The sequence below is a fragment of the Periplaneta americana genome, chromosome 12 (genome assembly GCF_040183065.1).
Source record: "Periplaneta americana isolate PAMFEO1 chromosome 12, P.americana_PAMFEO1_priV1, whole genome shotgun sequence".
Classification (NCBI taxonomy): Eukaryota; Metazoa; Arthropoda; class Insecta; order Blattodea; family Blattidae; genus Periplaneta; species Periplaneta americana.
This window is the reverse complement of record NC_091128.1, coordinates 77,339,931-77,484,109: the sequence shown is the minus strand read 5'-3', so window position 1 is coordinate 77,484,109 and position 144,179 is coordinate 77,339,931. Positions and strand designations below refer to the sequence as shown.

The window sequence follows — 144,179 nt, the reverse complement described above, 5'->3', positions numbered from 1 at the left end:
CTAATAGGCACTTTCCTGTAACTTGACTTGCAAGATCGACAGATATTAAACCAGCAGTTTATTGTCTGAAGGAAAGAGTGTTCTTGAGCAAACCTACGACAATTAATGAGTTGAAGGACTTCATAGCACTCACTGTGACAGATATTCCAGAACACGAACTGAAACCTGCTGTATATAGTATTGATGGGAGGATGTTACTGCACAAGAACAAAATGGTGGACACATACAACATCTACAATGAATCTATCTAAGGTAAAGATTACTATTTCTTTGGTCCTACAGAATACATGTGTTATGGTAACAATTAATATTAGAGGAGAAAAATTCGGCCACCAAGTCACTCAACTGAGTGCGCTCTCTGTATAATGGCAGTTGACTTAATATAAAACGTCAACATACAATGCCGAACTTGGAGTCAGGCCACAAAGGGAAAAACAGTGGAGGAGAGGGGTTCGATCCGATGCTGTGAGTTGAACTTCGGCGTAGCTCAATGGTGAGAACGCTTGGTACGTAGAACCAAGCACCCGGCTTCGATCCCCGGCGCCGGAGCGAATTTTTCTCCTCTAATATTAATTAACCTACGATGAAGTTATAGTAATGGGTGGTGAGGCAAAAAATCCCATTTCTTCTGTAATATGCCAGTGTAAGAATTTGTAAGACTGTGTATAAGAAAATATGAGCTAATTAAATTCAACTCTTACTATTGAAAACCCTTATATTTCGAAATTTACAAAACACGATATACATGACGAAACCGACGTTATATTGGTTTTAACACTTTCAAACGTTTTTTAAATACTTTATTGATCGATCAACGCATTTAGCGCTATACAGACCACTTCTAAATTAAATAAGCAATACACTGTGTGACACTTAACAAATTACAAGAGCATTTCGCTAATTGCTGTGTAATAGCAGCTATTTTCGTTTTTGGCTCGTTGTTATTGAAATAGATTTCCTTATATTTCACACAATACGCATGTCAGCATTGGGTGCTGTGTTTAAGATCGCATTGCTACTGAATTTACTGTTGTACCACTCCCAATATAATTTTCCATCTCCAAAGAAATCAATCTGTATGCTTCGTTGTAATTAATGGTGTTCTCCATAATTCAGGACATGTGTGAAATAAGCTTAAACTTATCAAAAGTGAAATAATATGTACATCTGGACTACCTCATGTCATATTTTATTTACAAAAGAAAGCCCGAAGAATAATGATATGTGTGTATAAAAAATATCCTTAAAAAGATTTTCCAAAATTTAGAAATATTTAACTTACCGTACTTCGTAAGTCCACTCTTTCTCTGTCGCTGGAAAAGATTCATGGGAAGAAGAGGGATAAAATTAAGACAAGTCCATTCTTTCCCTCGCGATGTTTAATATTAAAAACCATTAGACAATACGTAATAATCAGAACATTCATAATTTTAATGCTAGACACAAATCAGATCTTCATCTACCCTCTATTAATCTCAGCTGTTATAAAAAAAAAGGAATTCACTATTCATGTATTACAGTCTTCAATGCATCGCCTAATTATTTTCTTAAGACTTTTAAGGGCCAAGAGTAAAAGTTCCGAACAGAATTAACAAAATTTCTCCGTATTCATATCTGATGAATTCTTTATGATTGTAAATTGATTTAACCTATTGTTATGTACGTATTAATAATTCATTTATTATTGTATCTTTTGTACGTTTTACGTCTCGTTCCACATCTCAAAGCTACAATTCCTAACATTAAGAAATACAAGGTGAATCAAAAGTCTGGAAGCATATAAATATCTTCCGTATGTTTAATTTTCGGTTACTATAGGTGTTACCAGTATTTGTAAGCCCAAATGCTCTACCAGTGACACATCCGTTTCTAGTCCTCAGCTATCTCAAAAGCCGCCATTTTGAACGTAACTTTGAAATTTTAAATGGAAAGGGGGTCGTGTAAGAATTCAAAATCATGTGAAATTTTCTGAAGAAAAAAAGGTGTAATCTGTTTTAAGATATCTCCAATCGTTTACAAGTTATTTAAAAATAACTGTCATAGTAACACAAACATTAGTTACTGCATCTACAGATATTTTGTAACTTGGACAGTACTAAGGAACCTTTGGAAAAGGTATTTTATGCAATTTTGGTAATTAACTTTTCCTGCTTTACTGTTTGCTTAACCTATGACAGTTTCAGTGCATTGTTGTGATTATTTGAAGCTTTCCTATAACAGATTTCTTGATTTTCGTCATGTCATTATCGAAAGAGAAAAAATCTGATATCATTCCTCATTCTGGTGGATTAAGCCACAGAAATGTTGCAAGATGCCGGTAAAATAATGATTTGGTGTGGTATTTGGGGAAATCGTATTGTTGGGCCGTATTTTATTGAGGAGGAACCTGAGTGTCATTTCTTATTTCAACTTGATGCAAGAAAACATCTTTCCTGATTTACTAAACGAAGGAGGTGAATTCCCATCTCTTTTCAACAAGATGGCGCTCCACCCCACCATGGTCTTGCTGTTCGAAACTATCTAGACGAACAGTTCCCTGGACATTGGATTGGTCGGCGTGGACCAGAAGAATAGCCGGCCAGGTCTCCAGATTTAACACCCCTTGTTTTTTTTTATTTCGAGGTTACATAAAGAGCTTGGTATATGAAGAGAAAATTGAGAATATGGAACATTTAAAGAAGCGTATCATTGAAGTCTGTGCTAAAGTCACCCCGGAAATGCTACAAAATGTTCTCTACAAATGTGGATCGTCTAAAATGGACAACATATTGAGCAAACTTTGTAGAATTTTCTTTTTGTGTCATTGTGATAGTTATCATTTAATGAATTGAAAACGATTAAAGATATCTCAAAACAGATTTACCGATGTTAACGCATTGAAACTGACACAGGTTAATCAAACAGTAAAGCAGAAAAAGGTAATTACCAGAATTGCATAAAAATACCTTTTCCAAAGCCTCCTTAATACAGTACCATGTTACAAAATATCTGGAGATACAGTAACTAATGTTTGTGTTATTATGACAGTTATCTTTAAATAACTTGAAAATAATTAATTAGAGATATCTCAAAACAGATGCAGCATTGTTATTTTCGTTTTGAGAAAATTTCACATGATTTTGAATACCTACATGACCCCCTTTCCATTTAAAATTTCGAAGTTGTATCCAAAATGGCGGCTTTTGAGATAGTTGAGGGCTAGAATCGAATGTGTCACTGGTAGAGCATTTGGTCTTACAAATACTGGTAACATCTATAGTAATCGAAAATCAAGCATATGGAAGATATTTATATTTATATGGTTCCAGACTATTGATTCACCCTGTATAATAAAATATATACAGTAAATGTATAGATAAGATAATTGAATGGTTTGGGAGAAAAAAGAGACAGCTTCATTTTTTGTCGTTTTTGAGTTTCTTTTTCGGAAAAATGATGATTTTTCGTTTGGTGCAAAAATACGGAAGCTCCGAGCAATAGAGTATTACTGTTTCTCAACAAATGTACCGGTAACTTATTTCTTCTTATCTCAAACCAAAGGATGGGAACATTGTACATATGAGGTTAAGCAGAAAGGTAGTTCTTAATTTTTTTTTCATTTCATTTATTGTATTTCATAAATGTTACATCAACATCAATGCTTTAAGATGTGGAACAAATCAAGAGATACACTTTATTTATTTATTCATTCATTCATTCATTCATTCATTCATTCATTCATTCATTCATTCATTCATTCATTTATTTATTTATTTATTTATTTATTTATTTTGCGAGATGTGCTTTTGTGTCCACTGTTTCAAACAAAGTTTTTATTATTTCCTTCACTATTCTGACATAATATACATTAAAATTTGGTGTTTTTAAATCTCTTAGCCCATATGCACACTTTTTGATACATAAACGAGGCAGATCCAATATTTACAAATTTGTTTTTCTCTATTAAAAATAGATCTGCTTATAAATAGTGTTGAATAATATGTTAATACTCGTACACAGACAAAAAAATTTAAATTCAAGTTCAAGAAAATATTTAAACATTTTTCTTTTTTTTTCACTTTGCCAACACTTGGTGAGACTGAAGCTGCCTCCTTTTGCTACTAGCCCTTCAATTCCGTGCAAAGAAAATTCAAGATCTCCCAACAGAAATGAAATACCCTACGAAACAAGTCTCACAACTGCATTTGTTCACCGCACATTAAGTCCTTCCAGAGATAGAATCTTTGTCTCTGTTGAGGTGTTCTCAACTGATTAATAATAACAATTCATTTATTCACGGGTTCTGCCCAAGGGCAGGTCTCTCATTGCAAACCCAGCATTCTCCAATATTTTCTATTTTCTGCCTTTCCTCTTATTCTTCCCATAAGAACCATGAATCTTAATGTTGTCTATCATCTGATATCTTCTTCCGCCCCGAACTTTCCTCCCGTTCACCATTCCTTCCAGTCCATCCTTCAGTGGACAGTTTCTTCTTAGCCGGTGACCCAAGCAATACCTTTTTATGTTCCTGATCAGTTTCGCCGTTATTCTTTCTTCACCCACTCTTCCTAGCACAACTTCATTTCTTAATCTGTCTGTCCATTTCACATGCTCCATTCTTTTTCATATCTACATTTCAAATGCTTCTAGTAGTTTCTCTACACTTCGTCGTAACATCCATACTTCTGCCTCATACAATGCCATACTTCACACGAAGCACTTCACTATCTGTTCTTTAGTTCTTTTTTCAGAGATTCGCAGAAGATGTTCTTTTTGCTATTACAAGTTTCCTTTGCCATTACTATCGTCCTTTTGACTTCCGAGCAGCAGCTCATGTTACCAAGTTTTAAAGTCGTCCACTTGTTCTACTGCCTCATTTCGAATTCAATAATAATAATAATAATAATAATAATAATAATAATAATAATAAGTACACAGTAAAAGACAATTACCGAAATTGATCTAGTTGTTAGCTAATCTGAACACATTAGAAACTCACTCACTCACTCACTCACTTACTGGTTTTTAAGGAACCCGGAGGTTCATTGCCGCCCTCACATAAGCCCGCCATTGGTCCCTATCCTGAGCAAGATTAATCCAGTCTCTATCATCATATCATTAGAAACACAAATAAAAAATTTAAATTATTGTTTATTTAACGACGCTCGCCACTGTTAAGGTTATATCAACGTGCCGGAATTTTGTCCCGCAGGAGTTTTTTTTTTTTACATTCCAGTAAATTTACTGACATGAGTCTGTCGCATTTAAACACACTTTAATGCCATCGACCTAGGTCGGGATCGAACCTGCAACCTCGAGCACAGAAGGCCAACGCCATACCGACTGCACTACCTAGGCCGACAGAAACAAATATAATTATAGATTTATTAATTTGTCTTACATAATAATATCTGTAATATTGACAATTAATATTTGAGGAGAAAAATTAGCCCAGGCGCCGGGGATCGAAACCGGGTCCTTGGTTCTACGTACCAAGCGCTCTGACCACTGAGCTACGCCAAATTCAATCCACAGCGCCGGACCGAACCCTCCTCCTTCAATGTTTCCCTTTGTGGTCTGACTCCAAGTTAGGCATATATGTTGACGTATATGTCCAATGTCAACTGCCATTATACTAGGAACGCACTCAGCTGAGTTACTTGTTTGGCCGGGATTCCGCAGTTAAGTGCACAGTAATCTGTACAGACATATGCACTGCAGCTATGAGAATATTATAGATTTATTAATTTGTCCTACAGAATATCTGTAATATTGACCAAGGACCCGGTTTCGATCCCCGACGCCGGGGCGAATTTTTCTCCTCAAATAATAATAAATATAATTATTTAGAACTATCATTTATAAAGTATAATTATCTCGATATTAAAATATAATATTTGTTTAACATATTAAGAGAAAATCAATTCAGGAAACTATTCTGAAAATAAAGCTCAAATTATTAACTATTGCTGAGGAGTTATAAGATTTATATTTATGCGCGAATGTTATTTACAATATTTGCCTATTGAATTAGCCAATTGTGCATTTTAATTTTGAAAGACGATAGCGTCCGACAAGTTCTAATAGGTCTATCGGCAGGAAGAAGATTCCAGATTCGAGAGATGTGGATTGTAAAAAATTGAGAATAACACCATATCGTCGTTGATTTTATGAAACCTCCTACGTGACAGTCCAGAAAATATTTTTTCAGGGGGAATAAAAAATTAATTAAATACCAATAGGCCCAAGGGCGCCCGCAGGATCCAATCTCAGTGGTAGCAAGATGGTTAGAAAATTATAGATAATGGATGGACGAGGAGAGAGAAAATTTAACATGAAAAATAACCAGTTCTGAAATCTTAATTACCTTGTGCACGCATTCGTAGTATAAAGCACTCGTTTTTTTAATTGTTCACCGAGGGTTTGAGAAAACATGTATCGTGCACGTAGAGAAAAATAAAGAAAACGCGTAAAAAAAAAAATCTCAGTGGTAGCAATAGCTATCCCCTGTGGGCGCCCTTGAATAGGCCTACATCGATCCTCGATGATGTCATTTATGTTCATCATATTCACCAACGTTTTCTACCGAAATACCTAATAATAATAATCTTATGTAGGCTCATTGATTTTTAATTATTTTTCCTCCTCCTGAAAAATTGCGTTGTATGCTGTCACATAGGAGGTTTCATAAAATCAACGACGATATTCTATGCTTAGGTATAATCAGAGTGTGAATTAAGATTTCTGATGGGGGAGGGAGGGGATAGAATCCTAGATAGAGAATACCATACATCAAATTATTATCCTCATTCGATACGGCTCAAGACTTGGTCGCATTGAGTTGCTTGTCTTGCATCTTGATCATAATAATAATTATATCCGTGAACAGGCTTAAGATAAGATGTGTAATTCCTAAGTTATTGATTGTTGACAGCTTGCCGGTGATGATAATACATCAATATTATTTTCTTTGCTTACTTTGTACTTTATAAAGTACAGTAGTGGCGAAAAGAAAAACCGGACCGACCCTTGTAGCTGATTTCAGAGCCTTGTTCACTCCAGAGCACGATAGATTGGTAACTAAGACTTTCGTGGTTCGAATCCTACCTGGGAAGGAAACTTTCTTTTATTCCTTATTCAAATTTATTCCCAATACTTTTCGATTGCAGCGATATTTTACTACTTTATTAACTTATTATTTCCAGAACATGAATTTTACCAGCAATCGAAACGTATTGGGGATAAATTTGAATAAGGAACAAAAAAAAGTTTCCTTCCCAGGCAGGATTCGAACCACGAAAGTCTTAGTTACCAATCTATCGTGCTCTGGAGTGAAGAAGGCTCTGAAATCACCCACAAGTCCGATTTTTTTGCCGCTACTGTACATATACTCGTATTAAAACAATTATATTTTGTGAGGGGGGGATAGAATTTATCCCTGGCAGGGATATTTTGCACCCTGGGTATAATGATAATATTTTCCTGTTGAGACCCAGTGTCAAAGTTGTGAAGCAATAATTAGAGATTCTGAAACCGACATGACAGGTAAACTGGACAAGAAGTGTGCAAGCTTTTACAGCAGCAAGCGAGAGCGCGTGTAGTTTTCTGTGGTTATGAAGTCGGAGCCATGGCAGCTGTTCGTAGTACAATTAAATCTTGCCATAGTTCCGAATGTTGCAGATAAATATAACACACATACTATGGACCCGTTGTAGCTTTATCCCTAATTTTGAAGTTAATAGAACATAGCAATATAAAAATAATGCCATTATCCGAGAATAATGTATGATGCTAAAATAAGCATAAGGTAAATAAGATGCAAAAAGTGACGATTTTACGTAACAATTAGGCCTAAGGTGTGTTCGTGTTTCGATAATGTCTTAGTGTATTCTTTGTAGCATCAATGGGAAAGCAAGAAAACATGTATGTCGAATGTAACATTCTTGTTTCCGTAAATGGATGTTTGTATTACTTCATGATTGCGCTATTCTGGTTTCAGAAATGTCACATTGTTTGTATCTTCTGCTGCTGGCTGGAAGTGTGCATACTTTCTGTTCCAAAGATGACGTAATAACATCAGTTCAGCAACATTTCCAGTCTAGCTGTGTCTGTCTCATCATGGACAATTCCTCTGGTAACTAACACAGACTGCTTTGTGTCTGAATTAGACTTAAGTACGGGGGTCTTAAAAGATTTTCAACCTTTATATGTATACTGGCATATGGAGTAGTAGTAGCCTAATTATTTTTGGTCCTCAGCAAGGGCCAACACTGTTTCTGACTAACATCCAAAACAGCTCTCTATTCATAGCATTTTTTTCTGCTTAATTTTATAATACTTACAAAGGCTTCCATTCACGATTCTCAAACCTAATCAATTGCAACTCTTCTTTTTATAATCGGATATTTAACGACGCTATATCAACTACTAGAATAGGCTTATCTAGCGTCGATATAATTCATTGGTGATAGCGTGATGGTAGGCCTATATGGCGAGATAAGTCCGAAGATAAGATTCGTCATAGGATTACCGGATATTCACTTTGTTGTTTAGTCAACTATCTGAATATAGGTCTGAACCTCACAAATGATACCAATAAGGCATGACTTATGAGGCAACTAGCCAGGAGATAATGGGGTAGGGTGGCCAGTTCCTTTCCCTCTCCATTCCATACGTCGCCTATTAGCTACATGTTACACTAATCAGACTTCAGATGCATACAAACAATAAAATTGTTCTTCCTCTGACACATAACGTCACAGTGAGATGTACTGCCTGATAGATATACATAACAACCATAACCTCAATCAGAGGCAAGAAGCTATTCGCTTTATAACTAGAAAAATTCTTCAAGAAAACCCAACCAGATTAGAATGCCCATTGTATTTTCATGAAAAAGGGGACATTTACAAAAATGTTTAAAGAAAAACCTGGGACATTTCCTAAAAAAGCGGAACTGATTAACAAATTCGAAAAATTGTTGAAAAATATCGTAATACCAAATAAATTGAACATGTAGGCCTATATTTTGATTTGCACAACATATATTCTATAATGAAATGATGAAAGATGAGTGGAATGGGGAAAAATTCTCTCCGGCACCGGGATTTAAACCCGGGTTTTTCAGCCCTACGTGCTGATATTCTATCCACTAAGCCACACCGGATTCCCATCCCGATGTCGGATCGAATCCTCTCAGTTTAAGTTCCACCTCTTGGGTTCCCTCTAGTGGCCTACCCTTATGCACTGTGTCATAGACGTATGACAGTGGCACAATGTCCACACATGTGCAGAGGTGCACTCGTTAAGAGTGACTAAGTGGCCGGGATCCGACGGATCTAGTAGGCCACTAGAGGGAACCCAAGAGGTGGAACTTAAACTGAGAGGATTCGATCCGACATCGGGATGGGAATCCGGTGTGGCTTAGTGGATAGAGCGTCAGCACGTAGAGCTGAAAACCCGGGTTCATATCCCGGTGCCGGAAAGAATTTTTCCCCGTTCCACTCATCTTTCATCATATGATGACGCAGAATATCTGCACGAAAATATCACATGTACTTCGGTATATCATAATAATAGGTATACATTCTATAGTTTTTCCATTTCACCGATAAATGTAAACTCATGTTTTAGTCTATGTTGCAGTCGAAACTATATTTTCGTTTCAGCATTTTTATTATGCAGTGATTGCAAAGATAAAACAAATATTTCTAAATATTCTCGCTTTACCGTCACTAAGTTCAAACGCAACAGCAACCTGAAGAACACAAACGAATCTCCTTTTTTTTTCAGTTGTTTATTTAAAGACGCTGTATCAACTACTCGGTTATTTAGCGTCGATGGGATTGATGATAGCGAGATGAGGCCGATAATTTGCTGTCATTCGCCTTAGGGTTAAGGAAAACTTCGGAAAAAAACCCAACCAGGTAATTAGACCAAGTGGACATCGAACCCGCGCACGAGCACACATCTCGATCAGCAGACAAATGCCTTAACCGACTGAGCTACGGCGATGGCAAAACGAATGTTCTTGCAATCGAATGAACAAACATACTGAAAAAGTACTAGTGCTACCAACCGCCATCAACAAATGATATTCATTCATTCATAGTGTTTCACATCAAACCCAGCATTCTCCAGTTTTTTCTATTTTTATGCCTTTCTCTTAGTTTCCGCACATGATCCAAATATCCTAATGTAGTCTATCATCTGATATCTTCTTCTGCCCCGAAATGTCCTCCCGCTCACCAACAAATTACAGTAAAGAAAAATAATAATAGGCCTAACTAAGCATTTCTTCGTGATCATACAAATAACTCTTTCTAGCGTCCATACGTAATTGTGCAGTAAACTACTAACCAAATATCACGTAGCGTAATAGTTATTTATTAACTACTGCAGAAATTGATACTTTACCTACTAGTAAGTTATGTATGTAGCCTATGTATTTTTATTTTATTTTAGTAGGTTATTTTACGATGATTTATCAACATCTTTGGTTATTTACCGTCTGAATGAGATGAAGGTGATGATGGCGTCGAAATGAGTCTGGGGTCCAGCACCGAAAATTACCCAGCATTTGCTCATATTGGGTTGTGGGAAAACTCTGGAAAGAAACCTCAACCAGGTAACTTGACCCGACTGGGAATCGAACCCGGGCCACCTGGTTTCGCGGCCAGACGCGCTAACCGTTACTCCAAAGATGTGGACTAGCCTATGTATGTATGTATTTATTTACAGTATGTATGTCGAGTTCTGTTCAAAAAGTTCCGGGACTTTATTGAAAATCTGTCTCTAGGCTTACTTGTAATTTATTGTGCGTGGTCTCCCTCAAAGTACTCTCCTTCCCGCTTGATACATCTTTTCCAACACCATTTCCACTTCTGGAAGCAGTCCTGGAATCTTTTTTTTTTCTCGATGGCATGTAGCATCGTCTGCGAATTCCTTTTTATCTCATATACCATTTCAAATCATCGTCCTTTCAACGCGGTTTTCAACTTGGGGAATAAAAAAAGCCCGCTGGGGCGAAAACAGACCCGCCAATCACGTCATCATGCATTTCACTTTTATTCGCATCACACAATGTTCTACGGCACGCTTTGTCACTGTACTTTGTCATTTCCCGCTTGAACTCCGTCCTGGTATCTATAACCCTTGATCACATTGTAACATAACTTACTGACTAAAGAGTAGGATAGAGGTTAGGTTCATTCTCAGGTCCTGACTACAACCGACCATTCAGGATAACATGCATTTCGCGCGGAGAAGCCAAATAAATGTCCACACAACTGAATTCGTTTATATAGTAGTTTCATTATTACAAATTCCGTTTAATTTTCCTGCAGACCAATAAATCAAGGAATGCCGAATGAATATCACAGAGAAAAGTTACGTGTGTAATTAAAGTTAGCGAACATTGCAAAAGTAACCGTAATTTTCGTTTTGTTGGCTGGCCTTGTTAAACGTGGAGTGTCTAATTGAAATTTCGGTTTGTTTCGCATAGTTGCAATTCACACCACTTGCATTCCATTGTCGTTTCTGTCCGAGAGGTTCTTTATTAAGTTGCCGCGTTATAATTCTTACATACTGTTAACATGCAGTTGACTGTTAACCATAACTATGTTGAATTTCATTAATTTCATCTTTCCATTAGCGAGTGGTAGCCTATATAGCCTACGTAGTCTACAAACGTTCAAGTGAATGGTATAATGTAACGTTATTGGAACAGAGAGTATCACCAGCGAATAGGGATTATAAAGAATGGACACTTCGCGTCGGTACCTTTGATGTAGCCGGACCGATTTCAATGGCCTTCAAGCCAGCTAGAGCGTCAGATTCTGCTTTCTCCCTAGAGTTGGAGCTGACATCACACCAGCTAGCAGTCGACACAGCGGAAATATAACACATATAATTAATACATCTAGGTACATTATGTACTCAAATAAAATAAATTGGATCCATAAAATAATAAATCCTTCTTTAACTGTAATGTCTAGACTCTAGAGTTCCTTTATAATGAGAGTTCAGACGTTGACCCCAACAACAATTAAAATATGTAATGATTTGATAGCGCTGAAAATGGAAAAACAAAACTCTCACAAGAAGTAAAACCATATACCTATATTATATTTTATATAGAAATATTAAACGAATTTGATAATTAATTTTATAATGTATTATATTATTTTATAATATAATTTATGATATCTGAAATATAAAATATTATTATTACAACTAGTTTGTCACTGAGAAATAAGGAAAAGCTGTTAACTTGAATTTATTTGAAGCAAAGCGTTACTGGATTATGCAATGAGGTAGGCGATGTTTGGATCCTGTGTCTCAACTCTATTCTCAATTATTATGTTAGCGTATGCTCGATTACACTACCTCTAGCGCTTGAAAGTGGAACTATCCGCTGGCGCACAGAGAAAAAAAACACAGGAAAATTAGCTCAGTGTCCATTCTTTATAATCCCTATTCGCTGGTATCACCATCGTTACATAAGCAACGATCACCGTAGTCACCTCGTTGACAGCTCAATTCAAGTAGTTGTCCGCCTACATCAGATAGGCTAAATAAAATTGAGCAACGTATAATCACAGTCTAAGACATACAGTCACGCAACTCATACGTATAAAATATGCCAACATTTGACAGCTGGCGCGACAGTAGCCCTCTAGCGGCAGGCAAGTTAAAAGTGTGCACACGACATATGATAACATATCAGAAAACGGGTTTTGCGTAATTTGTTTTATATTTTTATGCTACACAGTAAGTGTATATGATTCTTATTAATTTTAATTTAGAATCCTAGAAGAATTTCACACGCAGTTAATCTACAAGTTTCAGAAGCTGAGAATAAACGTAATTCTTTCTGCTCCTTACAACTGAATCATGGAACTGTTCACGTATCATGGTTTGAAATAATATAATTGTTCGTACGTGGATGGTTAATTAAATTCATTCCTGAATATATTTATGAATCATTAGAACTCTATATTTCCTGTGAGAAGAGTCAAAATTAGTAGCTTCAAAATTGTAGGTTACATCGCGTGGTGAACTCCTCTCCCTATTTCCTGAGAAATTAACCATTTTCCATACCGCAAATTGGGGTAAACTCGGCCGCTGAGGTAAACTTGAAAATAAAAAAGGAGAAGATTTAAACCTTAATATGACAGACATTGATTTATGAAGTTTATTATTTTTCATTTCTTAAGAACCGGTATTTCCTTTATTATTTTGAGTGACAAATAGTGCTGATATTATGGTTTAAATGTTTATGGCAAGTTTACCGCATTTTACATTACATTTCCAGTTTTCACACATAATGCCTAATTTTAACTTATCCTATCTATATAATACGTAATTTACATGCCCTTACTGTTAATATGACGTAGGTGAAAACAAATAAATGAACACACAATTTTGTTGAAAAAATTGTGACTTCAATTAACTCAGAAAATGTAGGCCTAATTTTATTTTCAGAGCAGAAGTGGTGTAAGTCAAAATGGGTAATGAGGGTTAAAGTAAACATTCTTTAAAATACAGCGCAAAGTAGCAGTTAATATTGAATTTATTTAAACTATTAGTAGTCAGTGAATAGCACGAAGGATATATTAATTGCTACTTTGCGCTGTATTTTACAGAATATTTACTTTAAATCTCATTACCTAATTTTGACTTACACCACTTCTGCTCTGAACAGCTCAAATAATCACTGGGAATGTAAAATCAACACCAATAGCAGTCATGCAAATTATTACAGAAAAGATTGCTTTTTATATTAAATTTAAAAAGGCTCTTGAGAACTTAATACGTCTGCCACATGAATCTACACCAACACATCAGAAATCTATCGACACAGTCTGGATTTATTCAAGAAGTGAATATTTTGCAAAAGGATTACAATACTCCATGAATTCTTGAAAAATTAACACCATGATCCCTACTTGAATGCAATATAACGTTCAACTTTTGAAAAATATATAGAAAAAAAAACACGAATACAAAAAGTATGGAATTACTTGCATTAAAAACTGTAGATACATTATCCAAAATCGGAATGGTTACACATTTACACATATGATTTCTACAAAAAAATAATATACTGTAACAGGTATTTACTTTGTTTTTATTTAAACTCTCCTTCCTGACATACAAATAGGTAACTGATAAGTAATAATAATGTTTTAGAGAACACAATACCTAGGCTACCTACAACGTGGATTATTGGTTATTCCTGAGTTATGATTTTCTCATGGTCTTTAGGGAATCTGAAGAACGACAAATTCGGAGATTTAAACTTGTTGTTACTGCAATTTTCGTCATTGCACACATTGCCTTTATTCCGATGTATGATTAAAACGTTATTATAACATCTCGCATCCCTTTAAAGCACGTGCTGGCTGAACGAGACTATGGCCAGTGCCTTGCCTGCCGCTTGGGCGCTAGTGTCGCGAATGTTGGCAGAAAAAGTGTTGAAGTTTCGTGACTGTATGTCTTAGACTGTGGTATAATTCCTTAGTAGTTACAAGTTGGCTACATTGATGAACGTAATGTAAATAACTTGATTTTTCAAATTTCAGTGTAATAAATAAATAATACGTTTGTTTTTGCAGCTAGCTTGTGATGGTTTGACAACTGTTTGAAAATTGTTCCAACGTCAACTTGCGCATGATCAGTGATGAAATTAATTTCAAACCATCCATGCACGAACGCTCATGTAGGCTAGGTACTGTAATAGTAACTTATATTACGGTACAAGTTTGGGAAGTGCTTTTTATAAAACCGAAGAAAACTTTGAAAAAAACGAGCAGAGTGAGTTTTTCAATTTCCGAGATTTTGTAATGCACTTCATAAACGTGTATTGTACAACATTTTTGCGCGATAATATTTTTAAAATGCAAATGCAATATATTTCGCATTGAAAATTTAGAGCAATATTATTCCAAAGCCTTTGCAAAACTATACTGTAATGGTACCGATAACTAAGTAACAATAAGTGCACTGTAATGGGTCTATTTCAGTATAGCTTTGTGGTATGAAGAATGGTTTCCTTAGCAACAAGTATCTGTGTGGGAATAATACCTTTCAAAGCCTAACAACAATAGCTGTAAATACAACAAGAAACGCGATCGTGCAAAAAAATTATTAACAAATCTCATACCTTATATTGAAGATGTTATTAAATTTCACAGTATGTTTTAATAACCAATAGAGATAAGTATGGAAACAAAATATAAATGCAAAAAATATGTACTTCTGTAGTCAGTCCTGTGAATAAAAGTAAAGCACAACTAGTTTTATGCGCATGTGTCTCTCTGGTTTGAGATTGGTTTGCTCTTGATCCGTAAATTTTTCTGACTGTCAGGGAATGGTTTGGTGATAGTTATGATATGCTGCAAGAATGCCTAACTTCAATCAGCGAGTAGTCAGAGTTTGAAGTTATCGCTGCACGAACAGTAAGGTCGATGTGCACATGCTCATGACAGTTGAAAACATTGGAAACTGCTACAGAAACGAACCTAATATATTGTGCCCATGAATTTCCTATGTATAATATATTACAGAGAACATTTAAAAAGGACTGTAATAATTTTTTACTCTCACTACACATAACTAAGAAGAAAATACGATAAAAAATGTTTTCTGTGTCCTTCGTATCAAAGAAATAGTTTAAACTATTTCTTACAAGTGAACTGTCCTTTGCTTATGTATATCTATTTGTCTGTCTGTGTAACTTATTTTTGATCTGTCTGTCGATCCATTTGAAGTACTTTCTTCAGTCAGTCAGTCATTCAGCCTGTCTCTGTGTGTATGTATGTATCTGTATTTAAGTGTATGTATGTATGTATGTATGTATGTATGTATGTATGTATGTATGTTGCAGACATTTACTTAAAAACTGCGTGTTTTTCACATCCTCGACTATATTTTGTACAAAGGAGTGGGGGGGGGGGGGAAGAAGAGATTTTACACATACCAAAAAGCAATTCAGTTATATTTCTGTCATGTTGCTAATGTAGTATGTGAATGTATATAAGCCGACTGACAATAGCATTGCATTAATTCTAAAATATACGTCTCTCAAAATAGTGTTGTTCACGTCCAAAAATATGTTACTGCGAAATTTTATCTGTATAATCACGTTGCAAATGTAGTATGTTATGGGTTGTGGAAATAATCTCTTAATTTCTAAAATACCGTCAAGCCTATACGTCTCTCAGAATATTAGTCTTTATGTAAAAAAAAATTACTTATTACAAGTTCATATTGTATCTGTATTCTTATAAAATAAGAATTAATATAATATGTTCTGAATTTGTGAGATATAATTTTCCAAGTCATATTTAAAAAAAAAAACTGGGTATGATATAAGTGGGTGTACAGCGGTCAAGGGATAAAAAATCTTCCAATATAAATTAAATTATACATGTACATATTGATTCGATGCTGAAACTGATCAGAAAGAGGAAAAGGAATCATATTATTGTTGGGTTTTACTTTGTTCATAGTTCGATTTTTCTATTATTTTATTTGTATTTCTGGTGGTGTGGAAGAGAAGGCCTAATGGCCTTAACTACATCAGAATAAATAAATAAAAACAAATATATAAATAAAAAAAAACCTTGAACGTCAGGCACATGATGACATGTTTTCTTTTCGGTGCCTGATTTACAACTGTTTTAAATTGAGTTAACGCTGGCAGGCATTTCGCTAAGGAGTTCATCAATTCATGTAAGTGACGTTAAGTAAAGAATAAATCTTAGCTTAGTAAAGGCAATTAGTTTAGGTTGTCTATAGTTAGGTTTCAGAGATTTCCGAAAATGTAATAAGCAGTTTAATTAAAAACAGAAGCAGAAAGGATAACCCGTGCAACGCCAGGTGGTTTTAGCTAGTAAAATATAAAAAAATAACTTTTGTTTAACACTTCTAATTCAGAATTATTCAAAGTAGGTACTTTATTGGTAGTGATCTACTAAAAATGATGAGCGGAAGAGTGCAATAAAATGCATATTGTTTTATTGATTACCCGGTACTTTGCTATATTTTTTTTAAAGGAACAGACAGATTCCTGCACTTTCTTTTCTGGTATATGTCACACTGAGATTCACATGAACATGCACAATCATTATCGGATGGTACCAGTACCTATCTTCTTTTGCTAAATTTTAGAATGCAGGTAAGCAAACTGTTCTTGTATTAATGACCGTGCTGAGTCAAGCCTCGAACCAAAGAAGAGGAGAAACAAGTGAAGTTCAGTTAAGATGACTATGCATTGATTCCAAATAGTTATCCCTAGACCAAAGACTGACTACCTTAGTTGATGTTGCAAAATAATAAGTTAAAATGAGTAATGTTGTTGATCAGCAAATATAAGCTATTATTTTCCATAGGCCAAAAAATATTGTACCCTTCCTTCAATAAAAAAGAAGAAAGAAATCAGGAAATTAAAGTTAAGTATTTTCCTTTGAATGATTACTCCGCAAAACGCCTCTATAAATTGGCCTTGATTTCTTGCAATGTTAAAGCATGGTTTTTAGCTTGTTACCAGCATTCGAGAGGCATTTTTTTTCTCTTTATCTTAATTTTCTCTGCAGTAAAAACACAAATGCCTAATAAAATGTGTCTAGTGAAAATTTTAATCAATTATTATTACCGGTATATAAATGAAAATATTGTCATTTCATTTAGTCATAATACTTTTTGCTATATCGAAAAATATTTTATAGGCTATAACAACTAATTTTTCAGAAAAAGGAAATAACTTATTAAGCACAACCTATGTAATTCTAAATACGTAATGAAATTACTATTTATTGAATTATGAATACCGGTACTGCAAACATTAAACTATTTTCTGATTCTCAAAAAATTAGTCAAACTTAGAACTTTTAATATTGACATTAATAATAATACTGTACTATTTATTGATTTCATTACAGAGTTGATGGTGATTCCAATGCTTACTGAGACAAGTAAGCATCTGTCTAACAGAGGAATACTGGCACAGATATCTCCACTGAAGGTTGAAACTATTCTTCACTCGATGGCATGGCATAACCGCCCCCTTTTTGTATCTTTTTCAAGTAATGAAAATCTGTTTTCTTTCCTTATGAAGGTGAGATTGTTGTGGATTTTGTATTAATTATAAAAAAAAATACTAAAAATTGGAGCAATCTTTTGGTTAGTAAGTTAATCAATATTCAACTATACCATGGGACAAAAAAATCCCAATCAGTCAACTGAAGAAAATTAACGAAACTGTTGTAGCCTACTGTAATATTGAAGGCATACATTACTGTTGATAGTGGTTCGTCCCTCGGACTAGGACATTAAGCCTGGTGACCCCCAGGGTCTGTTCCATAGGAGTAGGCCACATGCCAGTAGCGGGTTTCCCCCTTCTCCCTTCATCATCTTAATCATGATCCTAACCCATTCCTTACATTACATTTACACGAACACTTGCACATACACTCGCCCTAGTACACGACGTAACACTTCACAGATACATATCATGCATAGCATGGTCCACCAAAGTGGTGTGCAGCTTGAAAATGGATCACAGTCTTGCCATCTGGAACACAAATCACGCAAGTGAGGTGGGTAGACATTGGACACACACTCTCTCTCTCTCTCTCTCTCTCTCTCTCTTTCTTTCTCTCTCTCATGTTGTTATCTGAAATTAGTTCTTGCTTGAACACCTTGTGGAAGTCGGATATTGTTTTGTTATCGCATTGTTGTAGTTGTGGCGAGAGTGGAAAGTGTGCAGCTGCATAGTTAGGGGCCTATAGGCTATTGTAATGACGGTTTCACATTATTATACTATGAAACTGCTTAAATTTAACTGATTGCATGAACAAGAATGCATTGTTGGATATCAAATTGGATGTTTGTTTTATAAATATTATCGCTATGAATTATAACCAGAACTCTGAGTTACAGTTCCAATATAATTGGGGGAGAGTGTGGAGGGATGGGACACAGGAGGTATGGGACATTCAATTTAACAAACAAACTACATTTTAAATTCCCAGCAAATTGATTTCAAAAGTTGGCTATAGTGACTGTTCATCATCTCTGAGGAAATGGTGGATGTCAAGCTATTATTTGTTAAGTTGTGTGAATTTATCTAATTTGGTAAGTGTTTCTGAATATTGTATTAGGCCTATCTCAGTGTTTAAACAGTAAAGATACTTAGCCATTATAAACTATTTATAGGTACACTAAGGAACTATGATTGCTGTGATATTTACGGATAAAAATACAAGCATAGGTTTGTTGGTTAGAATTTTGTAGTCCAAGTTGTTCAGTAAGACATTGCAGGACGGTTGGGACATGTGACTGCAGGAAGGATGGGACATATTTCAATTGATAATTTTGTGTTCCATACATCCTGCATATAGTTACGTAAAATATTACATTTGTTTTTCCCCTTTTCCACAGTAAAATGGGTCGCTTTTGGGAAAAGAAAACTGAAAGAGCCAGAAAAACAGATACCAGTATGGAAATTAAAGCTGCATTGGAAGAAATTGAGCATGGCATGTCAATAAGGAAAGTGGCAACTTTACGGAGATTTTCTAAGTCATCTCTGCAGGGCTATTGGGAAAAAAGAAAAAAGTTTAACACCATTGATGACTTCAAATCTGATAGAAATTTTGCATCAAAACAAGTTTTTAATGACGAACAGGAAATGCTTTTGGAAAATTATTTTATTAGATCATCAGAAATATTCTATGGCTTAACAAACGAGCGAGCAAGGAAAGTTGCCTACCAGTATGCAGTAGCTGTAAACAGTAACAACATTCCTGAGATCTGGCAGAAACAGCAGATGGCTGGAAGAAAATGGCTCATTGGTTTCATTTCGAGACACAAAAAACTCTCTTTAAGAATACCAGAGGGCACTAGTCTAGGTAGAGCAGCTTGCTTCAATCAGGCAAATCTGGATAGTTTCTATGCCAACCTTAGGGGGGTTTACCAGCAGTTTAGTTTCCTCCCACAAAACATATGGAATGTGGACGAAACTGGTGTAACCACTGTGCATGCCCAGCCGAAGATGATAGCTACAAAGGTTCAAAACAAGTGTGACAGATAGCCTCGGCAGAAAGGGGAAAGCTAGTTACAATCTGCTTTTTCATAAATGCATTGGAAAAACAGTGCACCAGCATTTGTTTTCCCTTTGAAAACATTCAAACAAGAAAAATTCAATGGATATCCACCTGGCAGTTTAGGACTAGCACATTCCTTTGGGTGGATGACGAATGAAAATTTCCTGAAAGTTCTCAAACAATTAACCATGTGAAGTGCTCCAAAGACAAGCCAGTTTTATTATTCTTAGATAACCATGAAACACAGGTTAATGTTAACGTAATACAAGCAACTAAGGACAATGGTGTTGTACTTCTAAGTTTCCCCCCCACACTGCAGCCATCGTCTTCAACCCTTAGACGTGTCTGTGTATGCCCCATTTAAAGTTAGCTACAATAGAGCCTGTCAAGATTTCATGATCAGACCTGAAAATGCAGGGAAACCAATCAACATCTACCATATTCCACAGTTGGTTGCAATAGCTTACAATAAAGCTTTCACCAGACAAAATGCAACTTCTAGCTTTGAGAAAACTGGTACCGTATCTGGCCATTTAATAGTCAGATGTTGATTGGAGACCAGCTACTGTCACAGACAGACCCCTCGAGAGAGAATTTCGTGTTACTGCTTCAAGTCCAGTTAGGCCCAGTCAATTGAACAATGCATCTAAAAACCCTCTACATCTCACTCCAGACTCTCATCATTCCCTAGAACCAGCACATTACCATCTACATCAGCTACTAGAACTCCTAACACCAAAGATCTACAGCAAGTAAAAGTCTGTTTACCAGTACCAGAAGATCTTTGTCCCTACCCTAAAGCTGGTCCTCGTGAAAAAAGCAGGAAAGGAAGAAAACCAGGTAAAACATAAATTTTGACAAGTACGCCTGTTAAAAACCAAACTGAATTGATGGCAGAAGAAAAAAGAAAGCGAGAACTAGCAGCAGAAGAAAGAAAAAAAAAGAAAATGGAAAAAAATATCCAAATCAAAAGAAACTGAAAAGATAAAATCTGTCGAAAGAAAATTAATAGAATTGGAAGAAAGCAGCAAAGATGAAGATGTTGTGTCACTTCAATATTCCGAATCCTTTTCTGGTTGGGCTCAGTTAGATGAAAGTTGTGATGAGAAGGAACCTTAGAAGGTTTTCATGTTTTTGTAAAAGTACATGGTGAAAAAAATGGCACAATTCAAAGTTACATTTGTCAAATACAAAAAGTTAAAAAAAAAAAAATGGCTATGATGTCAAATTTTTAACGAAGTAAGGGTTGATCTCTCGCTTCACCATCACAAACGAAGTAGCTTATGTGCCAGAAAAATACATTGTTGCTCGTTTATCAAACGCTCATGTAGATTGTAGAACCAGACTGAAAGACATGCTCTATTTTGATGTAGACCTTGCTGTTTATAGCATTTTTATGTAAGGCTATTGATGTCTTTAAACTGATAAATAATTTGTAATACTGTAGTATGAAAGTTAGTGTGTTGTAATTCCTTTGTGAGTCAACGTTTCATTACATATCTAATAGAATTTATTAAAATAAAATGTTTGCAAACATATAGATAATTCCCAATGTATTTTTGTATTTACGGCATTCCTTAAAGCTGTCCCATTCCTCCTGCTATGATGCCCCATCCTACCTGCATAGTAGGAAGGCTGGGACATTTCACACTGTAACAAAAATTACATGTTATGTCCAAAATAATACAAATTCATGACCTTTTGTACAGTAGAATAGTAGTTCAAGTAGGTCAGCTTTTAAAATTGTAGTTTGTAAAACACTACACAAAACAGGAGAAACAAAAAAAAAAAAATCAGAAGTGAAAAATGTCCCATCCCTCCACACTCTCCTCATCTTTAACAATACTATTTAATCACTTTCCAGCATGTGCACTATATAATTCGATATAAAGGTTTATTCTGTAAAGAGTTGAAGTTTATTTTTCAATTTACTTTATATTTCCTGTCGAAGTGAGAAATACTTTTAATAATTATACCACCAACAAAACCAATACTTAAAAATACACCACAGCTTGCCTTTCACAAATCAATGTTTCAACAATGAATTAGTTTGAATATATTTCTTTGCATCGAGTCTGATGTACTTCGTCAGATCGACTTTGATGACATCAACAAGTCTTTCTCGTTACCCACTTGCTTTCTCTGGGAAGAAAGTGCGAAGGAAATCTTTATAATTCACAAGTAAGATGCATGTGTTTTGATTTCAGTAATTTACTGTTTTCTGAATTGTAACATTTCATTTGAAACTAATTTAAACTAAATTTTAGCACTGCCTAGGGGAGACACTATACCCAAATCCGACCCTGCTGCCCACTGTAAATTTACAATACAAACGCCTGAAAAATCGGTTTCTGTATTTTTTTTTTTTTTTTTTAATTTATTTCCTTACATTTTGAATATAACTTTTCATAATTACCTTGTTTTTTCAACAATGAGTACAGAAACTTCTAGCCTCAATAATTACAATTACTGTATTCATATCTTGAACTTTTGGATGGGATATTAAAGTTGCTCATGCCAGTCTCCAAATCATATTTATGCTGAAAGGTACTGGTAGCGTTTTTGATTCAAAGGATTTTCTTTTTGATTGAAATGAAAAGCAAGTACAGAAATAGACTTGATACATGTTCAGATTTACGAATTAAATTAACGCCATTGAGCCTAACATAGGCTACTCTAACTTATGCAAAAACGACAGCCGAACTATCACACTAGTCGGTGCATCCTATGTGTTCAATGGTTCAGAGAACCCTCAGCAAAAAAATTTTAGTGTTTAAATAAATTTATTTATAATTTACACTATCATTCTTTGTTTCTTGCTCATCTTTAATAAGTTTACTTGCGGCTCTGATGTATTTCTGTCGTATGAAAACCTATCGCAGAGATTGAATACATGCTTACGAGATTAAATTTCTCCTCTGAACATCGCCGAACCAGCTTCTGGACTTCCATGCAGGTGAAAGGTAAGGGGGGAATGCTGCAGTGGAAATGTGCATGTGCTGAGTGCAGCTGTCCAGTGCCTTAATAGTGAGACAGCTGACACTCTATGGCGGAAACGTAAGAATGGTCGTTCTTGGTGTTTTAGTTTTAATATATTCATCTGCGAATATGACCAGTATTCGTTTCCAAAGAAACTGCATAGTGTTCAGTATCTTTAGAAACAAATTTTTTAGTTTTAATCTTGGAAAATAAGTGTAAAATAAAGAATCTTGGAAGGCTGTTACCTTAACTCGATTTAAACCAAGCACAAACAAGCCGAGGTAGACATTTTGTAGAGCTTTTAATGTAAAAATATATTAAAGAAACAGCTGAGTTTGCCACTGTGAATCCATAAATAAATTATTTTGTTTCCCGTGGCTGCTATTCACTAAGGGCAAATATATGAGTTGGACATGCACTGGTGTGTCACATTTAAGCTTTTGACACAGAAATTTAAAAAGCATGAGAAATCTATTGCTCATAAGAATGCTTGCCTAGATTTATCATTCCTTGGAAGAACAGAAATGGAGTGAATAGGGACACAAGGGGTGAATAGGAACGAAGTTTTTTTTTTTTATTTTTTATTTCTTTGTGTCAAATATTAAATATAATAAGAGTGTTTAAGTTTTCATTCATAATAAGTGAACAAATAAACACTATTATTATTATTATTATTATTATTATTATTATTATTATTATTATTATTATTATTATATTTACTCTTTGACACAAAGAAATAAAAAAATAATAAAACTTGGTCCCTATTCACCCCCTGCATCCCTATTCACCCCATTTTAGTTACATATAAGTTACATATAATTTTCATCATTTTACTAGCTATCTCAAATCTCAAATTAATTATAATTGATTGAATTAAATTAGCTCATAAATTAAGTTACTACTTTACCTTATGGGTTTATCTAAATTTAAATAAATATGTAGTCTACTAGTCGTTAAAACTTAACTGAAGAATATTGCTGGAGTTTTCAAGTGTAGTGTAAATATTCGTAATTTAAATAATATATGTATTGTATTGATTAAGGCTGGTTGAGTGGAAGAGAAGGCCTTATGGCCTTAACTCTGCCAGCGAAAATAAAACATTATTATTATATTATTATTATTATTATTTTACACAATAATTTAACTTGTGGATCTGGTGAAGTTTAATATCCTTCAAGGTGGGTTTCAGACCTAAGAAGGTTGAGAACCAGTATATTAATACATCTTCTTTTCTCTTTTCTCCTCTAGCTTTCAAGAAGAACAAGTTTATCTATTGCCATATGGTTGATTTTTATAGATACAGAAGCCATAGATGACTTGATAGTCAATATACATTTTTCTTTCGATAGTCAGTTTTTGTTTGTCAAGACAAATAGAGACGGTGAAAGATATTATTTGGAAGAAATATACAATATTGCAGGGAAATATCGTAAACAACTTTTTGCCACTTTAAGCCCGCCTTTGTGTCAGTTTGATGTTTCAGTACTCCCACTATATGAAAGAAGGAGTACACTCAGTAAGCTTGTCATGAAAACTGCAGTGTTTGAGGTGAGTCTGAGTGGAAATATAAGTTACATATCACAAAATAATTTGGTTTTTATAAACATAATGTTATATTATTTTTATATAAAATATTCCTAAATATTATATAGAAAATATTTTATTAAATACCAGTATATGTAAAAACTGTATAATAGTGGTTTTATTTACTGTTTCTCACTGAATAAATCTGCAGTGCTTGGGAAAAGTGACATAAGTCAGTTTTCACAAACCTATTTTGAATCAATTTTGAATCTTGCGTATTAATCAATTAATTACTTTTTTTAATATTTATTGACAACTTACATTGGTTTATGTCGATTTGATTTTTTTCTGTATAAATTATTGTAATGGGAGGAATACCTATGTATTTTTTTTTCCAAGCAAACAGATGTTCTGTAAGTTTTCAATAAATTATCAAAAAAAGTTTGTGGAAACTGATTTTGTGTCACTTTTCCCGAGCACTACAGATATAAGAGAATACTTCTTTATATAAAAAACAACTTAAACTTAGTACAATAAAATGTTTAACTTCAAAATAATTATATTGTATTTTCTTCCAGAAAGTTACATTATATTATATATATATATATATATATATATATATATATATATATATATATATATATATATATTATATTTCCAAATGCAATAAACACTTGCCTGTGTTTTTCTATATTCTGTTTTATTTGAAGCACATGAAAAGTAATATTTTGAAGTTAATGGGTATATAGCTATGTCAATAGGTTGCATTATCCCAAAATATTAGTCTGTATGATATTCATAATTCTGATTCTTCAGCCTTGAATACAATCTTTTAACACTTATATAATCGTTGCTGAACTATTAAGTTATTTAGATTAAATAAATATTTGATATGTATTGTTAATTGTTCACAAAAAGTACATAAACTTAAACATTTATCTTTTTTTATTTCGGTTATTTAATGACTCTGTATCAGCTACTAGGTTATTTAGCGTCGATGAGATTGGTGATAGTGAGATTGTATTTGATGAGATGAGGTCGAGGATTCGCCATAGATTACCTGGCATTCACCTTACGGTTGGGGAAAACCTCGGAAAAAAACCCAACCAGATAATCAGCGTACGCGGGAATTGGAACAGCACCCGAGTGCAACTTCAGACCGGAAGGCAAGTGCCTTGACTGACTCAGCTACGCCAGTGGTCACTTAAACATTTAAAATTGATCTATACACGAATAGTAATTATACATAATAAATATTAATTTAATAACTAATTTTTCTAACGTTTATCTTTGTAATCTGTGTTGGTTCAAACTTGCACTTACGTCTGGTTTTAGTGCATGTTTCAACCAAACGCACTTACTATTAAAACCTTCGGACTTATTTATCTGCCACTTTTGACAATTCTCTACAATAAACAGGTGAAAATCAATTTCCTTGTTACTTTAATCACCTAATTCTGTTGTATGACTTTCATCTATATAATTAATTTTAGATTCTCTTATACAGAGTAACTTATTATTCATTATAGTCATATTGCATTCAGGTTTTCAGCTGTTGACATAGAGCTAGCAGACTGCAATAGCTGACTGGGTGTTTTCAATATGCAGCAGCAGCAGCAGCAAAGTCCTTTCATTCCTCCAGGAAGCATAGGACCCTTGTGAAAACACGCCATCTTACTCTATTTTTAGCCATAGCTTTGACTTCATTCCAACGCCATCCAAGTTGTTCTGCTTCTCCTCTAACGGTGTTACTCTAGGTGACTATAGGCCTACCAACTTTCCTGTTTGCCCCATGTGGGTTCCATTCAAAAGCTGTCCTAGCGATATTACCCTCTTCTCTCCGCAACACATGCCCAATCCATCTCCACTTCCTACACTTGATCTCTTTCCATATTTCTCGCTGATCAGTAATTTTAAGGAGATTTTTATTTGAGATGGTCTTAGGTCACCATATTCCCATTATGATCCTCAGACATCTATTCATGAATACTTGTAATTTCTTTTTAATTGTATAATTTTCAATATATAGGTCAGTCAGATTGAATAAATAACAACTTCACTGTGTTAACATTTTAAATTTTGGTGTTATTTTACTTGATTGACTAATTTCTATGTTATTTCCATCGTTTTCTGAATTGAAATTGTCAATCAAGTAAAATAACACTACAAAATTTTTATTGTTAACACATTGAACTCGATATTTATTTAATCTAAATAACTTAATAGTTCATTACTAGCACAATTATAAGTTGACCTCACTATGATTTAACTTTCTGTATGACAATTAATATTTGAGGAGAAAAATTGTCAATATTACAGATATTATTCTGTAGGATAAATTAATAAAACCTTTAATATTTTAATATTTATGTATGAAATAACAGAGTCAGTAACATCTATCATCGTTGTGTTTAGAACATTCCAGTCAACAGTGCTCACTACATAAGCAATGGTTTCATGAGAAATCTGTGGAACGTTCTAGAGAAGAAACTGGATTTCAGGTAGGCCTGCCTAAGTCTACAATTTTGTTATGGTAATCAAAAGTTTATCTGAACTTTTTTTTACTTGGTTATTTAATGACACTGTATGAACTATGAGGTTATTTAGTGTCGATGGGATTGGTGACAGGGAGATGATATTTGGCGAAATAAGGCCGAGAATTCGCATAGATTCCCTGACATTTGCCTTATGGTTGGGGAAAACTCAACCTGAACCACCACCTGAGCGCAACTTCGGATTGGCAGACAAGCACCTTAGCTGACTGAGCTACGCCAGTGGCATTATTTCTGAACTTATGGCTAACAAATGCTCTAAAAAAGTTTCTGTTATCATAAACTCCTTCACATCTATTGCACGGTAACTCTGATGTAAACTAGAATAACAAAAACAAGTTACAGTATAGGCTTAGCTTTAAGTCTCTAATTCACTGAACAACAAGAATTTTGGTCCGATTTAAAACAATGTGTCCCTTATGATTTTGTGTGCGCTTCTCTATTCTTTGTAGCCAGCAATTCCTTACTTGAAGTAGTTCTTTTTGTTTACAATAGCTAGCACTTTTGAGGCCGCAATTTAATTAGGTATATTTTTTAAGGTTGAAAGCATTATATTCAGAATCTTTCGGGACCTGATTGAAGGCAAAAAGCTTTCTCTAATTTTTACACATAGGACACAACAAAAATTTGACATTTTGAGTTGTTTTTAAGAGTACTAGTATCTAATATACTAATACACTACGTAAATCCTTAATGTTTGTCCACACCTGTTGAGTAACGGCTAGCGCGTCTTGCCGCGATACCAGATGGCTCGGGTTCGATTCCCAGTCGGGGCAAGTTACTTGGTTGAGGTTTTTCCTCAACCCAATAAGAGCAAATGCTGAGTAACTTTCGGTGTTGGACCCCAGATCATTTCACCGGCATTATCACCTTCATCTCATTCAGACACTAAATAACCTAAAATGTTGATAAAGCATCGTAAAATAACCTACGAAAATAAAATAAATCCTTAATGTTTATATGCTGGAAAACAAATGCACACAAAGCTCATTCTTCAAAGTGCATCTGTTGATGCTAGTTCAGGATATCCTTATATTTTCATTATTGGTTTTCTCTCATTCCATTATTGCTTTATTGTTGTCATAACACCATCTTGTTGACTGTGGAGTCTCTGAAGTTTGAAGTAATTTTAAAATGTAGAAATGCTTGCCATATACGTTAGGGGGTGAAACCATTCCGGAAGTTAATGGCTGGGGGGAACACGTTACAGACACAGCGGGAGAGGCATGGAGAGCGTTACACTTTGTGATGAGGGTACTAAGAAAAGGTTCTGACAAATCCAAAGAGATTGCATATAAATCACTAGTACGTCCAGTAATGGAATATGGTGCTGCATGTTGGGATCCTTACAGATTAGAACATATTAAGACACTGGAAAAGATTAAAAAACGGGCTCTTAAGTGTTGTCGTAAAAAATTCACCATTAAAATGGGACACACTCACGGACAGGAGAACGCGAATTCGATTATGCGCACTGCTCAAAACATACAGAGGTGAGCCTGCCTGGAGAGAAATAAAAAATAGGTTGCAGCCGTCAAATTACTCTTCAAGGAACGACCACTCATATAAATTGAGGGAAAGAAGGCAGAGGACGGACACTGGAAAGTTTTCTTTTCTCAATAGTACTATCAGGAACTGGAATGCTTTACCTGCAGACTTACTAAAGGCTTTACCAACAACCAAAAATGCATTTAAAAATAGGCTTAAGGACCTTACTAATAGACGGTAATTATACACAGTAGTTAAAGGGTGTAAATGATAAGTTGTTATTAAAATGTTGTATCAGTGAAGAATTATGTTGTGTCAGTGAAGTGTGTTGTATCAGTGAAGAAGTATGTCGTGTCAGTGAAGTGTGCTGTGTAAGTGAAACGTGTTCCTGTCAGTGAAGCTTTATAGTTTATAGTGGCAGTGCAAAGAATTTGAACAGTGAAATGTTTTTGAAGTGTTAGTGAAATCAGGATAGAATTAGTGAAATGTGTCGTAGTTCCAGTGCAGTGAGTGAGTTGACAGCGAAATGAGTGTAATGTTGAAAGGTACTTGTGCAGATATGAACATATACTCGTGGGTTTTAGTTCGATCTTAGTTTTAAGATACAAATTAGAATATTTCAAATGTTATTTTAAGAGATCGTTTCATTTAATTTAGTATATTCCCTGTTGTTGTTGTTATTATTATTATTATTATTATTATTATTATTATTATTATTATTAGTAGTAGTAGTATTAGTATTATTATTAATTGTATTTTTAATTAATAAGTTTATTATTGTCATTATTGAGTGTAATTAGTTACCACTGCCACTGGGTATATACCCATTGCAGTGTGAATAAATACATACATACATATTTGTTCAATATTACAGATTGGAGCGCTACAATGTGACATCTGTTAAGACATGGGATGATTTAATTGGGTTGTTACACCGTCAGGAAGTGGATATAAGCTTTGCAGTTACAGTGATGTCCTCAAATCGCCTCCAGACTGTTGATTTCACAGTTCCACTTTTTTCCTTCAAGTAAGATATTACAAACATTACGTTATATTATGAGTCCTGGTTAAAAAGTCCACTTCAAAACGTCAAAAGGCAAAAACGCCCACACGCAAAAATGTTCAGTGCAAAATGTCCAAGGAAAATTGTCCATAAACCAACATGTCCACGGATGAAAGTCCACTGCTGAATATCCATCAACAAAATTGTCCAAAAATGTTCATTATCAAAAATTATAAATGCAAGAGACATGTCAAAACCAGAGATATGCATTGTATGCCATTATAGCCTTTGCTGAGCAAATTAAATATACTAAATGTTCTGTTGTAAAGTTTAATATTAACACATAATGACTTAAATCATTCGTTCGCAAAAAAAAAAAAAAAAAAAAAAAAAAGTAAAAGATGAAAATACATATCATTAACACTCGAGAAGTAGGGATGGCATTCAATTGTATTGGCGGTGTGTAGAAAGAAAAATTTTTTATGCAAGATGTATAAGGAATTTAGATCTGGATAACATGTCATAACGTTGTTAAAAGATGGACGAAGTCAACATTTGCATGAGGCAGATCCTGCTGCAGCTGAAGTTCTATAGTTCAATATGACACTAACGAAAAGGATTGCAGAAAGGCCACATGAAGGACCTAAGTATAAGAAAACAACAACCTGAGAATGGAATTATGATAACTTAAATCGAGCAGGCCATGTATAGCTACATTAGGCCTGCTTTAAATAGGATATACCTACATTGCCAACCAAAGAAGAACAGAAAACATAGTAAGGAGGTACAATGAGTATAAAAACGACAGTGACATTAAACATTATTTGCGTGCTATATCATATAACTGAAAATTCGTATACGGCCAGAGGCAAAGGGCAAAGAGGTTGATTAATTATGAGCAGGGAACGGATTTATATGGACTAAAAATATATGAAATATGTAAATATATATGTAGTTATTTTTACCAAAATATGGAATTAAATATGGATTTTTACCAAAATATGGAATTAAATATGGACTTAAAATTATAAAAAAATGACTATGTACGTTAAATATTGGTACATTTTAATCAAACTAAACAAAAAATATAATGGACGTACCTTATCTTCCAATGTAGTTTCAACAAAACACAATTTTTATTGTCTGTTACCATAACAATAGGTTACAAACATTTCTTTCAAGTGCTGAAAAGTGAATCTTCTTCTATTGTCTCTGAGGATAGATTTATACTGACTAAAAGAGCGTTCGACGTCACAAGAAGTAACTGGTACATAATTCAATTTCACAATGTCTGCTGGGGATAAGTCCAAGTTAATCTTCACTGTTGATTCACCACTCATCACAGCAACAACCTTTTGTAGTTCTTCATATCCAGGGTTTTTTGAAAGTACAGTGTCCACCTTAGCTCTTACTGCATCTGCAACTTTACCTCTACCACGATTCAGTTGTTCCACAGTACTATTTATAATTTCAAAACTTTCAGATAGTGAAAGGTGCCTATTTTGGAGACTTTTGAGCGTTTTTATGATGCATGAAAATGTATGCTGAATGTGAGCTAAGTCATTCTTCACACTTATGTCACAGGTAACTGTTTTCGCAGTATCAATTGAGACTGCATCTTCAGAGTCCAATGCAAGGAGAACATTGTTAATAGAGTCTATATGTTCGGCATAATATTCAACTGCTTCTAGCCATGTACCCCATCTAGTTAAAATTGGCTTTGGTGGCAATGGAATTTCAGGGTACATTTCTTTCAACACGTTAACTCTACTGGGAGCTTTGAGAAATACTTTTTTCACTGATGAAATCAACAAATCTACTTTAGGGAAATTGTCTCTGACCACTTCTGCCACACGATGAAATGCATGCGCCACACAAGTAAAATGAGTCAATTTAGGATATACAACAGACAATGCTTGTCCAGCTTTGACCATATAAGGGGCAGCATCGCTAATAAAGAATAACACATTATCGTACATAATACCCTTTGGCCACAGGATACCCATAGCTTCGTTGAACAGTTTAACTATAGTTTTGTTATTGCACTTTTCTAGAACATCACAATGTAAAAGAATTCGTTCAGAATATTGTTCACTTAACAAACCGATAACTACATTACCAACAAGTCTACCTTCTTTGTCGGGAGTCTCATCAATGGAAACCCAAATTGAACTATCTTTAATTTCATCTCTTATCTTCTGTATTGTCTCATCGTAGATGGATGGAGCATACGTCTTCCTAAGTGTTGACTCATCCGGGATTGTATGTTGAGTATATTTTTCAAGGAATTCCCTGAAGACCTTATTCTTTAGTTTGTAGAGAGGAATATCAGCAGAGATGAGAGAACGGCACAGGTCGATGTTAAACTCAGATCTTACATTCGATGTTGTTGGTTGTGTTAAAAACAATTGTCTCTGCTTGGAATTTAGTTGTTTGTTGGCCTGATGTTTACTAGTTGTAATGTGTTGTTGCACCAGGAACTTTTGTGTAGATGATACTGCACACTGACACAAATTACAAAATAATATTTTATTGTCAGTTGATAAACCATCTTCTTTAAATTCTGAAATGTAACTTGTTAGTTTTGATTTTAAATTGACTGAATGACGTACTTTTGGCATATTTACCGTCTTTATAGTATGATTTACAAAACTGAACCTATGTGTACTCTGACTGGCATTTAACTGTTGAGCTGCACAACTGAAGTCTGTTAAAAATTTTAAATTAAATTAATACAGTTTTGTAACTTACTTTCCCATTGTTGATAGGACTGCTAATTTTCAAATAACTCTGATGTTAAAGGGATTACTGAACATGTGTTTAAATCTCTATTGTTGAAATGTATTTTTAAAAGTTAATGGAATTTTGTTTTGTTTTATTGTTAAACCTAATATAATATGGACTGTTTTATATGAAATATGGAAAATATATGGAAATTAACGAAAATATGTACTAAACTCTAAAATATGGAAAAATATGGAAAATAAAAGTAGGATTTTTCAACCCTACACATTGTGAAACATAAAGATAATGCAAAATATAAATTATATTAGCTTTATAAGTAAATATGTATTTACATATAAATCCTTTCCCTGATTATGAGTAATATACTGGCATTGGACTTTTTTTTACATTGGATATTTTATTCAGTAGACATTTAATTCAGTGGACATTTTCATGTGTGGGCATTTCTGTATGTAGACATTTTGCATTGGACATTTCAACCTCCAGCCATATTTATTATATGTATCAGTATGATACCGGTATGTTATACATCCATGAGAGTTTAAACATGAAAATGTGCTCCATTGTTGTGAGTAGAGAGAAATAGTCATGGCAATTTTCAATAAATTCGTTGACACTGTAAAAACAGTTTTTACTTTAAACTTTTTAAAAGAACTTTCTTATATTTTGAAGTGCAGATATTTTTTTAAGATAATTTGCTATGCAGACAATTGTAAGCCTGCATTTGAAGACCAGCATGAATGAAACTATTTTTATGTATCCTGTTAAAAGATTCAATAAAATAATACCCTTATTTCTTTCATTATATTTGCCTGACTTAGTAGGAAGGATATTCAAGTTATATTTGATAAAATGTAAGGTTAAGTTGAACAGTTATATCCTCTTGACCACATAATGGTTTTTCAGTTTCCAGGTGTTTATTCGTCAGCCTGATGTGAGAATGAACTGGAACCACTACCTCTCACCCTTCTCACATCGTGTCTGGTCTTCTTTGGTCTTGCTGCTTCTACAAATTACAGTCGTGCTGACTATTATGTACAGACTTGCACGTTATTATGGCTACATTAATATTGTGCATCCCAATTTCGTGTATGATGCATTCTTTTACATTTTCACGTTACTCTTCTGTCAGCAAGGTAATATCCTATATGTAATATGATCTTTGAATAACCTACACAATTTATGTTACCACATCAGTAAGCCTTCTTTGTAGTAGCTATTATTGCCAGCAGGGGCGCACCCAAGATTTTCTCTTAGGGGTAAAAGGTCCAGTAAAACATAGTTAAGTCATAGAAGAAAACTTGTATGAACAGCATCTGTTTACTTTTGCACATACAGTAGCGTGCAAATTAATCCGAACACGACATATTTTTACATCTTCTGTCATTGTTGGCCTCACAGCTGCTCATACCGCTTTAATTGACATCTGTAGTACGTGTAATTCCATTGTTGAAGGTCTGTCATTATTTGTTTTTATAATATATGACATTTTGCCTGTCGTTTTGTACTTATAAGCATTTCATTTGTGTTGAAGACTTAATACTGCAATCCTGTGTACATTCTGTCATCTTCACAAATGGATACAACTCCACGAAAACGGTCTAAAATTATAACATTAGCAGAGCATTCTTCTATGACACAGAGGCAAATTGCTGCAGAATGTCACATCGGTTTGGCTACTGTTAATTCGATCATAAAACAATACAGGAAGACTGGATCCATCACACCCCAGAAAAAAGGAAACTGTGGCCAGAAAAGGAAGACTTCACCAGCAGATGATCGTTTAATTGCCAGGAAAAGTAAATTAAATCCTAGACTAACTGCTGTCGACTTAACCCGCGAGTTAATGGCTACCACTGGGGCGAATATTCACGTCACAACAGTGTGGCGTAGGCTTCTGGAAGCTGGATGAAGGGCTTGTAAGCCTATTAAGAAGCAACTGCTAACCCCTGTTATGTGCAAAAAACGCTTAATGTGGGAAAAATTACATCAACACTGGACAGTGAATGACTGGAAGAATGTACTTTTTTCCGATGAGTCTCATTTCGAGGTCCACGGCCACCGTGTTTCTTACGTACGGAAAGGATCCGAAAAAGTAACAGCAGCTCATCTCCAACAAGCACCCAAATATCCCCTAAAGTAATATTTTGGGGTTGTTTTACACATGAAGGGCCTGGAGCATTAATACCTATCAAAGGAATGATGAATTCTGACAAATATATTCACTTATTGGAAACCAGAATCGTACCCCAGCTGCAAAAATCATTTCCAGATGGCAGAGGTGTGTTCCAACAAGACCTGGCACCATGCCATACGTGTCGAAAAACTATAGAATTCTTCAACAAGAAGAATATTCAGGTACTCCCCTGGCCAGGCAACTCACCCGACATCAACCCCATTGCGAACATGTGGTCAATTTACAAAAGAAGAATGCAAAAAATGGATTGTTCTACAAAGGAGAAGATGATTTCTGCCCTCATTGGTGTATGGTTTCGTGATGAAGAAATGAAGAATATTTGTGGGAAATTAGTGGAATCCATGCGAAATCGTCTCAGAGCTGTTATTAGGAAAAAGGGAGGCCTCATAGATTACTGAGGTATGTCTTAGATCCTTTTTTTTATCCCGTTTGAGTGTTTTTGCATAAGTAATTACGTTGTTCGGATTAATTTGCACGCTACTGTACTACATACAGTAACTTACATTTATATCAAACATATAAATTACAAGACATGTTCGTTTCAACACAACACAAACATACTGCATTTTGAGCCATGATACATATACTAATCAGCAAACCAATGAACCAGCAAGACTACAATGAAGAAATACACACTATCAAATACAAAGCACAAGAAAATGAATACAAACCCAACATAACAGACATTAATTTAAAATTTTCTCGGGCTTCCAGCCAGGTCATAAGTTGGTGATCCACCGACGTTTCGAGGATGTTCATCTTCCTCATCTTCAGGGTTAAATGATAACTAAGGGTACCCAGCTCCTTAATTTATAGTGTCAGAGGGAGTAGTCAGCCGAGGAGCTGTGCGCTGATTGGCTCTTATTAGTGTGGACAGTGGCGTGAACGCGGCCGACGTGTCGTCTTGTTTTGTGCTGTTCAGCTGACTGACCGCACGTCTCACGATGGGCTCGGCAGACGAGTTCTTATGTGTCCTCTGCTGATGACGGCTTGTCGTCTGGGCGTTGAGAAATTTAATAGCCAGTGCCCACGCCGCGCTTAGTTGGAGACCCGAGTCCCGATTTAGGTTACCGTGTTTCGCCGCTATGGCCAGAGTTTCCTTTACTCTTCTATCCCAGTAGCCCGAACACTTCGCCAGGACCTCGGTGTTATTAATGGTTTCCATCACAAAGCTCAGCGGATGTGTATACTAAACACACTGGCCCACAGAACAGTCTCTATACCGGACCCAGAGCAATTAGACACTGAATTTCAACACTTGAAACTCACCCTCCAGCAGAATGGATATTTAGCTAAAGACATCACGGCCTCTTTGAATAGAGCAAGACACAAGAAGCAGCAGCAGCAGCCCATCACGGACTCACAAGAAGTGGAAAAACCAGCCATAGCCTGTCTACCATTCACAGGGAAGTTGTCGGGAAAGATAAGCAGACTGCTCCACAAGCGTGGAATAAAAACAATCCACAAACCTCCGCCAAAAATTAGGAACAAGGTCAGATCAGTAAAAGACGATCTAAGCCTCAAAGTACCAGGGATCTACCGCATTCCCTGTGAATGTGAGGCGGGTCACATTGGACAGACGGGATGCACAATAACTACGCGTCTTTCGGAACATCAAAGAAGCATCAGATTAATGCAACCCGAAAAATCCGGATTGGCTGAACACTGTATTGAAAAAAGCCATAGGGCTAATTTTAATAACGCCGAGGTCTTGGCAAAGTGTTCGGGGTACTGGTTTAGAAGAGTAAAGGAAACCCTGGCAATAGCGGCGGAACGCGGTAACCTGAATCGGGACTCAGGTCTCCAACTAAGCTCGGCGTGGAGAGGGTAGACTAGATGAAGAATATCCAGTGACATTAACTTTATCTAGTCTACCCTCTCCACTCTTTTATTTCTCCTTCCCTTTCCAGGAAAAATATTCTGAAATCATCACTAGACAAGAATAAATCCAATCTTGGAAACCTCTTAATCTGAATATTTCACTGAGTGGAAAAAGTTCAGTGCAAGCTCCTTCTGAATAATCCGTAACATTTCATTTGAAACAATTAGAAAATGTTATGTCTGTATAAAAATTGAAGAAAGAAACTTTTGTGACAGTTTTTCAGTTTGAATTTTAATTAAGATTGCTTGGCATTCCTTTAAATATGAAACTTATAGCTTTGAAGAAATTTAATTATATAACCTTTACTTTATGAATTCTGCAAACAAATGAATTCTTTCTTAATTTGTGTTTTTAACAGATCGAAGGACACAGTGCATTATTTAAAATTAACATAGTCGTAATATACCCATCTTTTAAGGTCATGTGCCACCAGTGAAAAACGGACCCATCCACTTGGTTTTTCTGGTGACCACTCTCACTGCTATGGTTATATTGGCTGCATATTCTGCCGCTCTTGTCTCCTCACTTGCCATCGAGAGCACGCAGCTACCTTTCAACTCATTTGAAGGCCTTCTTGCAGATGGATCATACAAACTTGGAGTTGTCAAACATTCTGCAGTGTTAACCTTATTCAAGGTCAGGACTTACGTTAAAGACTATTTTTAATATACTTAATTTTTAGTCAACAATAATATTATACAAATGCTGGATATTTAATTGTATACTGTAATGCTTTAATGTATGTAGGCCTATGTTTAGGCGCTGTTGTAGTGCCTTTTTAATGCATGGACGAATATGGCAGCCACTGGGGACCACAAAATTTTACAATGGTGGTGGTGGTGTGGGGGCGGCGGCGGCGGCAGCGCCAAATCAAGTATTAATTCGGAAAAAAAACTTTATTCATTGAACAAAAATGGTACTGTTTGTTGCTTCCTCTCTGTCCTCCATGCTTTGACAATACAGTCACGAAGCTCAATATGTAGGAAATATGCATTCATAGATAGTTGTTAACCACTAGGATCGCTACTATCGCCCCATTACAGACACTGCGAAATAGTACCGGCACAGTCAATTGTTCCTAGTACCCTCAACAACTCAAGCTTCGTGACTGCATATACTAGAATGTGACAATATTGTACTAGCATCTCTGTAGCTGTCTCAGCTAGAGTGCTTCTATACAGAGTGAAGCGTAAATAATGTCATTAATTTCAGAAAACCTAATTTCTTTCAGATATTTCAAACAAAAAGTTCAACACAATTTTATTCTTTTTTGCTTCCTTTTCGAGATAAAAATTGTTTTGTATGAAACATTTCATAGCATGTTTTGGAAAAGCCATTGTTTGAATTCAAAATATGCTCAGTCAATTTAAGAGAGCAGTGTAATATGATAATAAATGATTGAAATAATTTTAGTTTTTCCTTAAAATATGCAGGAATTTAATCCGAACAAATGTAACTTTTCGTTCTGCAAAGGAATTTTACAATGTTTATTGGACTGTCGAATGTGTGATCATGTCAATGAATCTACTAAGTTAATTAAATTATATTTTCTATTTTAACACTCCTGTTAACTTTTCATTAATATTGAGGGGTTTTGAAAGTAGTTGTGCTAAGCGAATGAAAGCTAAAGAATGAGAAGAAAGCATTAAGAAAATTCCGAAACTCCGAAATTAAGCTTATCTATACATTTTTTAAAATAAATTTGGGTTTTTGGAAAATCCACGTGTGTTGGTCAGTGCAGAAATGTCGAAATACTGTATTGTGAAAAAAACCATCCAAGTTATTAACTTATAACGGAGATCTTATTTCTGCAGATCTGATATCTTAATATCATCACTTTGCTGCATATCTGAAAGTGAATCTAAAATCTTTGCAAAAATATGCTGGAGATAATCAGGATTATGAAGATCTTAATATTAATGATCTGTACAGTTACAGGTACAAACCTATTATTTAGTTCTGACAGCTCAGCGACACGAAAGAGGAGAAGTAATAGGAGTAATGGGGAGAGCTCTGGAGTAGAGATAGGAGCGAGCTGTCAGTAAAGAAATGCAGTACAGCAACACTCTACCGCATGCATGACATCCGATCACTCTGAAAGCAAGCAACTGACTAACCTGAACATCCCTTGATGTAACTTAATGGATTCACCTGACCCAGGTGCACATTGCCAGCGACTGTTAGGACTAATTAATCGTACTGTACAGTACATGACAAATGAGAATAGTTTATCAGCATTCCCTAATATGAAAACTGCTATGAGAATTGACCTTGTTTGTGACCAGTGCAACCAGAGAATGTTCATTTTCAAAGCTACGGTAAAATTAATAAAAGATGAATTAAGAAATCGCATGGCACAACTAGACTTAAGCAATTTATAGCTGATGAGTAATTAACATGAAATTTGGCGGAAAATGATTCTAGATTATTGCCTTTGGGGAGGCCGAGACGTAGATGGGAGGATAATATTAATATGGATTTGAGGAAGGTGGGATATGATGATGAAGATTGGATTAATCTTGCACAGGATAGGGACCGATGGCGGCTTATGTGAGGGTGGCAATGAACCTGCGGGTTCCTTAAAAGCCATAAGTAAGTACCTAAGTAAGTTAGCTTGAAATAAGATTATAATTGATTGGACACTTTGGTACATTTATCTTCATAACTAATATATAAATCAACTAATGGACACTGGTAACAATAAAGAAAATAAGCGTAATGCATAGATAAAATCTGACATGTAAACAAATACAAGAATAAAATAAATTACAATTACTTACAAAATAGAAGAGCAAATATGTACACAGTTACTTTAAACTCAAAATACATAGGCTACCTTTGAAAGAGTAGTTAATATAGCTTATGTCTTTTAATTATTCTAAGTGGATGTATTATTATTTCATTAATAAATCATTTTTAAGAAGATAAGAAGTTATTAACAAAAATAAAAGCACTCTTAAGTCTAATGATTGTAGCCACATGATGCGTGCCATTGCATTACCTGGATTAATGAATGAATCAATCAATCAATCAATCAATCAATGAGGAGAGAGGAGGAAATATCATTTGAAAGATACACGATGATAATCTCATCCTTCTAACGACTCTTGGAACTTCTGGAGGGCTCAATATTGTCGTCTTTTATGATCCAGAGCCGTCCACCTGAGTGAGACTCGGACATTCGTTAAACCGAACATTGGACTACTCCTCGAGATGCAAGAGCTTCGCATACTGTCTATAGTGCCAGGCATTCAATAGCAATACGTTTCTTCTATCTTTCATAACCGGTTTTGCACGATTCTAGTTTGAACCTCACAAGTGACACCAGTAAGACATCACTCGTGAGGCAACCAAGCCAGAAAATAATGGGGTAGGGTGGCAAGTTCCTTTCCCCTCGAGACAGTATTCTTGGGATTCTGTGAACAGGGATTGCTCTTGAGGAACTCTAGACAACAACTTGTAAGATCCAAAATTGCTGCCGCATTAAGAAATAAGGGCTGGATAGTAGAAGAAGAAATCTCCTGTCTAGCTGAAAATGTGTCAACGAGACGAGTAGATACTTTAGCGTACAATGCTGACACTAAACAGGGCATCATTGTGGACCCCACGATACGTTTTGAAGTAGAATGTCATCAGTCAGCCGAGGTCCACCTTGAGAAGAAGTCGATCTATGAGCCTACAGTCAACTATTTCAAGCTGAAATATACCTTAATTCACGTTGAGGTATTCGGCTTGCTCATAGGTGCTCGAGGGACTATATCAGCTTTTTTCGAAGAATTTCGACGGCAGTTTGCTCTACCAACATCTCTGAGGGATGACATTGTGATAATTGTGTTAAAAAAATCCTGCCAAATCCTAATTAATCACATGGTGCCACATTAATAGCAATTGTAATTTTTCACTCCCTTTTCTTTGTTTCCCTTCTTTAAAATTTAATATCTATGTTTACATATGTATAATAATTTTTTTTTTTTTTTAGGATATACTGAGTCCGTAAGGGCTACTCTCAATGGTGCGCAGTTTACTATTATTTATTATTTAACATATTAAATCAAATTTTGTTGATGTACTGTTAAGTTATTTCAATAAATAAATAATGGCTTCACTGTGTTAACATTATAAATTTTTGGTGTTACGTTACCTGATTAACGAGTTCCGATGTTTTTTGCATCATACTGTAATGTTAACACAGTGAAGTTGTTATTTCTTTACTTATTTATTTATTTATCTATTTATCCATTTAAATAACTTAACATTTCATCAGTAATTATATAAGTGTTAAAACAGTGTACCAATATCAAGAATGAGAAATCAAATGTTTTTGAAGAACTAAAAAATAACCCACTGCTTATTTTCTTATTATACTTGGACTAGTAAATTTTTACCCGTTAGATTTCTCAATTTTATTAAAAAAAATATAAGCTACTAGGCCAAGGCCTACATATACAATTAGATATACCACGAAAAAAAAATGTTTTTAAAAATTAGACTTCATAATCAAAATCTTGTTTTATCAAGGTGTAATTTCATCAAATAGAGCAAATCAAATGCTCACACTGTAAGATTATCATATTCTAGAACTGAAAAAGTGGGAGAATTAAGAGCCTATTTTACATATTTCTCGCTGTCTCTGACTTTCTTCAACAAATATTTCGGTACCACCATAGTACTGTGGACATGTTACATGTTTCATGTTGTACAAAGCTATTAACAATAACTTTAAATTTTCAACTTTCAATTTATTTCGTTCAGTCATCCAATGATTATTTAACAATGAAAATAGTCCTTTCACTGCTGCATTATGTGCATGTATGATAAGATATTACTGTACTAGCTCTCAATTTAACATTCCCACAAGAACAATAATTGTTCATATACTGATTCTACCATTTTTCTGCAACATTCTCTCCTACAAAAGTTGGATTTTGTATCTTCATGTATGTATGTTTTTAAGGAAGTTATTTCATCAAACAGTATAAAGTCACCACGAAGAATATTTAGTTCTCTTAAAAGTATAGTACACTTTTATAGTATTTATAGTACACTTTTTTCCAGATCTCGCCATTGTAGCTCTTTTTCCAGAGTTAACCAGTAAAATAGAGCCAGATCACTGTATTGTGACATCCACTTGCTAATATAATTCCCTACAATAAGCAGTATAAAAACATGTTGAAATAAATAAACCAGATGCTATCACATTTACTAACATGGTCTCTTACTTTTAATTGTTTTCTGGTTTTTCTTTCAAGCATGAGGCAGTGCTTTGCTCGTTAAAAATGCAATATCTTACCTAGCTAAAGCATGTAAAATGTTCGATAAATGCTTAGAATTTGCTTCTGCATGAGCCAACACTGAAAATGAAATACCTACCGGTAAATAAAAGTATTTCCTAAAAATTAACACATGAAGAAGTTTAAAAGTTAATCAGTGATATATAAGTGTTAAAAGTATGTAAAGAACAATGAAAAATTAATTTTATTGTAGTCGGAAAAAGAATGCTTTTTGTATTTCATAAATACTTAAACGGGGGCTGAAAGTAGGATCTGAAAAATGGTTGGTACCCACGGGAATTATGGTAACCCTAAACTGAAGTACCGGTATTCTACCATACCAACTGTGTTATTTTATATTTTATTTAATTTTGTGCACCCTAGGATGCTGAAGAAGGGCTCTTCAAGAATTTGTTTGAGAAAATGATGGATACTGACCTAAATGACTTTCCTGCAAATGAATGGAATGGTCTTAGTCGTATATGTGCTGATAAAAAGTTTGCTTTCATGGCACCAAGAGAGTTTGTCATTTCCACAATCCAGAAAATGAGATGCAGAATAGTTGGTTTACCACAAGCTGTTATTAGAGTCAGTATGTCAATACCAGTGATGAGGAAGAGTCCATACATCGGACTTCTAAATCACAAGTAAGTACATTCATATGACGTTTTACATCTTTTTGGCGGTTTTCCAAGGGTTCTTTTTCTCCTGGGGTTGTAACGGATAATTTTTTTAGGTATCCTGGTCCTGTATGTTCTGTTAGTACTACAGTATTGTGTAACAAATTCGTCCTGTAGGCCTACTGATTAACATAATCTGTTATTGGTGTAATTCTGGGTTCTGCAATATCCGAATTTCACTTGCGATCTAGCAATGTGTAGCCTATGGTTTTTCAGACAAATCTCATCTCCACTGAAGTGTGTCACTGTGCATCCTGTTTCCTAATTCAACATGCTTCACTGCCATACATGAGTATGCCTAACCTTTTTGTCATTATTTTATAAGCTCTCCTTCTCGGGTGCCTTTTTTTTTCTGCTTGTTAGAAGGGAGGTAGGGAGGGAGGGAACATCCCACGCACTACGACCTGAGGTCTATTGTACATCCCCCGGTATGGGATGAGTTGTGTGCCCACTGATCCTCTATGTGCACCGACCTAACCAATTGATCCCCGTAACAACCGTTCCCTACAGCCAACAGAGTCCATGTACCACTCCTGCTTCGGCAACCCCCCCCCCCCACCCAAGGCTCCCTTGAGCCCGGTCGAGAGAGCCAGCAGCGTCGGAGGGCCCCCTGTAGAGCGATCTGAAAACCATAAGAAGTAATGGACGATGAATGAAAGGATGATAGGGGAGGAAAGAAAGTGGCAAAGATGAGTGGGGTTCAGTTAGACTCGCTAATCCCTCAGCCACAATGGTGGACTTGGGTGCTTTTAGATTTTCATAGAATTGAAATTTTAGATGGTTATTCATAATTCTCTGTTATAATTATGAATTTTAATCAGTATGGTATAATATACGTTAGGCCTGTAACCTAAATATTCAGTATAAGTTACTTGTTCCAACATTGTATTTCCTTTACCGGTACCGGTATTGTATATTTTGCTTAAAATTGGATCTTTCCTCCGAACAACCATGATTTTAGTTTAGTGTTATCAGCTGATATTTATAATTATTAATTTTAATCTAAGTTATTCTCTGATTGAGGTTCTGGCTGATACATACATCTATTATCAGGCAGTACATCGCACTTGGCGATATATATCAGAGGAAGAACAATAATGTTTGTATACATATGAAGCCTGACTAGTGTAATACGTAGCTAGTCAGTGATGCATGCAATAGAAGGGGAAAGTAACTGACCACCCTATTCTGTTGCCTCCTGGCCTAGTTGCCTCATAAGTGATGCCTTCTTGATTTCATTTGTGAGGTTCAGATCTGTTTTAGACAGTTGACTAAACAACAGTTTTAATCTCAGTATTATGATCTTCATCATAAGCAGGATTAGCCTGAATATTTTAAATACAATATTATGTTTTCGTTGTATATTTTGTTTATAATTGAATCTTTTCTCATAAAGATATGATCTTAGTTTTATCAGTTAATATGTATAATTTTGAATTATAATTGATGATGCCGATGTGGTTTGAACGCAAAACATTCTGATCTTATAATGACACTAGCAACAACATAAAGTTGTAGAGATATAAAAAAAAATTCAGCTATGGAAATACCTGAAATCTCTAAAATGTTCACCTCTAATATTTACTTTATGTCTTACCATTAAGCTGTTCGGAGCTCTTCCAACATAGGCCCTGCTAATAATCTTCATAACTTCTGTTGTTTCTCAATTACCGGTACATAATCTGTATCAAGTTTCACTAGACTACTTATTACTATTCTGATTCAAAGTTTGATTTGCAGCCTGTGTAGACTGAGAAGCAGTGGCTTGCTGCAAGGATTGCAAATGAGGATTCTGTTCCCTGAACAAAACGAGCAGACGAATCCAACTGTGATTGTAAAACTTGAAAATGTGGCAATCCTGTTGTTGGTATTATTCGTTGGTGTGATCATATCTTTGATGATTCTGGTAGTTGAACGAAAACGACGAAGTTAAACAGTGAAATATATGAAAACAAGTTTCTGTAAGTACCACATACAATCGTTCATTAATCATTTTGTCCACTGTGTTTCTACTATGAATTAGATGTGCAATACTGTACGGACTGTAATTATTTGTCAGTAGACACGATTTCTGGACTTGCACTGCTAGCCAATTCATTAATAGTATTTGAATACGGTACTTGTTTGAACAATGTAGCTGCAGGGACATCGCCAAAAGAAAGAAGGAAAGGGATCGAACTAGTCGCAAGTACCTCGCAAGAAATAATCAGTGGTAAACTTCAGAACTAAGTTTAAATGCATTGAAGCTCATTACACAAGATCAGCAACAAGCATTAGGCGATATTTACCTTCATATTTGAACATTAGAAAGATGGCAAAAATATAGGATAAGGAAACCCAAGATGTTTAGGTTAGAACATTTTCTGGAAGAAACAAACAATGATGTGAAGTGCATAAGAAAATTATGTTGTTGTTGTTTCAATGCCTTGCATCTAGCAATGAAGCCATTAGCATTCGTGCTCTCCAATATTTCTGGGCTACAGTGTCTTCTGCAGATAGTGCATCGCAGATCTTCAAGTGGCTCTCGTTCATCTCCTCTTGACTGCTGCACAGCGGACACACTGGTGAATTTAGAATTTTGGCAGGATCATAACTGTTTTTACCGGGCACCAGTTGATAAGAAAATTATTGAGAGGAGAATTTTGTAGAAACTGATGATTTGATTGTTTAGATATTTAAGTTTCATTCCACTAATATGTGGTCAAAGTTATGTAGTGAATAGCCATTGTACTTAATTTGATCTTTTAACTCAGTCACTGCAATTGTGTCAATCCCCACAGAATGTTGGATGCAAAACTGGAAATCACAATTTGCAAATCTGACAATCTCCAATTTTCATTAAGATAGATACTAGGTTATGTATGTTTTCTAAATGATACAGGAGTAGAAAACTTTTATTCTAGAAATAATCATGAAATTATCTCGTTTTGTTACTGAATTCTAAGAAATTCATCTCTCCTGTAAAATTTGGTGAAGTGGGCATTGTCAGTTTTGCTTCTAAACCCCCCACTGAGCTTTTGTCTCCCATAGCATTTCACATCATATCAACAACAAAATATATTCATGCTAAAAATTAGTTTCTATAAAAAAAAGTTATTTATTTTTTTCTAAAGTTTATAAAAGAACAGAAATAAACCTAATGGTATTCCATTTATTCAGTTATTGGAAACATAAATAAGCTAGTCAGTTATATAAGTCTATTTATGAGCAATATAAAGCATTTATATTTGAAGTAATGCTTAGTTCAGTACTGGTATTTAGTTTTACTTCTGTTATTTTATGTATTAGTATGTTACAAAATACGCAGATAACTTATTTTAGTTATATTACAAAGAGGAGGGATGTCCAATAAGAAGATGCCTATGTATGTATGTATGTATGTATGTATTCAATGCCTACCCACTTCACTTTACGTGATTCGGGTTCTGCATATTGTGGATAGATGGCAGGACTGTGACCCATTTTCTAGTTGCACACCACTTCGGCAGGCCACGCTGTACATGATGTGTATCTCTGTGGAGAGTTATGTCGTGTACTAGGGTGAATGTATGTGTAAGTGTGGTGTATGGAATGGAATGAGTGGTGATGAAGATGAGGAAGGGAGCAGGGAAAACCCGGTGTCAGCACATAGCCTACTCCTGTCGAATAACACCAAGGGGGTCGCCAGGCTTAACATCCTCATCTGATGGACGAATCACTATCAACAGTGACATATGCCTTCTCTTCATATGCACTGCTGAGAGATTTGGGATTTAATCCAGGCATATTGGTGCACAATTTAGTGATTAGAAGTTGTGCACCGCCATCTCTTCTAGTCTCAAGGTAGAACTTTTACATTCAAATTTCTGATCTCGCCGGAGATCGAACCTGGGCTGGCTAGTCTGGAGGCAGACATGCTACCAGTACCACAGAGCTAACTCGGCAAACAGAAGACACCTATATACCCAGTGGTATTTTCTAAACTCCGAACGCTCCATAACCCATGGTTATATTTCCTATGCAGAATAATAATTCCACATTAACACTCTTAGATTACGGTATAACTAAAATTGAATTTGTATTGTGACGTAATTTGAAGTAAGAAGAGAAGCAAAATTGGGATCTGTTCGTAGTCACCATTTAATAGGGACTTATTAGGAATGGTAAATCATTACAGATTAAGATAATGCACAAAAAAAAAAAAAAGAATAGCCTATGATTTGGTTTTTTTTTTTTATAATTTTTCCTCCTAATTACTGCAAACTTACTATTTCCGTTTTATGAAATCCGAGACAATGAATTAGACATTAGGCCTAGGTACTATGATTATGTTTTTATCATTACAAACATTATAATAAAATCATCATTAGGCTTATGTGATTCTCGCGATATTTCATTAATTCTGGCCAAAGTGAAGAAACTTCATTGAACCATGTTTACCATATCTGCTAGATGACTATGACTTGCAGTGTAGGCCTATACATTTTATCTTCCCTACTTGCTGATGTAGAACAGATGTGGCAGTGCACAGAGCCAGCTGTACGCATGTGAGTGAAGGGAGATAAAATGTATGCACTGTATTAGTTGTGTTACCAAAGGAGTTCTCACGATGGTGCACGAATTTACAGTAAGTACATCCTTTTGCACAATTGTGAATGTGTTTGTGAATAGCCACCTCTTTCAGACTGATTTTCACACCAGGTATACGAATAATTTTTGTTTTTTGTATTATCACAAACGCCGAAATTGTATAACGCCAATTGGCGGGAATAAAATGCTCCTAAATGGGAACTTTGGGTAGTATTTGGACTTGCTGAAGATCATAAACAATGATAATTGTTTCTGGATCTCTACTTTGTTCTTTAATAATTTTCTAGAATGCATCACCTCGTCTTCTGTGAATGCTAAGTTTCTTTCGTAATTCGTGTAACTCATTACCCTGGCTATTTTTATACGATTCCGCAGATTTTCGCAGGCGGTACAAACATCTACTCTTGAGATTGCTGAAACCGATGTTGAATTCTTTTGTGACTATTCTAAAATAGTATGTGATAGGCGACTCTTAAGATTTCATCTACAGTGTTGTTATACATTTTATGTAGATTTCTAATGCTTTCAGTTCTGCAGGCAAATATAGACAGACGCTTTTCTTATGATATAGCGGACTTTAAGGTTTTCTTTTTATAAAATCTCGCACTGTACGTTTTTTAGCAAGACTTTCATCCTCTACTCTGTCTCCACCTCTTGCTTCTTTTACCACTTGGCCATTGTGAAAACTGCGTCTAATCACACTGGTACTGGTAATTCTATTTTTGCCTATTGGTACCACTATCTGTTCGTGTGTCTACATACTTGCACCAATATCCCTGAAGAGATTTTTGTATTATAGTCAACTGATGTGCTCCTATCTCTCTTTCTGTCTTTACATGTTCGATGTTTGTTACACGCAGCTTGCACTTTCCAATATTGCAAGATAAAATTGTCTTGATCAATTTCGGTTGCATTTTTAAATAGAGACCTTCTGAAGTTAGATACGTCATCTTCATTTATTTTATCACATTGAAATACTATGTGTCTTGATTCGTTATTATGACTGCAACATTGTCCTATCCAGCGAAATGAATTGACAAATGGATCACTATGCCTTACTCTCTTATCCTGTAGTCATTATGTTTCCTTGTGCTTCCTTTTTCTAGATGCTACATTCCTCTCTTATAACAATACGTAACCTTCTGTGTTGTCCTCCTCCATGCTACAGTACGAACACTTACAAACACGTACTATCCGCCACTATCCATTGGATCGAACTGTGTGCCTGACCTTCACCCTGAGAGAGAGAGGGAGGTAATAGTCTCTTGCCTTTCAACATCACAAGTGATTATGAGCTTTATGTTGAACTTGAAATAACTGTCTATTCAAAAATACAAAATATTACATAGGTTACATGAACATATTCTGACTAGCGCTTTCGCTATTATAATAGCATCTTCAAGTCAGACTTGCGTGATATTAAGCTTTTCATATAAAGACATAGATGGACAAGTAACGTCGAAATGTGTTAAAGTACATGACGTGAAGATATAAAAAATACAATGGTAAGAAAAGTAAAATTTGACTTATGAACAGTCTAATATATATATATATATATATATATATATATATATATATATATATATATATATATGGCAGTAAAACCTTCATGAGGTCTCAAAAGTTAATACATAAAAGTATTTGACATGTGTGCAGCTTATAGATCAAAATTTGTTTAAAAAATTAAGGTCTGCAAGATATATATGCAGCTTAAAATAGAGACACAGACAGTTAAAAGAATAACAAATTAAAATATTGTTTTGCATCAGTCATCACGACGTGGCAGCACATTGTAAAATCTGCAAAAATCAATAATATAATTTTTTAGTGAAGGGACCTGTATAGAACCAGAAAGAGAAATGAAGTGACGATAAAATACTTACTTTTGATATTTGTTTCTTTAAATTTGTTAACTTGTCGGACCAACATGCCTTTCAAATTTTGAAATAACTGGTTTTGCATGCAAAGTCTTCAATTATTATTGTTGCTGTTGTTGTTCCTGCTATGCTGCTACTAGTACTACTGTTGCTGCTGCTACTGTTGTTGTAACAGAACATTGAAAGGTAGGAAGCTTACTTTACATTCACTTAGCAACTGTTAGATATAATTTTTTACATTGCCATTAAGCTACATCATTATCGAAATTTACCAAAAGATTTATTCATACTATTCAGAATATACATTTCAAAGTTGGGACTTATTTTGAGTAAATTATGAACACGATTTTTCTATGCTGACATAGAAGAAGGCTGGAAAAATTGTTGAGTTAGGTGAAACACGTCCAAGTCTTTCTTCACATTCGCCATTTATTTAGTCCTTTTTCTTGTGCAACATTTTGTCTTTTTTACTGCCACTGCACAGCTTCCTAAACACAGCTCTGAGCACCAGGAATACGATGAGCAAAACAGAGCCCACGGCTAGAACTAGAAAAGCAATGACATCTAGCAGGAAGTACTGGTACCAGGCGAGGTCTAGTGCAGCAGAACGCATATGGGGCGCCCCCTCGTGTCTGATCACGTACTCCGTCCAGAATACAGCCTGCTCCAGTGGGGTAAGTGGCTGATCCCGGTAGATTCGAGATAGTTTCTGAGCATTCTCTTGGTACCTGAAATATTATTTAGTATATTACTTACTCTAGTAAGAACTCATTAGTTTCAGACTTTATGATTTAATTACTATTACATTCTTGTTTATGTTTGATTTAATTTGAATGTACTACCTAGAATTTTCGAGAATTTCCTTCAATGCTGAGCTGATTGATTCTGATGAAATGTTCTCAAATTGTAACGTAACTCCTATGCCTGCAGATTCAGCCCAAGCCATGTTGAGTTTTTGGTCTCCAAATATAGGGATCCCCAACACTGGAACACCTCTGTATACGGCTTCTTGTGTGCTTAGTAGTCCTCCATGTGTCATGAAAACTAGAACGTTCTTGTGTGCTGCGGAAAATAAAACAGTACCGGTATGGTAATTCAATAACACATCATAGATAAATGAACATTTTCGAATTACTGGCAGTGTGATATACTGGTTCCTTACAAAATTAAGTTTAAGACTTTGAGAATATATTATATAAAATGTGTTGTAGGCTGAGATCATGAAACATGCTCTTAGACAGGGGTGGCTTTAGGGATAGTGCCCTCGCACCATGGCACTGCCTAAATAAAATAAAGTCGCGACAAGTTTAAACTACTCGATTCGGATATAGGCCTACATTTCCAGTATGAGAATATGACATTGATAATAAAAATAGTCGTGCATTAACGGAAACAGGATGTTCAAATGCTCATTTTCTCTTATTGACACACCACCGTTGGTCAAGAGAATGAAAAAGTGAAGACGAACACAACAAGAGAAAATGGTGTTTCAAGATAAATTGAAACAAACCCAAGACGACCATTGCTGAGTACAAGAGATGGCAGAGAGCGGCAGCACATGCGAGCTCCGTAGTCATAGCCTATGCAGTATAAGGGCCATATCTAGTCTGTAAGAATACTCTGTGACCATGTATCCATCTTTAGTCTGTAAGCATACTCTGTAACCATGTATCCGTCTTTAGTCTGTAAGCATACTCTGTAACCATGTATCCGTCTTTAGTCTGTAAGCATACTCTGTAACCATGTCTCTGTCTTTAGTCTGTTAGCATACTCTGTAACCATGTATCCGTCTTTAGTTTGTAAGCGTACTCTGTAACCATGTATCTGTCTTTAGTCTGTAAGCATACTCTATAACCATGTATCTGTCTTTAGTCTGTAAGCATACTCTGTAACCATGTATCCGTCTTTAGTCTGTAAGCATACTCTGTAACCATGTATCCGTCTTTAGTCTGTATGCATACTCTGTAACCATGTATCTGTCTTTAGTCTGTGAGCATACTCTGTAACCATGTAGCATACTCTGTAACCATGTATCCGTCTTTAGTCTGTAAGCATACTCTGTAACCATGTATCCGTCTTTAATCTGTAAGCATACTCTGTAACCATGTATCTGTCTTTAGTCTGTAAGCATACTCTGTAACCAAGTATCCATCTTTAGTCTTTAAGCATACTCTGTACCGGTAACCGTGTATCCGTCTTTAGTCTGTAAGCATACTCTGTAACCATGTAGCATACTCTGTAACCATGTATCCGTCTTTAGTCTGTAAGCATACTCTGTAACCATGTATCCGTCTTTAGTCTGTAAGCATACTCTGTAACCATGTAGCATACTCTGTAACCATGTATCCATCTTTAGTCTGTAAGCATACTCTGTAACCATATAACCGTCTTTAGTCTGTAAGCATACTCTGTAACCATGTATCCGTCTTTATTTTGCAAGCATACTCTGCATTGAATTCAAAACATTTATTTTGCCAATTTCGCCCAGAACTGCCCTTGCTAACAAACATAATTCTACATCCCTAATATCTCCAGTTCACTTCACTAGTGAGTTTTTTTTTCTTGTGCTTCGTTGTTATCATTCATATTTGTCGCCGTCGTCGTCATCATCATCATCATCATCATCATCATCATCATCATCATCGTATTATATCTGTAGTGTTAAAGAATCATTATGAAATACAATAAACCAGCTTAAATTTGTCATGATTTCTATCAATACCGGTAATAATTGTTATTGCCCTTTAGGCCTATGTCTGTTGAAGACAGAAACAGTTGAAGGAAAAAGAAACGCTACTGTAATAGTACCTATTCATGAATGCATATTGTATTGCGAGTGTCAGCTGTAAAGTTGGAAAATTATTACAACATTGCCCTCAGACATACAGTCCACCCTTAATCACACATTCTCTATAGTGAGTGAAATGGAATTTATAGGTTCACTTCTAAGGGAATATGAAAAATAAGAAAACAGATAAGGTGAAGGTGGTGGTACTCGTATTGTATCCATATGACATAGAATAGGCCTATTATCAGAACGTTTCTCTCACAAAATATTTGATTTGCTACTTTACATTCAGTGGTAGGCCTATATGAGAAGAATTTATGTTGCGACTTTTTTTCTGGCAATATAAGAAAATAGTGCAAAGAAGTAAATAAAAGAAAAATTAAATCACTGTACAAATGAAGTTGCAGAAATACACAGTTTTTACAACTTCATTAATGTGCAAAATGTTTGAATGCTTTATGCAGTACCACCTTTTACATTGACTGTTTTTAAAGATTGATTTCCACTAAATGTATTGTATATTTTATGATTTTTACTGAGGGACATACTTTCCCCGCGTTAAAAACGAATTCGCAGTAAATCAAACCACGCTATATCGAGCTTTTATTGCACATCATTTTTCTAACATCATTATTGAACAAAAAGTGTGAATGTAATGACGATAGCATTAAATGTAGCCTATTCAAAATTTAATATTAAAAGTAAATTACCAAGAACATCAGATTGTGGCAGCCATTTCTCCAGCTTCACATTATTGGGTTGTCTTGGCATTGAATCTGTCTCCCATTTCCATAAAACTCGCTGCTTCAGCTTAGAGAACGCCTCCAAAAAAGCATTCCTTTGAGAATCTGTCATGTCCGAACTCTTTAAATTGGATCCCATGCTGAAGTAAATAACGCCATCCTTCGCTTCATCTAGATATCTTCTCAAATCCTGCGTTTTTTTAAATCAAACTTTCAATAAAGTAGAGCTATACCATATAAGTTACTAGAGAGTTAAGGGGGATGTCATTGAAAATACAACTTTCTTTAAACATATCATTACAACCACAGTTTTTAAGTTAAAGGCAAGAAATTTTGTGTGCATAAAGACAAAGAACTGTATTCAATGGAAAAAATATAATGAAATACCTAAGAATAAAACACGTTCAGAAATATATTATAAACCTTTAAGAGTTGTGCCTTTTTTGTATGAAAGCTATAACATGAATCCTAATAAATTATGCAATTCATTTGAAATTTTTACTGTTTTACTATTGCTATAAGATTAATGAACTATAATAAATAGCATATGCATATTAGTTTTTTATTTATAAAATTTTGAACTTAGTGTTGCAAAAATAATAACTTTTTTCTTCATATAATACCCTATAAATAAGAATGTAAGTAATGAATTATTATCATTGTAGTTCCAAATGTTCAATAATATGTAATGAACGACTCCTAAAAAAATCATAACACTGGAATTTATAGTTTTTTTTAGAAAAGGCTTTAGATCCTACAGAAAATGTATATTCGAAAGAAATACACTGAAACATCAACAAAAGGAGTGTGGTGGCAAGTGAAGAGTTTAACATTTAACGTTTTTAATATACTTCCAGGTCTTCTACAAAATATATAAAATGTATAGCCTACACAATGTAAATTACACTAAGTAGATTACGGAAAACGTATTTCCAAAGAATCAATTTTTCACATCAAATTCATTACATCCCCCCTTAAGAGAGATTTTGCACTCCACTCGTTCGTAATTCGTTAAAGCTATCATCATACCATTAATTGCAGAGCCAATCAGAATAGAGATTATTACGCTATTGTTCCAACGACTTGTCTTCTTAGGGAGATATTAGCTGCTAATACCTATGAAGACAGCTCAAAATGGACACTAATACAAGAAAATGTAGGCCTACTGAAAGGTAAACAAAACAATTATTCAGTGATAATTGTGAAAGAGCATGTCCAACATCTGCTTCAGTTATGGAAGAAGGAAGATGAAGTGAAACCAATAATAAATTTCATGACTAAGGCTCAAAAAGGAGTAGACCTACTGCTTAAAATAATTAGTCGTGATTACTGGTTGTGATAGGTAGTAATTATTATTTTTAAATATGCTCCTGTTGTATTGGCAGATGTGGAACATACTTTTTCTATGTATAAAAATTGGTGTTAAGTAACAGTAGGGGGTACAAAAATTGACATTTTAGATTTCAGTATTTTAAAATCCATAATAGCTTTTCCTTCTCTAATTTTTCACTGTTAGAGTAACAAAATCTACATCAATATAAGGCATAGTCCTCCTACGTCTCCTTCAATATAATTCTTGTGCTTGGTGCTGCAGCACGTTCGAATTATAACAATGCTATCTATTATATTATCACCTAGTACCAACCTGCTGCAGTGCAGATATTAAATATTGTGCATTGTCAATTTTAAACTCATTTTGAAGTGGTATTCACCCGCTTGTTAGTTTGAGTTCTGAGTTTATAGTGAAACGTTGGTTAAGCTTTTTGTGCATTTGACAGTTCATATTTTTAATGTAAACTTCACAGTGTTGTTTCATGTCCTTTGATATGTCTAAGCAATCACAAAGCTCACTTTTATAATTGTTTAGCAAAAAGTCACATAGTGATTCTCGAGAGGTCAGCGAAAATTTCACATTGGCAAATGTTTGAAATAAATATGAATGCTTGGCACTTGTATTTTTCTACAGTATTACCACAATATAGGTATTGTATTGTATTGTATTGTATTGTATTGTGTTATTTACATTCCTTGGTATTCGTACATCGCTTCACGACTAGAATATAGAACATGTAAAAAAATCTTAATAGTACTGTAAAGTCATATTTATAGTTACAGTATAGTTGAAATATATACAGAAGAGTTTTACAATATAGTCTACTAGTATTTAGGTATTCATACAGTAAGAAAACTTCGCCAATTTTTCTGCCAGTCATGCGCGCGTATACAGCTAGCGATTCAAGCAGCAAATAACTAACACCACTGGGAAACTCAGCTGTTTATGTGTTACGGTAATGATACAGAACCGAAAGATTTATTAGAAGAATGAGGGTTTCGAAGCGATCGTATTGGTCAGGCTTTAAATTACAGTAACAACAAAGAATGAAACCCAGAATTGCATTTTTTCACTTTGCCCAAAGATCCAAAAAGAAAAAAAAAATTCATACATATTTTAGTGCAGACATGCTGGCATACGCTTGGCTTGTGTTCTTAACGTGGTAAAATAGCGGGTTTTTATCTTTTTATTTAGTTTTATTGTCAAGTTAAATTTTTCTGTAATAAGTTCAGACGTAAAAATGGGTTATAAATATTTGGCGAGAGAACTTGCTAATATAAAATATTTTAATGCAAATTGCCATCCATGTCATTCCAGAGCAGCCAGTTTATGAATTTCAATAAGAACTTACTAATTAAAACTGTTATAATCGAGCAAGAAGGCTCAGACTGTAACGTTTGAGACTCACATTCGGGAGGTCCAGGGTTAGAAACAGAATCTCAACAGGCCACTGATATACCCAAAGATCCCATACTCGCGATATGACATTTATGTTAAAACTTGTATAAATCAATGCTTATAAAAGAACTAAACTGCTCTACCGACGGCATATTCTAATTTTTTTCTGCTTAACATCAGGTCTTTTCTATCACTGCTCTCTGTACTATATTTACATTTCCCAATTGGGGCGTTGAATACGAAGCTTTTATAAGTTCTTAAAAATTCTAAACTTTTGCTTTCCAAAGCTCTCAGGTGTTGTTAAAAAGTGTGATTACTAGGCTAAGAATTGTATCCGTTATATTGCGCTTCATGCGCCTTTGACTTTAGATACCAGTACCGGTACATAATTGCGTTGGGGTGGGGATTTCAGTGTGTTTCGTTCAGCAGTGAACTTTAGTTGATCGATTACATTACGACCGAATACTGCTATTCGTAACAGGCAACATTCAACGTCTTGTAAAGAAGAATAATAGCAAGATGCTGAGGATGAAATTTATGACTTAATTTTAAATGAGGAAATTTGTAATAATGATACAGATTTTGAGATAAATAATGCTTGTGTAAAATACTTAAAATATGTGTCATTGTTTCTGCAGAAATAGAACGAAGTTTCTCTAGATATAAGGCTGTGTTTTCTAGCAACAGACAATCATTCTTCTTTGAAAATTTGAAAATGTGATTTGTTATTCACTGCAAAAATATATGAAATGAAAAATCATGTAAAACAAAAACGTAATACACCATCATATAAACACAGTGAAATAATAAGACTGATACTTGTCAATGTTATATTAGGTGTATTTTATACAGACAGAAAGTAGCATGTAGTCAATGATATTGTCACGAAACTGAATACGAGTAGTTTGGAACATAAAACAGGGAAAAATATAGCAACAAGATGAAAATAATAACTTACTGGATAAACATTATGGATATTTAGCTCTATGTAAAATTTGTGACATAATTTCAAATGAGGAACTTTATAATAATGATACAGATTTTGAGATAGATAATGTCTGTGTAAAATATTTCAAATATGTCCTTATTGTTTCTGCAGAAGTGGAACGAAGTTTTTCTAGAAGTAAGGCTGTGTTTTCTAGCAACAGGTAATCAATTTTCTTTGAAAATTTGAAAATGTGATTTGTTACTCACTGCAACAATATAAGAAATGAAAAATTATGTAAAACAAAAACGTAATACACCATCATATTAACATAGTGAAATAAAAAGGCTGATACTTATCAATGTTATATTAGGTGTATTTTCTACAGACAGAAAATAAAATGTCTTTAAAATAGTGCAATTTTTCTTTAACAAAGAAATTGATGTCTTTAAATTTTTTCTTTAGCAGATAGTTCTGTTTCGAAGTCGAAGGAGTGCCTTTCAACCACCCAAATGCTGAGGACTAACTTACCGTGATGATAAGCATGAGTTCAAACGAACGAAAGACACTGCATTAACTCACCCCAACTCTGAGATGTACTCTAAGTCAGAAGCGCATGAAGCGCACTGGTAGTATAATGGCATATATTTCTCAAACTGATTACAGTTTTGCCAATTATAGGTAATATTACAGTATGGATAATTTACCCTTTTTTTTGTTAGTGATTGTTAAATTGAATTTATTGTATAATATAGTATGTTTTTCCACGCCTATGGAGTAACGGTTAGCACGTCTAGCCGCGAAACCAGGTGGCCCGGGTTCGATTCCCGGTTGGGGCAAGTTACCTGGTTGAGGTTTTTTCTGGGGTTTTCCCTCAACCCAATATGAGCAAATGCTGGGTAACTTTTGGTGTTGGACCCCGGACTCATTTCACTGGCATTATCACCTTCATTTCATTCAGGCGCTAAATAACCTAAGCTGTTGATAAAGCGTCATAAAATAACCTACTAAAATAAATATAGTGTGTTGTAACACTAGTGCGGAAAGGGCTTCATTGCAAAACTAGTTGTGTTACACGCTATTTTTTCTACGAAAATATTATATTAAATGTTATCCATTGTTGATATAAACAGCTATTCAGTTTGGACGACATTTTGTATGCTTAACGTTTCAACATATTTAAGTCATTCTGAATTATGAATTTTGAAGAGGAGAAGGAAGACGAAGTGTTTATGGGGGCACCACTAGACGTGGCAGCAATAGTGAATATATCTTCAAGAGAACTGTTGTCTGAAAAATCTGCCAGAAGATATAGGAGAGAACATGATACTTACTTAGCATGGTGCGAGAAGTTTAAAGTTAAATACTACACAGAAAGGTATTGCTTGCTTATTTAAATGAAAAATCAACAAAATTAAAGGCAACAATACTATGGTCAGTTTACTCTATGCTTAGGAGTATGCTAATTTTATAAAACAATTTGGATACTTTTCTAAGTTTGCAAAGTTGCAGTCTTTTCTAAAATGGATATCAGTTGTCTACAAATCTAAAGAGTCAAAGATTTTTATAAGAGAAGAAATTATGAGTTTCGTGAATGGAGCACCTGATGAAATATTCTTGATAGTGATATTACTCTTCATGAGAGTAGCTGGGGGCCTGTATTCGGGATGAGCTAACAAAAATGTGTGTGCAGGATGTTGAAGATCACAGTTTTTTTTTTTTACTGGTAATGGTTCCTGATTCCAAGTCATATGTAGTAAGAAATGTTTCTGTAACTGAAGGAATAGAAAATTGCATACATTTTTTATAAAAAGTACATAACTCTACGTCTCACTAATTCCAAGACAGAGCAATTGTTCTTAAATTACAAAAAGGATAGTGTACTGTGCAACTCGTAGGTATAAATAAAATTGGCGCAATTCCTAAAGAAATAGCAAATTTTCTGAGTTGCCAAATCCTGCTGGTTATACGGGTCAGTGTTTTTTCGTACATTGGCAATGCTGCTTGCTATCAAAGGAGCAGACTTACCGAGCTTGAACCATCATGGAGAGTGACGATCTTCGACGGTGGCAAAAGAGTATGCCGATCACAGCATTCAAGGGAAAATCGAAGTAAGCAGAAGATAAGTGGTGGTGAATGTGAGTGAAGTCATCCCTGCATGTAAACTTCAGTGTCCACTTCAATTTCGAAATCATTGCTACCAGGTGTTCATATAAGCAACTGCATCTCCTGCACTATAAATATTACCATTGACCAAAAACAGTAAATTCTTTAAAGATGTTTCACTAATTAGCATGTTAATTTAAATTTTTATTTTCATTTCTGTAAAGAAGTGTGAAGGGTTTGAAATTATGTGTTTTCTCATTTTATTTAAATTGGTGGATAATCTATTCTAATTTTCAGTTCTTGATATAAATGTGAAGCATTTCATATTTCATTTAGGAGAGAAGACTGTAGTGTGCGGAAAGTGCTTCCACACTGAATGTAGGAAATTGTACTTACAATGTCAGTTATGTCTGTTATCAGGAAACCTATCATTCCGCACTTTCGTAGAAAAGTGATATTTCTATTCTATTCTATTTATTTATCGTTTTTTATTTATTAATAAAATAGCAATATTAACCTTCCAATGAATCATTTTGGAATAATTAAACTTGTAATAAGAGGGTGTGCAGTACATTTCATTACAGATTAAGTGACATTTGAAATTAGTGTCAGTTCTCAAGTAAATTTCTGTGCTTTCCATATTATTCCTTTGTTTAAATTTAAGATGTTAGACATGCAATAATGTGCATCTTTTTATTCACTACATATTTTATGTTGTGTTTATTTATTTTTCCAAGTTAATAGATACAGTGAGCATGTAGTTATAGTTATTCGCCATCAGTCTCGCTAGTGATGTTCAGCTAATATGTTGTCATAGCTCTATTAACAGATAGTTTCCTAACTGTATGAATACCCATACTGTGGTATTAGCAACAGTATATATTATATAACAAGTTTTCAATGAAAAAAGAACGAAATAAAGTTTCCTGACACTTATATGTTTCCCACAAACACTCCTCAGTCTTGCACCAAACTAACCTCACATGCTATAAGAATGCATTTTGTTTTGTTTTTACATCGGCACAGAGCAACAGTAAGGGGAGAAATATATAAAATGGCGACGACTTAACAGTAAGAGTAAACAAAATGAGCGAGATAAATGAAAGCAAGAAACAATTACTGAATGTACAAATGTTATTGCAAAAACTTTAATTTTGGGATCATACGTTAATATACTGTACATACGTCATCGTATGTCATTACTAAACTTAATATATCGTTAACGAATTACGGAGATTCGGAGTGCGAAAACTCTCAGTCAGTTACTTGATCCTCGACTTACCTTTGGTAGTGGTTTTGGAGGCTTCACCTGCATCCCTCCAACTTGCACAAAGTTGGGCACCAGTGGTCGCGGATAGCTAATACTGAAATGATGATTGACCAGTAGGAGAGATGTATTGTACTCTAATTCCGACACTGAAGGTAAATCAGCCAAATGATTGAAGTGTTTCTTCATTATTGCGTCCTGCCTTGGGAGGTAGTAGTAATTTCTCATGAATTTCCACAGAGTGCCGAAAATCGTGTTCCCAGTTCTTTCCCAAAAATTCATCTTGTCTCTCAAATTAAGAAAAGGATCTGGTACGATGGCGTAAGGTGTTGGATTACCAACCCAATCACCCATGTAACCCGTACCTCCAAATGTACAAATTTGAATTAAAGGGGCTTTGAATTTGTGAGCAAAACCAAGAAAGCACTCGTTGAAGAAGGCTTCTACAATGACAGCATCGAAATGAATGTCTGTGGAGTGGATAAGTTTCTGGACTATCTCTTCTTGAAGCTGATAGTCGCAAACAATCACGCTGACATTTAGTATCATATCCATCCTTTTGAAAAATCCAATATTCGCTGATTCAAAGAGGGTGTTATTTCCTGGAAAGAAAAAGAGTCATGTTGAAATGCAGTATCATTCAATAGAAATTTCAGTTTACGTTCTTGAAAATATATTTGAAACCTCTAGAATCATAACTCACAATATCCAAAAATTTGTTTTTTGTTTCGTTTTTGTTTTTTGTTTTTTGTTTTGTTTTTGTTTTTGTTTCTTTTTGGCAATTATGCAAAAACTACATGCCACTATTTAACATTTAGCAATAATTATTTTAAATATGCCATCTATTACATTTTAATATATTAATGACTGTTTTAAGTAAAATCGTTTGTTTTATACCAGTATGAGTTTATGAATTATTATTAAAGAATAAGTTTTTTATATTGTGAGTTATGACTCTAGAGCAATGATGTCAAAGCAAGAGCATTTTTCTGACCTTGACTTCGTGTAACGGCATCAAGCGCTAGGTATGGAAGGAGGAAGGGTTATGTATAAGCATCCTGTTGGATTAAGAAAACAATGGTGTACAAATTTCAAACAGAACGTGAAATTTTATGTCGTTATTTTTATATGGCTTCTTTCTGTTTGATATCTATATTGTCTGTAAAACAAAAGTACTAATACCAATTTCTTAATATTGCAATTGTATTTTAAATGTTAATACCATAATAAAGAGTTAAGAAGGAATATTCACTTAAATTCCATAGTAGTACAACTATACTATACTAAGTGAATGAAACACATCATTCATAAAGAAATCCACATCTGTGGAGTAACGGCTAGCGCGTCTGGCCGCGAAATCAGGTGGCCCGGGTTCGATTCCCGGTCGGGGAAAGTTACCTGATTGAGGTTTTTCCGGGGTTTTCTCTCAACCCAATATGAGCAAATTCTGGGTGACTTTCGGTTCTGGACTCTGGACTCATTTCACCGGCATTATCACCTTCATCTCACTCAGATGCTAAATAACCTAAGATGTTGATAAATCGTCGTAAAATAACCTACCAAAAAAAAATCATAAAGGAAGTGATATCCCAAAAAAAAAAAAAAAGAGAGAGAGAGAGAGAGAGATTGAGGATGACATGACATCATATTTCTCTTTTATTTCGATTTAATAACGTTTTATAATATACCTATATAAAAATGTGTATATTCTTTTAGCGCATTAAAAACTGCCACTATACTCACTAAACCTTGCACTTGACTACCTCAGTCAATTCTTAGAGGATGTATGATAATCACGAATTTTACTAGCAACATATCACTTCTCTTTTATTTCACACGGCTAGGTACGGCTCGGTCACCAGTAGCGGGCACAGACGATGCTGTCACTAAACTCTAGAGTACAGGTTGTATAGCAAACTGTTCCAACATTAGCGACAGTACTGTCACAATCTAGTATATACAGTCACGAAGCTCAATACGTAGTAAATATGCATCCATGGATATTTGCTAACCACTAGGATCGCTACTATCGCCTCATCACAGACAATGCGAAATAGTACCTGCACAGCCTATTGTTTCTAATACCCTCAACAACTCAAGCTTCATTCTGTGTTATGCAGCTACATCTGCCCTACTTTGGTTTATCAGTTTCAGACAACACCACTGAATAAAATTCCAGTCAAATTTCTTTCTGATGCCGATGTTCTCATTAAAACCACATTGAAGGAAATACTCCAACTTCCCACCGATACGCCAGACAACATGCTTTATGCCGACAGAAAATACAAGGGATTGGGACTATTTAAATCTAGCTGGGAAGCTTTTTTGCAGCATATCAATGCATGTCAGACTTTACAACGATCCCAAAATATCCATGTCATTGCTTGTCACAACTTGTCTAGTGAAATTGGGGTTTGTTTAAATAAACTTGGACTTCAAAACATCTCTTCTGATTCACTTCAAGTGAAAAAATTGAGACAAGAACTCAGGGAGCGAGCATTTCAATCTTGGTGCTCTTTAAATCAGAAAGGGAAAGGCGTCATCCTCTCTATAAGGAGTTCACTCCTGCCAAAAAATGGATCCAACAACCTGATCGCCTCACTAGCAGTGAATGGAGATTAGCTCTTAAAATGACAGCTAATGTTTGTCCGCTGCGTGCTATACCAGGAAGGTCCCGAGACGGCAACCATTGTCGTTGCGTCAGTGAGATTGAAACTCTTGGCCATGTTTTGGGTGCCTGTCCTTTCAGTGAGACACTGCGGAACTCTAGACATCACAGAATCAGGTCCATGATTGCCGAAGCCTCGAGGAAGAAAGGTCTCACTGTACACGAAGAAGTCCATGGCATCTCTCAAGAGGGATCCTGTCGGCGAATTGACAAGCTTGCCATTCCACCAGGCTCTACATCTGCCTATATTGTCGACCCGACAGTCAGGTTCAAGGCACAGGAACAACAGTCCGCTGAAGTCCACGCAGAAAAATGCAGGATTTATGAGCCCACAATTCCATTCTATTTGGAGAAATATCACCTCATCTCCATTGAAGTAGTTGGGCTAATGGTTGGCGCTAGGGGCACAGTACCTCGCCTCTTTGTCAGTTTCTGCAAGAAGTTCCAGCTGAACAACGACTTCATTCGTGATGTTTCCCTTACTGCTATCATAGGATCACTTGCCATTTTAAAATACTACCTGTACTTTGTTTCCTAAAGAGGAAGAACTTTTGTATGAACGTCTAATCCGTTTGTTTATTATGTTTAGACCTGTTATATGTATGCTCTTATCCTTCCTGTACCGGTACTTCAATTCCCTTTCTTATTCGTTCTCCACATTCCTCTTTTGTGGTCTGTTTTTGTTTTCACTCTGTGTGTCATGCTTTGTCCATTGAGGCAGTCCCGTTTCCTACCTAGACTGTGGTACCGTGTGGAGCCTCGAATCAAAGGGAAGGAGAAACAAGTGAATATTAGTAAAGATAGCTAGGTTGTGTCTAGTGTCTTCCGATTAAATATCCCTGGACAAAATACTTTGGCTAGATTAGTAAATGCTGTTGCAAAGTATTGTAACAATAAAAAGCCATTATTGTTCAATTAAAAGTTATGGCTAGAGTTCGGCCTGCCGCCACAATATCATGTTAAAATGAGTAGTTTTTGAACAGCAAACAAAGACATTATTTTTTTTTTGGACCAAAACATTGTACTGTGCTTTCTCTTGCACTAAAGAAAAAAAATCTGCGAATGAAAGGAACAGTGGCGGCTCATAAACATTTAATGCCTAGTGCCAGAGATAAGGATAATAATAAACAGTAACAATAATGACTTATTATTATTATTATTATTATTATTATTATTATTATTATTATTATTATTATTATTATTATTATTATTATTATTAAACTCACCAAAATGTATACAATTGTACACAAAGTCCAGACAAATTAGAGGAAAAATGCACACTCGTTGGTTAATAGACAGGCATTCCATCAATAATGTAACGTATTTTATTTATTTACTTGGTTATTTAACGATGCTCTATCAACTACGAGGTTATTTAGCGTCGTTGGAATTGGTGATAATGATATTTGGCGAGATGGGGCCGAGGATTCACCTTACGATTGGGGAAAACCTCGGAAAAAACCAACCAGGTAATCAACCCAAGCGGGAATCCAACCTGCGCCTGAGAGCAACTCCGGATCGGCAGGTAAACGCCTTAGCCGACAGAGCTACGCCGGTGGCTCGTAACGTAATAGTAGGAGGAGTTGAAACATCAGTCGTATGGTAAACAATGATAGAAACATAGTCTAAAATCATTAGTTCTTTTTTATTTCTACATGGTACACTTTCAACATCCATTCAAGCAACCCTTAAATGCTGTTGACTTTGTTAAGTTCTCTTTTAAATTTTTATCTAACTCAGAACTAAAAAGAACTAATTCACGAAACACGCCCCTGTATTCTAAGTCGTCGGCTTTATCGTACCTTGTTAATACTAAATCTACTGCTGCTTAAAATTTATACAATTTATTATTAAGTTTAGATCATATATGTTTTCTTCAACTTGCTCGTTGTGTTTTGCAATCGCGAGTCTTAACTGAATTTCAATATTCTCTTTAACCAGCACAGACAAACTGAAGACGTTATTCATACAAACCTTTGATTTTTTGTGTTTTAGTTTATCCCTTAGCTCTAAATGTAGTAAATCTGTAAGACTCCTTTCGACTAGTTACGTTACGTTCACCTCGGGACAGAACACACGGGAAACAGAAGAACACTTCTCCATATCTCATCCACACAACCAGTTGCTTATATATATATATATATATATATATATATATATATATATATATATCCAAGTTGAATTTTCCAGATCTGTTAACTTTAGCACTTTGCTGGTTTTTGGTGAGTATTTAAACGCCCTGTCAGTCAATTATTTAACAGGAATTTAGTTTTCATAATAGCTTAATATTGAAAGCGGAGATTTGAATAAAGTGATAACTGAATTAATTTCTTCACAGCTTACATAACACGATAACACTTCACAGGTTTACAGTTTCGCACTACAGTTAGAAATATACTGAAATAAAAGCATTCTTAAACAAAGTATTTTAAGAAACCGGCAAGGATTTTATTTCCTTATTTTTGCATCCTTTCCTCTAAGAAACTTATTCCGACAAAGGGGAAAACAGACAAGAGTGCGAGGTAAGGGAGTGAGATAGTAAATGGAGTTGTCACAGCTACCCAAGCATTTAAAAACGAAAGCTGTAAACTGTGCCTGGCACCTTTTAGAAGCTGAACTGGACGGGAGGAGATGAAAACTGCGTGTGCATCCCATTATATTTCTTATGGGATGTAGTGCCTGGCTCAGATCCATGCTGCAAACCAGTGGCGGCTAGTGATAAAATATGTTTTTACAATTTTGTGTTCCAAAATCGAAGAAAATTTAAAATCGTACGTTTAGCCTAATAGGAAATGTCATGATTCCAATGTTTTACTATCGAAAAAAACCGTACATAAATTCAAAACAACATATAATAATAATAATAATAATAATAATAATAATAATAATAATAATAAATAATAATAATAATAATGATGGAAACCCATTCTCTTTTTTTCCAATTTCTCCTAGTAACCCAGTTTACCCAGTTCTTTACTATTAAAAATTACTTGAACAGAGTTCATTGTTTACGTTTGTTAAAAATTAATATATACCACAATGCCGTTATTTACAAAAGCGTGTGTTCAGTAATATATTTTGATTCACAACACACTGATATACTATAGTCTATACCAGTACTGTAATCCCATTCGCATAAACTGATTACTATAAATACATGCCAGTAAATATTATTCTTAAATATTACACACTACCATACAGATACTTAAATTCATACCACACCACATTCAGCCAGCACGTGTTTGAAAGCCAACTATGCAATTATGCTGACATTCAAGTATAGTAATTCACAAACTACACTCTCGTAGCAGCACTGTACACACATCCATATAAAGTAAACGTTGCAACAGTGAGATGCTGACACATACAGGCTAAAGTACAGACTATTAGGCATCGATGCACCTGACATCTGTAGGATAGATTCACTGTTCACTTAACGCTTTGTGCTCTTGACGAGTCATAAGCGGCCAGCGAAAGACAATTTTCTCCCGCACATGCGTGAAATTCCTGTAACCTTCTCGAAAAGAGCACGGCTTGTACGTGAACGGATGTTGCCAAGTTTACATAAGTTTATGCAAGATACGGGAAGTTTAAAATACTCGATTCTGATATTATACATCCCCACTACGTCAATACGGTATTGAATAATAAAACTAGTCGTGCATTGATGGAAACAAGGTGTTCACGTGCTCTTGTGCACTTATTGACGCACGTCACTGCTGCAAACACTGGTTACAACGTCGCTGGCGGCAACGATAATATTGGCGGTAGAATTTGCAAGTACAAGCGCAACTTGTTTCTCTCCGGTTTTGAGCGGAAAATATGAATTCTCCTTTTTTCTCTTGTGTTCTGGTAGTGCCATGGCACGATGGCACTGCCTCAAGCCGCCCTGGAAAGGGACTAGGCCTACACTTCTCTGTACAGTTGGCCTTGAATTCTCGCAACGTTATGGCACGGCTTTTAGTTACTTACCTGTTATTCTTGAGTCTTTCCATATTACATTGCCTCATGAATTTGCTTCAAATGTAATTTTAATTATTTCAAAAGCTACGATTGTCACACAATGATAACGTAAACTATTTTTACCTAGCATATCATCACTGATTAATTCCAGCACTCTTAAACGGTGTTCTTTTTAGTATGAATCTTGCTAGAAATTCCTCGTACTAATTTAAATAGATCACGTAATTGCCGTATTTTCTTTTGTTCCTGCCATTTTATAATTTATTCTTTAGATAACAATTTGAACGCGACTGGAATCATGGAATAGCTTATTCGGAAAATATCCTCCGGAACTATACCGAGTTCGTACAACATATTTCTCGCGTAACCATGGAATTAATTATTTTCACAGGACTTTAATTCGAGTTCATACAACCGGCCTAGATGAAAATACAAATTTTGAAAGTTTTGTGATACGTTACTATCAGACAGAAATGAAGGAGAATATGAAGCGGTCCAGGGAATATCGTTAAAATCGACGAATGCAAATTTGGCGGTAGTCTTCGTCAAAGCGGTAAATAATTATGGCCGCTTTGGCGTTATATTTTTCGGCAGGGAAAATAACTCGTCTTCTAAGAAAATACTCTCAGCGGCCATAAGCCATGTTATAAAGACCACGTATAATGTTCCGTCATGTTGGCGAAATTGTGTACTTGATTGTCTTCGTAACAGGACGATTGAACAGCTCCACACAAATTCTATACTTTAAGCAAAACTAGAAACAGTTATTTTAGTAGCGAAAGAGTTGAAATACTATTCCAAAAATGATAAGAAACATTGTACCGAAACTATAGGTTATTGCAACATGGTACAAGATTTCTGGTTATTTGCACCTTGTCCTAGATTTGAGACAGGGAGATCAAAAACCCACTAACTCCAATTTTTGACAAAATTGAGTTATGGGCTGGATGATGCTTTTTAGTTCGTCCCGCATGCGTGGAGGGCAAGAATACACTAATATCGACATTCATCTGCATTCTGGGGGCTGTTTTAAAACTCGTGGAAGTCAGAACTCCACTTACTTCATGGAATAAGAGAGTTTTTGCATTCCAAGCTTAATTTCCTGGTAGGTTGCAACATTATCGCTCAACCAGCTGAGTAAAGTGATACGATACGGTATTCAGAGTGTCACAAAAATCTATGAAATCCATGTAAGTAAGACTATTAAAGGCACAGTATCGAGTCGATTAACTTCCAGAAACCCAATACAGATGCATCATTCTCCAGTCAACTAAAGTACAATTCAGCATTGAGATTGAAAGAAGAAAGCAAAAGGACTTGCAAAATTTAATGCAGTTTATTTCTGAGGAAAGTAGGATGAATTACCAAACTCTGTTTGCGGACAGTAATAATCTAGAATCTAGATGCACAGGAAGAACATGAGAGTGAGAGAAAAAACAGAATCTGTAACATGAATGAGACTGTGTTAATATTTTAATATTGTTTGTGGTTTTATTGGTGTATTTTGATGTACGTTATGGTAATTTGTGATTTTCTGTCTCATATATTTGAAATTTAAAAATATGTAGCAATGTTAATCTTAATAATAAACTTCCATTTTCTCGTATATTCCAATGCTTCATAAGTTAATTATGATATACTTATCTTTTTTTCTTCACTTGGCTCATATTTATTCATTTTTCTTAATTCATACACTGTGGAAGTCAGAAAACCACTAACTCTAGTAGTGTTTATTTCAAATTGTAGCGTAAGATAATGTAAAAATTTAGGTTTTGAAGTATTTAATTGATAAAGAATGTAATTTTACACAATATTAATAGATAAATGTATAATATTTAAAGTTAGTAAGATAAATAATAAGTTTTTTTCTCTCTCCTTTAAAATTTGGTTTATTGGAGTGAGGGAGTTTTTGATTTCCCTGTTTCATTTAGAGACACCAACGTTTCGGAGTTAAATATCGGCTCCATCAACAGGGAAAGTAGGAAATGGGAAAGGGAAAATCTGCCTGTTGTGTCCCTTACCAAGAACTCTTTGTTTCCCCGTTCCCTTTTTCTTACCTTCCCTTATGATGGAGTCGATATGTAGCTTTGAACATTGAATAGGCCTGCCTCTAAATCTAGGGCATTGTACAAATACTCAAAAACTTCGCATCACAAATGTCTGAAATACTTATGTAACTTAACAGTTTATAAACAGCTGTGTTACAATGTTTGTATGTATAAACAGCTCATGAGATAAGATTAGTAGGCCTACTGATTCACGGACTTCAATCATGACATGCGTCATAGTTGGATGCGTAATGCTACGAAAGGCTAATTCACACGGGGATAGTTTACAGGAGTCAAGTGCTTGGAGCAAGTCGATTTTCTTCAACTTTCCTCGTGTGATATAGTCGGGACAGTCAAGTTGTGACTTGGCGGTCAAGCAAAATTTGAGTTGACGACCCGTCACCTTTTGTGTCCACTTTCCCGTCACGTGACCAACTTGACTCCACCACTTCCCGCGTGTGAATGCGAACTTGTAGCAACTTGGCAAGTAGAAAGTTTGTAGTTTTAGGCCTATTGTCGAAGTAAATTAATAATTGAAGAGTTCGCGGGAAAAACGATGAATGTCACAGTTTTCTTAAGGTTGATGTCATTATTTAATTCAATGGATCACTACGAAATTTAATGTTGTTCTTATGAAAAATGGTAAAAAGGAGAATTATAACCACGAATACAGTAATCCTTACCTTTATTTTCTACAGAAACATCACTACATCTTGCAGTTATAGACTCAATTAGATCATTATCTAATCCTTAACAGAAATGTGACATTCATCGTTTTTCCCGCGAACTCTTCATTATTATTAATAATGAGCGCCCCTAAGTGGAATTCCAACAATATCATAATGTTTTTGGAAGTGCATGAGAAATATGAACTTCTATGGAATATACGTGACAAAGAATATCTCAATAAAAAAAGCGGGAATTATTATTCCAGAAACTAGTCAGTGAACTCATGGAACAAGGTTTCGAAAACATAGACGTAGAAGTGGTTCGAAAAAAGTTAAAAACCCTTAAAACAGGACTCAGATGTTTCATGTATTCTGCTGGACCTTCTTTAGCTAATTCTTTCAACAAGGTGTGTATGTATGTATTTATTCACACTGCAAATGGGTATATACCCGGTGGCAATGGTATTAGATGCACCGTGCATAATCCATTTCTTAACCCATGTTCTCTTTTCCTTTTTTTCAAGAATATTTTGTAATTCAAACAATAACAAGGCGCCAATTAGCTGCACACATGCTTGAATATGTGCTGGTGGCATCTTCAGTTTCACCAAACTAAACATACCAGTTCACTATTGATTTTCATTAAATATAACAGAATACAAGAATTCTAAAACCTCTGCGAATACAACATTCAGCGCGCGCTTTTTTTCAAGCATGGTTTCAAGTTTAATGTCTCCGTGTGATCACTTAATATAGCATCAAGTTCAGAGGCTTCAAGCACTTGACTCCTGTAAACTATCCCCGTGTGACTCGGGTTTAAGTTCTATTCTTTCTTCCCGCATGCATTGATCTCCAGTGTTACCAATTCAGCTGTGTTCTAGCTAGATCTGGTGTTTTCCATGTTTAGCTGGTAAAATTAAACGAATTTGTATTGCTGATGTAGAGATTTAGCGGCCTTTCCAACACTCATAGCAGCAAAATAATGACATTTTATATTGACTATTACACTCTTACTACGTCATACTACTTTTGACCAATAAAACGGTACGAAAGGACGTATTTCAACCAATCATGGCTGCTTATCGCACAATTTTATCGCGTCCCTAGCATTTGTTTAATTTTATCGCGTCCCTAGCATTTGTTTCTTTGTTTGCCAACATTTGAAACTGCGCTGGTCTGGACGTCAAAAAAAAAAAATATATATATATATATATATATATATATATATATATATATAAAATTACAAACCACTCCAGTCGATGCACAGCAGTTTCAAATATGACTCGCATTGGCATTCAAGAACAAGAATTAATAAAAATCACTGATCATACCTATGCATCTTCTGAAATCCGATTTACAAATAAATGAAGAGCACCATTCGGAAATCCTGAATAAGTTGAATACACCATGTAGGCCTAAATCAACGAGTTCCACTTCTATTACGCACACGTCCAATATAACATCAATTGAACAACCAACCACATTCAAATTTGAAAACTGTACATTCAATAATTATTCCTTTTAAAATTATTCATTCGGAAATCCTGAATAAGTTGAATACACCATGTAGGCCTAAATCAACGAGTTCCACTTCTATTACGCACACGTCCAATATAACATCAATTGAACCACCAATCACATTCAAATTTGAAAATTGTACATTCAATAATTATTCCTTTTAAAATTATTCATGTTTATTTTTTATGTCATCGTCGTTAATTAAAACTTTTCTAACACTTGTGTATATTAGTTAGGTTATGTTATAGCTTCTGCTAGGCCTATATGATATTATGGATAGTCACGTATCAGAGATTGTTTAATATTAAGATTTACTGAAAATCATCTGTCAAGTGACGTTGATTACTGGGATTCGGGTAATTGAAGTGGAATGTTGCATTTTAATAAAAATGAAACTGAATCAATAAAGCCTTCTTGACTAGTAACATTGCCATCGTGTATAATAGATCGAGAACTTCTCGACGAGAAGGCATTGCTCACTACTGCCATCTAGCATGCATCTAGCGTAGTATTTGTAATGTTGAGCTGGTACAATAATACATTTGAAGACAATTGTAGTTTCGTAAGTCAATTAATATTTTATTGTATTGGAGTACTTCGTTACTTCTAATCTTTATATACTTTCTTCTAATCGTGTAATAGTCAATTAAATCCCACTCGAGTTTTGATTTTCTCTAGATAAATCAAAACATCTAGTGAGATTACTGTTGATAACATTACAATTTAGCGACTTCTGCCCTGTATTATTAGGGTCTTTAAAATTCGGGTTAGAAACTCTACTTTTAATGTATGGTATGTTGAGTTGTAAGTCTACTGATGCTGCAGCAGCCAGTACTACATATTATAAGCTTACAGTTCCTTTAATATTAAATCTGAACTATTCTTTATACTAAGAATTATGCTCTATTATTATATTGTTAAAGTTTTTATCTTATATTTTTTATGTTGTTATTATCATCAAACACTTTCCACAAACAGGGATTGTCTAGAAGACAAAGTATACCATTTACCAAACAAAATTTTGAATAGTAGGCCTACATATTAAATGGATAATTTGTTATGAATATAAAACCATTGAAAGAAAGAGAAAAAAAATAAATTACAGTGCAATATCTTATCTGAGGTGATTTCTTAACAGTGAAATCGAACCTTTCAACGCAAGTAAACAAACATTGGTAAGATGATGGCAAATGAAAAGTCTGGCAAAATCAACAGACTGCTTCGGGATGGATCCTCTTGCTCCGACCAACAAGCCTATTACTTTTATCTGTTGTAATTGATATTTCTCTAGATAATTCGGGATTGTTGGCTCATAAGTTAGATGAATTGTTTCTCCTTATGGACATCTTGCGGTTGGCTCTTGCAAGTCTCGAAACGAACTGTAGAGTCAATTACAAAATCTCTACGATGGTCCTGGAAAGCGATCATATCTATCCTACGAGTGATGCCAGTGGTTGATAGACCATGAACCTCTTCGAAAACAGTAAACCCAGTATTACGTAGTGCTTGAGCAATGGCGCTTCTTACTTTGTGGAGTCTGGTATTGCGCAAAGCCTCCCCATACGGGCAAGAACCGAGGACGTGTGGGAGAGTAGTCTCTGAATTATGGTGTGCAAACATATCTCCTACATCGATATTTTCGCAGAGATAAGTACATGTTTTCAGCATCGATAATAAAAATAAATATAATAATAATAATAATAATAATAATAATAATAATAATAATAATAATAATAATAATAATAAAAATAATGCATTAAAACAAAATTTACTACTAAGTGGACAAATAAATACTCTAACTGTTCTTGAGCTATAGAGAATTAACAATTAATATCTGGTACACTGTATATTGTAAGCACATGAGAATATCTCGTAAATATTGTTATTAATATTTACCTATCTGTATTAACTTTCTATAGTTACGCATGCATTGTGCATGCGTCTGTTTGGTGTCATGTCAAACCACAACTGAATGACATTTTTTTTTCAACATGTAGCCTATATTGCACCCTCCTCCCCAATGGATTATAATAAACTCTTCCAAGTAGATTATGTAGTCCTATACATGCGGACTCCCCTTTTGTGTAAATTGGTACGGAGTCGTTCATATTGTTGTGTTTATCGGTTATGACGTAAGAATTTCAATGGTAACCGAAGTATAATTTTCATTCCATCAAATCTTTTAAGTTTTCTATTAATGTAGGTCTAATAACTTATAGACGTTACAAGTCAAATATAATAAAAGAGCTCAATTGTTGCAAGCATATGCACCTTCGTGATGCTCAGATCTTAGTTCAAATTAATGAAAGAACATAACTAACCTCCGAAATTAATGTAGTCTCTCATTGATGTTTTCAAAACCATATCTGTGTAATTTGGCAGAGGCGTTTTCCGTGGATGCAAACTGAGCACTGTTACTTCATGGCCCCTGCTGGCCAGTTCCTCCATGAGGGCTGTATTTACGATAGAATGACTCTTGGCTTGGAATGGAAATATGCTGAGTATCTTCGCAGCTTTACTCGTGGCAGGTTGCAGAACCAGAAGAGCTGCTCCAACGTACATCAATCTCTTTATCTGTAACACATTATTCCTCCTGTGATACTAATTCACTGTGAGAGAAACTATCAAATGTTAAATATTGTGTACCTTCAGTGAACTAATTAGTTATCCAAAATGAGAATTCTCTAACAGTAGAGGATTGTTGCAAAAAACCACAAATTAAAAAAAAACTATAAAATGCGCTTTAATATATGAAAATACATTACACTAGTTACAAAAAATTTAATGCTCATTTATGGCATTGTCAGCTACCGTGGCGCCATTTTTAAAGAGCACAAGGGTTTTAAATGACATCAACATTAATTACAATAATCCTTAACTTTAATTTTTTGCTTTATTCAATAGGTACAGAAAGTTATATTCTTCGAAACTAGTGTTACGTGCATATTTAGTATAGGCCTACACATTCTTTAAACTATAAGTATAGTTTTCTCTGAAAAAGAAATTTATTTTGTTGAATTTGAAAAACATGCCTCCATATTTCTACAGAAGTACTTCTAAAATTAATTCTGAAAATACGTATAATTATTGTTTATCTTAAAAATTTGGAAGACAATATCCAAAGAGGGATGAAGTTACAAGAAAATGGAGAAAGTTATACAACGCAGAACTGAACGCTTTGTACTCTTCACCTGACATAATTGGGAACATTAAATCCAGACGCTTGAAAAGGGCAAGGCATGTAGCACATATGGACGAATCCAGAAATACATATAGAGTGTTAGTTGGGAGGCCGGAGGGAAAAAGACCTTTGGGGAGGTCGAGACGTAGATGAGAGGATAATATTAAAATGGATTTGAGGGAGTTGGAATATGATGATCGAGACTGGATTAATCTTGCACAGGATAGGGACCGATAACGGGCTTATGTGAGGGCGGCAATGAACCTCCAGGTTCTTTAAAAGCCATAAGTGAGCAAGTATTTCAAAATTTTGCTCCAGACATTTTAAAGATCGTGCTTTTAGAACGGAAATGCCTTAGAAATTTTGAATTCATTTAAAATCGCTAAGATATAGGCCTACCTATTTTTGTGAAGTATTATAACCTGTTTTTGAAGTTTGTGCCAAAAAACTTTTTAAAACTAATCTTGAATTTAATTTGTTGCAGTAGTGATATATTTATATAACAAAAATTAAAATTGTGCATCTACTAGGAAAAAAATTAAAATTTCTCCTCCTCCTTTCCTTAATACGGCTAGTTAAGTGATTTAAAATTCATACTTTATGTTTGGCCTTATATGAAATGTCGATACTCGAAATTTCGACTTCGAGTCTTTCATAAACAATTTTCAGTAGACGCCGATAAATTGGTTTCTATACCGTCTTCTGTCCCTTTCTTGTGCGAATATCCATCCATTCCTTCTACAATATTGAACAGAACTTACACTTTTTTTAAAAGAGGGACCCGATGGCATTAAAGTGGTGACATGTCGTTGTGATGATAACAAAGTACATAATGTTGCTACCATATGAGCGTGACTTCTACCTGTGACGTCGTTACAGAAGAAATTTGGTATATTGTCTCTTCCTTCGTCGTCCTCAACATTACTGACAATGAGAGCTAGCACCGCTGTTAGCGACAAGGTTATGTAAGATTTGATGAGGAAATAAATTAATGCCAATTAGGTGCACTGTTAGTGATAACGTTAAGTGGGGTTTGATGAGAAGATATATTAATGTCAATTAGGCACACTCTTTGTGATAAGATTAGGTAGGATTTGATGAGGAGTTAGATTAGTGGCAAGTAGCCCACTGTTAGAATAGTGACATTAGGTAGGGTTTAAGGGGCTAGGTTAGTGACAAGTGCTTCGCCCAAAAATGACACAATAAATATTAGATTCATTTTCTCTTTGATACAATATTTTCGTTTCTCAAATTCGTCAATTTCAACGATATTCCCTAGACCAAATCTTATTTCTCCTTCATTTCTCTGTGATAACATGTTATGATACTTGTTTAAAACGTGCCTTTCTTTTAGTGCATTCAAAATCCGTCGTTACACTCCGTAAATCTTGCACTTTACTAATGCAGTGAATTCTTGAAGGATATAGTGAGGAATTTTACTAGCTCTCTTTTGATTGGCATGGCTCAGTACGGCCCGGTCACTAATGTCGAGCGTAGTTGGCGCTCCGCCGATTGTCGTGCGCCAGCCCTTTATGAACTGAGCAACCAAGTCAGCTAGAAAGCACGTGGACATGAATCTTACTATGATCTTGATTCTGGTTTCACTTTTATTTTTTTACTAGCCATATCCATGCGCTTCGCTGCACTTACTACAAACATAATATTTTTTCTCAGAATGACTCAGTAGCTTATGGTACGAAGGGGATTAAGCATGTTTTAATAATAACTTATAATTAATTTCCATTAGAATACAAAGTTTTACAAAATTCTCTGGTGTTTTAAGAAATGTTTAAGAAAAAACCTTTTTGGCAAGATTATTTATTTTAGGCCTAATTCTCATTTGGTTTTTTATTTGATGGTTTCAAAATTTCTTCTTTTCTTCTTTCTCCATAAAATTTCAGTGATACATCACTGTTCTTATTTATTTATTTTCTTTCTTTAATTCTTATCATGTTTTATGTTTTTCACAGACTGTAGCTTTCTAATTTGTTATATTATGTTGTACAACATGTATAACCACTGAATATGAGTTTTACTCGACCGAGCATACTCAATAAGTTAAAAAAAGAATTTTAAATTAATATGTTCCGCTTGTTATACATGGCCACCTTAAGTAATCGAAGTCATTTGTTTTAATTTTATTACATCAGCACAGTCTAGTATATACAGTCACGAAGGTTGAATTGTGAGGGTACTAGGAACAATAGACTGTGCCGGTACTATTTCGCATTGTCGTGATGAGGCGATAGTAGCGATCCTAGTGGTTAGCTACTATCTATGGATGCATATTCCCTACCTATTGAGCTTCGAGACTGTATATGCTAGACTGTGATATCAGCCTAATTGAGGCGGCACATATATAAAACACATTATTATACTAAAACTCATATATCTCGTTAAACATCGGTCCTATAAAAATTTTGCTTAGAATAAAACTTGTAGGAAACATTTTAAAGCAACTTTTGTTATGTAATATTGTAATAAAATCAATAATAATCAAGATATTTCGATTTATTTACTTCAGTCCCCCTTATAACATCCCTTTTAAAGAAAGTATTTTGAATGCCATAGCCTATAGCCGAAAATCTAAGTCGGATCTGACTTATTTTACATACCAATTTTCGTAGAAATCGGTTCAGCCATTATCGCGAAAAGGTAACAAACATACAGACATAGGCTATGTACAACTTACTTATGCCTTTTAGAGAACCCGGAAGTACTGTACATTACCGCCCTCACGTAAGCCCGCCATCGGTCCCTATCCTGAGGAAGATTAATCCAGTCTCTACCATCATATCCCACCTTCTTCAAATACATTTTAATATTATCTTCCCATGTAACTTACGTCTCGGCCTCCCTAAAGGTTTTTTTCTCTCCGGCCTCTCAACTAACACTCTATATGTATTTCTGGATTCGTCCATACGTACTACATGCCCTGCCAATCTCGAACGTCTGGATTTGATGTTCCTAATTATGTCAGGTGAAGAATACAATGCGTGCAGAACATACATACATAGCGTACAAACAAAAATCTCAAAAATGCAATTTTCGGTCTCAGAACAGATCATTATAACTTACATGTTATCAGCAATTTTATTTTTGTAAAAGAGAAAATTACCAGAAAAATTTAGGTTACAGTTTTATTAGTAGTACCAGTACTGTTACTATTGTGATTTATACTGTATGTTTACACGAATTACTACAATAATTAGCCTATGTTGTACTTACGGACATCATAGCTGTCAGGTCGGTGTATGCCGAGGTAGTAGGCTTACCAATACGATTCTTCAGTTGGTCATATCCTTAAATTAGCCTGTTTCACTATATATTTTTATCTTATCGAGTGATTTATCTCGATGCAAACTTGCTTACGTGGTATGAGATTGCACATTTGAGTTGTAATGGGATTATTTATTCACGTTATAAACATAAAGGACACATCATTGCTTTGTTACTCTTCTACAGTCGTATTAATGACCAGCTACAGAGAACTCCCAAATGTAATGATGACACGTTCTTTCTTATTACAGTGAAACTTCTCTGAAATACCACTCCTATTAAGAGACCATCCCTGGTAGATATTTATTTTTCTCAGTCGATGTAAAAACCCATCAAGCAATTGTACTTTTTACTCATTAAATTTCTAACTACTTTACTGTATTAATCTTAGGATTTACCTTGCTCGACTAGTTTCGAAGTCTTGTGCTTCATTGTCCAAAGCCTAGTTTAGTATTTTTTATTTCCATTTAAGGACCACTGCTCTCACCGACCACCGACCGGCCATTGAATACCGTAGCCGTTTTCTTAATTCTTATTTTAACCTATTTTTAGAGACCAGATTTCAAAATTAAAGTGTAGTATAGGATATTTCAAAAGTCAGTTCAAACATTAAACCGCTATAGCAAAAAACATCACAGTGTTGGGCAAACAACGGAGTTTATAAAACATTGGGAAAATGTCCGCCGTTCTCTTGTTCAACGTACAGCATTCTGTCTGCGACACCATGCACAGCATTTTGCAGACAATGTCTTGAAATATTAATAATTTCTTGCGAGATGGCATCTTTCAGTTGCAGTAGGGTTGTTGGAGGTATCAGGAAAACTCGTTCTTTAAGGCAACCCCACAACAAAAAGTCGGCCGGATTGAAATCTGGAGATCGCGGAGGCCATATTCTTGTTAGGTACAAAGAAAATAATTATATTTGATATCCAATAAATAACCATTACGTTGATTTTGAAAAAAAAAAAAAAGCAAACCCTATTATATGCCATGAAAGCCTACAGAAGTAATACCCCTAATACTCATTTCTGTTAGAGGCTGAGTTGACCCCAAGATTATAGTGTCGCCAGAATGATTAGATAAATGGAGAAAATCCATGATCTAACCCGCGATCTTCTGGCTTTGCAGACTGTTTTCGAATAAATACCCATTAGCTTTTACTAAAATTACAAAGACACCTAATTTCCCATGGTTTTGTAGATAGATATCATGTCTAGAGCTATTTTCTGGCATCAGGAATATTTAAAAAATCCGAAAATATATTATTTTACGTGATAGTATTTTGTGTTTATACTTCTTATAAAGAAATATTGAAATTAAAAGAAAACAGTATGAAATCTTCCACAGTACTGTTTTGTCCTTTAAAGATTCCGTTTGAATTCGCCGAGATGAAAACAAACTATATTGGCATACGGTTTTTATATCTGGGGAATTAGCAGTAGCATATCCAAAATTCTCATTCTAAAAAAAAAAGCTATACGCATTTTAACAGGGTCTGCATATGACGCTCGATGTATTCAGGAAAAAAATTTTAACCGTCATAAATTTATATATAGCCTTCATATATTTTCCAATGTCTAATGAAAATTAAGAAAAATCTTAACACTTATCACCCTAAAACAGGAGTTCATCACTATAATACAAGGTACAATTCTTGTCTTTCAGAACCTAGATTTAGATTAATAATAATAATAGTAAACTGCCCCCCCCCAATTGAGGGTAGCCCTTACGGACTCAGTATATTCTCAAAAAAAATATTATACATATGTAAACATAGATATTAAATTTTAAAGAAGGGGAACAAAGAAAAGGGCGTGAAAAATTACAATTTCTATTAATGTGGCACCATGTGATTAATTAGGATTTGGCAGGATTTTTTTAACACAATTATCACAATGTCATCCCTCAGAGATGTTGGCAGAGCAAACTGCCGTCGAAATTCTTCGAAAAAATCTGGTATAGTCCCTCGAGCACCTATGAGCAAGCCGAATACCTCAACGTGAATTAAGGCATATTTCAGCTTGAAATAGTTGACTGTAGGCTCATAGATCGACTTCTTCTCAAGGTGGACCTCGGCTGACTGATGACATTCTACTTCAAAACGTATCGTGGGGTTCACAATGATGCCCTGTTTAGTATTTAAAAAATGATTCAATTCCATTGCTATAACAATGTTTAATAAGTTACCACAAAAGGCACATGTTGCAAGTTATATACAATTTAAAATCTGTTTTGTATAACTGGTTAATCAACCATTCATTCTGTAATATTAGTGAATTTCTTGACTCCACTGTAAATATATTCCAAATTTATAAGCTGTATTGCTCTTTATTGTTACGATTATTATTAGTATTGGTTATAGTTATTATTATCAGTATTGTATTCCATTTGAAGAGTACGCGGGAAAAACGATGAATGTCACATTTCTGTAAGGATTAGATAATGATCTAATTGAGTGTATAACTGCAAGATGTAGAGCTGTTTCTATAGAAAATAAAGGAAAGGATTACTGTATTCGTGATGATAATTCTCCTTTTTACCATTTTTCATAAGAACAACATTAAATTTCGCAGTGATCCATTGAATTAGATAATGACATCAACCTTAAGAAAACTGTGACATTCATCGTTTTTCCCGCGAACTCTTCATTTGTATTGTTGAATTCATCTGTTTTTATATTTTATGTCAAATATTATTTTATATCTCTTGTAATTTAGTATATTTTATGTGTCTTACAACAAACTGTTACTCATGACATTAATAAACGATTGATTGATTGATTGATTGATTGATTAATATAGAGTGGTGACTTCGAGAGATTGGCAGAATGTTTCATCATCTTTTTTACGTAAAATGTGGTTTTTATTATTATCTGTCTGTCTCTGTAAATATCTTGCCTGGCTAATCACCTGCATGATGTATGCATTCTTCTAAAATTGTATTATCATACTGGTATAGAGACACGTATATAAACGTAAGTGATATCGAAGATGTCTTTTAGTCTTGTTTTCTTAGAAATACGAACATTTAAGATAACTGGTAAATAAAAAAAATGAATGAGCGTCCTCCCGAACATGACATAATCATAGGTCTCCTTTATTTTACACTTGTTACAAGTTTCGCAACAAATTTGTTCCTTTATCTTGTTGCGAATGATATTACTCTTTTTATTTATTATTACTGGAAAAACATGATGAAATCATTAATACGACCCATGCAATTTTAGTAACCTTAAAAATATTAGTAGATCGTCATAAACTGCACAGAGCTGTTCCGGTCTCACAAAGTTTTGTTTAATTTAAGAAATGGAATTGAAGATTGTGATCCCAAAACGCGTTCAGTCCATTTTTATGAAAGGACTGGGATAGTTTTTTTTTTTATCCACCGATTAAAGATGAACTAAACTAACTGCCGCTCTCGCTCGTCTCGTAACTCTCGTGCGTTTCGAGTCTCGCTCGTCATTCTCGGAATAGCATTTGGTCGCCGTGGAAAGATTTCGTAACTTTGAATAACATAAATCATTGAAATAAATAACATTATAAATGTTTAATTGAGACACACAAATTCCACAATTTGGGACATCTGGCCGAAATCTACGGCTGACCACTAGGACCCAGAATATAAAGCAGAGGTTAAATTAAAAATACAATATGATTGCGGAGAGAATATGGAACAATGATAAATTTAAAAATAAAGTAAAATTTGATTTCGGAGAAACATGAGATGAAAACACATTGAAGAGTAATGAAATGAAGTAAAAAAAAATTACATAGTATTTTACAAGTGATTGTGTAAAATGGATAATGAATCTCTCAATACCATTAGACAAATTTTGTTAATGTCCTCATTAGAAAATTTAAGAGAAAGGAGAATGGTTTTGGTTAACTTAAATGAAGTTCCCCTAGCGCCAAAAAGAAATCCTTTCACTTCCCATGTATTAATATTCATTTTGTATCTCTCACTGAAGTGAGGAATACATGGGTTGTAAATAGACTTCTTTTCATCATTAACGTTATTGGCTTGTTGATCATCCTTCTCAAAATGGACAGTGGGGTCAAGAATGAGGCTTCTTTGATTCCTGCGATCGATGGCTATAATGTCTGCTCTTCTCGTTGACCCATTCTCAGCCAAGCAGTACACTTCTTCGTAAACCTCCCACTTTGCCTTCCGAAGAATGGTTGCGATGGAGCTTCTCACTTTATGGTGGCGATTGTTCCTCAGTAGTTCTCCTTTAGGGCAATAACCCAAAACATACCCAAGGGTTTCTACTTCGCTGCATCCTGGATGACGACACTTTTGATCTTGAAAGGAACGACCTGGCACCGATCGTACTGCTGCGATGTTTGTGGACATCTTTATGGCATTGGTCCACTCTGAGGATGATATCCCTCTTCTATTACTAATCCAAGAGTTGTTTTTTGGATCTTCACTGTAAGTTACCACTCCTTTGCCTTTTTGTGGAAGATGACAAAACAGAACAGTATCTTAGTTATCAAAATGTTCTCGTTCTATTATATTGTGATATTACCTATGACTATATAAATAAAAAAAAATAATTCTCAAATAAATTTGCATTTCTAAGAAACATAGAATAGAACGTTAAATAAAGCGTTAATATCTTTTTACTTGAGATTGTACACTTGATCTCAAACATAAGAAAAGAAAATTCCTAACCTTTTAATAAGAGCCTAGCAATTAAATAAAGATTGGGGAACGGATTATTATACACTGAAACGTAGAGATACTGTTTCATATAGGCTACTTGATTGTTTATACACAGGCCTATATTTTTTTATTGGGTTATTTTACGACGCTGTATCAACATCTAGGTTATTTAGCGTCTGAATGAAATGAAGGTGATAATGCCGGTGAAATGAGTCCGGGGTCCAGCACCAAAAGTTACCCAGCATTTGCTCGTATTGGGTTGAGGTAAAACCCCGGAAAAAACCTCAACCAGGTAACTTGTCCCTACCGGGATCATAGGCCTATATAACAGTTGCCAAAGTACATAAAAGTTAAGTTTGCTATAAACAACTGTGGCGACGTTGCTGCTTGACGTTCGAGAGTTGATCATTGATCACTCCCGAAGTCCCGAAGTCTTGAAACACTCACAAGCAGTCTTTACGTCGACGCGACATATACAACATTGTCGTGCGGGTTTTCGGCTTTGCGGGCGCTGTTAGTCTTGCTTTCTCGATCGTTGTTCAACTCTACCACCGATCTACTGACTGAGTGCGTTTTCAAGTGACATGCACTAAAATGGACTGGATAGTTTCGAGTCCCACTCACTCGTTCGCTGAAACAGCCAGTGAGACGGTGAGTGGGTTCTACGTCCAGTTAACAAAGACCACAACACGCAATGTTGCTATCTAGCGTATCAACTTTTATGTGACTTTTTGTGATTTTTCTTGAGATATTACGAATGAAAGTTGTGAGAATGTAGAAAATAAAATCGGAGAACAAATTAATTTTTAATATTTTCGTCGTTACTTATCGTTAGCTGAATACATTGATGTTACACTTATCATACATTATTATAATGTATGTATGTACCATGTTAATTAAAACAGGGATGTCAGAACGCTGAATTACGTGCTCATACTACAAGCAACACAAATCCAACAAGGTTCACTTACCAGCAAGATAAAGTACAATCATCGCTCTTAAGGAAATGTTGTGCGGGTTCTTGAGAGCACGCAGTACAGGCGTTTTGACATCTCTGAATTAAAACATAAGGTCCTAATTATTGTTATTTATAATGAACACTATATTGATCATGGGTTCTTAAGTATTGAATTAAAAGATATTACCTTATTAGTTATTACATTGTGCTAATCTTTGAGAACATGTTCAATTAAAATTAAGCAAATTAAAATTATATAAAATGTACAGTTTATAAACATTAATTTTACTTAAAAGCCAAATTGGCTAGTCTCTTACATTGAGACAACTCATCCTGCCTAAGGTATTTTCGTGTTTTCCTAAGGCGTTAAGACAAATGTCGGGATGAGCCCTAAAAGAAATGGGCCACGGACCTATATGCTCTTCCCCATAAAATCTCCCCCCTTTCTTTTCTAACAAACGACTTAATGCCCTAGTTCAGAGTTTATAAAATTACTAAATACATGTGCAAGGTCACTCATGTAGTCGCAATGCGAAAGGACAGGGAACCTTCCAAATTGCAGATTCAGAATCCACGGCGTCTCTCCTGGCGGTCTTCACTTGCCTTGTCATCGAACAACAGACGACAGAGTCTTCTCGACTCCCCCTGCACTGCGAAATGACACAGTTCATTTCAATGTGCAGATTTACACCAGCCATCTCCTCCTCGTCCCGTCCCGTGATCACTTGATCACATTTCCGTCCCCCTCGCGTATGTGGTACCTAAGAGGTTACGTCCATTTTCGGTTTTCCCCTTCAAAATTTTCTAGAGCTGATTCAGTGGAGCAGCGTAACCCGGAGTGAGACTAGTGGCCAACAGGCTTGGAGCTCACATCTTTAGTTTCGTACAGCCCCCAACCCCTTGCAAGGACGCGTTTGTGTACCTTTTAAATTTGTCCTCCCAATTCTCCTCTTTCGATTTTTCGATTTTTCGACATTAATTTTATAATGTACGCAGTTACTTTCATTAAAATTATAGCCTTCAGTACCTACATATAGTTTTCTATATAGGTCTAAATATATTTTAGAAACTAATTTTATCAATCTTTCTATCAATTTGATCATATTTCAAAAGATGTAATTTCTTTAATGCCACTAAATCACTCGTAATTATCAGTTAAGTTAAAATTATTTTACTTCAACAGATTTTTTTCAAAGAGAAAAGTCACTTTAATATTAAATTAGCTTTCTTCTGCTCAGTATCATATTATTGAAGTTTAACAATTTGAAAGCACAATTTAAAAACTATTACTCATTTGCTTCTTATTTATGAAAGTTCAGTTTAAGTTGCTGTTAATTCATTATGAGCACATCTGTTATTACCACGAGGAATATCTTAATTTTAAATAAGCTTACGTTATTTTCTTCTTTGGTTATACTTTTACTTCACAGGGGCATTTAAGTTGTAAAATAAATTAATGTGGAAACCGGATAAAAACACATTTTCTTCCAGATGACATTGTATTTCTTACTATTGTAGTATGGGCATTTGGCGTTATTTTCTCAGAATCCTTTATTGACAGATACACAGTAGCTCTTTGTTTGATTTTTACTCAGTAAGGAGATTGAAATTGTATAAAGTAATTACTTTATTAGTTTCGTACTTTATTTCATTATTATTATTATTATTATTATTATTATTATTATTATTATTATTATTATTATTATTATTTACTACATTATAAAATTAATTTATTTATTTATTAATAGAAACAATGTTGTATTGTTGAAATAAATGCATACAGGAAACTCGAATTTCTGTTAAGGCTGGAGCAATGTAATATTCTTGTTTTTATTCTGTAAGCGATAGACTTCGCAACAGTGCTAGTAAATGGGACAGGAAAAGCTTAAGGGGGTGCGAGTTTCTGAGTCTGTTTGGGTCCCAAACTGTCCGTACCGTCACGCGTCTGAACTCCCAATGGACTTTCCGAGCGAGTTAGTGCAAATGAACTGAGACTGTCCTATTCAGTACGGTACAAATGGGCGAGCAATATAGGTTCTAGTAATATAGTGCCCTTGAACGCCTCAAACATGCACAATAACACAAACTTTTATACAAGGATTGGCGTTGTTTTGGAAGAAAAGAAGCTTAAAATACAAGATTAACGATAGAGGTGTCAAACATAAATATACAAATAATAAAAATGGCCAAATGGACTGAGTGAGTTTTGGGATCACACTGTTCTCTGAGGTCATTGGCGCCGACTTCAGAAGAGTAGTGACTGCTGTTGTCTCCGTGCTCGTTTGGGTAGGTGGAGAACAAGTCAATCGCCCCATGCAGAAAGGGCTTCAGTCACAAATTTGGGGGGGGGGTGGGAAACGAGATATCGATGGAAATCATATTTTTATGGGTGACTCCATCGGCCTGTGCAGAAAGGTATTCAGTCCAATGTTTGTAAAGATAGAAGCTGAAGCGTCAGGCTCAGAGTTCTATGCAGAAATAATAATATAATAATTTATTTATTTAATCTGGCAGAGCTAAGGTCAGTAGGCCTTCTCTTCCGCCCAGCCGGTTACATAGTTATTACATTAATATCTAGACCTTAAAACAACATGAAAGTAAATAATGACAGTTGGATGAGTAATGTTAGTGTGACAATAATAAACATTGGTAAGAAATAATGATGATAATAATAAAAATAATAATAACAATAATACAAATAAAAATAAATAATAATAATAATGAGATATTTTAAATATTTATTCTGTGATATAAGCTTATGTAACCATTAAACACTGAGAAACTTATAACAGCTACATTTATTAACGAGAATTGTTAGCAAAATATTTCGTTAGGCTATTCTTAAATTGGTTTGATGTCTGACAGTCCCTGACATTACTCGGTAGGGAATTCCAAAGTCGAGGAACAGCCACAGTGAAAGAAGATGAATATGAGAATGTTCGGTAGGAGGAATATAGTGTACAGAATGTTTTTCTTAGTTTTCCCAAAACTAGGTCTAATGGACTGAAGCCCTTTCTGCATGGGGGGATTCATTAGTCCTTTAGTCCCGGTAATTTTTGAAGCTATAACAAATAAACAGCTTTGCCACATTGTGTTGAGTACTAGTTACCGATTTATGAGTTGCAGTAGCCTAAAGTCGCCTTAACTGTAATCCGAGTGTTGTTAAATCTTCAAAGATATACATAACATTTACGAATACGTTGTATCGTCTTTAATTTTTTGTATCTGGAGTTGAATGAATGCAATTGCTGATAATCATATAAAAATGTCTGGTCATTAATACTCACACAATAATAATTATCAGAGACCGGAACCTTGGCAGAATGCCTTTTTGAATGTCTTAAATCTATCTTCATTTTGAAAGTAAATCTGTACGATTATACCTTTGTGATTGAAACTTTACAGTTTTATGTTGCCCTTTTCTGCCTTTTTTAATATAAATCCCTAATTTACAAAATAAATGCTTTTTGCCTTTATTTGATTATTTATCTATTATTTATTAATTTTTTATTAAAAATTGCCTAAGCTACAGGTATATTTTAATTTATTTCTATAACCGCTACAATGAAAGTGACTTCACCGAATCTATATTATTGTCTTTCAGTCAGTTCATATTCTCTTTGCAACAATGAGTGCTGCCATGCAAAAATGTAACATCCTAGATCATATATACCCCAGATAGGTCGGCCTTATAGGCTTTGACGTTAACAACTTTTGTCCGGTTTACAACGCTGCCATCTAGTTGTTACATAAGGAGTGACGTCATAATTCCCACTTGAATTGCATTAGCGACTGTACTGCTATCTCGTGTTCGTTTACGGCGGACGGGTGGCGATCCTGGCGGTTGTTCTCTTCAAAGTGCAAACGATTTTAACATAGCGATGACCTATCTGTTACATATATGATCTAGGGTAACAGTAAGCGTTTTAATTATTATTATCGCTTTTGTTTATTTGACAAGGCAACAATGACTGCGTGTCTAACGTTATTTTTAACGGTTATTTTTCTTTAAGGTTTCATTGCGACATTGTTGTAGCCAGCTAAATATTTCATATCGCAACATATTAGTATATACAAACAAACACAAAATTGCATTTTACAAGGCTACTGGGAAGAAGATTTCTTTGCTTCCAACAGGGAAATTGCAACATCGAGTCGAAAATCTCAATTTGCATCGGACTTATGTAAAACTTTTTTGCTGCCGAAATCCCTTTGTGGAAAGTGCAAGGTTGTGGGTCTAGTGCAAAGTTTTTGTAATTGCCTTTTATTGCATATTTTAGCTATTTATGATACCCTTTTGCCTGCCTATTTTAATGATTCATAATGCCTAAACTTCCGGTCTCTGATAATTATATATGAAGATTTTAACTTACCTACTTTTAAATTCAGGAAAATTCTCCCGGGCTTTGCGATATTGTTTCTTGTAATTGCTGTGTTTTCCCATTATGCGATTAATATTATTAGCAGTTAGCACCAGAAAAATAATAATAGACTACCGTAGTCCGTAATAAAAATACATAAACAAACAATAGCGAGCGATAACGCATTTTTGGCGTCTTGACATTATTAAAATGCAATATATTAGTCATAGAAATACAGAGATGAGAATTCGAAGCATGATGCAACGATACTATCTAGAATTAACAATAATAATTACTTCCGATTTTGAAAATGGTCTGAAAACCTATGAATAATGCATTGTAAAAATGTAAAAGAAACCAAATGTAGTCTAATTTCGCACTTTTCATTTTTGAGATAGCTTAAAGGGCGATTCGGGGAATTGTCAACTTTATTACTAGCCAGTTGCTGCTCTTAAGTAGCCTAAATTGCGATAAATCGCCCAATCTGGGAACTCTGACAATAAACAGTTGAGATAATCAGTATTGTAACAGAAATATCACTTGAACTCGGCAACAATCGACTTCGAGTGTAACATAAACATGAGAGGCAGGGAATTGGAAAAATAAAAATGAAAATAGAATTAAAAAAAGTGAGTCCACATTCAGCGAACGTGGCACAAGTTAACATTCAGTAAACACATTCCCTTTAAAATCTTTAAATTCCGCCTTGGTTGGGAACCACTGGTTTAGATTAAATTATATGTGTCGCGGGATTTTAAATTACACCTTTAGTGTGCCACGTGTTGAAAACTATTCCCAGTCCTCTGTTACAACGTATTTCAGAACTCGTTCGGAACGAGTGAAATTGGTTCTCGATTAAGAGCAGAACTAGGAATTCTGAACTGTGGACGCATGCGCAATGATTTATTCTGAAGTGTTTGCATGTTGTCCTCACTATAATAATTAGCCCACACCTGTGGAGTAACGGTTAGCGCGTCTGGCCGCGAAAGCATGTGGCCCGGGTTCGTATACCGGTCGGGGAAAGTTAACCTGGTTGAGATTTTTCCCGGGGTTTTTACCCACCCCAAAATGAGCAAATTCTGGGTAACCATCGGTGCTGGACTCCGGACTCATTTCACCGGCATTATCACCTTCATTTCATTCAGACGCTAAATAACCTGAGATGTTGATACAGCGTCGTAAAATAACCTACTTAAAAATATAGATAATAATTAGTTGAAGGTAATATTATCGAAGAGATTTGTTTGATCTCCTTGGAGATGTTGCAACCGGTTATGGGCAACCTGTGTTCGGGAATGCAGAAATGCCTACACACAGAAGATGGCCACTTGAAGGACGTAATCTTCAAGAAATTACTTTGCCATTAGGTACTGTAAGTGTAGTGGCATAGTCTATACCAGGGCTGACAATTGGCTTCCCGTATGAGCAGTTTACCCGTACGGACAAATGAAATCAGTTTTGTTCCTCCGCGGGCTGGACTGCTACCCCTCTCTAAGGTAGCGGTGAAGGGGAAAGTAGGCAGTTCATTTCGTACAGATCAGGGTGAACTATGTACTACGTGTATCTCCATGAATGTCGCAAAGCAGAGAACTGCAACTGTGTTTTAACATTGATTGGAAATTGTTATAATTTTCTTTAAAGAATCAAAATAGGGAGATGCACAGTGTCTTATTTATAAACATATGTCAGGTGCAGAAAACATAATTTAAAGCGGCATTATGATGTGTTCCATGCTGAAAAATATATTGACGTCATTGGTGATGGAAGGATGAATTTATACGCTATACTGAGGACGTAAGGGTAAGTGGCATTATTTAAATTTATATTTATTGTACGTAACAATCTAAACAAAAAATCCAGAAGCATAATATCGACAATAAGAAGAATGAAGCCAAGACTAAGAAACAGTATGACGGATTGTAGGTTAAGAGCTGTAGTGAGGCTTTCTGCATCAAAGTCCTTTACAACATCAATTGAAAACATTACTAAAGAGAACGGAAGTAAACAAATCTAAGACCTTTGCAAATGTTTTTTTTTTCTCCAATAAGATATACTAAAAAGAATTGTATTCTGATTTTAAGAAATGTTGACGTGTATGAAATTTATGTATTTGTTCCTGTTACGTTAATTATTTTCACTGTATGTGTAACATTTGATTTTTGTTTGCAAATCACGCTTATGGTGTTTATAAAGTTTTATATTTGCAACTTATTCTGGGGGTTGTGTGTGGATGAAGTAGCCACCAAAACGTTAAAATATGGTGTTCATTTAAATCGGGTACAACTTGCCATTAAACCACTGCTCGTTGTGCAACTCAAACCAAGAAATGGATTCGGAACACCTCAAAATCTGTGCGTGACTGACCATGACAATATCTTTGAAAAATATTGGAATGCAAGAGGTCAAATGACTTTGTCAAACGCTTGACATTAGAAAACAACAACAACATATTTGCAAACTGTGATAATATTGTTTTGTACAGAAATTTAACGTAGAAGCTACGATTTCTTTACTATAATAATAATAATAATAATAATAATAATAATAATAATAATAATAATAATAATAATAATAATAAGAATATTATTATTATTATTATTATTATTATTATTATTATTATTATTATTATTATTATTAAAGAATAGTAAAGAATATTATAATTTACTAGAATGAACACGTTTAGTTACTATTCATTTAGTTTGTTTCTCTAGTTACTGTTCATTTTATAGCTATAATTTATTTACAATCACACAAACAGTGAGACAACTGATAATAAATAAGGATGACATTCTTTCACCACCGCGGCTCTAATGTTCTGCACAAGTACAGTCCTAAATTTTTTTTATGGTGCACGTCAGCACACAATTACCTCAACTAAATAACCAGCTGTTCCCTTACGGGCACGCTGCAGATATGTTTTGCCAAAGCGAGAAATAACTCCTTGCCAGCCCTGGGCTATACATTTCAACAACCATAGTCTTATGAAGGTTCGATGTATTTTTAAAGTAGCATTGCACGGTTATTAAAATCTCCCGTTACCACGTACCACTTCATATTAGGAACGGTAAATGATTGCAGGTAAAATAATGCACAGAGGGTTAAAAAATGTAAACCAAAATTGGATTTGGCGTTTTATTTATTTTATCTCCTAATTATTGCAAGTATGTTATGTTCGTTTTATGAAATCTGACGCAGTGAAATACACATTGTTATTACGAACATAATCATGAACATGCATCATTCTTATCTGGTTCTCATGATGTTAATGAATTCTGACTTTTCGGTTTAACAGGCTAAAATAAAAACTTCACTGAACCCTATTTACCAAGTCTGACAACTGACTATGACCTATTAATTGTGTTATCGAAGGAGTTTCTCACGATGGTGCACGTATTTTACAGCACAGTCTTCTGCACAATCGTGAATGTGTTAAAACAGACGTTCACACATTAAAAAGATTGTCAAGATTTACACATTAGTTATCTTCCAAAGTTGTATAGCTTACATTTTAAAATTAGTATATGTTTATATTTTGGTTGTGAATGCAGACTATAAATTTGATGTTTTTTGAATTTATGCCAGTGGTAAACAACTCGTGATCTTTGTGCAAGATACTCACTCTTCGCTGGACAAGGACAATATGCGAGAGCAGATCGTTTCAGTGCTTGCGATACCAGCGTTGCACTTTTTTGCTCGCGAGTGCACACAGTGCTCAGTGAGAGCAGCTGAGTTGATCAGCACTGTTTTACGCCTGTCAGATATAGGGCAAAGGTTGGTAATATTGTGATACTAATAATATTATGATATTTCTTTTTGAGAATTTTTTACAATTTTACTGAGCGAGAGGAAGATCGGCTTTTTGCGTCAACATATTAAGGGAATGTTCGTGGACAAGTTTCTGCAGAAAACCTGTCCTTCTCTCGGTCAGTAAAATTGTAAAAAAATTCTCAGACAGTACTATCATAATATTATTCGTATCACAATATTACCAACCTTTACCCTACCTTTAATTGTGTATACAGCTATGTAATATCCGACATATTGTGTTCAAATGTTAAATTTGTCAGTATACATCAAGAGCAGTATTATTATTATTATTATTATTATTATTATTATTATTATTATTATTATTATTATTATTATTATTATATGAAATTGAAAGCGGGAAGCGGTTGTTCACTTAGCAATTATTGACAGTAGACTATATCTTTGTCAAAATTTACCGAAAGATTTATGCATAGTCTACTATTCAGAATATACGTTTAAAACCTTGGACGTATTTTGACTAAATTATGACCACGATTGTTTTTTGCTAACTTAGAAGAGGACTGGAGCAATTTTTCAGTTAGCTGAAGCCCGTCTAAGTCTTTCTTCATATTCTCCATTTATTCCAGGGGCGTATTTTGCGGGCTAACGGGGCTACCGGCGGTAGCTCAAGGAAATTACAAAAGAAAAAGTTTATAATATAACATAATGTAATAATTTTGTATTATTAGTTTTACCATAGTAATTAAAATTAAAGTAATTGTTAGATACATTTTGTGTAATAATAGGGTCAGCGGTAGCCCAAACCCTTTAACCAGTATACGCCACTGATTTATTCAGTCCTTTTTCTTGTGTGACATTTTGTCTTTTTTACTGCCACTGCACAGCTTCTTAAACACAGCTCTGAGCACCACAAATACGATGAGCAAAACAGAGCCCACGGCTAGAACTAGAAAAGCGATCACGTCTAGCAGGAAGTACTGGTACCAGGCGAGGTCTAGTGCAGCGGAGCGCATGTGGGGCGCCCCCTTGTGTCGGATCACGTACTCCGTCCAGAATGCAGCCTGGTCCAACGGGGTGAGTGGCTGGTCCCGGTAGATTCGAGACAGACTTTGAGCGTTCTCTCGATACCTGGAATATTTAGTAAGAACTCATTATTTTGCAGGCTTTAATTTAATTATAATTTGTTTGTGTTTGATTCAGTTTAAATGTACCTAGGATTTCCGAGAATTTCATTTAATCTTGAGCTGATTGATTCCGATGAAATGTTGTCAAATTGTAACGTAACTCCTACGCCTGCAGATTCAGCCCAAGCCATGTTGAGTTTTTGATCTCCAAATACAGGGATCCCCAACACTGGAACGCCTCTGTTTATGGCTTCTTGTGTGCTTAGTAGTCCTCCATGTGTCATGAAAACTAGAACGTTCTTGTGTGCTGCAAGGAAATAAACAAGTATAGTAATTCGGTAACACATCATTGATAAATGAGCATTTTCAATCACTAGGAGTATGATATACCGTACTGCTAGTTTACAATTACTGTGAAAACTTTCAGAACCAGGTAGGCCTATATAAATTCCAAGTGTAAGTGTGAGATCATGAAACATGCTGCCGATAAGAAATAACAAAAGAAACTCAAGTGAAATTTAATGATCCATCGCCACACCACTCTTCCATACGTTTTCAAAACTTGGATTTTCAAAAGAGTTTAAAAAATAATGAAGAAGAACAGTAGGCCTACCTAAATAAATCTCCTGGGACATATTCTGGATGGAGTATATGCGACGAGATGAAAATAATCAGTAAATTCACATTTTGCTAAGACCGGAGTATACTTATGGGTTGTTACCTTCACAATGATCGGAAATTATTTACAGTCTTAGACACAAAAGACGACCGATCTCCTTTAGCTTGAATTTGTCTAAGTCCACCTTCGGACAGCGCCGGGTTCACACGACGAGGTAAAGGATATTTATTTTCCATCTAATTTACCCCTTGAATATTTTCATTGTTATGGATTATTTACAATAATTAATCTGTGAAGAGGCAGAAGAAACAAACCAGAGGAAAATAGAGAGGAGTCTTGCATTAGAAATTCGTTCACGTGCATGCATAAGCTCTCACGAAATCAACCGAAGTCTTCGGAAGGGGACTTTGCGTATGGCAGCCGACTCTTTTTTTGTCTAAGATTAAAGTGGTATATTGAAGGGGCCACGCCCTCCCATCCCCCTGTTAACGGCGCCCCTCATTCACTCATTTATTGGCTGACTGACTCTCACTAATTAATTCATTCTTTAATTCAATAAACTAAACGAATTCGAAACATTTCTTTTGACAATTTTTCTCCCAGAACCGTCCTCGCTGATGAACATAGTTGTTCTACATCCATAAACTCTCCGACTCACTTTTCTAGTAAGCCACTGCTGTTTATTTATTATTCCTCTTTGATATCTTTATATTTGTCATCATCATCCTCGTATTTATCATCATTATTGCCATTATCCCCATCATCGTATTAAATCTGTCTGTGAAAGAATTATTATGAAGAACTGTAAATCACTTTACAATGGTCATGACTGCATTCGGTACTTTTTATTGGTTTTTATGCCTGCTGAGGACAGAACTAATTTCAGTACAAAGGAATGCCACTGATATTGTATTGTATTCATAAGTGCATATCGTATTGGGAGTGTCAGTTGTAAAGCTATAAAATTATTATAATACAGCCACCAGACATACAGTCCACTCTTAAACACACATTCTCAATAGTGAGTGAAATGGAACTTATTCACTTCTTAGGGATTAAGGAAAAGTAGAAAATAGGTGGTGATAGCGGTGTTGTGATGGTGGCGGTGGTGGTGCTAATGCTCTATTCTTATGCTTAGGACTTAAAGAAAATTATCAAAACGTTTCAATATTATTCTTTCCCAAATATTTCAAGTCTGCATTACATCTAGCACTAGGCAGGCTTATATGAAAAGAATGTATGTTGCAAATTGTTTCTTTTTACCTATAAGGGAATACCATGCAAGCAAGTAAATAAAAGAAAAATTGAATCACTGTACAAGTAAAGTTTCAGAAATACACAATTTTTATAACTTCATTAATGTGCAAAATGATTAACGCAATGCAGATATCATAATAATTAAATGTAAATTACCAAGAATATCAGGTTGAGGCAGCCATTTCTCCAGCTTCACATTATCGGGTTGTCCTGGCATCGAATCCGTCTCCCATTTCCATAGAACTCGCTGCTTCAGCTTAGAGAACGCCTCCAGAAAAGCATTCCTTTGAGATTCTGTCATGTCCGAACTCTTTAAATTGGATCCCATGCTGAAGTAAATAACGCCATCCTTCGCTTCATCTAGATATCTTCCCAAATCCTGCGTTGTTACATAAAATTTCCAATAAAACATAACGTACGTATAAGTTATTGTTAAAGTGTGTCAATTTCCGGCACTTAATCCTCAACTTACTTTTGATAGTGGTTTTGGAGGCTTCACGTGCATTCCTCCAACTTGCACAAAGTTGGGCATCAGTGGTCGGGGGTAGCTAATACTAAAATGATGATTGACCAGTAGGAGAGATGTTTTATGCTCCAGTTCCAACAATGAAGGTAAATCAGCCAAGTGATTGAAGTGTTTCTTCATTATTGCGTCCTGTCCTGGGAGATAGTAGTAATTTCTCATGAGTTTCCAAATAGTGCTGAAAACCGCGTTCGCAGTTCTTTCCCAAAAGTTCATCTTGTCTCTCAAATTAAGAAAAGGATCTGGTACGATGGCGTAAGGTGTTGGATTACCAACCCAATCACCCATGAAATTCGAACCTCCATATGTACAAATTTGAATTAAGGGAGCTTTGAATTTGTGAACAAAACCAAGATAGCACTCGTTGAAGAAGGCTTCTACGATGACAGCATCGAAATGAATGTTCGTGGAGTGTATGAGTTTCTGGACCACTTCCTCTTGAAGCTGCAAGTCACAAACCACCAGGCTGACATTCAACATCATATTCATCATTTCAAATAATCCAATATTCGCTGTTTGAAACATGGTTTGGTTTCCTGGAAAGGAAAAGAATCATTTGTCCTATTAGAACAATGCATTATCATTCAAATTGAAATTGCGTTTTTATATTCTCCAAAATATAGTATTTTTTGTGGTTCCTATCTTTTTCATTGACGTCGTTCGTAAAGGATGTCTTAGTCTTCATCGTCATACTGATTGCGAAACAGAGTAACTGGATAAGAATATTAATAGAAATTTATTATTCATAAATTACCAGAAATTGTTTGGGTTTTCATGCATTATTTGAAGAAAGAATGGTAAATGTTATACAAGCAAATCCTTTCACGTAATAATTGATCTACTGATGAAAGAGGGACAGAAAAACAAAGGCTATGTCGTCTTTAGATGGGTTCGGAGTTCAGTGCGCCGAGTTCGAACTATAAAAGAATCGTTGAGAACCGCAGGCAGGCTTTGTGGGCTGCGCGGGTTGCCCGTCTCGGGCTCAGCCCAGTTCATTGCCTCGAGCTTGAACTATGAGTTAAGAGACCGTAAGGACCGCAGGCAATCCTAGTGGCTTAGTGGATAAAGCATCAGCACGTAGAGCTGAAAACCCGGAAATATCTGCATGGAAATATCATATGTACTTCGGTACATTAAAATAATATATATGATATGCGTAAATCACTCCGTGATTTAAGACGGCGCTTATACGGCCAACTAGTCACTCATAACGAGTGTACCTCAGCACATGTGTGGACTTCGGTCCTACGTTCATAGACATCTATGACGTAGTGCAGAGGGTGGCCACTAGAGGGAACCCAAGAGTTGAGACGATTCTGTCCGACGCCGGGGTGGTATCCGGTGTGGCTTAGTGGATAAAGCATCAGCACGTAGAGCTGAAAACCCGGGTTCAAATCCCGGCGCCGGAGGGAATTTTTCTCCGTTCCATTACTCTTACATCGAAATCCTAGTGAGCTCACTACTTTGCAGGTAGTTAGCTATAAACCTGGCCTTGTACATCTTTAGCAATTACCCAGAAATTTCGCATCACTTTCATAACTGTAAATGTCTTAATGTATACTTTTATTGTGTAACATGTAACAATTTATAAACAGCAGTGTGATAATCTTTGTAAGTGAGTAGGCTAAGTGTAAACAGCTCGTGAGATAAGTTTATTATAGATTAGGAACCTTGATCGCGACATGCGTCATGGTTGGATGTGTAATGCTACGGACCATAAGGAGTTTTGCACTGTTTCCACAAAGTCTTCTCTAATAATTTTATTACAACATTCATTCACACAAAATCCGGGGATGTTAGTAGAACATAGTCTGTATCAAAATGCAGATGAATTAACGTAGTTTATTTCCTGCTGTTTGTTTCTCATTGATGATGACAATGGTTAACTGCAGTGTGTGTGTTTCTCAGATGAAGCTACATTCCACAGTCAACAAACACAATGTACACAGATGTGTTACTAAACAGTAGAGGAATAGCTCAAAAGTGAACGTGTAGTGCAAACACATGTGCAGTAGTGACAAAAAAAACCGGACCGATCCTTGTTGTAGCTGATTTCAGGGTCAGATTCAAATTTTGCTAGTCACAGAACACATCCATCTTGTATAATTAATTGTAACAATGAAATTTATTGCAGTTGTTCAATTCTTACCGTCTTTTGTTTCTTTCAGTGCCTCAAACTTAAAGACGAAAAAACTTTGAGAGTTTTATTTTCATCTGGCATCAATATCTCATTTCTACCTCTATTCGGCAAAGATAACTGCGTATTTTTACATTAAATAGCAGTACATACCTCTGGCTTCACTATCCTTATTGAAATTAGCACAGTTTGAAACAATGCACAGCACAGGATTCTTTTGAATCAGCTACAAGGGTCGGTCCGGTTTTTATGCCACTACTGCACAACAGTCATTGGATCTTTTTTTTTTTGCCAAGGACATCTGATCATTATCTCCATATGAAGTGATAAAGTGTTGCAGTTTCTGTCCTCTTAATTTCATTAACCGCGCCATTGTTCAGAATCTCATTGATGATAGTAGTAGTAATAATAATAATAATAATAATAATAATAATAATAATAATAATAATGGTTTTATTTAACCTGGTAGAGTTAAGGTCACAAGTCCTTCTCTAACACTCAACCAGGAGTAAAACTAGGCTACAAAGAACATTACACACCAAATGTAGCACGTACACAAAAAAATTTAAAGATATAAGCATAATACAATGGAAACAATCAGTCAATAGAAATGAGACACATAGCTTATATAACATGCAGAAAGAAAGAAGAAAGCATAATAAAATGTAAATACTGAGTTAAAATGAGTGAGACATTTTCTATGTATAGAAATATGAGACTAATAATAATAATAATAATAATAATAATAATAATAATAATAAACATATAGTGAAGTATAGAGCATGTGATAAACATTATTTATAGGTACACATACAAAAAATATAAAATTATGATAAGTAACACTGTACTCACATGTTAGGCAATATAAGGAAAAATGATGTAACAAAAGATAAAAAAGAAGCTAATAAAGTAAATATCACTAGAATATCTAAATGTAAAGAACACGTGGAAACATACGACACTTGTCATAACAGTAAGTTTTTTTGGCAACCAGTCGTAAGATAATTTTCTAACTTAGATTCACAGTAACAGATTTCAAGCTTCGGCAGCCCTTGACTTCAGGCGGTAGAGTGTTCCAGTGACGAGAAGTAGCAACAATGAAGGATGAGGAATAGAGAGATGATGTGTGGAGTGGCATTTCTAGCGTGTTTTGTTGTGATCGAGTATTGATATTGATATTATGATAGCGAGCGAGAGTATGGAAACTAGCGAATAAATAAGAGGAGGTTGAAGTGTACATAACTCGATGTAAGAGAGAAAGCGAGTGCAAATTTCTCCTCTCATGTCGTTTCTCCTCAATGCAGAACCAAACATAGGCATTGCGCAAGAATATTATAAATTAGAGAGAGCTTATACGAATGTTATAATACAGGGATCCTATAAAACATTTTCCGATTTCGAACGCATGTGCATGGAAATAGTACCAATGGAACGAGAAACTCTAAAAGTTTAGTTCCTTACCTCACTGTGTCCTCCCTTAGTAACACGGTACACATCAAGCCTACAGTCAAGTTCCACGTAGGTACGCGGATTTTCCAACCTCCAGATTTTGATGTTATGTCTGTTCACCTTACCAGAAAGATGAAAAGTGGCTTCGTCAGAAAACGCCACGGAACGAATAAATTCATCATCGTTTTCAATTAAAGTCTGCATACTTATGCAGAAATTTCTTCGTAGCACTTTGTCCTCTGGTTTTAGAGATTGCAGCAACTGTAGGCGGTACGGAAGAAACTGCAACCGCTTGCGAAGAATCTTACCATTTTTTTATTGTAGGCCCAGTGAGTGGATCTGCACCAAACTTTGTTCGGTAATGCCGTTGCACATTAATAACCGACTAGTTCACATGGAAATCAAGCTTTTCTCTCCTCTATAGCAGCCATTTCGCCTGAACAGTGAAAAATTTGTTTATATGCGCTATTATGAGGCAGTGTTACCAACTAGGGAAACAATGTTGCCACAACTAAACTTTTTGAGTTTCTATTTCCATTGGTGCTGTTTTCATGCACCTACGATTCATAGAACGTAAATTACATGTGTTCGAAATGTTCGAAACCGGAAAAGTCTTTTGTAGGAGCCCTGTATAATAGAGCAGTACGTACGGTGTCAGTACTTTTTATTGACATTTAATAGAAAAATGTATTGAAATATCCAATTAAAACGAACGAGAACGGATCATACCCATTTCTTACGAGATGAAACGACGAAAAGCGTCATGAAGTTAACGAACAGGAAAGGCGTTCCGGTCTGCTTCGGTCCATTTCGAGCTCGGGTTTTGGACATGCCGTTCGTGTGCATATAGTTATCCCTCGGTTTTGGTCATTATATATTGAGACTAATGGATGTTTGAAAAAAAAGCCACAGGCGTGGCTCAGTTGGTTAAGGCGCTTGCCTGCCGGTCTGAAGTTGCGCTCGGCCCGGGTTCGATTCCCGCTTGGGCTGATTACCTGGTTGGATTTTTTCCCAGGTTTACCCCAACCGTAAGGTGAATGCCAGGTAATCTATGACGAATCTTCGGCCTTATCTCGCCAAATAGTATCTCGCTATCATCAATCTCATCGACGCTAAATAACCTAGTACTTGATACAGCGTCGTTAAGTAACCAACTAAAAAAATATATAAAATAAATATAAAACTCACAATGGTGCTTACATTTCAAGAAACGTAAGACTACTTTCTTTATGTTATTTACATACGCACAATTAATTTTTAAAATGAGCAATAAATTTAATATCGATGAAAGCGATCTCCATATAGGAGAGAACGGGACCTTTCTCCCTATTAATAGGATTAGCGTTGCTAGCAATAAAATATTTGTCACGCGTGAGTGAACCACTGAAAGAAGACATTAAGAAACGTACTCGTTGAAATATGCATAGAACCTCAGTACAGGGAACTGATATATAATGCATACATTTTATCTTTACACGTTCGCGTACGGGACCAGAGCCGGCAATAAGTAGCTGCGAGCGCTGCCATTCAAGACCAAGCGTAGTCGCTGATAAGACGGTTCTATTTTATTTTGCGCAGTACTGAATTGAGAAATTTATAAAACAGTTATAGGCCCATTACCGGTTGTTTTCTATGGTTGTGAAACTTGGACTCTCACTTTGAGAGAGGAATAGAGGTTAAGGGCGTTTGAGAATAAGGTGCTTAGGGAAATTTTTGTGCTAAGAGGGATGAAGTTACAAGAGAATGGAGAAAGTTACACAACGCAGAACTACACGCATTGTATTCTTCAACTGACATAATGAGAAACATTAAATCCAGACGTTTGAGGTGTGCAGGGCATGTAGCACGTATGGGTGAATCCAGAAATGCATATAGAGTGTTAGTTGGGAGACCGGAGGGAAAAGACCTTTTGGGTAAGCCGAAACGTAGATGGGAGGATAATATTAAAATTGATTTAGAGAGGTGGGATATGATGGAAGAGACTGGATTAATCTTGCTCAGGAAAGGGACCGATGGCGGGCTTATGTGAAGACAGCAATGAACCTCCGGTTTCCTTAAAAGCCACTTGTAAGTAAGTATTGAGTTGTGATTCAGTGCAGTACATCTGTTATTGTATGTGCAGTGTTTTTTTTTTTTCATTTCTATCGAGACTGAAGCGTAATTTACGTTCCACCAAATATTTTCGTTTTTCTAATAACATAGGTCGAGTGCCTACGTTACAAGTCAAAAAATTAAATAGTAACATCATTTGCAGTATATTAAAAGATATTAATATTGTTGCCAAGCATATAATCAATAAGCATGTACCAACTTCGTGACTCTAAGATTCAACTTCTCGAGGAACGTTCAAATGAAAGCACATAACTAACCTTTAAACGGAAGGAAGTCGTTGGTTGATGTTTTCAAAACCATATCTGTGTAATTTGGCAGAGGCGTTTTCCGTGGATTTAAGCTGAGCACTGTTACTTCATGGCCCCTGCTGACCAGTTCCTCCATGAGGGCCGTATTTACGATAGTGTGACTTTTGGCTTGGAACGGAAATATGCTGAGTATCTTCGCAGCTTCGCTCATGGATGACTGCAGAACCAGAAGAGCTGCTCCAACGTACATCAATCTCCTTATCTGTAACACATTATTTCTCCTGTGAATGTGTTCTGCTAATTCACTGTGAGAGAAACTATCAAATGTTAAATATTTCATATTGACCATAGACGTTATCTCTGGGAGGCAAGGCACTTCCTGTTCCCTCAACTTGTACAGCCAAGAGCATCACCTCCCATAAAATTAATATAGGAGTCTTGCCTCTCCAAATAATTCGAAGATTCTTCATAGGCCTATTAAACAAAAACAATTAATTTGTTTCATAGATCATCTATGACGTAAGCTAAAAATAGTTATTTCAAAACCATAGCTGGGGTCAGCTTGCGCTATGAACATGTTGGTGACGCAACTCACATTGCCCCCTCTTTTTTTCCTCCTGCATTTGATATCGGTGAATCCCCCACACATGATGCAACGGTGACTCCACACTACTTCTTTGTCTGTGATCTACATTTTGTCACTTCATTTCATATCTATCAGCTATTGCGATCGAACAGTAACGGTCATAAGTATATCACTAAAGTGAAATAATAATAATAATAATAATAATAATAATAATAATAATAATAATAGTAGTAGTAGTAGTAATAATAATAATAATAATAATAATAATAATAATAATTACAGCCTGGATTTTAATGCAAATGCATGTTTTTATATAGGCCTAAGCTTGTTACACTTCTCAAACTTTGCAAATACCGGTATTCGTTTTATGATTTATCGATTCCAAATAACTGTACTTTTTCCGTGCATGTTTGCATGTTTTGGTCTTTTTTTAGGAGTAAATTCATGCATAATGTATATTTTGAAGATTTTAGATTAAACAGCACATAATTAGACTTTTATATTGCATATTTTCTGGCTTTAGTGGATATATTATGATAACTTGCATAATAGTGCCTTTTATGAATGTTGCTTCGTAGAATCTGGTATTTCCATCGTATTTGTCTATTTAGGAAAAAAAAATAAAAGAAATCTACCTGTAGTATGGTTTCCTGGCATCCTACCTGACAACTAGTTTTTAGACTTTCCACGAAACTCTCTCTTTGTTAGAATGGAATTTCCAATTCCCAACTCTTGCTCGTTACAAGCCAGACGTCGAAATACTGAAAGTAAGGAAGGCAGAAGCAGCATTTTTGTAAACTGCAATTTAATATATGTTTTTGTCGAATTGTGAAGTTTTGCTATGACTCCTGTTAGAACTGTAAGAAGAGATCTTGTATCGAAATGGATTATGGGAAAGGAATTTCTGAAGACGAACGGTGATTGTTGTAATAAATACGTATATTTTGGGGCACGCGATAGTGTCCCGGTTAAGGCATAACGCTGCAAAGTCGCAAGGTTGCAGATTCGATTCCTGACGGGGTCCTGTTCTTGCGGAAATGCAAAAGACATACAATTTTATCTCACTTTGTCCCAAATTGTTTCGCTTAAATATGCACCTGTTACTTCTTGTTCCGTAGAAAGATTATTTTCTGTGTTCAAGAACGTGCTTCAGAAAAACACATGAGCTTAAATGAAGAAAATGTTGAGAAATTATAGTTGTAGTCGTTATTGCAAAATAAAATAAAAGTGTAGCATAATGCAGAGTTCAGTTTTGACAGTGCATATTTTTTTTTATCGTTTTCCGCTTCATTATGCATGTTCTGTCATATGACAGTGCATGAATGCATCCATGTTATAAGATTTGATAGTGCATGGAAATCCGGGCTCTAATAATAATAATAATAATAATAATAATAATAATAATAATATGGTGTTAACATTGTATTCGAAAATTAACTTTTCTCAACATTGTTTCAGTAATCATTTCTTGTGGTGATCGTCGTCGTGGGTGTGTGCTTATTAAATCATCAATGATTGCGATGTAATTACTGAAATTGGATACATTTTTAATAAAGAAAACTACCCAAAATAAAACTGCAATGAACGGTAACAAATGATAAATTGGGTTGTCTTAGTGGCAGTGAAAGTAATAGATCATGTTCACCATCGCTGCAGGAATCAACGAAGGGTGAGCAAAGCAATAAATGTAGAAAAGTAATGCATAAGTTTTGTCTATCCCTGGTAAAATTTACTTTTTATTCCATGTAAATTTCAAGCTATCTTTAAATAAATACTTCGTTCTTATGATTATTTATTAAATCCAAGTGATATTTTGTACATAAGTACTATTGCTGTTGTTCACAGGCTTACACACACAGGTACACGAATTAATAGATGTAAACACAGAGTACCGGAGCGTGTGAAGAGACTACTACACTGTAGCGCGAACTCTCAACTTGCTCTCCGTACTAAGCGGAGCTAGTATTATGGACGTATACAGTAGAGGAGGTGAGACCTGTCCTGTGACCTTCTCATGTGCCGTGGCTACATCACCAATGGGTATGGAGAGGGAAGATAGATTTTAGTCTCAGATGAACTTCCGTATCGGTAGATTCGTACAGTATTAACCATCATGAAACAAACTCTCTTTCCGATAGCTTATTCTTTTCCCTCTTGCACAGCTCACATGCCAGGTCTCGCCTACTCATCTATACGAGTTATATTCAAAGTAACCAAATGCAGGACTGTAGTCATGACAACAGTGATAACTGGTTTCAGCCAATCTGAAAGAGACCATCCAACTTTCGTTATACATGAGCTCTAGTCTAAAAACACCAATGTCATCTACCTATCTTCGGACAAACCGGATGCCTTACGCGCAGCGGTGACCAAAGCGGGTGTCGTGATTACATCATGTAATCACAGACATTCAGACGGGTACGAGGAGTTTCCTGCACATTGCTGTGTGTTTCATTCACGTAATGAAGGTAAGCAGTGGCGGTATCATGTCGCTCTACAAACTCTGTCTCTACAAGCAGTAAGAGGTGGTTTCGTAAAGAATGAGGAGAACTTTTTTGTTGTTCTGTCGGACAAAATGTAATATGTTTACTTTGCTCAACGGTTGAATTAGGAGTATATAGAAACATTAATTGCCACGCTGAATAATGTGTTATTATTATTATTATTATTATTATTATTATTATTATTATTATTACTGACCACTAAGTATGTGTTTCTATAATTCTTCTGTACGTGTATGAATATTGATATTTTTAGATCTCCCTAGAAGGATAAAATCATTAGGTTTTATCTCAGTTTTAACTTCTTAATCTTTAGATGAGGGTAACTATTTATTAGTTATTCATTTAATAATAATATTGCAGAAAAACCGATTTAATAGTATGTGGCAACGAACTGTTAAACACCAGGAATTGACATGTCTTAAATCATAGCCAGGAAGAGAAAGATGAGATAAATGTAAGGAAGTCAGCTAACTAATGGGATTTGAAATATCTCGTGCTCTAAAGCCTTTTAATAAAATAGAATTTCTCAAAATAATAATGATTAAAATATCTTAAATAATTTGTCCATAAGAAGTTTTAATTTAAAAAAAAAAACTACTAATTTCTCGACCAAGAATCGAGAGAAGAATTTAGAAAATGCCTAATTATATTCAAGAGGAAGGTTAAAAACAGAAGCAAGAAAAATAGTATATTATTCACTGGCTCTTGATGACAGCAGTGACATTACTGATATAGCAAAACTTGAGATTTTTATCCGCGGGATTGATCAAGATGTTAGTACATGAACCACCACTGGTTGTAGTTTTCATGCCAAGTACCTTTCCTCCGTCTCCTTAGGCTGTCTGTCGCATGTAATCACTGCAGCTCGAGTTTTGGTCACCTCTGCCCTACGGAGTTGTTAATGGAAATGAAATAGTGGAGTGTTTTGATGAAATGACGAGGAAAGAAAACGGAAGCACCTAAAAAAAAACCGCCGCAACCTCGGCTTTGTCCAAGCAAATACAACTCCACCCATAGCAGAGATTTCATGTCCGGTCGGCGATGCGTGGGGCAGCACTTTGTTAATTGAGGTGGCTAGAAAGTACGTGTAACACAAATCTCACTATGATGTTGATTCTGATTTCATTTATTATTATTATTATTATTATTATTATTATTATTATTATTATTATTATTATTATTATTGGTGCGATGTCATAGTTGTTATAGATGCTCACGCCCCTACAGAAGAGAAAGAATGGAGAAAGTTACACAACGCAGAACTGCACACATTGTATTCTTCACCTATCATAATTAGGAACATTAAAGCCAGACGTTTGAGATGTGCGGAGCATGAAGCAAGTTTGGGTGAATCCAGAAATGCATATAGAGTGTTAGTTTGGAGACCTGTGGGAAAAAGATCTTTGGGAAGACCGAGACGTAGATGGGAGAAAATATTAAAATGTATATGAGAGAGTTGGAATATAATGCTAGGAGCTGGATTAATCTTGGTCAGGATAGGGACGAAATGGCGGGCTTATGTGAGGGCGGCAATGAATCTCCGGGTTATCTAAAAGCCATTTGTAAGTATTATTATTATTATTATTATTATTATTATTATTATTATTATTAATATTGTCAAATATTGTATGATTACTACTATTCTGTACTTACGGACGTCATGGCTGTAAGGTCCGTGTATCCCGAGGTAGTAGCTCTACCAGTATGATTTTCCAGTTGATCTTATCCTTAAATTGGCCTTTTTTCACTACATACTTTTATCTTATCGATTTATCTCGAGGCAAACTCGCTTACGTGATGCAAGGTCGTACATTTCAGCTGTAATGTGGTGATGAATTTACATTCTAAACATGAAGAACGCATCGTTGCTTTCGCGTAGACTTGGGTATAAAAAAAACAAATGCTACTCTCTAAGGTCGACGAGTGCCCCAAGCGTCAGAGCCGTACTACGTTTTCTCGTTTTCATGACCGAACATTCCATTTCATTTAAGAGCTTGAGATCGCACTCTATGATAATGGTGTTAATAACAAGCTCAGAAAACAGCAATGTCACGATGACTCATTCTTCCTCATTATACACTTTTGTATGTCTTTCGCAACAGTTCCATTTTATTCTGTCATACGAAACATAAAGAGAAACAATTCTGAATCTTTATTGGGACAAGTTAGCTGGTTGGTGTTCTTTCCGGGGTTTTCCTTCAACCAATTGAAGCAGAATTGCTGGGTAACTTTCGGGGTTTGACCTTTAACTCATTTTTCCGTCATTAATTCAAATGTTATTGTCATCATTACCATGTAGTACGGGATAAGTCCACAGGGCAGCGTGATGTATTCGTACAAGTGCGGTGCCATTCGGCGAAAAACTCATTCACAACAGAACAAGAGTTGTAAGTACAATAAGCCTCAAGGTGCTGGACTTCTCTTTTCCATCATGGTCAGCAGTGTTGCCTTTTTCACCATCACTCTCACGTTTCTGTTTAATTTTACTAAACATTTTATTCGCTGCATATGAACAAAATTCGTAATTGTCATAGGCTATAAATATTTCTTTCTTGTTTTTGTCTCGCACGCTAACCTCAGCATATTGCACACACTCATATCAGATTTGTGACTGCAATAAGAAGGCCTTCTCAGACTTTAACACAGAATCTGAAAAAAAAAAAAAAAAAAAAAAAAAAAAAACGGACATTTTTAGTGTCGTGTCATGTCTTAAAATTTGGACAGTACAGACAAAATCTGTACGGGTAGCAACCCTAGTTTTAAGCATGTATGATAGCGGAAATGTGGTTTTGGGCGTGCTGTATTTCTGTGGACAAAGATTTCTTCCAAACTACTACTTACTTATGGCTTTTAAAGAACCCGCATGTTCATTGCCGCCCTCTCATAAACCCGCCATCGGTCCCTATCCTGTGAAGATTAATCCAGTCTCCGTCATTATATCCCACCTTCCTCAAATCCATTTTAATATTGTCCTCCCATCTACGTCTCGGCCTCCACAAAGATCTTTTTCCCTCCGGCCTTCCAACTAACACTCTATATGTATTTCTGGATTCGCCCATAAGTGCTACATGTCCTGCCTATCTCAAACGTCTGGATTCAATGTTCCTAATTATGTCAGGTGAAGAATACAATGCTTGCAGTTCTGTGTTGTGTAACTTTCTTCATTCTCCTGTAACTTCATCCCTCTTAGCCCGAAATATTTTCCTAAGAACCTTATTCTCAAACACCCTTAATCTCTGTTCCTCTCTCAAAGTGAGAGTCCAAGCTACTACACGGATTTTATTTATAATATTAAGTATCAACGAGTACGAGTCAATTTATTCAGGAATTATGCACCTGAAATATGATATGAAAGGTTCAGAGCCATAGTGGGCCAAGCGCCATTTATTAAAAATGAAGAAAGTAAGGGTTAAAGTTAAGTGAATACCATACCTTAATGAAGATTGACATATCATTTAGTTTTAATGTGTATACTTGCTATATGTTTCCATTAAATTATGGTAATAACTTCATTTTAACCCTTGTTTTCTACGGTATTATTAAATGGCGCTTGGCCCATTATGGTTCTGAACCTTTCATATGTGATAAAATATTAATAGATCTTTATTTTAAATAAAAATAAATAGTGCAGGAGACAAAGAAGCTGAAAAGCAAAAAAAAAAAAAGACATCAGTATTAGGATGAATCTGCCTTCAGACACTAACGAATGCACCGCAGGAATTAATAATGAATTCATTATTATTAATAAATATATATGGAGATCATTAATAAATGTGGGCAGTATAATGACAGAAATGGTTCATTTAACATAACCTAAGTTTAATTTCCAAATTAATCCAATTCTCTCTAATTATATTTCTTTACAATTTCAAACAATTCATTGACATAGTGATGTGTGAATCGTTTCGACTATCAATAAATTGTGTTGTTGTCTCCCCACAGGCCTCATGAAATAAGGAAGCGATTATGAAGTAGTTAACAAGAAGGCTCCTCTTTGTTAAATTTAAATAAGGGGAGTATTAAGAGAGATACATGAAAATAAATATCCAAATTTTATTTCAAATCCCAAACATCCTTACAATCCCAACCATGTTCACAATAACAACCACGAACAGCATAAACCTTTCACATAATAGGGATTCAGTTTCATTATAAAATTGTTGTTATGGCAAATTAAATAAATAAACAGCAATTCAAAGTACTTTTGCGTGAGTTAATAATAACTATATATATATATATATATATATATATATATATATATATATATATATATATAAGTTATACATATTGTAAATTTTTAAACTAAACAACAATGTAACTTTATTATCTCAACAATAGGATTTGCTCTCCACACAGTAACACAGTATTCGTTAGTGCACTCCACTGACGACAATGACAATTTACTTGGACTATTACGAACAACAATGAACTGTTAATCTTAACTAATATTTACAAAGCACTATTTACAACACAGAACTGTCAGTTCTCAGTTCACAGTTCTTCTAGCTCAGTCACTCGAGTTCACAGTATCTCGAACCACAGACCTTCAGAGACAGTCCACTGTACTCGAACTCAGGTCCCTCCAACTGCGGTCCACTGCACCGAACTCAGGTCCCTCCAACTGCGGTCCACTGCACTCGAACTCAGGCCTTCTAATGCTCACACAGTTGCGGACGTACACTCAAGTCGAACTCCGGTACACAAGACTGGCTGGCTTGCTCTGTTCACTGGCTTACTGACTGAACTAATCATAAATCACACTATCCGAGTTCACTCGCTTTTCTTCTTTTATAACCACAGCGACGTAGCCTGGAAAGTTCCACGCGTGTCCAGAGATAGCACTCCAGAGATAGCACTCTCGAACAATCCAGATCCCTCTCCTCTCTGCCAGCACCAGATGAGCGCGCAACCTCCCCTCGCGCGTCGCAGTAGTACACCGCCCCTCTACCCTCTCGGCATCCAGATGCTCCCCTCGCCGCCACACCTAAGCGACCAACGGACACGCGTTCGAACCCCGGTGTAGCTGTCACAATATATATATATATATATATATATATATATATATATATATATATATATATATATATAATTTTTTTGCCAATTTTTGCCACCTCTGCAGACATTCAGCATTAGTAGCAGTAGGGATGTCAGTCCTGCGTGCTTGCTGCCTTTGCCCCAAAGTAATACCCCTAGTGCTAACATTTCTAGAAATGGGAACGTTATATCGGTTTTTACAATCGGTTTCGTTTCGATATACCGATATATCGGTATCGAAATTTTGATTCAATATATCTTATAACATACCGATTTTTCTCATAAATTTATAATTTTTAAGGAATTATTATTATCATTATCAACAACAACAAAATCCACACTAGACAACTCCGATATTTCCCTGAGAGATGGCGCTAATGAAGGTGGACAGTTGCATAATAATTGTGTAACCTTGAAATATCCAATCCAATCCAATCAATACCTTGCTCTGATTGGCTAGACTGGAATTCGAATTCAAATTGTTTAATATGCAGCGCCAAATTCAAAATGCAACCTGTACGAACGTGAGATGGACTGGAGATTTATCTACCACTGTTTTAGTATTAATGTTCTCCAAAGCAGGACGAATTGCCACAGCCTGCGGAGTAGACATCGTTTTGAAATTGTTTAAATACGAATAAAACATTACTTTATAAATGCAAAATTTGACGTTATTATGAAAATCATAGAAGTGGCCTGGCACTGCCCGGCCTCGAAAAAATAGTACGCTGTACTCGTCAGACTTGAAAGAGCTATATATTTGCGTCCCATAATTCTATGTCCTATTATGTCCTATAATTATAATGTCCTATTTAATTCTATATAAAATTAGAATAAGTGAAACCTGTTCCAGTATCAAATACTGAATCATTTAGAGTCCACTTAACTCTTTATCATTGTATCACTTAAGCTCACCTTACTTTCACGATAATTTAGATTTGTATTAGGAAATGCATAATATGGCATTGGTAATATGTTAGTCGTTACAGTTTTACATATTCTTTTGACTGTTATGATAACTTAAATGCTAATAAGGAATATTAAAATTTAAGTAAGTTTACTGTAATAAATGTATATATGAAAATGTAATTGCATTAGTATCTATTAATTTGCTTACGAAAAAGCTATATATCGATAAATCGTTTGATATATCGATATATTTTCTGCAATATACATATATCAATTATCGAAATTATGTTTGCAATGTTTTGCAATATCAAAATATCGGCATTTAAATTATTTTCTCCTTCTCTACTCATTTTTGTTAGAGGCTGAATAAACACCATGGTCACTGTTCTTAACCCTTAAATTGGCAAAACTTCATTTCTCACACTAGTTTATTAAACCTTGTCGGACTGTAAAGAAAACAACTATCGCAATGTCCATATTTTATATGTTGTACAATATTATAGTAGGCTATTGTGAAATTTTAATTTTCCTACCAAGTTTTTTTTCTATTGTTCTATTAAAATTATACCATATAGCCTATTAACCTGTTGTATCCTATAGGATACTTTGTCAATTTAAGGGTTAAACTGGGGCCCGCGGATTCCCGGAGGTCCCCGGAGCTCGTTCTGTGAGTCCGTAAATTTTACTGGATAGGGAAATTTTGTTCTTCCTTCAGAAGGATTTAAACTTTTTATGAGGTATTTATTTCAGAAGCCCATTGGCCACTGTTGGCACAACTTATGGATTACTTTGATTGTTGTTGACAGCCTTTATGGCTTATTAAACAGTGCAAAGTGCAGACACGTTCACTTCATTTATCATCCCGCTCATTATTCACCACGTGTGTTTTTGACATTAATTTACTGTTAATGTAATTACCTTAAGTTACTGTTATAGTTGTGATTTTGTGAAGATATTGATTTTCTGGAATTTGACTTAACAAAGACGTTAAAATTCGGATCCATTACTGAATAGAACGTCTATAAAGAAAGGACGAAGAAGTATGACTGTAAGTTTAAACAGAATAACCACAAACATATTTTCATAAGTTTTGTATATAATGAATCGTTGGTACAAACGTCGTCATAATACGGATGAAGATGAACTCGGAGATTATTTTTCGGTTCCTAATTCAAACAGTATGTGAATGCCTTTATCAGATTGAAGGCTCACCGAAAAGAAGGAAGAGGAGCTTGTTGAGTTAGTGTGACACTGCTTGAAAGAACGTTTAAGCGAATGCCAGCTTCTTGAATTTTGACTGAAAGTTCATGAAAAACATAACGAACTCTCAGAACGAGCCTTGAAAATACCGTTTCCCACTTGTGTGAGTAAGCATTTTCTGCTCTTTTCTATATCAAAACTGTTAAAAGAAACCGAATAAATGTAGCGCGGACTTTAAGATAGCCTAACCACATTGATCCTAAATATAAAATATTTCACCACAAGAAAAAAGAACGGTTTCATCATGCTGAAGTAGGGAAGCTTATAAAAATATACTTGATTTCTTTTTTTAGTAATGATCGTCCACCTCTGCTTCGGATGTGGGCGTGAGGCCAGCAGCCGGCTGGTCGGACTGGGCCCTTCAGGGCTGTAGCGCCATGGATTTACTTTACTGTATAATACAGTCTACAGAAATGTATTGAAAGTAGAGTATTGTTGACTTTAATATTTTTAACCAGTTGTACCCGTGCGCTCCGCTGCACTTCTCAGAAATAAATATAAAGTAATTACATAATTAAAATAGGACATTTTGTCCAGGGAACGTTCGTGTTTGATAGAAGGATAAATCGTTTAATATGTCACTTAATTTAAATTGTATTTAAATAATTAAAATGCGATCATTTTGGTCCATAGACTACTCATTTAGTGCAATGATAATTCCTTTAACATGTTTCCTAATTGTTATTACATGCAAATAATTAAAATATGATCATTTGGTTCAGAAAACATCGGTTTTTGGTGCAATTTGGTCCCATCAAAATTTTGCTTGGAATGAAACGTATCGGAAATCATTTTTAAAGAAACTTTTGTTATGCAATATTTTTCACAAAAATTAATAATAAGGGAGCTGTTTCGATTTATTTAATTCAAGCCTCCTTATAACCTCCCTCTTAAATAAAATATTTTGAATGCCATATAGCCTAAAATCTAAGTTACAACAAACGTAATTTATATTTAAATTTTCATATAAATCCGTTCAGCCATTATCGCGTGAAAAAGTAACAAACATCCAGACAGACAGATAGACAGACAGACATACAGTACATACAAACAAAAATTTCAAAAAAGCTATTTTCGGTTTCAGGATGGTTAATTATACATGTTAACATCAATTATTTTTGGAAAATCGAAAATTACCAGAAAAATTTTGGCTACAGATTTATTATTAGTATAGATATAAACTCTGATGTAATATATTAATGCAACCAATCTATTTTGTTTCAGGAGTGTATTATATTTATCTTAAAATTCAGATAAGTTCAGTTAATATCGTAACTCCAAAATCTAACTTATCCATAATGTCATCGACGACTTTGAAGGGGTCCGAAAAAATGCTGATCTATGGAAAGGTGGTCCGCAGTGCTAATAAGTTTGAGAACCTCTGAATTATATGGATGGAGAAAATCTATTTTCCCATCGGGAACCGAACCCGCGACCTTCCGGTTTGCTGCAGAACGTCTTAACTGATTTTGAAGAAATGCCAACTACATTTTAATAAAATTATTATTTTTATCGGATAAATTAACTTTTAATCTTTTTTTTTTTTTTTGCCAGGAAAGCTGAAAACATTTCTATAAAATCGATGGTATTTTTTATTTATGCTTCTTACAATTAAATACTGAAATTACGAGTATATATATATATTTTTTTTCATTCATTCATTCAATAAAGACAGTCCTCAGAGAAAACTTTCCTCAATAATGTTTTCTCCTGAAAAATTCCGTTTGAATTCCCCGAGAAGAATACAAACAATCAGTGGCGTGTGGTGATAAATAATCCTGGTGGTGCACAAATATTTATGATTATGATTATCATATTATTATTATTATTATTATTATTATTATTATTATTATTATTATTATTATTATTATTATTATTATTATTATAGTTACTAACTACAACATAACTATTAACATATGTTACGTAGGTATAGATTTACATAATTTTGTTAGTCAAGAAATTGCAGTTAATCAGTTTCCTATGTAGGTCCAGTAATAGCAAAGTAAAGTGTTCAATTTCTATTGCAGCATACCGTAAATAATATTGTTTTCGCTATATTGCGTTTTATAACATAGTTCACACGTTCACAAGCATTCGATACGTGTGTCGTCTCATCAGCCTTAACTGCTAAAAAGTCAGCAGCTTTCTTTATTTCTTTGAAATATCGTCATGGCATACATCAAAATGGCTTGAAGGACTTCGTTCTGTATAGTGTTTGATGTGCTCTTAAGCACTGTTCCTCTTACCAAATGTTCCTTAAGAGTGCGTCTAATTCAGAATTGAAATTGATGGGGCCAGAAAAATACTAGCGTTTAAAGATGAGTTTCCGTCTTCGTGACCTCTTAAAGCCAACTCAAAAGCTCCACAAAACCGCACGCACATCTCTTCTTGGTAACTTTAACATTGTGAAGTTCAACAATCCAATTGAATCCAATTGTGTCTGTATGTTTGTTTGACCCAACACTGCTAATTTAGCATGTTGTTGTTGTTATCTAATACCGGGCTTTGGCAACGAAGCCATTAGCGTTCTTGCTCTCCAATATTTCTCTGTGGTGGATCCATCAGGTAGAACTTCACAGGTTATGAGATGATCTTCAGTCATTTCTTCTTCTTTGTTGCATAGAGGGCAATTTGGATTTGTGTAAATTCCTATTTTATTCAAGTGTTTGGCCAAATAATCGTGTTCTGTAAGCAGTCTGAATTTTGCTACTGCAGATTTACGTGGGATTTCTGGAATAATTTCTGTTTTTTTATTAAAATGCTCCATTTTTTTATCTTTGGCTTTGGTACATAGTGCTTGGTTTTGCTTGATTTTATATTTATTTTTAATTAGTCTTTTGATGGATGTAAAAGGTAGGCTTGTATTTGTATTCTGAATTAAATTGGATCCTTAAATTTAACATTATTGTTGATGTGTGCAGCTGAAGAATCGTGTTTTTTTAATTCTTTCATTCATGTGCTTCAAATCAATCACATCTGCAGAACGATTATCAAAATTATTTAGTTACTACGTACAGTCCTAAATTCAAACAGAAAAATAAATAAAATTCATAAAATGTACTTGTTTTTGTCAATAAATGTTCGCCGTCGAACAATAGGCAAGGAAAACAAAATACAGCGTCTTTTATATTGCAGCCGCATATTGCATTTTTCGTAAGTCCGAATGTTGAATTTTCATGTCACTTCTCTATTACTGTTCTTTGTCACTTATATTTTAATTCATGTGTAGGTCTACACACCTTCTTTATTTTGATCTTTTCGTGTAAAGGTCTTATAGAAAATTACACATTTAAAAGATTTTGCACACTATTCATTGTAACATTTATGATGGAACGAGCTTGAGAACACATCTGAAAGTGCTCCTAACCCCTCCTACGCATACTGTACTGCCTCCCTACCATGTCCCAAAGCCTGCCAGTGAAACAGTACTACTGCGCATGCTCCAATGGAACAGTGTGCCGCAAGTGTCGAGCGGTAAACGTAAGTCTCAGGCGTCAACAAGAACAGTACTTGATTAAAGAGTAATGGAACGGAGAAAAATTCTCTCCGGCGCCGGGATTTGAACCCGGGTTTTCAGCTCTACGTGCAGATGCTTTATCCACTAAACCACACCGGATACCCACCCCGGCGCCGGACAGAATCGTCTCAGATTAAGTTCCAACTCTTGGGTTCCCTCTACTGGCCGCCCACTGCACTACCTCATAGATGTCTATGAACGTAGGACTGAAGTCCACACATGTGCTGAGGTGCACTCGTTATGAGTGACTAGTTGGCCGGGATCCGACGGAATAAGCGCCGTCTTAAATCACGAAATGATTTATGCATATCGTATATATTATTTCAATGTACCGAAGTACATATGATATTTCCATGCAGATATTCTGCGTCATCATATGATGAAAGAGTAATGGAACGGAGAAAAATTCTCTCCGGCGCGGCGCCGGGATTTAAGACGGCGCTTATTCCGTCGGATCCCTGCCATCTAGTCACTCATAACGAGTGCACCTCAACACATGTGTGGACTTGAGTCCTACGTTCATAGACATCTATGACGTAGTGCAGATGGCGGCCACTAGAGGGAACCCAAGAGTTGGAACTTAATCTGAGACGATTCTGTCCGGCGCCGGGCTGGGTATCCGGTGTGGCTTAGTGGATAAAGCATCAGCACGTAGAGCTGAAAACCCGGGTTCAAATCCTGGCGCCGGAGAGAATTTTTCTCCGTTCCATTACTCTTTCATCATATGATGACGCAGAATATCTGCATGGAAATATCATATGTACTTCGGTACATTAAATTAATATATAAGAACAGTACTGTTCTCCAACCAGGAGATCAACCGTGAAAGGAATGTGCTTACTATTGCGTCATCTATTGGAACAAAGTAGATAAATAATATTACCGTTATAACGTCAGTTTAAAAACCATGCGCTCTCCTGCATATGTTATTTCCTGTATGAAGAGATTAAAAGACCAGGAGATTAACTGTGATCTAATTTTGTAACTAGGGAAGTATCAATATGTCTGTATCAATGGTATGGTTTGTGCTGTGAGAGCTAGCCAATAGAGATAAGAGTACCCACGTGTGTGACCTTATGACATCTTATGACATCAACATTCATTCACAGCATTACCCCGCTCCGTTTCATCCGGCAGAAACTTTCTCGTGGTTGGAGCACAGTACACATGCAGTGTTATTTTTACATAGTATTATAATAAAGAATTATGTCACTCACATAGTCTACTGGAGCTCATTGATATAAATTTAAAAACATGTGTTATTTGAAGAGGTGGTGCACTGCTCCTGTGCTCCGTAGGAGAAGTCGCCACTGCAAACAATATTGTCAAGTTACAGAGCGTTGACTTCGAAAGGTAGGCATGATGTTTCATCATCCTTGCTACGGAAAATGTGGTTTTTAATATTCTCTAAATATCTGCCTGCCTAATCACCAGCATGATGAATGCGTACTTGTAAGATTATATCATACTGCTACACAGATACGTGATATCGGAGATGTCTCATTCTATTTTTAAAACTAACAACATTTTATGATAACTGGTAGATAAAAAAATGAATGAACATCGTCCTGAACATGGCACATACGCAGATGTACTTAATCTTGTAGCTGTGATTTGTTATTTAACCATGGCACCAGCCGTATCTTCGTGTTGTCCAAGCTGTAAAATCGATTTCTATTGACAATGCTCCAAAAACAGATGGTAAACAACAGCATTTGGCACATCTAAAGTGCTCAGTACAGTTTCATAATCACATATTTTTGTTGTCTCCCCGATGGAATCCTACTGGAGGCATCAAGAGAGTGTGCCTCTCCGAAAAGCCATGAGAAAAATGGAAGTTGCAGCTCACATGACTACACCTTTTTCACATGTATTTCAGAACTGACCAATTTTATTTCAGAAAGAGTGATTTGTATTTCAGATTAACCAACTTAATTTCAGAAAGCGTCATTTGTATTTCAGATTAACCAACTTAATTTCAGAAAGCGTCATTTGTATTTCAGATTAACCATTTTAATTTCAGAAAGCGTCACTTTTACTTCAGATCAGTCAATTTAATTTCAGAAAGCGTCACTTTTACTTCAGATCAGTCAATTTAATTTCAGAAAGCGTCATTTGTATTTCAGATTAATTAGTTTAAATTCAGAAAGCTTCATTTGTATTTCAGATTAATCAGTTTAATTTTAAGAAAGCATCATTTGTATTTCAGATTAATAAATTTAATTTCAGAAAGCGACATTTATGTTTCAGATTAATCAGTTTAATTTCAGAAAGCGTCATTTGTATTTCAGATTAATCAGTTTAATTTCAGAAAGTGCCATTTGTATTTCAGATTAATCAGTTTAATTTCAGAAAGTGCCATTTGTATTTCAGAAATAATGCATTGCATTTCAGAAATCATCATTTGTATTTCAGAATAAAAGTACAATGTATTTCAGAAAGCATTATTTGTGTTTCAGAAAAACTAATTTGCATTTCAGAAGTATGAACGCAATCTCATAACAGATTTTCGTAACATAGACACACGACATATTCCACAGTTATCTTGAAGCTTCACTTTCACTTGTGTAAGGTAATATAAATTAAAAATTGCAGAAAATTCGTACATCAGACGAGATCAGATATACACTATTAGACATGGCAACGCTTTGTAATATAATCCCTTTTTACATATGAATCAGTCATTTTCGAAAGGACTCTAGTCCATTTCTGATAAAGTCAGTTAAGGGCGCTATTGTATTCGTTATACTTGAATACACCTTAGAAATGACATTATTTTATGGATTCATTAAGGTGTACAGAAACTGAACAATTTTCAAAGTACATTTGAAAAGATCCCATTCCAGAAATAAGGTCATTTTTACGATATCTGATTGGTGTTGTGATTTCGGACTAGAGTCCTTTCTATGTATTTCGGATACCATTGGCTCACAAAGTACCAGGTGTTTCAATACAATAATTTTATAAAGTCTGATTTTTCTTTTCCTCGGATGGGGTGTTATTGTTAAAAAGGTATTTGAGAGTGCCAGTTGAAAAAAATGATGTTATCTGAAAAACATCTGACTTATGTAATATACAAATGATGCTTTCTGAAATACATTTGATTTATGATACACAAAGGATGCACTCTGAAATACATCTGGAAAAGGTGTAGTGTTGTTCCAGGTAAAGTGTGGGCGTAGTTACAACTAAAATGGAAGTTGTACTGAATAATAGCCCCGGATGCTCAAATTTCCTTACCTTGTCTCGCTTATTTAATGGTGATACTGTAGAACCTATTTGGAATATTATTGCTAGAACAGTTTCTCTCCATAAGTTAAATACGCATCGGTGACTCTTGCAATGTGGAGCGATCTTTCTTTGTATATAAAAATATATTGTCAGACAAAAAACTGTGCACCACGACAGTACATTTGGAAAAGAATATTACAACACATTGGCGGCCGAACGGTGATCCCTCTGCCTACTCTAGGTGGACCGGACATTGAAGCCTTCTACTTTAAACTTGCATTACTGATAACTAGCCCCTTTAAATCAACTTAACTCCTCTCATTATAAATATGTTAATGTAAAATTTTCTTATTGTACTCATGGGGTCTTCTACTAATGTTTAAGGGTGTGGTACCGATCGAAGAATTCTCTTTTTTTGAAGGAGCACAATGCAGAAACAGCATATGTACCGGCATCTCTTGCTCTGAATTTTATAACCGTGTAATAGTTTCAGACACAGTTTGAAAATAGGTTTGTATGAAAACCAAATTATTCATCAGAACCTTCAAATCCAGAGCGTTTTCCTTTGCGTATTTTTTGGCATTCATTCTACAGTACCCCCACCCACTGTACGCTTTACCACTATACTCAGTACGCCGTTATTCGGATTTCCTAATGAACTGCTCTATCGGGTCCGAAGTCTCGAAGCCTACTGATTACATTCACAACTTTCTTGTAATGCATCACATACAATATTATCAGAACAAATGGATAAATCATCTGCATCACATGCATACAAATAGAATCCCAAAAGCCAAGTTTTACCATCGTCTAAACGGGAAGAGATCTATAGGTCGTCCAATGGGTTGAAAATCCAACTGTGAGATCATAACAGGGCATGGGGTCTAATGCTTGAAGAGAAGAACAGATACACAAATTTTACTATTTTGAAGTATAATAATAATAATAATAATAATAATAATAATAATAATAATAATAATATATCCACCAGTCGGCTAAGCCATTTGCCTGCCGATCCGGAGGTGCGCTCGGGCGCGGGTCCGATATCCGCTTAGGTTGATTACCTAGTTTGATTTTTTCCTCGAGGTTATCCTTAACCGTAAGGCGAATGTCAGGTAATCTATGGCGAATCCTCGCTTCATCTCGCCGAATTCCATCTCGCTATCACCAATCCCATCGACGCTAAATAACCTAGCAGTTGATTCAGAGTCGTTAAATAACCAAGTAAAAATATAATAATAATAATAATAATAATAATAATACTGATAATAATAGTAATAATCATAATAATAAAATATCTTCACTAGCCAAGTTCTCAGAGTATCCAAATAAATTAATATTCTCTGTTTGCATTACTGGCTTAAAAACTGCATGTTTGTCATTCTGGGTAGCCTATTCTCTCTCTCCCTTCCATTTTCCAATAAAGTGAATTAGAAAATTAAAACCATCAAAAACAATTGGCACTGATTATATTGTAAATTCTATAATTAAAAATCTGAAGCTCTAAAATTGTTATTCCTTTTTTTACACCACATATTTCACTCTAGTCTGAAAAAAAAAGCTGTGAATTTCTTCCAATAAGTACACATGCAGTAATAGTTTTTAGTGAATAGTTGCCTAAGCCCCAATGGAGTTTCGCTGTAATTATTATTATTATTATTATTATTATTATTATTATTATTATTATTATTATTATTATCATTGTTACAGAATACTGAAGGCTATGAAGATGTTTTCCACTTAACTGTTGTTGCAAACAATTTTCTAAATTGCCAGTAGGCTAGGTCTTTGTCGAAATATACCTAAAAATTGATGCATGCTATTCAGATTATATACGTTTCAATGTTAGTACTTATTTTGACTCAATTATAATATCACGGTTTTTTATGCTGCAATAGAAGGCTGGAAAAATTTTTGACTTAGGTGAAGCATATCCAAGTCTTTCTTCATATTCACCATTTATTCAGTCCTTTTTCTTGTGAGATATTTTGTCTTCTTTACTGCCACTGCACAGCTTCCTAAACACAGCTCTGAGCACCAGGAATACGATGAGCAAAACAGAGCCCACTGCTAGAACTAGAAAAGCGATCACGTCTAGCAGGAAGTACTGGTACCAGGCGAGGTCTAGTGCAGCGGAGCGCATGTGGGGCGCCCCCTTGTGTCGGATCACGTATTCCGTCCAGAACACGGCCTGTTCCAACGGGGTGAGTGGCTGGTCCCGGTAGATTCGAGACAGACTTTGAGCGTTCTCTCGATACCTGAAATATTTAGTATATTACTTACTCTAGTAAGAACTCATTAGTTGCAGTCTTTATTATTTAATTACTATGGCATTCTTGTTTATGTTTGATTCAGTTTAAATGTACCTAGGATTTCCGAGAATTTCATTTAATGCTGAGGTGATTGATTCCGATGAAATGTTGTCAAATTGTAACGTAACTCCTACGCCTGCAGATTCAGCCCAAGCCATGTTGAGTTTCTGGTCTCCAAATACAGGGATCCCCAATACTGGAACGCCTCTGTTTATGGCTTCTTGTGTGCTTAGCAGTCCTCCATGTGTCATGAAAACTAGAACGTTCTTGTGTGCTGCAGGCAAATAAACAAGTATAATAATTCAATAACATATCATTGATAAATGAGCCTTTCAATTAATAGGAGTGTCTTGTACTGGCAGTTTACAATTATTTATTTTGCCTATTTATTTATTTATTTATTTATTTATTTATTTATTTATTTATTTATTTATTTATTTATTTATTCTGGTGTAGTTAAGGCCATCAGGCCTTCTCTTCCACAACACCAGGAATACAAACACAATAATAGAAATAAACAGAGGAAAAAATATACTATATACAAAATAAAGCTACACAAAAAATAAAGAGAGAGAGAGAAAACACTATAAACAAAGTAAAGCCACACAAAAATATACACAGGTTGCAGTCACACAAACTTTAAATGAGTGATTAAGTATCATAATTAATTGTATCCAACTAATTAACTAACATAAACAAGAAACTTGCAATTTTAATCTAGATTAAAAAAGAAAAAGAAAAAAGTAAAAAATCAATACTTCTAGCAATACCTAAAAACAAAGACAAAATTTTCCAATTTAATTTTGAATTGTGATAAAGTCCGGCAGTCCCTGACGTCAATAGGTAACGAATTCCAGAGGCGAGGTATTTCTACAGTATAGGAAGATGAGTATAAAGACGTTCTATGATGAGGGATAGAAAGAAGTGCTTGGTGTCGGTTTCGAAGAGTTGTAAGAAATTGAAAGCGCGATAACAGATAATTCGGAGTAGAAGTATGCATGATTCTAAACAGAAGAGACAGTGAATGTATTGTTCTTCGTTCCTTCAGACGCACCCATGTGACTTTCAGAATAAATTATATAAATCCAGTGTAGATGTGAGGACATGAACATGATGTCAGATAAGGAACAAGAAAAGACACTCAAGTGGAAGGAAGTGGAAGGAAATAAGAAAAGACACTCTAGTGAAATTTAAAGATGCCATCTCCATCAATTGAAGACCTTACATTCTAAATGTGCTAAGTGCGAATTTTTCAAATTTAATTTAATTCAATCCAAGGGAGGAACTCCATATGAGAAAATCATACTAAATTGTCTTTTTCGTAGCTCAACTGTAAGTGACTCATTCGTGCGCCAAAAGATGGTGTAGATATCTCAACATGCATTTCGCATGTCTTTTTCATCAATATCTCAGAAAGTTGCTCTAGGCACATGGCACATTGGGAATGTTTAGTCCTCAATTCTTCTATACATCTTGCGAAACTTGGGTACGCGAGCTCAATGGACACTGGCTGTAGAACACTATCATTCCGTTTTTACCATGACCAAACAACCACACTCCGGTATTATGACACCGAATAATCTCACCAATCACAACTACGACCGTCACCACAATTACCCATTATTGACTTCGATAATTCACAGCCGTCCATTTCTGAAACATTGAATCTGTAATAGTGTCCTGCAATGTTCGAACATGAGAGAGGCAAACAGGATATTAAAACTTTGTCTTATTTCGTGTGAAAAACTAATCGCAAGTTATGTACTAAATACTTAAGCGATTAAAACATGAGTGAAGAATAGCGAATATTTTTTATAATAATGGAACAAACACGACAGGCCTCCTTCTGCAGAGCGAACATCGGCGAATATCGAACTTCGTCATACTCGACAAACTTGAATCGAACTTAGCGCTTGTAATGCACGGCGCTAGTCTGTAATCCATATATCCTTCTTTAGTCTGTAAGCATACTCTGTCATCCATGTACTTTCTTTTTTTTTATGACGCTTTATCAACATCTTTGGTTATTTAGCGTCTGAATGAAATGAAGGTGATAATGCCGGTGAAATGAGTCCGGGATCCAGCACCGAAAGTTATCCAGCATTTGCTTATATTGGGATGAGGGAAAACTCCGGAAAAAGCCTCAACCAGGTAACTTGCCCCGACCGGGAATCGAACCCGGGCCACCTGGTTTCGCGGCCGTTACTCCACAGAGGTATGGACGTCATTCATGTATCCCTATTTAGTCTGTGAACATATTCTGTAAACAATGTATGCGTTTTTAGTCTGTAAGCATACTCTGTAAACCATGTTACCATAGTTTTACATACACAAAATCTTCGGCCACCTTTACTAGTGTGTCACTGTTGTTTTTCCATATTCTCCCCTACTATCTTCATATTTGTCGTCGTCGTCGTCATCATCTTTGTATTTAATCTATATTTAAAGGAGTCATCATCGTATATCTGTAGAATCGATATGAATTATAAATTAGCATGATTGCATTCCATATATATATATATATATATATATATATATATATATATATTTTGCTCTTTATGCCTGTTGAAGACAGAATCAGTTCCATAAAAAAGGAACACTATTGTAATTTTAGAATTCATGAGCAGAAATCGAAATCTTAGCCACGACTCTTTGAAGTTAAGTGAATACGGAGTTTGTGCAATGAACCAAATGACTTGACTAAGGGTAGTGAGCGTGCTGATATACGATGTAACACTACTCCCGCATCAAGGACGGGGCTGTGTTATGTATTACAAAAGAATAAACATAGCCTTTGCTGTAAACTTTTAACTTAAAATGTTACTGTTACTACCCTTAATGAAATATTTAAGCCTATAATACAAGATTACTAAAGGAGAAAAATTAGCTCCGGCGCGGCGCCGGGATCGAACCATGGTCCTTGGTTCTACGTACCAAGTGCTCTAACCACTGAGCTACGCCGAAGTTGAATCCACAACATGGGATCGAATTCCCCTAATCTAGTGTTTTCCCCTTTGTGGCCTGACTCCAAGTTCGACATATATGTTGACATAAATATTAAGTCAACTGCCAACACTAGAGGAGGATTCGATCCGATGCTGTGGATTGAATTTCGGCGTATCTCAGTGATTAGAGCACTTAGTACAAGTACATAAACCCAAGGATCCGGATTCGATCCCCAGCGCCGGAGAGAATTTTTCTCCCCTAATAACCATTGTTACCATAACAGATATATTCTGTAGATCCAAAAAATTAATCTTTACCTATAGTACAACAATCATTGATGTAAAATTTTAACTTAAAATATTACGGTATCAAAGGCACTACTCTTAACATGATTAAGCCTATATTGCAATACTTTTTATGTATATTTTTAACTTAAAATGTTACTGTTTCATAGGTATCGCTCTTAATGCAATCTTTTTGGTAAAGTTTTAACTTAAAACACCCACTGGTACAACTGTAACACAAATACTGCCCTGAATTAAATGTTAAAATTTGTGTTACAATAATCTTTGCTGTAATTAACTTCATAAACATTGCTAAACTGAAGTATACTGTACTTGTTTAGGAGTAAGTAATCTGTTGTAGAGTGACCCTGTACCAGGCTCCCGATATACGGGAGCCTCGCCCTGTAGTGCGCGTTACTTGTGTCTTTATTTATTTGTCTATGGTGTCTATACTGAAGGACACGTGACGTAATGTAAATCCCATGCACGCTTATACTCATTCCAATGTTGCTGGACTAAGAAAACGGTTTTTATTCATGTGCATGTGGCATTGCGAGTGTCAGCTGTAAAGCTAGAAAATTTTTACAAAACTGCCTCTAGACATACAGTACACTCTTAAATCACACTTTCTCTACAGTGAGCGAAATGCAACATATAGGTTCACTTAGGTCTTAGGAAATAAGAAAAAGAAAAAACTAGATGGTGATAAAAAGGCGGTGACTTATGGCTTATAGGAAAATTTTCACAACGTTTCAGTATTATTCTCTCAGAAAATATTTTATGTGCTACATTACATCTAGTACTAGGCCTAGATGAAAAAAATAATTGCAAATTGTTTCATTTTTGTCAATAAGGGAAAACGAACAAACATGTAAATAAAAGAAAAATTAAATCACTGCACAAGTGAGGTTTCAAAAAAACACAGTTATTGCGCAGAAGTGTGAATGTAATGAAGATGTCACAAACGTATTAAATAATTCATATTAAAAGTAAATTACCAAGTATATCAGGTTGAGGTAACCATTTTTCTAGCTTCACATTATCGGGTTGTCCTGGCATCGAATCCGTCTCCCATTTCCATAGAACTCGCTGCTTCAGCTTAGAGAACGCCTCCAAGAAAGCATTCCTTTGAGATTCTGTCATGTCCGAACTCTTTATATTGGATCCCATGCTGAAGTAAATAACGCCATCCTTCGCTTCATCTAGATATCTTCTCAAATCCTGCGTTGTTACATAAAATTTCCGATAAGGTATAACGTATAAACTATTGTTAAAGTGAGTTAATTACCGGCACTTAATTCTCGACTTACCTGTGGTAGTGGTTTTGGAGGCTTCACGTGCATTCCTCCAACTTGTACAAAGTTGGGCATCAGTGGTCGGGGGTAGCTAATACTGAAATGATGATTGATCAGTAGGAGAGATGTTTTGTACTCCAATTCCGACAATGAAGGTAAATCATCCAAATGATTGAAGTGTTTCTTCATTATTGCATCCTGTCCTGGGAGATAGTAGTAATTCCTCGTGAGTTTCCAAATAGTGCTGAACACCGCGTTCGCAGTTCTTTCCCAAAAATTCATCTTGTCTCTCAAGTTAAGAAAAGGATCTGGTACGATGGCGTAAGGGGTTGGATTACCAACCCATTCACCCATGAAATTCGAACCTCCATATGTACAAATTTGAATTAAGGGAGCTTTGAATTTGTGAGCAAAACCAAGAAAGCACTCGTTGAAGAAGGCTTCTACAATGACAGCATCGAAATGAATGTCTGTGGAGTGGATAAGTTTCTGGACCACTTCCTCTTGAAGCTGATAGTCGCAAACCACCAGGCTGGCATTCAGCATTATATTGATCATTTCAAATAATCCAGTATTCGCTGCTTGAAGCAGGGTGTTATTTCCTGGAAAGAGAAAGGATCATGTTGACCAATTAGAATAGTGCAATTATCATTCAATTGAAATTTAATTTTATGTTCTCGAAAATGTAATTATTTTCGTTTTTGTCATCTTTTTCATTGTTACCATTTCGTCATCGTTATTTAGTCGTCACTAGCATGATCATCAATATTATCTTCATGATCATCATTATGTTAATCATCGTCATTGTTGTCATTTCTTCATCAGCATCGTCATTTTTGAAGAGAGAGATGTTTATTGCACCGTGGCACAATACAACATGTAAGATTTCTTTGTGTGAATCTTTTAAAGAAGAATAGATACAGCTAATAGTTTATAGAACGGATGACGAACAAGCAATTAGTGGGAATAAAAACAGTAAGTGAGTCACTGCGTTAAACTCTGAAATAACTGATATATTTTGCCAAATCAATAGCATTGCATCTTAGAATCTCGTAATACTATAACAATTCTTTTCGGGAGTTTATTTACATTTTTATCAGGAAAGATCAAGTTTCTAAAAATTTCGGGTATATATGAGATTATTTGTCATAATTTTTCCAATAAAATGTCTAACAATTAAAGGAAAAAATATATATATACATGCGTTTTCTGTTGATGTAGCGTGTTTCTTATTCGAGTGGGAAAATAAGGAAACTGGAGAAAGCATGTGTCGACTATGCTTCTTATTGAAATGCTTTTCACGTGACTTAGTTCATACACTTCATCTTATAAGTGACAACATTCTTTAAAAATGGACTGCAGTAGCTTAGTGAGTATAATGCGGTTTTTTAATTCACTGAAGATAATACAGATTTTGAAATGTATTACAATACGTTAACAGAGAGAAATGAAGGAGAAATATGAAGCTGTACAAGGATTATCGTTGAAATCGACAAGCCAAATTTGGTGGCAATCTTTGACAAAGCGATAAATAATATTATGGCTATTATGGCGTTGTATGTTTGGTACAGGGGAAATAACTCGTTTTTAAGAAAACACTCTCAGCGGTCATAAGCCATGTTATGGAGCCCACGTATAATGTTTCGTCATGTTGGCGACATTTTGTACTTGGTTGTCGTCGTAACGGCACGGTTCAACAGCTCCACACCAATTCTCCATTTTAAGCAAAATGTTTAGCGAAAGAGTTGAGATACCCTTGCCAAACTGGTAAGAAGCATTGTACCGAAACTATAATTGCAACATGGTACAAGGTTTCCACGTATTTGCACCTTGTCCTAGATGCATATACATCTAAGGTTTCGAAGCTACATCATCAGAGATTGTAGAAATAGAGGAAAGGGGAAACCTGTCTGTTGTGTCCCCTACCAAGAACTCTTAGTTTTCTCGTTACCTTTCCTGTTCCCTTTCTGTTGATGGAACCGAAATGTACAGACCGATTATTTAGTCCTGATAGCTCAGCGACGCGAAAGACGGGAAGTAATAGGAGGAGTGGGGAGAGTTCCGGAGTAGAGATAGGGCAAGCGGTCGGTAAAAGCAAGAGAGTGAATAACCCAAACACCCCTTGGCGTAACTAAATCGACTCGCCTGTCCCACGCGCACATCTCCGGCGACTGTCAGGACTAAATAATCGTACTGTAGCTTCGAAACATTGGATATCTCTAAATGCAGGACATGTTACAAGTGCACAAAAACTTATCACATTGATCATTGTGAATGTATGAAATCGACTTATGTAACAATTTATGAACAGCTGTTACAATATTTGTAAGTGCATAAGTATGAAAACAGATCATGAGATAAGATTAGACATATTATCAATTCACGTACTTAATCATGACATGCGTCATAGTTGGATGTGTATGGAGATCTAAGTATTTCTATAGTTCAATTATTTCCAGTGTTGCTAATTCAGTTCTTATCGTGCTAGATCTGATCTTCCGTGTTAGTTTATCGGGTAAAATTAATCGAATTTGCATAGTGACTTTTTTGTATTACGTATAATAAACTGAAAAGTACAGTAGAAGTACAATTCCTCACTTAATTTTGTATAGGACGTCTCTTATATAACCTAAACAGTCTCTTTCAATAATAGCCGTTAGTTTTAAATACGTTTAATTCAAATATCAACGTTTTACGCCGGTAAAATATTAGTGTTAGAACATAATTTTTCACTAAACCAGATAAGAATTTGATTATTCATCTGTCAGTTCGCAGTCTGGAAAAGTTGGACTTAAATTGTGCCTTGAGTTACCACATAGTGACAAACTAAAACAGAAATATTCTATAATTCATATTTGACTGAGTGGCGCTACAGTAAATCTGAATTTGAGTGGCGCTATAGCATTGTCCCAAAGAGGCAAGTGGCGCAAACGTGATGGCCCGACACTAAGATCCTTTTCCTTGAGGAATGTTCAAATAAAAGGACATAACTAACCTTTGAAAGGAAAGAAGTCTTGAATTGATGTTTTCAAAACTATATCTGTGTAATTTGGCAGAGGCGTTTTCCGTGGATGCAAGCTGAGCACTGTTACTTCGTGTCCCCTGCTAACCAGTTCCTCCATGAGGGCCGTATTTACAATTACGTGACTCTTGGCTTGGAACGGAAATATGCTGAGTATCTTCGCAGCTTCACTCATGGACGACTGCAGAACCAGAAGAGCTGCTCCAACGTACATCAATCTCCTTATCTGTAACACATTATTCCTCCTGTGAATGTGTTATACTGTTCTACTAATTCATTGCGAGGGAAACTATCAGTTATTAAGGGAGACCTATAGTCAAAATCTGATATTTTTGACAAAAATGCATTTTTCTCTTTTTTCTCTCTAAATGGCTCCTAATATCCTACGTTTGAAACGTTTCAAGGGCGTAAGACAATTGGAAACCCTTCTAATGATGTCACAATTAAAGGTCCGCGCTCTTGAAGTGTAAATTTTAAATTCATCTTTCTCCTCTATAATATTTTGTGCATTTCCTTTCATCCAAATCAGTAACGCTTTTTATAGGTAAGAAACGGATTTTTTTATTCTGTATATTCACTGTAACAAGCTTCACAATTATTTGCATTATATTTTTTCTAACTTTTAAAAGAAAAAAATATATTATATAACAACCTAAGATTTTTTTTTTAAATTGTTAAAGTTATTTCACAAATTTTTTTCTTTTCTTTAATCTAGCATTATTTTAATAACATGGATTCTACAGTTCAATTCGTAACATAGCGTTAGTACCGTATAAAAATATTTAGACAGTGAAATTTGTAGGTAGAATTTTGAAAATTAGCGACGGTTTTTTGTTTAAAAATTGAATTACATAAAAAAATCAGTATATGATGAAAGTAAAAATTTTGGTAACTCTCTTAGGTTGCTAAGATGCATATGTGTACAAAATATGAAAGCTGTATCTTAAAAATTGTAGAACATTTAATTTTCTCAATAGTCGTCCCTTCAAGTATTTCGTACCTATCTCAAACTAATTATTTATCGAAATGAAAATTCTTTAAGGGGAGATGATGGTTAAATGTGGTAAGTATCATTAAATTAAAAAACTTCTTTAAAATATTTTTGATGTGTGAAAAATATATTAGCCTACATACATTTTAATGCACAATATTATGGTCTTGTCAGTTGCTGTGACTAATTTTTATAGCATTAATGCACAGGATTTTTAATGACATTATAAACTTTAATTACAATTTCCTCTAACTTTAATTTTTTGCTTTAATCCATAAGTACAGAAAGTTATATTATATCTTCGGAACTATTAGTGTTACGGGCATGATATTTGCTACGCACATTCTTTAAGCTATTAGAAAAGTTTCCTCAAGAATAGAAATTTGTTATTTTGTTGCATTTTATAAATATGCTCCATATTTCTATAAAAGTACCTCTAAATTTCATTCCCAAAGTGTAATTGTTTATTGGTAAAATTTTGAAAACAAATGTAAAAAGTTTTTCTACAGATATTTAAAAGTTATGGAGATTTAGTGATACAAGAGCAAGATTTATAATAGTAATTGTTGTATTGTTCATACGTGTAGTTTTATTTTTGCCATAGTATCTTGGTATTCGAGTTCTACTCTTTCAGGGGTGAGCTAAAGTTTTATCTGTTTATATTACATTTTATGTTACAATTATTAGCAAAATAAATACATAAAAAAGTATGTTCAAATGCTAGCACAGAATAAAGATACTTTGAAGCACCGCCTGCTCGAATGCATCAATGCATTCGATGGCTGCTTATACTGCCTTCTCATTCAATAGTCAGTCACTCTCTTCTATGATGATGGAACACAGTTTCGAGCTCTCGCTCACGCCTGCTCCATGAAGTACACATCAGATGATATGATCACGGGATGATAACACTTCACCGCAATCCGATGAAGTGGTCATGGCACCAGGTGTTTTTATTTATTCACGGAGTTGTTATTATTAATTTTTATTCATTTTGTATTTGAAATTTCGAGGATCATAGTGTCCTAAATTTGAGATAATTGGATTGAAGTTTTTGCTAGTTTGAAGGTAGAAAGTGCTGACTGTCTGTTGAATCTCTTGTGTGATGTACTTAAGACCAAGATCTTCATGTAATTGAACAATGCGAATGTCGTAATCTGCTCCAGAAATTATTCTGCCAACTTTATTTTGAAGGACTTGTAGTCTTTGGAGATATGTCTTTGCTGCAGACCTCCAAGCAGGCGCTGCATAAAGCATTACTGGAAGAATGAGACATTTGTACAACTGAGGTTTCTTTTGAAGTTTCAGAACCGGAAAGGAAAGCAGGGGATACAATTGATGTATTATTTGTAATGTTCTCTGCCTTATATAACTGATATGACACTGCCATGTTAATCTTCTATCAAGTTTTATTCCGAAATATTTTTTGTGTTTGTTGCATATGGTATATCTTTGTTATTAATTTGTAATGGAGGTGGTATTAAAGGTCTTCTTCAGTAGTCAAACATGTAACACGAATAGACAAAAATTATCGCTAGATGGCAGCTCCTACCGGCTAGTGAAGTTGCTTGTGGATATAGGTCCCAAGCTTTATGTTTGTAGTATGTGATTAAAATATTACTTTGTTTCGCGACTCTAATAACTTCTTCCTCTTCGTTAATCCATTTTATTCTTTGTTCTTGAAAGAAAAGAAAACCGGAAAACTTTTTTTGTATGGAACTTCCTTACATTACGAAGTAGGTTTCACGAATTTACCCACCAGAGTGTCTCACACAAGTTTCTGATGGTTATTATTCCTAACACACTAAAACATATCACACTGGCACAAAATAAATAGAACGTTTATTCTTTCATAGTTTGGAGCAGACATACGCATGAACATAGTATATTTGGTGCTGCCACTTACCATTTCAGCGAAAGCTGTTAGAATGGTCTTGCGAGAAGGCAGTATAAGCAGCCATCAATCAGATACGTTCAAGCAGGCGGTTCTTGAAGTAAAAAAAAAAAAAAGTAAAAAAAAACGTGCTGAAATGTCATAGACATTTTGAATTCAGTTTTAAAGTAACTGAGATATATTAATTTTAGTGAATTAATACATCCTCTTTTGTTTTCAAAATTTTGGCCATGAAATTTATTTTAAAAAAGTTAACCTCGAATTTAATTTTTTGCAACTATGATATTTTTACATAAAAATAATAAAATGTTGCATCAATTAGGAAAAATAATAAAATTCCACCATCATCTTCCCTTAATACAGCTGTTTCAGTAATTTGAAAGTCGTATTTTATGTTTGTCCTTCATGAAATATTGATTCTTGAAGTTTCGACTTCGAGTGTTTCATGAATAATTTTCACTAGACGCCGATAAATTGGTTTCTATACCGACTTCTGTTCCTATCTTGTGCGAATAACTTTCTCTCCTACAATGTAATTTATGTATGTTTAGTTAATAGTTCGAAGACTGGCTGGAACCTCGTGATACCAATAAACCATCACTAATGGCAAGTTAGTCAGGAGATAATGGAATAGGATGGCCCCACTATTTATATTTATGGAAATTATACGGCTTTTATTTTTATAGGAAACCCACCGGCGTAACTCAGGCGGTAGCGCGTTTGCCTGCCGATTCGGAGTTGCGCCCGAAAGAGAGTTCGATTCCCGCTTGGGCTGATTTCCTGGTTGGACTTTCCGAGGTTTCGAATCCTCGGCCTCTTCTCGCCAAATATCATCTCAATATCATCAATTCAATCGATCTAAATAACCCTGTAGCTACATTACTATGATGTATCGAAGTACATAATATGGAGTTTCAGTGCAGTAATTCTGCGTTTCCATATGGTGAAGAATCGGTAGAATGGAGAAAAATTTTGTCTGACACCGGGATTCGAACCCAGGTTTTCAGCTTTACGTGCTGGCGCTCTATTAGCTGAGCCGCACCGGATTCAATTTCCGATGCCGGATTGAATCCCTCTCAGTTTAAGTTCTACCTACTATGTTCCCCTTGGTTGGCCTACCATCATTATGGTTGGAATTGAAATTGGAATTTACGGGAGGGATACTATGATCCAGCACTGCGACCTGTTAACTCTCAAGCTAGGTGCATTCCCAAACTCACACCGGCTGACTACACTAAGGTTCGCTTCGTACCCAGGTTTCGAGCAGGCAACCCCCCTCGTCTCTAGGCCAGCCCTCTCCGTGCGTCGCTATCGGGGAATGGTATGGAATGACGACGAAATTGAGAAATGGTGATGGAATGATGTAGATGCCTAATATAGGGAAAAACGGGAAACCCCCAGAAAAACCCCAACTGCGACCTTGTCCGCTACAAATGTCAATTTATCTATGAAAAATCCCAAACATGACCGGCGCTCGACCCCGGGCCGTCTGTGTGACAGGCCGGAGATCTGACCACTCAGCCACCTAAGATCTTTTCATGATGATTAATATTTATTTATTTCATCAATCATTGTTCACGTCATGGCGGATTAGATGTATTCCAGTTCTTAATCCGCCATCACTCTCAATACAAATATAACACAAACTAATACATATTGAACCTATAAGTATCCTCTGTTTACATTACTAATACTGATACTAATAATAATAATAATAATAATAATAATAATAATAATAATAATAACAATAATAATAGTAATAATAATAATAATAATAGTAATAATAGTAATAATAATAATAATAATAGTAATAATAGTAATAATAATAATAATAATAATGGTACACAACTAATCATAAGTATGCTCTTGTATTTAAAACTCCTACCTTAGATTTTTCATTATATGCTCAATCTCTTAAGAATTATTCTGTTAACTTCATTGACTACTCTTCGTAGTTTCTTATCGTGTGACTACTCAACATTTATAATTCCATCTCCGTTAGAGCTTTGACTTTCTCTTCCCATGTAATTTTAACTCTAAAAAGAAATTTTCCTAATTTATTCAAATTGCTGGCGTTTAGGTGACCATTCATTTTTTTATATGCTACTATAGCGTTTATTTGTAGAAATTTTTATCTACCCAACTGTGTCTCAAATCATTCGTTGCCTGGCACTTTAGCGCAATATGCATTGCGTCTTCAGCTAGTCCGATGATAATATTATACGAATCTACTTACACGGAAGTTCATCTCAGAATAAAACCTATCTTCCCCCTTCATACGCATTGGTGATGTAGCCATGGCAAATGATAAGGTCACAGGACAGGTTTTGCGTCCTCTACTGTAGAATATTTGTGGAGGGAGAAATAGGGATGGTGTGTACTGTACTCCAACCACGAGAAAGTCTCCAGGGAATGAAGAGAAGCGGGATGATGCTGTGAATGAATGTTGATGTCATAAGATGTCATAAGGTCACACATGTGGGTACTCTTATCTCTATTGGCCAGCTCTCACAGCACAAACCATAACATTGATGCAGACATATTGATACTACCCTAGTTACAAAATTAGATCACAGTTAATCTCCTGGTCTTTCAATCTCTTCATACAGGAAATAACATATGCAGGAGAGCGCATGGTTTTTAAACTGGCGTTATAACGGTAATATTATCTATCTACTTCGCTCCAATAGATGACGCAATAGTAAGCACATTCCTTTCACGGTTGATCTCCTGGTTGGAGAACAGTATAGTGGCCGCGCGGGGCATAGTGGCCATGCCTGCTCTAGAAACATCAATGAAAAATCGCAAATCTGACCGGGACTCGAACCCAGACCTCCTGCGTAACAGACTGAAGGACTGACCACTGAGATACCGCAGGGGACCTAAGGTGGTTAGTAAGCAAGTGCAATATAAATCTCTCTCTGAGGCTGATTTTATTGTATTATTATTATTATTATTATTATTATTATTATTATTATTATTATTATTATTATTATTATTATTATTATTGCCATATGATTACTATTCTGTACTCACGGACGTCATGACTGAGGTCGATGTTTCCCGAGGAAGTACCAGTACGATTCTTCTGTTGATCTTTCTTTAAATTGGCCTGTTCACACGACACTTTTATCTTATCAATTCATTTATCTCGAGGCATAGTCTCTTACGTGATGCAAGGTCGTACATTTGAGGTGTAATGTGATTAGAATTCACACATTCTAAACATAAAGTACACAACATCATTGCTTTCGCGTAGACTTCGGTGTTAAAAAACCTTCTGTTACTCTTCTGCAGTCGAAGAGTGCCTGCTGTCTTAAAGACCCAGTCGTCAAGAGTCATGTTCATTTTTCCCTTCGTCGTTAGGTAAGCATTCAATTTCCTTTTCAAAATAATAATTATCATCCTATGGTGATGGTATTAATGACAACATGAGAAAATAGCAATCTCACGATGATTCATTCTTTCTTATTATACTGTATATATTTATGTGTTTCACAATAATTCCATTTCATTCTGTCATACGAAACATAAAGAGAAAATTATTCTCAAACTGGAAAGAATTTACTTCGAGATTTTTACAAAAAATATACGTTTTCAGCACCCGTGGTAAAGGAAATGTGGTTTCCGGCATGACGTGTCTGTGGACACTTGTTTCTTCCAAACTGCAATAAGAATTTTATTGATAATTCAGTATCTACGAGTACAAGTCAATTTATCTGGGAATGATGCATATGCAATATACTTTCTGAGATCTGAACACTTGTTCATAGGAGGTGCTCAATGTGACGTCCATTCATGGCAATGCATTCTTCTTCCCCTCGACTCTTTGAAATTTGTCTTAATACGTTAATAAGAAAGTCCTGATAACGATCCCCAGTTAATCTCTGTGGTAGTACGTATGGCCCTTAATCTATCACCAAGAACGCCTGTCCATAAGTTGACTGAGAATCGGTGCTGATGCCTTGTTTCTTCAACTGCATTGGGATTTTCATCAGCCCACACATGCTGATTACGAAAATTCACGTCATCATCTCAGCTGAACCCCGCTCATATCCGCAACCAGACTTTTGTTTTCAGTATTCCTTGCGACGTATCAGTATTCCATGCCAGGGGTGTCAACTACGATATGATAATCTGGTAGTCTGCTGTATTGTAGGGCAGAGAAATGCATTACCATAAATGGACGTCACATTGAGCACCTCCTATGAACAAGTGTTCAGATCTCAGAAAGTATGTGTTGTAGGACTCATGTTTATTAGACATTTCTTTCTTGTTTTGATGCATACTATCGCCTCCTAAAATATTGGATACTTTTTTAACGCCTGTATATGATTGATTATGTTTGAGGCCTCTACCATTATACTTTAAGCTTGTTTTGTTTCAAAACAACGCCAATTGTCTTGTGTCATTGTGCATGTCACTTGAAAACTCGCTCAGGCCATCGACCAGTGGATAGAAAAACTAGCCCAGTCCTTTCATAAAAATGGACTTAACACGTTTTGGAATCACACTCTTCAATTTTAGAAATAAATAGTGAAGGAAAGAAAAAAGCAGAAAAAAAAGGCATTAGGATCAAGAGGGATCAGCCCTAAGATACTAAAGAATGCACCACTGAAATGAATAATGAATCCATAATTATTCGTGCACAAATGGGTGTGATTAATAAATCTAGGAAGTATAAACTCAGAAGTAGTTAATTTAGCATACTCTGTAGTCTAATTCTAAAGTGCCTACGTGTGGCATTAATTTCTAAAGGAATCAAATTCTCTCTAATGACGTATTATTATTCATTACAATTTTAAAGAACTCCTTGGCGTCATATTGATGTGTGAATCTCTTCGAATATCAATTTCATTGTTTTCTCGAAACTAGGCCTCATGGAATGAGGAAGCGATTATGAAGTAGTTGACGAGAATGCTCCGCCTTGTTCAGTTTAAATGCGGGGAGTAGGCTATAAAGACAGAAATGATAAGAAGTATCAAAATATTATTTCAAATTCCAAACATCCTTACAATTCCAACCATGCTCACAATAATAATCAAGAACAGCATAACGTTTCACGGAATTGCAGATATTCGATGAAACCCTTGTCACTTTTACTTTCATTGAAACTTGTGTCAAATGGTAAATGGAATAAACAGCAAATTCAAACTATCATAGATATATATATATATATATATATATATATAGACACACACACAGTGGGGCAAAAATGTCACAAAGTTAGAAATACTCTACTTTCGGAAATACATAACATTAATTTATAATGAATACACTGTTGGAAAGAGTATACTTTAAAGATGAGCAGGACTTTTCATTATGTTTTTTTGAGGCTCAATTAAAATCTTATGGAGGTCAATACAGAATGAATGGGAAAAATGTGGTTTTTGAAGATAATTTATTACTTCAAAATGCAGAAACTGAAAGTTGGTACAATTAATAATAATTAATGATCTTTTAAATAAAATAAAAAATGATTCTCTATGTGACCGCCATTTGCCCGCACAACCATTTGTAGGCGTCTTCTCCATTGTCCCATAGCACTGGATATCTGTTTTTGATCAAACCAGTCCCAACATTCAAGAAGGCGTTCTCTTAATTGTTCAATATTACGAATTCTTGTTTTGTAGTAAACTGCTTTTTGTAGTTGACTCCATACAAAATAGTCCATAGGATTAAGATCTCGTTTAAAACACTAGCGAAAACCATCAGAGAACCTGAGAAATGCGACCTTTCACGCAGTAATCTCTCATGAGGGACATCATGTCCGTATCTTGCTAATCAACCCTTGTACACTTGAAACAGACCATTCTCGCTGAGCGTAGTTCCTTACAATTTGATGGGCAGATAAATTATCATACTCTTATTGGTGCAAATGTTTAATGAATATCTTGTCTTCGTTCGTTAAGCGACCCATTATTCAAAAAATGAAAACTCAAAACGGAAGAAAACAAATGATGATAGCACAACAAACAGATTGGCCTGCTGAACTCGTAAGAACATAATACTTAGTTCGGCATAAACGATCGATTTTGTACTGCCTTACAAAAAATAAAAAAAAACAATGTTTAATAAATGGTAAAAAATTAAATATTACAGTACTTTCCCGGTCTACGAGGACTGTGAAATTCAAGTGAAATCATTAGCTACTGGAATATAACCATTTAAAATTAGTGCCTTTTTTTGGTTCACTGTACGAGTATATATATTTGAAAATTTTTATTAGTACACATAGGATTATGGTTTTGTCTTTATAAGTGCGAATTGGCCTTATTCAGTGTTACCGTGAATGTAATAGTACAGATTGTTCGGGCTCTCAATGAGGTACGAAATATTATGGACCATGCAATTTGTCGTCATTATGGAAGCTTGTAAAATAATTAAAAAATATTCCACAAGGTTTTCTTCCGAATGCTGTTAGAGAAGAAAAATGGCGACCATATAACCTATGAATGTTTTGAAATTGGTTTATTCCTAAAACAACCGTATTATTTTGTGAACAGAAACTAGGCCATTATTTTATCTATAAGCTTACATTTTAACAGAGGTAGAAGACTTTCAGATCTTTCGTGACTTTTGTAACCTATCCCTTTCTTATCAAATAACCAGCAGCACTTTAAAATTAGGAAATACAGTTGGCTCCTGGTAATTCGCGTGGGGTTAATTTGCTTTGCGAATAATTCGCAATCCTTTTTGGGACAGGGTGAAGATGAAATAACGTTAGGTACTCGATTTACGCTCTCTCCCTCCCCACTCCAACATATTTCGACCAGCAGTGCTAAAGCATTGGTTTTTCTGAACCGACGCATGCGATGTGGGAGATGCGAGGCACTCCTCGCACAAATCTGGACTACAGGAGAGATAGTGAGTGATTTCTGTAGTTGCGAGATGCGCAGATGAAGTTTCGTTAGAGGGAGAGAGCGAGAGATAGAGAGAGAGAGCCGGTGACCTTACGGTTTTGCAGAGTAGCGTCACAGTCTACTATATACAGTCACGAAGCTTGAGTTTTGAGGGTGCTAGAAACAATAGACTGTGACGGTACCATTTTACATTGCCTGTAATGAGGCGATATTAGCGATCCTAGTGGTGAGCAACTACTAATGTTTCCATATTTACTACGTATTGAGCTTCGCGACTGTATATACTAGACTGTGGTAGCGTCTTAACCGATTTCGAATAAGTACCCATTACCTTTTACTTAAATTAGGTATTATTTTTATCTAATAAATTGACTCTTAGATGCTCACTCACTCACTCACTCACTTACTCACTTATTTACTCACTCATTCTATCATTTACTTACTTATGACTGTTAAGGAACCCGGAAGTACATTGCTGTCCTCACATAAGCCCGCAGTCAGTCCCTATCCGGACTCTTAGATGCTAACATCATAAAATCGCCTAATTTCAAATGACTTGCAAGACAGATAGTACGTTCACTTGTCCAGAGCAATTAAAGTTGTGAACTTCTTAGTAATATTGCCCCTTACCTGTGTATTATCAAAATCATTCTCATTCGAAAAAATTTCGTTCATTAAATTAATGACCATTGGATCCAGGGAGGTGCATGGACTGCTTTCATAATTTTCTGCTTCAGGTATTCATAGCTGAAACGTATTCTAACTGTAACGCAGAACAGGATTGTGAGTAACAATACAGATTTTTTCCACTATGGCAACAGTGACACTCCTTTAAGAGGTTAGGTACAGCTTACAGCAGTAAAATTTTCGGAAATATTCAACATTTTTTCCTCCATTACTGTATCTTGTACAATAATGAAAATTGGTATGTGTAAAACAATGTCCTTCTGCTATATGAAAAAAAAATATTTTTGCGATTTAAAAGATATATATATATTTTTTTTTTCAAAATTCAAAATGGTGGGAGTTTATTGTGCAGTGATAAAGCGTTTCCCTCATAACTCATAAACTTGTTAACTTTTTCATGTTCTCTCTCCTTTATTTTACCGCTGAAATTCATGTTTACAATATCATGCTCTTTCAACTACATTCCTTAATAAATGATATTTTTGTTTTATTTTATGTTAGAAGAAAATACTGATATTAGGTCATTTTAAACGAATTTATTTTTATCAATTTATCGAAGGTAGAGACGTGGTCTTGCATCATATTATAGATATAACATGCATAAATACACACAAAAAATTTCATCACAGAATGTTGGATAGTTTTTGAGTTATGTGGGAAACGCTTCATCACTGCACAGTGAACTGAATTTTCAAAAATAAATAAATAAATAAATAAATAATTTTTTTAAATCGTAAAAATATTTTTTTCATATATCAGGACAGTGTTTTACACATACTAATTTTCATTATTGTACAAGATACAGTAGTAAAGGAAAAAAACCCTTAAGACGTCAGCAGAAAAGCATAAAGAAAATCAATTATCGCGTCTAAGTTACAAAGCTACCAATAATAAAAGAATCGCTCTCGAAAACTGTTATAACTTTGATACCACAGTGTTCTACTTGATGTTAGAGGGAAAGTGTAAAATAGAAAACTGAAATATTGTAAATTTGAGAAAAAAAATTATGACAGTATTCTAGGACAAAAGAGCATAAAAAAACCACACCAAATGACATACGTAACTCAAAATTAAATTGATTTTAGTTACGACACTTTTCTACTGGGGGTGCGAAATTATATTAACTTGTAGAGTGGTGACTTCGAGAGATCGGAGGATGTTTCAACATTCTTGTTACGTAAAATGTAGTTTTTAATAATTCTCTGTCTCTTTCTAAATATCTGTCTTCCTAATCAACAGCGTGATGGATACAAACTGTAAGATTATATCATACTGCTATAGAGATACCTGCCGTGTGTAAACGTACGTCATATCAGAGTTGTCATATTGTATTCTTAGAAATGCGAACATTTAAGGTAACTGGTAATTTAAAAAATGAAAGAGCGTTGACCCTAACATGACACAGCACATACGACTACTATTTTTCTACACTTGTTACACGTTTCGCAACAAATCTGCTCCTTTATCTTGTTACGAAAGACATTACTATTTTTGTGGTATTAATTACTACTAGAACACGTGGTCAAGTCCACAGATGCTTGACTTATAATACAGAGGGTGTCAAAAAATGTATACACACTTCAAACAAGGAAAAAACTATGTTAACATAACAAAACTGAATTCACATAAACAGAAAATGATGAACACTAATCATCTTAGGGCCGATTGTATAAACCATTTAATCTTAGATCAGAGGTTAAATTGATCCTCGTTCTAGCTCGTTGGAATTTTGTGTTGTATAAAGTCTAATCTGAGATTAATTTGTCTTAAACTAAAGTCAACTTTAACTCAAGAAATTTCTCCGATTAAGTTAGATGATCCAAGTTCAGTTATTTCTTTTCTGTTTGAAATATACGAGTTGCAGATTGTGCAAAAAGAATAACCATTATTATTAATATTAATAGATATGGTAGATATATATATATATTTTTTTCAATTTCTTGCCTGAATACACAAACCTTCTTATATTTTATAAGGCTTTATCGTGTTCAACAGTATCAGATAACATAACCTATAATTATATTATGTTTATAACAACCATTAATTATTTATTAATGGATATGATAGGTACATTCATAAATTTTCAATTAACTGTATTACTAAACGAAAATTATCGTTTTATAAAGCTTAATTATGTTTAGCAGTATCAAACACGATAACATAACAATTTGGAGAACGGTCAGCCTTCTTCTTATTGGCCGCCATTATTTACAATGGACAAAACAAACCAGTTTCTCCAACAGAGTGTACGGAAAGTCGCCAAAAAGTAATTGGAAAGTCGTTAGATTTCTCATTATCAACAAAGAAAGATTCAATTTTGTCACTATGGGGTGCTAAAAAGGTCGCTAAATCCCTATTTAAGTCATATAATAGTTAAAAGAAACTGTCGTTGAAAAAGAGTTAAAGTCGCTAAATTGGCGACACTTAACAAACCTGTACAACATGGCCCGCGCATCACATACTTCACCTGTTTATGCGATGTTGCCAAATCCTTTTTACATGAACTTAGATTGCTTTTGAACCAAGGTAATTTGATCGCAGAAAAGTTTTATACAATAGAAGTGTTTGAACTCGGTTCACTTTCCGATCTTCGATCAAAGTTGATCTTTAGTCAGGGAGTTTTATACAATTGGGCCTTAGACTTACAAAAGTTGCTCAAAATGCCCACCATGGGCGTCGACACACTTCTGAATAAGTTGAACTACTGTTCGAGCAACGTTTGCGAAAGTGTCCTCAGCGTTTGCAGCACATGCCGTTTCAATTTCTTCCCGAAGTGCTGCCAGTGTAGCTGGTTTTCTACGGTATACAACATTCTTAAGAGTCCCCCATAGGTAAAAGTCCAACGGAGTTAGATCCGGAGAACGCGGTGAAAACTCAATCGGAGCCCTTCGTCCTATCCAGTGCCCTGGAAGATTGTCATCAAGGTACGCACGTACATCTCGGTGGTAATGTGGTGGTGCACCATCCTGTTGGAAGTAAAATTCCTCATTTCCATAGAGTGTACGAATGGCTGGTAAGACGGATGTGAGTAACATGTTCCGGTACACTTGGCCAGTTACTGTTCCATAAAAAAAGAATGGTTCAATTAGACCCCTAGATGACAACCCACACCAAACATTAATTCCAGATAAATTAACAGCCTTTTCCACAAAAACACGTGCATTATTTGCACACCAGTAGACACAGTTATCCCGGTTAACAGTTCCGTTCAACTTAAATTGTGCATCATCGGACTAAACAACTTTCCCTACGAAGGCCTCATCCTCTTGCACCATTTTCCGAAACCACTCACAGTACCTACTGCATTCTCCGATCAGGGTCATATTCATTTAATGTATACAAAAGTCTTGGGACGAAACATTCACCTTTGCTGTTTTAATAATACGACGTACGCTGGTTCTGCTAATCCCAGTCTCACGTGCACATTGCTTTGTAGATTTCTGCGGTGAGTGCTCAAAACGTTCCAAAACCATAGCCGAGGACGCCGGGCTTGTTGATGTGCGAGGTCTCCCAGATCTGCCCTTGTAAACATCGTATACGGTACCATGAGTCTCAAATTTGTCACGAATGCGTGCAATTGTTAATCGCGTTGGTGGTTCTGTTCTGTACTCACGTCTGCATTGCCGTTGAACTTCAACAACATTCTCGGTTCTCCAATAGCACTTCAAAATTGCTTTCCGCTGTTCAAATGATAATCTTGGCTCAATTTTGTTGTTGATTGACCTATCGCGCAGCAAAGCTAGCATAACGTATGTGAGTCTCATCTGTTTACAGGACATTATACTACACATTACTGTTGGCTCCATTTTGTTGTTAATTGACCTGTTGCGCAGCAACGCTAGCTTATCATATATTATGCGAGTTTCATCTCTTTACAGGACATCATACTACAAATTACTCTTGTTTTTCGGCCCAACTTTGAAATATATTAAATAGGCATCTCCTGTCAAAGTGTGTATACATTTTTTCGGCACCCTCTATATATTACGATAAAGTTATGTTGTCACATAAATTAGCAGATTTGAGTATTTATTTATCCCTTTATAATGTAAATTAAAAACAGGATTTTTAAACACAGCAAAATGAATATTAATATCCATGACGGCTGGGGGAATCATCATAGTGCTAACCATACGATACCGCCGTTCTGGTTGGATGATCGTTCACCTCTCCTGAGGCTTATGGACGTAAATCCATCAGTCGGGTGGTAGGCCTGTCCTTCGTGGGTTGTCGCGCCACGAATATTATTATTATTATTATTATTATTATTATTATTATTATTATTATTATTATTATACAAAAGATCGGGCATATATTAGTGATGTGACTTTACAAAAAAAAAATGTGGAACAATAAGTTAAATATTAGTGTGATATAAGTGTTAGCTTATATAGTCAGGGCTTGAAATGGACCACAGCAAATCAGAACGGCGTTCCAGTTCGTGAATTTCAGGAACCTTTTCGTCTAATGTCCGTTCTGGATCATTTGGTATTAATTATATAACCTATGAGATTTCAGCATTCATATAAGCTCTCGCTAAATTGCAATAGGCTTGCTTCATGCTTTTGATATGTTTGAATCTGCATTCAGTATCGTTGAGGTTCTGAATAATACATCAATGAAACTAAAAGGATCGAGACTCAGCAACACTTTATCACTCCATATCGAGGTAATGTCATAGGCCACTGCAAGGCAGCGAGTCTAATTTCTTAGGGTGCTATTCATAGACATTTCGCAGCACATGCTACGAGCGTACTAAGCTAGCCCCGGCTATCCACTGGTTACTTGTACAGAATTCAAATCATATCCTATCGCTAACACTGGTTTATGAATACGAAAAACGCTGATCATCCACCGGAAACCCGCGCTAAAAATGTCTATGAATATGGCCCTGTTTGTTTAAATTGTAACCTGAGTGATCATTTCAAAGATTTTCCGAAAAAATGTTTCAGCCATAAGTAGGCCTTTAGGGCTGAAAATAATTTTCTTTCGCTAATAATACCTCTAGAAGTAAATTATTTAAGGCGTGTGCACTTTATTCAATATATTTTGTTTTCCTTTAGATGAATTCACCACCGTCCGTGGTTTCTGTGTGTGTAGGCCTAAATATGATAAAAGGATTAAAATTTCTGAAGACAATGTGTTCGAAATGACGTTCATATAAATATTTCATACTAGGCATCAACTCCTTCGTCATTAATTCTGTCGTCATCGTCATCAACAGCACCGTGTCCGCGGAAATAAAAGAGCGTTTCGGTTCGTGAGAACGTTCATTTCGAGCCCTGGTTATAGTTGAAGTGTCTGAAATGTAACAAGAATCAGGAAAACATCACATACATGTACGTAGTTCAGATCTGAAATACGTGCTAAAAACTAACCATTAGGAGATGCCATTTCTTTCATATATTATTATTATTATTATTATTATTATTATTATTATTATTATTATTATTAATATTAATATTATTATTATTATTATAAAAATAATAAATAGAAGAGTTCTCTGTTTATTAGACATAACGGTGTATTCACGAAAATATGTCATAAAGTGGCTCAAATGTACCTTAATACAAATACAAAATAATGTAGACATAAAACAAGCCAGTTCTTCCAATTCAGAATTCTTTATTTAAGAAGATTCAATCCTTTTTCTTGTGCGACATATTGTCTTTCTTACTGCCACCACACAGCTTCCTAAACACAGCTCTGAGCATCAGGAATACGATGAGCAAAACAGAGCCCACTGCTAGAACTAGAAAAGCCATCACGTCTAGCAGGAAGTACTGGTACCAGGCGAGGTCTAGTGCAGCGGAGCGCATGTGGGGCGCCCCCTTGTGTCGGATCACGTACTCCGTCCAGAACACGGCCTGTTCCAATGGGGTGAGTGGCTGGTCCCGGTAGATTCGAGATAGACTTTGAGCGTTCTCTCGGTACCTGGAATATTTAGTACATTACTTTAGTAAGAACTCATTAGTTGCAGGCTTTATAATGTAATTACTATTACATTCTTGTTTTTGTTTGATTTAATTTAAATGTAGCCTACCTAGGATTTTCGAGAATTTCATTTAATGCCGAGCTGATTGATTCCGATGATATATTTTTATATGGTAACGTAACTCCTACGCCTGCAGATTCAGCCCAAGCCATGTTGAGTTCTTGGTCTCCGAATATAGGGATCCCCAACACTGGAACGCCTCTGTTTATGGCTTCTTGTGTGCTCAGTAGTCCTCCATGTGTCATGAAAACTAGAACGTTCTTGTGTGCTGCGGAGAAATAAACAGGTACAGCAATTCAATAACACATCATTAATAAATGAGCATTTCAATTATTAGGGGTGTGTTGCACTGGCAGTTTACAATTATAATGACTTTCAGAATAAATTATATAAATTCCAATGTAGGTGTGAAGTCATGAAACATGTTGTCAGATAACAAACAAGAAAAGAACTTAAGTGGAAGGAAATAGAAAACACACTTAAGTGAAATTTACTTAAGCTATCGCCACCAGTTCTTCTACACATCTGCAAAACTTGGATACGCGAGCTCAGTGTACACTAGCTGTAGAACACTGTCGTTCTGTTTTTAGCATAACCAAACAGCCACACCTCGATATTGTCGAAAACGAATAATCTCAAGAATCATAACTACCACCGCCACATCCGTTTTTAGTCTGTAAGCATTATTGACAGCGATAATTCACGCCGTCCATTTCTAAAACACTGAATTATTCTGTAAGCATACTCTGTAATCCATGTATCCGGTTTTAGTCTCTGAGCATAACTTACTCCGTAAACCATATATCCATTTTTAGTCTGTAAGCATACTTTGTAAACCACATCCGTTTTTAATCTGTATGCATACTCTGTAAACCATATATTCGTTTTTG

The 144,179-nt window shown here is 35.3% G+C and overlaps 5 protein-coding genes and 1 long non-coding RNA gene across 7 annotated transcripts in view; 2 read left to right on the top strand and 4 right to left on the bottom strand.

The window, feature by feature from the left end:
- The first annotated feature begins 19,064 nt into the window (after positions 1-19,064).
- Positions 19,065-20,948, top strand: LOC138710049 (uncharacterized). Its single transcript, XR_011335034.1, has 2 exons — positions 19,065-19,119; positions 19,426-20,948. It is a non-coding gene; the product is annotated as an uncharacterized lncRNA (long non-coding RNA).
- Positions 20,949-29,534: 8,586 nt separating this feature from the next.
- On the top strand, positions 29,535-45,463 carry LOC138710047 (probable glutamate receptor). The gene is made up of 5 exons (XM_069840697.1): positions 29,535-29,657; positions 33,285-33,514; positions 36,876-37,093; positions 42,112-42,374; positions 44,148-45,463. Exons 1-5 carry the CDS (start codon positions 29,602-29,604, stop codon positions 44,338-44,340), a joined length of 960 nt encoding a protein of 319 aa, XP_069696798.1. The 5' UTR covers positions 29,535-29,601; the 3' UTR covers positions 44,341-45,463.
- A 1,651-nt stretch (positions 45,464-47,114) lies between these two features.
- On the bottom strand, positions 47,115-76,791 carry LOC138710584 (UDP-glycosyltransferase UGT5-like). Its single transcript, XM_069841576.1, has 6 exons — positions 76,688-76,791; positions 72,600-72,852; positions 59,429-60,015; positions 52,352-52,574; positions 49,696-49,915; positions 47,115-49,581 (listed from the first exon to the last, which is right to left on the bottom strand). The coding sequence occupies exons 1-6, from the start codon at positions 76,694-76,696 to the stop codon at positions 49,287-49,289; spliced, it is 1,587 nt and encodes a 528-aa protein (XP_069697677.1). The 5' UTR covers positions 76,697-76,791; the 3' UTR covers positions 47,115-49,286.
- Positions 76,792-89,820: 13,029 nt separating this feature from the next.
- LOC138710582 (UDP-glycosyltransferase UGT5-like) lies at positions 89,821-105,186 on the bottom strand. The gene is made up of 6 exons (XM_069841575.1): positions 104,703-105,186; positions 99,969-100,221; positions 93,963-94,549; positions 93,647-93,869; positions 91,702-91,921; positions 89,821-91,618 (listed from the first exon to the last, which is right to left on the bottom strand). The coding sequence occupies exons 1-6, from the start codon at positions 104,709-104,711 to the stop codon at positions 91,324-91,326; spliced, it is 1,587 nt and encodes a 528-aa protein (XP_069697676.1). The 5' UTR covers positions 104,712-105,186; the 3' UTR covers positions 89,821-91,323.
- Positions 105,187-116,752: 11,566 nt separating this feature from the next.
- LOC138710581 (UDP-glycosyltransferase UGT5-like) lies at positions 116,753-132,894 on the bottom strand. The gene is made up of 6 exons (XM_069841574.1): positions 132,781-132,894; positions 126,833-127,085; positions 123,853-124,439; positions 123,541-123,763; positions 119,367-119,586; positions 116,753-119,258 (listed from the first exon to the last, which is right to left on the bottom strand). Exons 1-6 carry the CDS (start codon positions 132,787-132,789, stop codon positions 118,964-118,966), a joined length of 1,587 nt encoding a protein of 528 aa, XP_069697675.1. The 5' UTR covers positions 132,790-132,894; the 3' UTR covers positions 116,753-118,963.
- A 10,005-nt stretch (positions 132,895-142,899) lies between these two features.
- LOC138710580 (UDP-glycosyltransferase UGT5-like) overlaps positions 142,900-144,179 on the bottom strand; it is a 19,714-nt gene continuing 18,434 nt past the window's right edge. For both annotated transcript variants that reach the window (XM_069841572.1, XM_069841573.1), the window contains 2 exons: positions 143,338-143,557; positions 142,900-143,228 (listed from right to left, as the gene is read on the bottom strand). In XM_069841572.1, the coding sequence (XP_069697673.1) occupies positions 142,934-143,228; positions 143,338-143,557 (515 nt within the window). In that variant the 3' untranslated portion in view covers positions 142,900-142,933. The remainder of the gene's footprint in view (positions 143,229-143,337; positions 143,558-144,179) is intronic.

Bases quoted from the DNA above. Each gene is read 5' to 3' on its own strand.
- LOC138710581 (XM_069841574.1), bottom strand. The intron at 124,440-126,832 runs GTTAGTTATGTC...TTCTCTTTCCAG, and splicing joins AGACTTCTTTCCTTTCAAAG to GAAATAACACCCTGCTTCAA. The intron at 119,587-123,540 runs GTAATTTACTTT...ATTTGCCTGCAG, and splicing joins ACCTCAACCTGATATACTTG to CACACAAGAACGTTCTAGTT.
- LOC138710584 (XM_069841576.1), bottom strand. The intron at 49,916-52,351 runs GTAATTTACTTT...TATTTTCCGCAG, and splicing joins GCCACAATCTGATGTTCTTG to CACACAAGAACGTTCTAGTT. The intron at 49,582-49,695 runs GTAGTACATTCA...ATAATATTTCAG, and splicing joins GAAATTCTCGAAAATTCTAG to GTACCAAGAGAATGCTCAGA.
- LOC138710047 (XM_069840697.1), top strand. From the start codon at position 29,602: ATGTCCTCAAATCGCCTCCAGACTGTTGATTTCACAGTTCCACTTTTT. The intron at 33,515-36,875 runs GTAATATCCTAT...CCATCTTTTAAG, and splicing joins GTTACTCTTCTGTCAGCAAG to GTCATGTGCCACCAGTGAAA. The intron at 42,375-44,147 runs GTAAGTACATTC...TTTGATTTGCAG, and splicing joins ATCGGACTTCTAAATCACAA to CCTGTGTAGACTGAGAAGCA.
- LOC138710582 (XM_069841575.1), bottom strand. The intron at 91,922-93,646 runs GTAATTTACATT...ATTTCCTTGCAG, and splicing joins GCCTCAACCTGATATTCTTG to CACACAAGAACGTTCTAGTT. The intron at 91,619-91,701 runs GTACATTTAAAC...TAAATATTCCAG, and splicing joins GAAATTCTCGGAAATCCTAG to GTATCGAGAGAACGCTCAAA.